Source organism: Ursus arctos, unplaced genomic scaffold (genome assembly GCF_023065955.2).
Source record: "Ursus arctos isolate Adak ecotype North America unplaced genomic scaffold, UrsArc2.0 scaffold_14, whole genome shotgun sequence".
NCBI classification, from domain to species: Eukaryota; Metazoa; Chordata; class Mammalia; order Carnivora; family Ursidae; genus Ursus; species Ursus arctos.
The window spans coordinates 15,654,883-15,796,032 of NW_026622808.1; the positions used below are offsets into that span (position 1 = coordinate 15,654,883).

At 56.5% G+C, this 141,150-nt stretch overlaps 1 protein-coding gene across 4 annotated transcripts; it reads right to left on the reverse strand.

Moving 5' to 3' along the window:
* Positions 1 to 21,034: 21,034 nt before the first annotated feature.
* On the reverse strand, positions 21,035 to 117,730 carry PTPRS (protein tyrosine phosphatase receptor type S). Of its 4 annotated transcripts, XM_057311442.1 has the most exons (34): positions 117,624 to 117,730; positions 80,455 to 80,651; positions 74,580 to 74,725; positions 73,876 to 74,017; positions 68,476 to 68,664; positions 62,443 to 62,553; positions 51,401 to 51,670; positions 49,320 to 49,901; positions 48,287 to 48,420; positions 47,862 to 48,006; positions 42,901 to 43,206; positions 41,421 to 41,614; positions 38,767 to 38,884; positions 36,732 to 37,337; positions 36,187 to 36,284; positions 35,274 to 35,527; positions 34,554 to 34,647; positions 34,235 to 34,450; positions 33,607 to 33,764; positions 33,080 to 33,091; positions 32,712 to 32,824; positions 30,904 to 30,951; positions 29,736 to 29,833; positions 29,536 to 29,659; positions 28,800 to 28,975; positions 28,587 to 28,706; positions 27,034 to 27,188; positions 26,675 to 26,960; positions 26,299 to 26,477; positions 25,448 to 25,574; positions 25,140 to 25,265; positions 23,194 to 23,348; positions 22,892 to 23,027; positions 21,035 to 22,351 (listed from the first exon to the last, which is right to left on the reverse strand). In XM_057311442.1, the coding sequence occupies exons 2-34, from the start codon at positions 80,543 to 80,545 to the stop codon at positions 22,283 to 22,285; spliced, it is 5,778 nt and encodes a 1,925-aa protein (XP_057167425.1). In that variant the 5' UTR covers positions 80,546 to 80,651; positions 117,624 to 117,730; the 3' UTR covers positions 21,035 to 22,282. The 4 variants fall into 4 exon arrangements, with proteins under 4 accessions (XP_057167425.1, XP_057167426.1, XP_026336938.2 ...); XM_057311443.1 differs by lacking the exon at positions 30,904 to 30,951; XM_026481153.4 differs by lacking the exons at positions 36,732 to 37,337; positions 38,767 to 38,884; positions 41,421 to 41,614; positions 42,901 to 43,206; positions 117,624 to 117,730 and adding an exon at positions 87,576 to 87,692.
* Between the last annotated feature and the right edge of the window lie 23,420 nt (positions 117,731 to 141,150).

The following is a 141,150-nucleotide window of genomic DNA, read 5'->3' on the forward strand; positions in this document are numbered from 1 at the left end:
GTGACCAGGATCTCCGGCTCTCTTGCCGCCCCCAGAAGCAATCCCTCACTGCATCCCACATCCCGTGACTCTCTATCCCCACACCTCCCTGCGCCCGGCCCCCACCTCCTCCGGTACTTTCTCTGGGCAAAAGCCAGGTGGATCTTTTAAAACCTAAATCTGATCATATTTCTCAGTTGCTACTCTGTCAGCGTCAGGAGGGCAAGGATCTTGCCCTGGTTTGATGACTATTGGACGTTCAGGTGCCTGGTATGCAGTAAGTGCTCAATAGATGCTTGCCAAATGAATGAATGAACAAATAGCTTACAACTGTTACAGTAGAGATCATGGTTGGCCCACCCAAATGTCCTTTTCCCTCTCTTGTTTAGTCACAGAATCCTGGTTTTATTTGGGGGACCCATGCATCTTTACATGTAGTTAAAAGACTACATTTCCCAGCCTCCTTTGCAACTGGATGTGATCTTATGATTACATTCTGGCCACTGAGATCTTAGCAGAGGTTTCACGTAGGATTTCTAGGGAGGCTTTTTTTTTTTTTTTTTTTTTAAGAAGCTGATTCAGGTGGAAACTGCATCATTTGGTCCCTCTGCCCCCTCCCTCACCCTTTTCTCCTGCCTGCTGCCTGGAATGAAGGCACGATGGCTGGGGCTCTGGCAGCCACTTTGGATTCTGCAGTGACTCTGAGAAGAAAGAAGCCTGGGACCCTGATGGCCCCCGATGTGCTAAGCAGCCCCGAGTCGCTCACCTGCAGATACCTTGTTTCTCTTGTCTGAGCCACTGTCACTTTGGCAGTTGCTATTTATCCTGGATTGAGCTCCCCAGAAGAAGACACAAGGATTTGGGGGCAAGTAGTTAATGTGGGAGGTGATCCCAGGAAGCCCTGGGAGAGGGTGGAGAATTGAGACTGGAAAGGAAGGGAGTCAATACACAGTGCTTTCATGGGTACGTGACGCCTGTGCGTAAATGGGGCTCAGTCCCACCAGAGCCCCTGGAGACCATATAGTGCACAACCTGAGTCGTCCCACCCGAAGCACATCCCTGTGAGTGAGGGGTGAGTGAGAGGTGAGCTTTGGGTGGCAGCCAGCCTAGCTCCAGCACCCCGGCTCACCCTGCACAGGGCTGAGTTGGCTCCTGCAGCTGAAGCAAACCCCGGGGGTGGAGACAGAGACTTCTAATTAGCAGCCTTTGGTGTGTTGAGGCTGGGGTGTGACCCGTATCCACTGACCTCACAGTACCTGAAGCATCTGCCTGGGTTCCCTGTTGTTCTTAGGACAAATTCCTCAGCGCGGGTCTCCGAGTCCCACATGCAGTGTTTCCACCTGTTGGACCTTATCCCACGCTATACTCCCCGCCGCCAAATTCCGCAAATGCCCCAAGCCCCTTCCACCCTGCAGACCTTTCCCCGGGCTGTTCCCCAGAGCACCTTTCACCCCTCCTACTTCTGGCCCCAACTTGTATTCATCCTTTGGGTCTCACCTTGCGTGACACCTCCTCCAGGGAGGCCCCCCTGATGCCACCATCCAGCTTGAGCTCCCTGTTGCAGGCTTCCACACCTCCTTGTGCTCACCTTTGGAGATATACTCACAGTCGTATTATACGATTACCTGAAGACGATTGAGGGGTTTGTCTCCTCGGCCTGCTCCCCCAAAGGTACCCAGCCCAGGACGTGGTATACAGTAGGTACTCAGTATCTACCAGGAAACTCAGGTCTGCCAAGGGAGGGAAGTGTGGCGCGGATCACACATCCGAGCCTCCTGGCATCCTTTCCTGCTGCCTCCACGGTCCCCCTGGGGGCCCCTCGGCCCTTTACTCCAGATCTCTCGTAATTGAAAGCAAATGTTCCCTCCAGAAGTTTACCATATCTGCGTTCATCTTCTGTGTGGGCTAATTTTATTAAAGTTCCCCAAAGAGAGAATTGTAAATTCATTAGCGTGCATCTTGGACCAGGCCCTCCTGTACGCCGGGTAAGAAAAGATTAGAAGTCAGCTGGGCCCGGTGATAATGAAACAGAAGATGCTCGAACATAATTCTTAATTAAACTGTAACGAGATAAGAAGTTGTCGCCGGCTTGTGGGCCTGGTCCGAGCCGCCCGCGTTCCCAGCCTAACGCCGTGATTTATGGCTCTCTCCCCTCATTGATGTAATTAGTTTTTCTCCCCTCTTAAAAAAAAAAACCTAAACATTGGGATTATGTATAGAACATAAACAAAGACTGGGCCACAGCTGGTTGGTCGGTTGGTTTTTATCCTGGTGGGATATTAACTTCCGCTGAGTAAAAGTGAACGTAGGAGAGGCTGAGGGAGGAGGGGCTCCAGATGCGAAAACAGGGCGCAGTAGTGATCTTGGTCCTCCCACCAAGGGAGACCTCCCATCTCCAAAGCAGGGTCACCCGAGGGCCCCCCGTCCGCCCGCCGGGCCTCAGAGCCAGCCCTGGTTTGAGGCGAGTGCCGCCTTGTGGCGGGTCCTATGGCCCATGTGCGGGGCTGTTTGGGGTCAGCCTCCCAGTCACCGAGCTCTGGGATCAGGGTGGGCTTGGCTCTCCCAGGATAATTCGGGAGCCAGGGACAGAATCTCTTGCAGCCGTCTTGGGGGGACGGACCTCGGTGGCAGGATATGGATAGGGGGGGACAGTGAGGGCTGCCTCCCTCCCCTCGTGTTACCTGTTCCAAAGTACTAGGAGAGGGTTATTCAGCCTAAACCCGTGACTGCACCTTGCATGGGGTAGTGAGAGGGCATCGTGACACCCCCCAAAACCACATGCAGTGAGAAACTCTGTGACCCAGAACCAGGTGTGATTAAGTGTGGGGGGCACGGGGCCGCGACGGGTGGCTGTCTCCTGCAGGACTATGGCCGGCTGTTTGAAGAGAACACTGTGTAGGGGGTCCGGGTCCCCAGCCAGGACATCACATCCCCCTGGAGCCCAGTGCCTCGCACCCTGCTGTGCACGCTGCCGCAATGACAGGAGTCATCAAAACCGCGAGCACGTGCCGAGCCCTTCTTATGCACCTGACACTGGGGTCAACACACGTATCGGTCAGTTATTGCTGTGTAACAAGCAGTACCCAAACTTTGCAGCTTGAGAAAACAACACTTATGGCACGGCATCTGCGGGCCAGGGCTGTGGGTGCAGTGTGGGTGGGTCTCCCGCTTGAGGGTCTCGCAGGCTCTGATGAGCTGTGGGTCTGGGGCCAAGGCCTCGTCTGAAGCCTCCACTGGAAAAGACTCCGCCTCCACGCTTACAGCCACGGCTGTGGGACTAAGGGCCTCAGTTCCTTGCTGGCTGGTGGCTGGGGCCACGCTCTGTTCCTCGCCCCTGACAACGCCAGGTGGCAGTTTGCTTCATCAGAGCAAGTGAGCAAGAAGGCCAGAGAGTGGGAGCAAGACGGAGTCCCGGACACGTACGGCCTCCTCTTGCACTGACATCTCATCACTCCGGCCTTATTCCGTGGGTTCAAAGGGAGAGAATGGGTCCTGCCCGTCACACAGAGTGTGACCGCCAGGCAGCAGGGGTCCTCGGGGACCATATCAGAAGCCACCTGGCCATGTCGTATTGGTCCTCTGTGCCCATATCATTCACCACTGTGACCTTACACCAGACACAGCGCCTGGCACATAGTAGGTGCTCAGTTAACAAATGTTTGTCGATTCAGCGACATTCATTCAGCTTCTGGGTTCATTCATTCATTCTTTTGCCTGTCTGACAAATATTTACCCAGCAACTCCTGGATGCCAGGTCTGGGGTGCTGACACCTGGTGGTTCTCAAGAGACCAGATCCCTGCCCCGGGGAACCTCACAGTCTGGTGAGTCAGATTGTGGTTCTCTCAACAAAGACCCATACGTGGAAATATCGCCAGTGTGGTCAACGCTGAGAAGTCGAGGAGCTAGGAGGATGTCTTAAGGGGGCTGACCTGGCCTGCAGGGCCTGTGAAGGCTTCTGGAAGAAGTTTGAGCTGGGCCCTGAACGGTGAGGGGGAGACACAGGAGTGGCAAGAGTGGGTGGGAGGGTTCCAGGCAGAGAGAGAACAGCCTGGACAGCCCAATGAGGTGGGACAGCAAGAGGGGGTGGTGGGGGGCTGGGAGTGCACAGTCGGCCTTCGGAGGCCCTGAAGGTTTACAAAAAGAAGTTACATAGCATAAAGTCAACACATGAAAGTTTATAACTCAGTGGTTTTCATTCATTCAGAGCTGCGCAACCGTCACCACCCTCTCATTCCAGAACATTCCATCACCCCAAGAGAAACCCCGTCCCTGTCAGCAGTCACCCTCGGCCCCCCTTTCCAGCCTCTGACATTCGCTAATCTGTTTTCCGTCTCTATGGAGGAGCCTGTTCTGGACGCGTCACACACGTGGACTCACACACCGTGGGGCCTTCTGTGACTGGTTCCCTCCCTGAGCGTCCTGGGCTCGGGGTCCGTCCCAGGGGCAGCGCATGTGGGCGCCGCGCTCTTTTTGTGGCTGAATGATACTCCGGCATGTGGATGGGCTGCATTTTTTTTATCCATTTGGCGTTGATGGACATGTGGGCTGTTCCACATTTTGGCTCTTAGAATCACGCTGCTGTGAGCAAATGTGTACGAGAGAACGCAAACGTGTTTGCACAATCACTTGCTTGTGACTCTTGGGTGGACACCAGGGTGCGGAGTCGCTGGGTCATGTGACCGTTGGGGGAAATCCCAAGCTGGCCCCTCTGATGCCCCCCGCCCCCAGCGGAGTGCTCGCCCCAGCACGGCGCGGGGGACCACGGCTAGCCATCCTGCTGTACGAAGCGTGGGGCCGCTCCCTGTGGCTCTCAAGGGTATAAACCCGGAGAGACCCTGGATCATCGTAGGAAGTCACCGCGGAGGGAGCTCCCAGCAGGTCGGTATCGCCGTGGGCTCTGGGTTGGGTGCACCTGCCAAGCCCCCCCCCCCCCCGCCCCGCCCCGCCCCAGGCTCTGCGGCTCTCCTGTCCCGCCTCCCCGCTGAGGGTGCCTGGGGGGCGGGAAGGAGGGGGTTAAGCCCATCCAATCATCCCAGAACCGGGAACCATCCGCAGGGCCCCAAGACAGCAAGGCTGGCTTTTCAGGAGGTTCATTCAGCCGAGCCCCGTTCTAAAAGGGCCAGAGGGAGGAAAGGCCGTGCCTCCGCCAGGGAACAAAGCTCTGAGACGAGCAGCTCCTGCCTGCCTTTGTGGTGTCCAGGCTGCTCTCGGTCTGGGGGGCTGTGGGGGTGCCGGCAGCCTCCGCCTGAAGCCCTCCGGCCGCAGCCGCCCATTGTTTGCCCTCATTGAAATGCAAAGAGAAAATTAGAATTCACCCGCTCCCTTTCCCCTTTCTTCTGGATTTTAATGAATTCAGCAGTTACAGGCCGAGCTGGGGGGAAAAATGGCTTTTGAGGTTTTTTAAAAAAGAACAATTTTCGTTTCAAGCCCGGTCCTCACCCTTTGTTCATCATCATGCAGCAGGACGCTCCCCGGGCGTGGCGTGGTGTGGACGGCCCTCTCCGGATGCCGCCGCCCTGCCTCCACGCACTTCATCTGGAGTCAGGAGGAGACTTCAAAGAACCACAGGTGGCGTCACCTGCCACCTGCGTATGTGACAGAGCGTCATGAGAATAAATATGCAGGAGAGTGTATTTGCAAAAGACACCTCTGATACAGGACTGCTGTCCAGCACAAGCAGATAACTCTTAAAACTTAATCACAAGGTCCCATCAGACTCAAACCAGAAAAGGCAGGAGCTTCTCCTCTAAGCTCGGGAACAAGACAAAGATGTCCACTCCTGTCATTTCTGTTCGACATCATCCTGGAAGCCCTTGCCAGGGCAGTCAGGCGAGAAAAGGAGAGACAAGGCGTCTGACTGGGACAAGAAGAAGTAAAATTGTCTGTAGACGGCATGATCATGCCTGCAGGACCCCCACTAGCCTACCAGGAACTGGTTAGGACACAAATGAATTCAGTAAAGTTGCAGCGGACAGCGGAGATCGGTTGCATTTCTTTTTTTTTTTTTTTTAAAGATTTTATTTATTTATGTGACAGAGAGACAGCCAGCGAGAGAGGGAACACAGCAGGGGGAGTGGGAGAGGAAGAAGCAGGCTCATAACGGAGGAGCCTGATGTGGGACTCGATCCCGGTACGCCGGGATCACGCCCTGAGCCGAAGGCAGACGCTTTAACGACTGCGCTACCCAGGCGCCCCGATCGGGTGCATTTCTATATACCAACAATGAACTACTCAAAAAAAGGAGTTAAGCAGACATCCCATTACAAACGTCAACAAGAATAAAATACTAAGGAATCAATGTTACCAAAGGGGTGAGAAACGTGTGCCCTGAAAACGATAAGGCACTGATCAAAGACACCGAAGACACAAATAAATGGAAGGATATTCCATGCCCGCAGATTGGAAGAATTAGTAGTGTTGAAATGTCCGTAGTACCCAAAGTGATCTGTACATTCAGTATAATCTTTGTAAGAATTCTAACGGTGTGTTTTTTGTAGAGCTGGAAAACACAATCCTAAAATCCATATGGAACCACACAAGTCCCTGAATAATCAAAGAAATCTTGAATGAGAAGAACAAAGCTGGAGGCATCACACGTCCTGATCTCAAATTCTCCTGCAGGGCTGTGGTAACCAAAACAGCATGGTACTGGCGTAAACCCAGCCACACAGGTCCATGGAACAGAAGAGAGAGCTCAGAAACGACCCACACGTCTATGATCGACTGATCTTTGACAAGAGTGCTAAGAACACACAACGGGAAGGGAAGTCTCTTCAATAAATGGTCTTGGGAGAACTGGACAGCCACGTGCGGAACACTGAAATCAGACCCTTACCTCATGCCATACACAAAATTCAACTCAAAACGCATTAAAGACGTTAAGTGTGAGACCTGAAATTGTAAAATGATAGAGGAAAACATAGGATAAAACCTTCATGACATTGATCTGGGCGTTGATTTTTTTTCAACACGACGCCAAAAGCTTTTAAAAAGCTTCCCCAACAGTAAAGGAAACCATCAACAGAGTGGAGTGACAACCTGGGGGATGGGAGAAAATATCTGCAAGCAACACATCTGATAAGGGGTTTGTCTCCAAAATACAGAAGGAACTTGAACAACTTGGTAGCAAAAAACGAAATAACCCAATTTTAAAATGAGTGAATGATCTGAATAAACATTTCTTGGAAGAAGATACGCAGGTGACAAACAGACACATGAACAGATGCCCAGTGTCACTCGTCATCAGGGAAATGCAGACCAAAGTCACATGAGGTATCACCTCGCACCTGTCAGAATGGCTAAAATCGACAGATGTTGGCGGGGCTGTGGAGAACGGGGAACCCTCCTGCACTGTTGGTGGGACTGCAAAGTGGTGCAGCCACTGTGAACAGTATGGAGGTTCCTCAAAAATTAAAAATACAGCTACAATATGGTCCAGCAAATCCCACTTCTGGGTACATACCTGAAGGAAACGAAATCAGAATCTCAAAGAAATATCCATGCGTCCATGTTCCCTGCTGCATGATTCACAATAGCCAAGCTATGGGAACGAGCTACGTGTCCACTGATCGATGCATGGGTAAAAATGTGATCTATACATGCAATGGAATATTATTCAGCCTTGAAAAAGAGGGAACTATCCTGTCATCTGGGACAACAGGGATGAACCTGGAAGACATTACACTACATGGATGAAGCCAGACACAGAAAGAATAAAACTGTGAGGTATTCACTTCTCTGTGGAATCCAAAAAAAAGTCAAACTCCTAAAAGCAGAGAGTAGAATGGTGGTTGCCAGGGATCTGGGCGGAGGGGAGCAGGTGTGACATGGGGAAGCCTTTAGTCACCTGGGGTGAGTATGTTCTGGAGATCTAGCGTACGGCAATGAGAGCATCGTTGATACCGTTGTAGAGTTGAAGTTTGCTAAGAGAGTTGATCGTAAGTGTTCTCACTATACACACAGAGAAGGCAATTATGTGAGGTGCTGGGTACGTTCACTGGCTTGATTGTGGTGATCATTTCACAGTGTAACCTATATCAAAATAAGCATGTTGTTTACCTTAAGTGGATACTATCTTTGTCAGTGATATCTCAATGAAACTGTGGGGGACAAAACAATAAGAAAACAGCTAACCCAGCTAAGAAATGGGCAAAAAACCTGAACAGACATGCCACCAGAGAAGATCTCCAGAGGGCAGATAAGCACACGAGAAGAGGCTCCACATTTTATGTCATCAGGGAAATGCAGTGGGGATCCCAGTGAGACACCACCACACACCTGCAGGAATGGCCAAAATCCCAAACACTGACAACGGCCAACGCTGGCGAGGGTGTGGAGCAAAGGGAACTTTCATTTGTTGCTGGTGGGGATGCGAAATGGTCCAGCCACTCCAAGAGGTTAGTAGTGTTCTTACAAAACTAGACCTACTCTTACCGTATGACCCAGCAATGGCACCCTTTGGTATTTACCCGGAAGAGTGGAAAATTTTTGTCTGCCCAAAAATCTGCACACAGAGGGTGATCAGCTTCATTCATAATCGCCAAAATTTGGAAGCCACCAAGATGTCCTTCCATTGGCGAATGGATAAATGAACCGTGGGGCATCTGGACAGTGAGAGATTTTTCAACACCAAAAAGGAACGAGTCATCAAGTCATGAAAAAACATGGAGGAACCTTGAATGCATATGATCAAGTGAAAGAAACCAAGGTGAAGAGCGCATGGTGTAGGATTCCCAGTAGACGTTCTGGAGAAGCCTAAATCGTACAGACGGTGTTAGAGAAGACACGAATGGTTGCCATAGGTTGGGGGGGGAGGAACAGGAGGAGCACGGGGGATTTTCAGGGCAGTGAAACTACTGTGCGATACCACGGTGATGGATAGACGTCATTATGCACTTCATGTATGACACCCAGAGTGAACCCTAATATAATCTCGGGACTCTGGGAGGTGATGTGTCCACACAGGTTCATCGACTCTAACAAATGCTCTGTTGCGGAGGGATGCCAGTGGCGGGGGAGGCTGTGCATGTGGGGGGAGGGCAGGAGGTTTATGGGAAATCAATGCTTTCTGTTCAGTTTTGTTGTGAACCTAAAGCTACCCTAAAAAGGACAGTTTGTTAATTTAAAAAAATGTAAAGGAAACAATTATGTTCATAAGAATTCGCCTACCCGAGGACCTGAACCCCAGGCCTGATATCCTTTAAAATGAGAGAAGAAGAGGGGCGCCTGGGTGGCTCAGTCGGTGAAGCGACTGCATCCGGCTCAGGGTCCTGCATGATCTCAGGGTCCTGGGATCGAGCCCCGCATAGGGCTCCCTGCTCAGCGGGGAGTCTGCTTCTCCCTCTGCCGCTCCCCCTGCTTGTTCTCTCTCTTTCTCTCTGAGAAATAAATAAATAAAATCTTTAAGAAAAATAAAAAGACAAAAGAAGAAGACGAGGACCCAGCAGTTCTGCTCCTGGGTGTTTGCGCCAGGGCTGGCTCCGTGTCATTGAGCCATGGTATTCTACCGTCTCGGGGAGCATAATATTCCAAGCCTTTGTGCAAGAATGTCTGCAGCACTTGGGTCCTAAACTAGAAGCAAACCCTCGCGCTCATCAACAGTGGAATAAATGTCCTGGCCGTAGAAAATAATAGTGGAGCAGTAGGAAAGCGGGCACCATGTAAAGGGAGCGTGCAGGGCCCCCCAGGAACCCCCTTGTCATGTCATGGAGTGAACGAAGCCGGACTGCAAAGAGCGCAGGCCACGTGATTTCATTCCTCGGAAGCTTGAGAGTAGGCGGGACTATTTCACGGTGAGAGAAATCAGAACAGCGGTTGTCCCTGGGGTGGAGACTCCCCTGGGCTTCTCTCTCTCTCCCTGGGGGTGGGGGGGGGGGACAGTCTTAGTCCGTTGGGGCTGCTGTAAGGGAAACCAGGGACTGCACAGCTTATCAGTGACAGACATGCGTTTCCCACATTCCCGGAGGCTGGAAGTCCAAGATCCAGATGCTGGCGGCTGCCGTGTCTGGTGGGACCCCGCTGCCCGGTTCATAGCCGGGTCCTTCTTGCTGCGTCCTTGTGTATCGGAAGGAAGAGGGAGCTCCCCGGGGTCTTTCTTTTCTTTTCTTTTTTAAGATTTTATTTATTTATTAGAGAGAGCACAAGCAGGGGGAGCGGCAGGGAGAGGGAATCCTGACCTGAGCCAAAGGCAGGCGCTTCACCCACTGAGCCCCCCAGGCGTCCCTCCCTGGGGTCTCTTTTATAAGGGAACGGATTTCATTTACATGGGCTCCACGGTCATGACCTAATCACCCCCGAAAGGCCACACCTCCTATGTTATCTCCCTGGGGGGCAGGATTTCAACATATGAATTTGGAGGGGACACCGGTCAGCCCGTAACAGTGGTTTAACTCCACAGAGAAGCAGAAGGAAGATCAGGCTGGCTGGACAGCCGGGGTGGAGGGAACCCCCAGGGGGGTGGGGAGCACCCAGCTTGCGTGGCCCCTCCCTGCATCGGGGGCTGACTCTGGCCAGAGGGAGGAGCGCGGGAAGGCTGGCGGCCCGCGGAGCTGTGCAGGAGCCTGCGTGTTGGGCACTGGAGAGGTGGCACAGCTGGCCACCCCTGTGCTCCTCCAGGACTGGCGTCCAGCGCCCCCCAACCCTATCTGAGCTCATGGGCACAACCGCTGGCCTTCAGAGGGGAAGGCCCACCGCAGTAAAAGTGAATGGGCCAGTGGGGTCGGTGACTTTATGTCTGTCCACATGGTCCTCTGCAGCCGTGTTCCCTTGCTCACCACTGCACGGCTGGGCCTTCTGCCCTCCGCCTCCATGAAGACATTAAATTCCACTCAACTCCCATCCCTGAGAAGCCTTTCCAAACCCCTCCTGTCTGCTTCCCAGCTTGTGTTCTCCCTGGCAAAGTAGCATAGAAATTTCATTTGTGGGTCTGTTTCCCACACTTGGCACCAGTCCCCATGGAGGCAGGGGCAGGGGTGGGGGTGGGGGTTGTGCGTCTTGTTCACTCTTGAATATCCAGTACCCGACACAAGGCTTGTTCGGTATTATGAACACTCTGGTGCCAGAAAGCCCAGGTTCAAATCCTGCCTCTGCCATTTTTCTGGCTGTGTGATCTTGGGCCAGTTACTTAGCCTCTCTGTGCCTCTGTTTTCTCATCTGCAAAGTGGGGATGATGACAGTGCCTTATTGCAGCGGTGTGACGTACTACAATTATCAGTCAATGGGAGTCGTTTTTCGTGATAGTGACGGGGCCGCAAGGGGAGACAGCATCGTTAGCAAGATTTCACGGTGTCTTCATTCTCCTGGGCTGCTGTGAAGTCTCTAATAGGCGATAATGGATGGAAGGGCTTTCCTTTACATTTTGAATTCATTTTTAGTCACATAATCACCATACGGATGCATTTTCCATCATAAACCCAGAAACCTTGGGGCACCCGGGTGGCTCAGTCGGCTAAGCATCTGACTCTTGATTTCGGCTCAAGTCCTAATCTCCGGGCTGTGAGATTGAGCCACATGTCGGGCTCCACGCTGGGCGTGGAACCTGCTTGCTTGAGATTCTCTCTCTCTCTCCCTCTGCCCTCCCCACCAATAATTAACCAGAAGTCTTACTGTAAAACCCAAAGTACGGGTCCACCCATCTTTCATCGTGGCCACTTCCTTGCCCTCTGCTCTAGGTTGTGTTGCAAGCTTTCCGTGGTCCCCACCGAGGACTCTGGAATGCTGTGGGCCCCGATGCCGCCGGTCGGTCGTCCAGACCATGTAGGTGGGGGCTGGTTTCCATGGCGTGATGTCCGGGCCGCATCTAACAAGCTGGGGTTGCAGACCAGGGCACCTGCAGGGGGCCTCTCCATGTGGGTGGGGCCACTTCACCCTACGGGGGGACCCAGGGGACCACGTCCCAAGGAGCAGCTTCCTAGTGAACGTCTCCAAGAGCCAGGTGGAAGCTCATGGCATTTTATGACCTCACCTCAGGGATCCCTCAGCACCACTTCCCCTGAACCCTGCAGGTCTAGTCACAAGCCCGCCAGGAGTTGAGGGAGGGGATGCGAACTTCACCTCCCAGCGTGTGGTCCTGTGTGGAAAGGGCCATACCTCACGGGGGATGGGCATCGCGTGCACGTGTCGCTGCCCATCGCATTTTCCCTGGATTTACAATCGCAGATGTGTCCTTGAGAAAAGAGCTAGTGTGTCTCGTCTTCTTTTCAGTGTGGATACATTTATAATCCTTACTATTTTCTTTTTTCTTATTGTGTTAAAATACACGTCATGCAAAAGGTAGCGTTGTAACCACTTCGAAGGCACAACTCAATGGCATCAAGTGGGTTCACTTTATCCCACAACTGCCCCCCACCCCGTCCACGTCCAGAGCCCTGTTCTTCTGACAGATCTGCAGCCCCGTGCCTGTTCAACGCCGAGTCCCCACGCTCCCCTCCTCCCAGGCCCCGGAGCCCACCCCTACCATCCAGGGTCTGTGTTATTTACAACTTCTCCTTGGCTAGAGCTGCCATTACAACTAGCTGACTGTAGAAATGGATTCTAACTTTCATTTATCTATTTATTTTTACATTTCTTAATAAAGTTTTATTTATCTGAGAGAGAAGAGAGAGAACAAGTGTGCGGGACGGGGGAGGTGAGGGTGGGGAGAGGGGCAGCAGGAGAGAGGGAATCCCAAGCAGACTCCCCACTGAGCATGGAGCCCAATGTGGGGCTCAGTCCCACGACCCTGAGATCACCATACGAGCCGAAACCAAGAATCAGACCCACAACCCACCGTGCCACCCAGGTGGCCGTGATCCTAACTCTTAAACCCACACTTACACGGTCAGTTAATCTACAGCAAAGGGGACAAAAGCTACAGTGGGGAAAAGACATTCTCTTTAACTGATGGGGTTGGGAAAATCGGACCACTTTTTTACACCATACACAAAAATGAACTCAACGTGGGCTAATGACTTGAAAGTAAGACATGAAACTATCGAACTCCTCAAAGAAAAGGTAGGCGTCAAGCTCTCTGACATTGGTCTTAGCCTTATTTTTCTGGATCTGTCTCCTCAGGCAAGGGCAACAAAAGCAAAAACAAATGGGACTCCATTACACTGAAAAGCTTCTGCACAGCAAAGGAGGCCATCAACAAAATGAAAGGCACCCTAGTGCTGGGAGAAGATACTTGCAAGTAATATATCCGATATGGGGTTGAGAGCCAAAATATATGAAGAACACCTACAACTTAACAACAATGAAAACCAAACTACCTGATTTAAAAAATGGGCAAAAGATCTGAACAGGCATTGTTCCAAAGAAGACATCCAGATGGCCCACAGACACATGAAAAGATGCTCGACGACCCTCATCATCAGGGAAACGCGCATCAAAACCACAATGAGATCTCACCTCACACCTGTCGGAATGGCTAGCATCAAAACCACAAGAAGTAACAAGTGTTGGGGAGCACGTGGAGAAAGGGGAACCTCGTGCATTGTTGGTGGAAATGTAAATTGGTACAGCCTCCATCGAAAGCAGTATGGGGGTTCCTAAAAAATTGAAAATGGAACCACCATATGATCTAGCAATCCCACTTCTCAGTGTTTGAGAAACGCAGAAATATTGATTTGGAAAGATACGCGCACCCCTGCGTTCACAGCAGTATTATTTACAACAGCCAAGACATGGAAGCAGCCGGAGTGTCTGTGACCGGAGAGGATGAAGAAGGCACGGCGCATGTACAGAGCAGAGTATCACTCCGCCATTCAAGGCAACGAAGTCTTGCCATTTGCGACCACACGGATGGACTTAGAGGATTCTATGCTAAGTGAAACAAGTCAGAGCAAGACAAAGACTATATAACATCACTTGCATGTGAACTCTAAAAAATGAAACAGAATCAGACTTAGAGGGAACAAACTGTTGGTTGCCAGAGGGGAGAGGGGTGGGGGCGATGGGTGAAGGGGATTAAGAGGTACAAACTTCCAGTTATGTAATAAATAAGTCATGGGGGTATAATGTACAGCATGGGGAATGTAGTCATAATACTGTGATAACTTTATATGGTGGGGGCGCCTGGCTGGCTCAGCTGGTTGACCATCCGACTCTTGCCTTTGGCTCAGGTCATGATCTCAGGGTCCTGGGATCGAGCCCTGCATTGGGCTCTGTGCTCAGCGTGCAATCTGCTTGTCCCTCTCCCTCCCCATCCACTCCTCCCCTTGCTCACACACTCTCTCTCAAATAAATAAATAAAATCTAAAAAAACCCCATGACTTTATATGGTGGTAGATGTTAATTGGAACTATCGTGGTGACTGTTTCGTCATGTATAAAAACATGGAATCACTATCATGTATATGAAGCTAATTTAATATTGTGTGTGAATTATAATTCAGTAAAACTTATAATTATTTATTTTGAAATAGTTTTATACCCACAAAGAAATTGCTAGAATAGTAGAGAGTTCCTGTGTGTTCTTCACTCAGCCTCTCCTAATGTTAGCATCTTACATAAACATAGTACATTGACTGGGGGCGCCTGGGTAGCGCAGTCGTTGGACGTCTGCCTTTGGCTCAGGGCGTGATCCCGGCGTTATGGGATCGAGCCCCACGTGAGGCTCCTCCACTGGAAGCTTGCTTCTTCCTCTCCCACTCCCCCTGCTTGTGTTCCCTCTCTCGCTGTCTCTCTCTGTCAAATAAATAAATAAAATCTTTAAAAAAAAAAAAAGTTACCCCCTTTCTGAAAACAAAACAAAACAAAACAAAAAACATAGTACATTGACTGAAACCAGGAAATTAACATCAATACAATACCAGTAACTAATCTACAGACTTTATTAAAATTTAAGCAGTTTTGCCACTCGTGCCCTTTTTCTGGTCCAGAATCCAATCCAGAACCCCAAGTTGCATTTAGTCATCATGCCACCTTAGTCTCCTCTGGTCTGTGACAGATCTTCATTCTTTGGTCTTCCATAGTCTTGACACTCTAAAGGGTACTGGTTGGTTATTTTGTAGAAAGTCCCTCAACTTGAATCTGCCTAGTGTTTACTCACGATTAGATTGAGATGGTGCCTTTGGGGGCAAGAATATAACAGAAACGATACAGAGTCCTTCTCATGTGTATCAGGAGGCGTGTGATGTTGGTATGTCTTATCGCTGGGGGGGCGTTGACTTCGATTACTTGGTTAAGGTCTTGTTGGCCAGGCATCCCCACTGCAAAGTTCTTTCTTTTGCCTTTGTAATTAAAAAGTGTCTTGTGTGTAGATACTTTGAGACTATGCAAATATCCTGTTTTATATCCATTTTTTTCACCCATGGACTTTATTATTGTTGTTGTCATTATTAATTTCCTCCCTTGCTCCCTTCTTTTCCAAAGCATCTGTCTCACAGCTAACTTCAAGCCAGGTAATACCTGTGCACATCCTAGTGATACAAAATAATGACTTAAAAAAAAATCTGTTCTTTCAAACAAGTAATTGCAATCCAGAGAGAGAAGCTTTACTGACTATGCACAAAGGGTAGAGAAGAACCAGTGAATTCCGCCTGACTTTGCAGAAAGTCAGGTTCAAATGCCAAGTGTGGGAGCTGGGTGGACCTCTCTTTTATTTTTATTTTTTTAAAAGATTTTATTATTTATTTGAGATAGAGCAAGGGAGCCAGAGCCCAAGCAGGGGGAGGGAGAAGCAGAATCCCCGCCGAGCAGGGAGCCCTATGTGGGGCTTGATCCCAGGACCCTGAGATCATGACCTGAGCTGAAGGCAGATGCTTAACCAACTGAGCCACCCAGGTGCCCCTGGACCTCTCTTTTATATAGAAAATTACTTTTCTTCTGGCCTGAGGGTATATGGTCATAAAGGTCTTAATTTGAGCATGCTGAGCAGCTGATAGAAATTGGATCAAAGCTATCTGTGGCTGGAAGTGTTCTTAGTTGAGCTGCATCAACTTCAGAAATAGGCCAGTGACTTTTTATGGTGGTTTCATAATCGGTATTTTGTTGGATTTCCTTATGGCTTCTAATACAATTTAAGATGATTCTTCGGAGTTGTCTAGGTAGGCAATCATGTCTTTGGCAATATTAAAACCTTTGTCTTTTTCTTTTTCACACTTGTACCTCATTTCTTGTTCTTGTCTTATTGCATTGGCTGGGGTCTCTAGTACTGCATGAAAGAATTGTTATGATAACGGATATTCCTTGTCTCATTTTTGAATACGGTGGACCATGTTTGTAAAGTAGGGATTGACATGTTTGTAAATTATGGCCTGTGGGCCAAAGCCAGCCCACCACCCATTTTTGTAAATCACATTTTATTAGAACACAGCTGTGCCCATTCGTTTTGTCTGTGACTGCTTCAGTGACATAGCAGCCCACCTGACTAGTTGCACCCAGGCCTTCTGGTCTGTAAAGCCTAAAATATTTATATGTGGTTCTTTACGAAAATAGTTTGCCAACTCTTCTAAAATTTCAACATTACCAAGTAATAAAGTTAAAAAAGTTGTTTATTTTTCAAAATTGGGTGATATTTCTCCCTTTTCCAATTGATAGATTTATTATTCTATTATTCCTGATACACAAAAGTGATATAATAGCAAGACTTCTCACCTAACTTAAAAAGTCGAACACTACACATGGTTGGATGTACCCATGTACCCTTTGCTGAATTGTCCTTTCTCCAGCCAAAAGGGAGTAATTACCCTGAATGTATGAGTTTTCCTAAGAGTTTCATAGTTTACCTCTTACATTTAGTTCTTTGAGCCATTTTGAGTTAATTTTTGGATACAGTGTGAGATAGAGGCCCACTTTCATTCTTTTATAGGTGGATTTCCAGTTGTCCCAGCACCATCGGTTCAAGACTATTCATTCTTTGGGGTACCTGGTGGCACAGATGGTTAAGTAACCGACTCTTGGTTTTGGCTCAGGTTGTGATCTCAGGATTGTGATATCCAGCCCCACTTTGAGCTCTGTCTTAAGAATCTGCTTAAGATTCTCTCTCCCTCTTCCTCTGCCCCTCCCCCTGTTCTCTCTCTCTCTCTCAAAAGATAAATAAATTAAAAAAAGAAGACTGTCCATTCTTCATTGAATGGTCTTGACACCCTTGTAGAAAATCTATTGGTTACAGATGTATGGGTTTTCTGGATTCTCAATTCTAGTCCACTGATTTATATGTCTATGCTTATGCCAGTATCACAGTATTTTGATTAGTGTAAGTTTTAAAATCAGGAAATGTGAGTCCTCTAAATTTATTGTTCTATTTCAAGATAGTGCTGTCTATTCTGGGCCCTTTGCAATTCCAAAAGAAATTGAGACTTGACTTTGCCATTTCTGCAAAAAAGATCTTTGGGATTTTGATAGGGATTGCATTGAATCAGCAGATTGCTTTAGCTACTATTGCCAGATAGATACAAATTTTTGGTAAAGATTTTATTTATTAGAGAGAGAGCGGGAGTGGGAGGCGGAGGGGTAGAGGGAGAGGGAGAAGCAGACTCCCTGCTGAGCAGGGAGCCCAACATAGGGCTCGATTCCAGGACCCCGAGATCATGACCTGAGCCGAAGGCAGGTGCTTAACTGACTGAGCCACCCAGGTGCCCCTAATTTCTGATTTTCTTCATGTTTTCCCTAGAATTTCCTTGGGTAGGTCTTTTTTTTGTAGATGATCAAGGTGAAATCTTACCTAGTTTATTTTATTTTCCTCATAAATTTATATAAAGGCTATGTATTTCCCTCTGAGTCCTTCTTTGGCTGCTTATTTCATTTATAGTCAGTGATCTCTCTCCCCCCATCAATGCATTTAAGGCTTTAAATTGACCTCAGAGTACATTTTTGGTTTTCATTTGCAGTGGTCTCCTCATCCAGCCCTAAATGTCTCGTACTTTCGGTGTGATTTGCCTTTCACTCCTATTTAAACTCTCCCAACTCCGTGGCCTCGAGGAACTACGGATCAACCCTGATTTATAATCTTACTGTGCTGGGGCTGGTGCGTGAAGTCTGAACGTTGAGCTCGCCGTTAGGACCTCGCACAGGGTCTGGCTTTGTGATGGCTCCAAGTGTTGGGACAGAATGTACGTTCCTTGTTTGTTGGGTACGCAGACCTTACGTATGGATCTGATCACGTTTGCTGTTGCGTTAATTATTGCCTGGAGATCCTGATTGTTTTGTCAGCTTGGTCTTTGCATTCCCGAGTTAGGGTCAGTCCCCTGCTCTGAAGGCTGGAGCTATTTCTTTGTCAGGGGCGTTTTTGCTTTAAACATTTTAAGGTGGTGTTGTTTGGGACACAGTGTGTATCACTGTGTCCCCCCACCCCCACCCCACGTGCTAGAAGGCCTTGGCTCCCTGGTGTTGGGCTTGGTGATGGGCTCTGTTCTAGGCTCTGTCCCTTCCAGCTGGGGGCTGCCCTGTGTGGGTGAGGCTGGCCACATGCAGGTGGGACGCCCTCACGATGGCTGTGGGAAATGGGCAGACTCGGCTCCGTGTCCAGGTTCTACCACTGTCTGTGGGATCCTGGGGGAGGGACCTGACTTGTTTGAGCCTCCGTTTCCTTATCTGTCCACCCGTGCATTGTTGCAAGGATGAAATGGGACTGTACGAGCTGAGCATACAGTAAGTGCTCAATGAATGGGGGTGGATGCCATGGTGTCCTGTGGTAAGGAACAGGGCGACTGGAGATGCCGTCTCCGTGATCACGTCTGTGGGTTGAGGCAATTCCGTAAGGTCCTCAGTTTCTCAGAAGTCTTCAGATCGGTCCCTACCCGCTGTCACCTACCACCAATCACAGGCACGAGCGTCTCAAGGGCTGAACCCCAGAGCTGACAGTCACACACATTAACTTTCCTTAGAGACCCTCCTTAGAGACCCTCCTTAGAGACCCTCCTTGTCCAGTTTCCAGCACGGAGTGGAAGGTAGACCCTGTTTAGACGCTTCTGCTCCAATGGCTTGGGAGACCAAGGGAGGGAAAAAAGAGATGCTTCCTTAGAGGGGCTTTGAGGACTGGGTTCCCTCTGAGGGCAGAACAGTCTTGGTCAAATCCTGCATGATTCAGGTAAGACCAGGCTTGGGTTAGAATCTGACTGTTCTGAGGGAGCCTGGGGGGCTCAGTCAGTTCAGCATCTGCCGTCAGCTCAGGTCACGATCCCAGGGTCCTGGGATCAAGCCCCGCATCAGGCTCCCTGCTCAGCGGGGAGTCTGCTTCTCCCTCTGCCCCCTCTCATGTTCTAATATTTTAAAAAAATTAACAAAAAATAATCTGACTGTTCTGTCCCTTTTGTCCCACAATCTGTTACTAAGATCCCTCCTCCCTACTTGTCAGAACTTGGGAGGTGCTCAGTGCCCCGTGTGAGTCTTAATATTCCTTCAAGGCCTGTCCTCCCCACCCCATCCCCCCGCCTCCCGTCCTGCAGCAGGACAAGGACACCTCCCACGCCAGCTCCCCTGCTTCTCCTGATACACTTCACAATTAAAAAAAAAAATGCTTGTCTGTAGTTAATTCTCACCTTCCTGGTTACTCTCTTTTCTTGAGTGTACTTAACCTATGATTTACCTACTTCTGGTGTTTTCAGAAAGTGTTTCGTTTTGTTAACGCAACAGAATAACTCAAAACTGTCCAGAGTTAGAGCCAACTTTTATCTTTCTTTTTTTATTTAGATTTATTCTGTTCTTTTCTAGTTACCTGAATTGAAAGCCTGGTTCCTTTATTTCTGAAGCTCACTTGCTTTTTCAGAATTCCTTGTTTTCCGCCTGTTCGAGGCCAGGCGCATGCCTCTGGGTACCCCTCTGTCTGCGTCCCACACATTTCACGGTGTAATGTGCTCGCTGAATCGATCGCTCAGTTTCAAAGGCTTTGTAATTTCTATGCTGGTTCCTTCTTTAACCCGAGCCTTATTTAGAAAAGTGCTTTTAGGGGCGCCTGGGTGGCGCAGTCGTTAAGTGTCTGCCTTTGGCTCAGGGCGTGATCCCAGCGTTCTGGGATCGAGCCCCACATCAGGCTCCTTTGCTGGGAGCCTGCTTCTTCCTCTCCCACTCCCCCTGCTTGTGTTCCCTCTCTCGCTGGCTGTCTCTGTCAAATAAATAAATAAAATCTTAAAAGAAAAGAAAAGAAAAAAAGAAAAGAAAAGAAAAAAGAGAAAAGAAAAGTGCTTTTAAATTTCCCATCGTAGGCCCTTCTCAGGGGAGGGCTAACTTTTCATCACAGAATCTACTCCTGGGGGCCCAAGTCTGGTTATCTTATCTACTATTTGTTTCTTGGGGTTTGTGGAGATCCCCACTGCTGATCCGTGTAAATGTTCCCTGTGTGTTTGAGAACTCGGGGGGTGGGGGAGACAGGACTCGATACATTTGTTTGGCTAAGCTAATTCGTGGCATTAGTCACACCTCGTATATATACTTTCTGACTACTGGATCTGATGGTTTCTCAAACGGGTGGCCCTACCCTTCCTAGGCTGGGCCCCTGGCCTCAATAAGACCTCCCCGTCTTGTCCCTGTAACCATGGGAGGGACCGCCCAACCCCTATCTAGCACCTGTGTCAGAGCACGAAGAGGCTCGGGCAAGGCTGCGGACCAGCATGCCCCCCCCCCATGCCCCTGCGTCTGACTCGGTCCACTCACTGGGTGACCTCCAGCATAGGAAAACTAGTGACCCCAACCCCATGCTTCCCTCCATGGACTCAGTTCCATCACTGACCCCTCAGCCGTGGAGGAGACAGACCAGGGCACGAATCCCAGCCCCACTTCAAACCCACTGTGTGACTCTGGGTTGGTGTCTGCCCCTCTCTGAGCTTTGGTTTCCTTATCTGTAAATTGGGCTGATGACCCCCACACCTCAGAGAGCCGGCCCACGGCAGATGCCCAGCCATGGTCACGATTATCACTGAGGACGTGAAGCGGCCCCTGGACACCAGAGCCTTGGTTCTGGGCTCCAATCCCACTATGGCCCCTCAGGCCCTGTGTGATCTCGGGCCAGCGGCACTACCTCTCTGGGCCACCTTCCTTACCAGACTGTTTGTACGACCGAACGAAAACGCATCAGCTCTGTGGGCACCCGCCCGCCCCAGGGACGAGACGGGGGCATGACAAAGACTCCACCACCGGCCGGGGTCAGACCATCTTCCTTTAATACAAAGTCGATATATCTACATACGCAGAGGTGGGAAAACCACCCAGCTGCTTCCGTTGGAATAAACAGTGTTGAAAGCAACGGCAGATCTGCTCTTGTACAAAGAGAAAAACTCACTTGCTCAGGGGTGGGGGGGAAATCCCATCCTTCTGCTTCTGCCCCCAAACTGCCCCATAGTCCCGGGGGAAAGGGTCCCTGATCCGGGCAGAACATGGCCTCTCTCTCCCAGAAGACGCGGGACCCCCTGTTTTGTTCAGTCCTCCTCCTCAGGGGCGGGAGACGGCAGGGGCTGAGGCGGCGGGGGCGGGGGTGGGGGTCACTGCCCTCTCCTCGGCGGCAGCACCCACCCCGGTGGGTTTTTGAACCTGACGCTGGTGGGCTGGAGCCCCCCTTGCCCCCCCACTGCCCCCCTCCCCCAGACCGGTCCTTGATATGTTTCAGAATTAAAAAAGTAAAAGAAAAATGCAAAAAAAAAAAAAAAAAAGGAAGAAACCAGGAGCACGAGGGCCTCCTGTTCTGGAGCGAGGCCCGCCTTCCGTCGGCGGCAGGGGGAGGAAGCCGAGCGGCCCCGGGCGGGTCACGGGCCGCGCACCTGCGAACACAGCCGCCACACAAGCGCGTTCTCTACGGTGTAAAAATAGACTGTCTGTGAACGGAACAGGTATAAGCAAAGTTCTTTTTAAATTTGTTGACTGGCGAGTCTTTTTTTTTTTTTTTTCCTTTTTCTGTTTGTTTCTTCTTTAAAAAAAATGAAAAAAAAATACACTATTTAAAAAAAAGAAATGTCACTGGATACAGTTACACGGAGTCTGAAAAGAAAGCTGAATTTTGCAACCCCCCTCCAGCCCGGCGGCGCCCCCAGCCTGCAGGGCAGGAGGGCTCCCCCGGGGGGAGGACTGGGGCTCAAGCGCACGGCCCCGCCCTCCTCTGGTTCCGGGGAGAACCCCTGTTTGCTCACTGCCCCCCACCCCCCCACCCAGGAATCTCGTTTGGAATCGGAAGGAAATGAGGAATGTGCCAAGTATCGGAAGGCGGCGGCCGGTGCCGGGAGGCTGCTGGGCACCACACGGGGGGCTCGGGGGCCGCATCGCTCCTGCAGACCGTGCAGACACGTGGCCGCTGCCTCCTCCCACCCCGGCCGCCGGGGTCCAGGCCTCCAGGGGCCCACCCGGCAGGGGCAGAGGCATCGGGGCCGGTGGCATCTGGCCGGCGGCGACCATGGCTTTAGGTTGCATAGTGGTCAAAGCTCCCGAGGTACTCCAGCGCCGCCTGGTAACAGAACTGATACTCGTCCTGTGGGGGAGGGGGGCAGGGCTCAGTCAGGGCCTCCGCCCGGCTCCTGCAGGGGCAGACTCACACAGGCTGGGCTCTGGCCCCAGAACGGCCTCCCCTCTACCTGCCTGCAAGCCTCCCCTCCCCCTGCAGCAGGGCCCTCGGGGCTGGGGGTCTGACTCCAGCTTTGTCTCCACAGTGACGGGAAGGGACGGCCTGGAGGACACCTGGAATGCCCAACACGTGATCCCAGGGAAGCCCCTTCTAGCTCTGGGCCTCACTTTCCCCATCCGGGGAGCAGGAGGGAGCTTCCGGATCTCTGGCCTGTGTCCGGGTCCTAGCTGAGCCGTGGACTTGCTGTGACTTTGGAGTTGGGACAGACGCCTCTCTGCCCTCTCCATGGGCTGCTTCTCGGCCCTGGATTTCTCTCTACTCTTGCGTCAAGAGGTCTGACTAATCCCCTTCCGCCCGCGACAACCCAGAGTCGAGGCTGACTGCGCCCATCTCCCAGAAGAGGAAACGGAAGCTCGGGAGGACGGAGGCGTGGGGCCGGGCTCTCACCTCCGTCTGCACCATGGCCGGCCTCTGGGTACGCAGCATCTTCACGGTCTGGAAGATGTCCACCACGCCCTCGTACCGCATGCGCTCCAGCACGATGCTGAGCGTGATGAAGACGCCCGTCCTGCCCACGCCGGCACTGTTGGGGCGGGCACAGCGATTCAGGGGTGGGCGCCCCGGAGAACCCCACGTGCCTGCCCAACTCCTCAGGGACGAAGAGCGCCCAAACTCGTGAGCCTGGGGGAGGCTCGAGGCCGTGCTCGCTGGGCCTCAGTTTCCCCAGCTGGGCTTGAGGGGCGGCTCACCTGCAGTGGACGGAGATGGGGCCGTCCTGGCCAAACTGTTCCTTGGTCTTGTGCACTTGGCCAATGAAGTCAATGAAGCCCTCCCCCGACTTTGGCACGCCCTGTTCCGGCCAGTCCGTGAACTGGAACTGCCGGACCGTCCGGGACTGGCCGTCCTGGAATGAGGTCAGCAGTGGTCATGGCTGGTTTCCCTCTCGGGCCGGCCTCCCAGCCCATCTTCTGTCTCCAGCCGACCCCACCCTCCAGCCTTCCCCATCCCCGGCCCCGTTTCCTGCCTCCTGCCCTGGGGACTTGCAGTCTGTCAGCATCTCAGGGTGCCGACGCCACGCTCGTCCACATCCGGTGATGATGACATCTTAGCCGCCCACCGCCCGCCAGTCCACACCTGCGCAGTGCACGTCTCCGGGGCCATCCGCCACGGCCAAAGTGACGTCCAACACCACTGCTGGCCGCCACCCCGTGCTGCACCGACACCCGCCCTTCTCAGTCCACCCGCCACCACGCTCCTCAGCCTCCCCCGCTCTCCCGCCAGGAGCATCACGCCGTCGCACCACCTTCCACCCTTCACCACCCAGCAGGGCGCCGTCGTCCACTGTCCCCCCGTTCCTCGCTCTCATCTGTCACTTAAAAAGCAGCGCCATCAACCCACCTCTCACCACCCGCTGCTGCTAACTCCTAATCCGTGGCCACCACCAGCCACCTTCCGCAGACCCTCTCCATCTCCCGTTCCCGCTCCCCGGCGGCGCCAGTCCACACTGCGTGCTCCGCCCAGCTCCAGCCACGGCGACCCAACTCGTCACTAGGAACCCTTCACCCTCGTCCACCCTTCACTCACCGTCTGCGTTCCCAGTCACGTTCTCCCCACCCACACGGTGCCGCCCGGCGATACCCGTTCACCCCGACGGCCTCCATTCCCGCCTCCCTTGGGCTCGTACCATCAACAGCACGGGTAGCACTGGTCAACGATTCCTCATCCTTCTTCGCCACCCAAAGTCATTTTCCACGGGTTCTCTCCACCCCCCACGGGCCAAACGCTTGCCCTCCTCCCAGCACCTCTTCCCCGGCCCGTGGCTGAGCACACCTCCCCCTTTGCCGACCTGGGGGACTGCATTCTGCTGGCGTTCTCCACGTTCTGGCACCTGCATTCACGCTCCAGGTCCACCTGCCTCCCGCCCAACACCGTCCATGCTTGTCTCCCTCCGCCACGTCCAATGGCACTGTCCGTGGATTCTCCAGGCCCACGTCCCACCAATCTGACGGCACGGTCTCACGCCACCCAAGTGCCATGACCAGCCACGCTGGTCGTTCATCGGGCTTCGCCACCCACTGCCAATGTCACTACTGACCCGCCCCATCCCCCCCCCCCCGCCCCAGAGTGATCCTCCGTCTCCCCACAGCGCCACCCACCACTGCCAGCCTCCACCAGCTGCCGGCACACCCCTGCCCCTTCTCCACGGAATCCTCACCCACCAATACCGCCTACCCTCCATTCTCCTCTCCCAGCCACGGTGCTGCAACCCAGCCCTGCCGTTCACGACTCTCTTCCAGTCCGCAGCTCCGCGCACCCTGCCTTGCTGCACCCTCTGTCACATCTCCCACCCTGCTTTCGGCCCTGCCACGCCGTCCTCCACAAGGAACACCCCGCTCACGCCCCCCTACACCATCCCCTTGGGCCTTGCTCTCCAGGGAGTGGTGCTACACACGCTCCCGGGGACCCTGTGGCATCAGCACCGGGATGCAGAGCTCTTTCCCACCCGTTTGGTGCCGGAGGGATTGGTCCACTCGACAACCCACTCTGCTTCCTCCCAACCCCCAGTGCTTATTCCTACCCCCGGGCCTTTGCTTTTACCCCCAACTAGGGAAGCCCTCTCCAGATCACGAGGTTCCATGCCGCAGGGCCCGGCCCGGGTTCCGGGATCTCCCAGCGATCCCTCCTCCGCACTCACCCGGGCATCCGTGACCTTGAACTCCCGCAGGATATACTGAGGCATGTTGTATTCTGCCATAGGGTCCACTACGAAGTACTGGTAGCGGGCGGAGCGCTCAGCGGGCCAGTACTGGTGACATTTTTCCTGTGGAGGAGACGGGAGCTGCAGTCAGCCCAGCCTCAGGCTGGGCCCCCCCAAGCCCCCGGTCCATTGCTCACCTAGCCACGCCCCACTCCCAGTCCATGCCTCACCCCCCCCCACCACCACCCCCGGTCCGTGGCTCACCGCCCTCCCCCCCGCCCGCCCCGCCCCGGGCTGTGGCTCACCCGGCCCATCTCCCGCAGCTTGGTCAGCATCACTACGATGGTGGAGTTGTTCTCCCACAGCATGCGCCAGAAGTCCTCCGTGGTTTCTGCCAGTGGCCCCTGCGTCGCGATGTAGGCCTTCTGCTGCCTGCAGTGTGGGGCGTGTGAGACCAGGGCCAGCGGGGAGACATGGGCCCGGGGAGACATGGGCCCGGGTGAGGGGCCGGCCTGACCCTGCCTGGCGGGTCAGGGCCCCGCAGCCACACTTGCCACGCCCCTGCCTCCCCTGGGGTCGCCGGCCGGTGCCCCATCCCCCTCCCCATCTGGCTGAGCCTCCCCATAACCCCGTTTTGCACCCAGGGAAGCCATCGACTGCAGGATCAGTTCCAGAGCCTCAAGGAGGCTGCGGGACGTTCGCTGACCTCTCCTGCCTCCCCCTCCACCCCCTCGAGGGCCAGTAAACTCCTTCCAGGCATCTGCGCAGGCCAAGCTCTCGGCCACCCCCAGCCTCTGTGCAGCGCCCTCCCTCGGCCAGGGGTTCTCCACCTCGGCACCGACGCTGGGGCTGGACCCCGATGCCTGGTGGGTGCTGTGCCGTCCAACACCCCGGGCCTCCGCCCGCCCCACGCCCATCACAACAAATGTCACCAGACACGGCCCCATTCTCCTGGGGTGGCAGAACTGCCCAGATTGAGAACCACCGACGTAAAAAGGACAGATGGAACCACGTTACAGACAGCAGCCATCCATTAAATACCCAGCTCAAGATCCCCTCCACCTTAGCCACGACCACACGAGGCCAGCGGGGTGTCCAGCTCTGCTTCCCACGTGAGGCTGGAGACCCCTCGGGGGCCGGGGCAAAGCGAAGGTACCTGTAGCCGTCGATGAAGCTGGCGTTGATGTAGTCGGAGCCCTCCACCCCGCGGATGGGCTGCAGACAGACCCGTGTGCTCTCGTACGGCATGATGTTTACCAAGCGGTTCTTGAACTTGTTACAAGGCAGATTGGCACTGATGAAACGGGATGTGTGGGCTTTGGAGTTGGCCAGCCGCTGCGGGGACAGAGGAGGCCGGGGGGTCACAGCGGGATAGCCTCCAGCCGGGGGCCAGCTTTCTCCGGGGCTGGGCCAGCGGGGCTGTGTCTCTTCCCGGCCAGAGCGCGGAGAGTGGGGGGTGTGTGGGGGAGGGGGGCAGCCCCGACCTCCAGCTCCTCGCCACCCCCCGGCGCCCACCGGGGACGCCCGCCCACCTTGAACTCGAGCTCCATGCCAGTGACGTGCTCGCCGGGCTCCACCTGCGCCAGTTTCTGGATATAGGCGTAGAGGCTGCGTGCGGGCACCTCGGTGTTGCCGCAGCCCACGGCCTCCAGCAGGGCCTCGTGGATGAAGCTGTACTGGTCCTCGGTCTGCACCATGTAGTTGCGCTGGGACCGCATGAGCGTCACGTGGCCGTACACGTCCACCGTCTTCTCCGGCTTGATCCGCTCCAGCATGGCATCGATGACGATGAAGCAGCCGGTGCGGCCCACGCCGGCACTGCGGGGACGGGCACGGCGGTCAGGGCCCCCGAAGGAGGCCCCGGGGCGGGAGCGGGGGGCGGCCAGGGTACCTGCAGTGCACGACCACGGGGCCCGCGTCCGGCGGGTTACAGGTCTTCACTCTCCGCAGGAAAGCCAAGAATGGCGTCGGGTATTCGGGCACCCCGTGGTCCGGCCACGCCGTGAACTGGAACTGGCGGACCTCACGCTTCTCACTGGAGCCGTTCTGGGGACCACAGGGACACTACCGGTCACAGCAGCCCTCCGTGCATGGACAGAGGACGCCAAACTCACACCCAGGGGCCCACCTGCCTCACACCCCCCCACCGGGTGTGTCACAGTGTGGCCAACATCATGCCTGACTTTCTCCCCAGATCCGCCCCCATCTCAGCTGGTGGCAGCTCCATCCTCCCAGGTGCTCGGCCAGGACTCAGGAGTCCCCCTTGACCCACTGCCCCTCCCACATCCAACCGGCTCTGCCCTCATCTCTCCCAAACCCGCCCGATTCTCACCCCCTCCATGGCGGTGGCCGTCCTGGTCCAGTCCCCTCCGCCCCGGACCCCCTGTTCAGACCCTTGCCCCAACAGTCCGCCCTCCCCACAGCGGCCACCAGAGGGCGACGGTGAGCACCGGAGTCAGGTCTGCCCCACCTCCCCCAACAGGGCTCCCATCCACCTTAGCCCAAGTCCTCACTGAGGCCCTTGCCTCCTCCCTCTCCCCCCATCACTCACTCTGTTACAATGATAATATAAGCCTCATTGTTTCTCCATCATGCCCGGCATGGTCGTGCCCCAGGACCTTTGCACGGGCAGAGCCTCTGCCAGGAATGCTATTTTCCCAGATCTCATGGCTCCCTTCCTCACCATCTCCAGGTCCCCTGACAGTTTACTTTTCTTCTTCTACATGTAAGATTTGTCATTTTACGTATTTACTGTCAATGCCTTGTTGGCACTGGAGACTAAGCTCCAAAAAGACAACACATTTTGTCTGTCTTGGTTCTTGCTGTGTCTTGGTGCCCAAATCGGGGCCTGACACACAGTGGGTGCTTCGTGTTGACAGAGGACCTGGCTGGAGTCTGGGGAACATTGTGGTGCCAACAGCCCTCCACCTCCCCATAATAACAATGAAAAAATGTCCTTCGGATGGCAAACTGCCCCAGTTGAGAACCATGACATAGAAGACACATGGAACCACATAACCAACAGCAGCCATCAGTTAAATACACATCTAAAGATTCCCTCTGCCCCAGGCCTGACTGCCCAGGCTAGCAGGGACTCTCCAGCTTTGTCTCCCACCCGTCATGGGCCTAGGCTGGGTGGGCCAGAGGGCAAGGAGGGAGGGAAGGCCTGGGACATAACCGATGGCAAGGGGACGACAGGCTCATTGCTACATTGGGTTCTGCTGGTTTTGTCTCCTGATGTAGCTGGACACGGGAGGTACCCTCCTCTGGGCCCCAGCTTCCCTGTCTACCAGTGGGCTTTGAGAGAATATGGTCAAGCCTGGGCCCACACACTTGCTTCTCTCTGTGATGGGGAGCTCCCAGGACAGAAGCTGGGGCCTTCTGTCTGCCTCTTCCACCCCCATATCCCCCTCCCACAGGCCCCAGCCCCAGCCCGGGCCCTACCTTGTGCAAAGAGAACGTCCGGACACAGAACGTGGCCAGCTCGATGGTGTCTAGCAGCGTGACCTGGATGAAGCCGTATGTCTCCGTGCCCCTATTGGGCCAGTACTGATCACACTTGATCTGTAGAAAGCGAGAGAATGGAGGTGAGCGTGGGCTGGGGCTGGCGCTGGCCCGGGGCATGGGGATGCAGGGGCCGCAGGGTCTGGGCCCCACCCGTGATTTCTCCTCTAGCCGTGTCATCATGACGATGGTAGCCGAACGCTGTTCCCACACCATACGCCAGAAGTCGCCGAAGGTCTCCGGCAGCGGCCCCTGCGTGGCGATGTACGCGTTCTGCCGCCGGTAGCCGTCCACGTAGTTGGCGTTGATGTAATCACTGCCCACGATGCCTAGAGCCGGAGCAGAAGCCAGAGGTCAGCAGGCGTGCTGCTGCCTCCCACACGGGTTCAATCTGGCCTACCACTTCCCGGGAGCCTTCCTGGACTGCCCCAAGCTGCCCCCAAAGGAACCACGGAGTCTGAATGCTGCGGTTTCTCCACCTCCACACTGCCGTCACTGGGGGCCAGACTGTTCTGTGGCGGGGCTGTCCTGGTCTGAGCAGCAGCTCTGGCCTCCAACCTTCAGGTGCTGCTTGCTCTCTCTCCCCCAGAATGTGAACACAAAAATGTCCTCAGACATCGCCAGTGTTCCCTGGGCATTGAGAACCACTGACGCAGAGGCATAGACGGGAACATGTTACGACCGCAGCCGTCCATTAACTACACGTCCGACAATCCCCAGCAGCTTCTGGCTGGAGCTGGACTAGGCCTGTGACCAGCATCAGGCCTCAGTTTCCCTAATCTGTGCCCTCGCTCGTCCACACTGGCCCTGCCCCGTGGCCAAGTGGAGGCACGGTGTCTGTACGCTCTCTCTGGCCCGGGGAACGGCGGGACGGGGCCTGGGCCGCTACCTTCAATGGGCTGGAGGATGACGCGGGAGTGGTCGTACGCGATGACGTTGGCATAGCGGTTCTTGGGTTTGTTCACTTCCAGGTTGGAATGTTCCCACGTGAACTGCTGGCCCGGATCAATGGACTGCAGGGGAAAGTGATGGGGGAGGCATCAGGGCGGGGCGCTGGGGGGCCCAGGCGGGGGGCGGGGGCTAGCTCACCTCGTACTCCTGGGAGAGCTTGAGGCTGTCGTTGGCCTTGAGGCGTTCTGTGTGCTCTGCCATGTCTGCGATGGGGATCGGGGGGTGGCTGAGCATGCCTGGGGGGAGAGCAGACCCCGCGGTGCGGGCCGGTCACTCGGGAGCCAGCCCGGGGGCCGGGGGGCGGGGGGGCGCTCTACAGTGTGAGTCTGTGACGGACGCGCTGTGGTTAGAGCGAGTGGCGGGGGATGGGGAGGGTTCAGGACGGCCCACGCTGGGGCCGGGGGCCCAGGCCTGCGGCTCTGTCTGCAAGTGGAGCGTTCGAGGAGCAGCTCCCAGCTGAGGCTGACACCCCCTGGCTCGTGATGTCCGCCCATCCCAGTGCCCCCAACCCAGCTGGGGATGCAGGGACCGGGGAAGGGTGGCCCTGGAAGAGTCCAAGCTGCTGGTGCGTCGCGGCAAAAAGCAGGCCAGTGACAGATATGAAGCAGACACGGCTGGCTGGGCCCCTGGAACCTTGCTCCCCGGGGCACGGGCCGGGCACGGACTCCCCTGTCTGCACCTCTGGGATCAGAGCGACTGCGAGGTCTCCTGCCAGGGAGCGCTGGGGAACTGCGGAGGGGAGACGGGTGTGTGTGTGTGTGTGTGTGTGTGTGTGTGTGTGTGTGTGTGTGCTGGCTTGAGGGGGTTCCCCATCTCTCTGTGTGCCTGCATGGGGCAGGGGCAGGGAGCCCCTGACCTCTGAGAGCTCATTTCCCCGTCTGGGGCATGGAGTGGTGTGGGGTGGGCCTGGCTCTTTCTCCCCAGTGTCTGGGTCTGCAAGACCCGTCTCCTCTCCTGGGGCCTGACGGCGGAGCTACGTGACAGCCCAGAAGTAAAACGTGGCCAGGCTGGCTGGTAAACACCAGCCATCCCCCACGCCCCGGCTGCTCCCCGAGAGCTAAGGAGTGAAGCTGGGTCCGTCTGCCCAGGGGGTCCCCCTGCCTGTCACACAGGACGCCCCCCACCCCCCCCCCCCACACGCAGTCACAACCAGCGACCTAAGGGCCCAACAGACTCCCTTGAGAAGCCAGCAGGACAGGTGGACAGAAATCGGAGGCGGGATGGAGAACCAAGGATGAAAACAAACAGGGGGTGCGGGGGTGGGGGCGCGAAAGGAAGCCGAGAACAGAGAGACACAGGAACTAACTTTCAAAGTGAAACCCCGGCTCCCTGAGGGGGCTGCTGAGGCCCGAATCTGCAGAAACAGCAAACAATAAAAAAATGAAAACACAGGGGGGCCCCCGCCTCCCCCACCCCTCGCTGGATGCACGCACAATGGCCGGCCGACAGACGCAGAGGGCAGAGCGACTTCAACAGGGGATGCACGCTGCCCCGGCCCCGCCCCGAGGACCTACAGGAGCTGCCGTTCATCCCTCCGACTGGACTGAAGCCAGTCCCGGTTCTCAGCCGTGACTTTGGGAAAACCCCAAAGCTCTCAGCCTTTTGTCAACGAGTCCCCCCAGACCAACCTGGCCTTGGGTCCCCTGTTGGGGTCAGCAGAGGAGATTCAGACGAGGTGCAGGATGGTGAGGGCGAAACTTGGGGGCAGGGGAAGGACCTGTGGGCCCATGCCATGAGCTTTAAGAAGGACAGCAACTATCAGTTAAATATGTGTGTTAAAAATCCTCATTTGGTGGGCGCCTGGGTGGCACAGCGGTTAAGCGTCTGCCTTCAGCTCAGGGCGTGATCCTGGCGTTGTGGGATCGAGCCCCACATCAGGCTCCTCCGCTATGAGCCTGCTTCTTCCTCTCCCACTCCCCCTGCTTGTGTTCCCTCTCTCGCTGGCTGTCTCTATCTCTGTCAAATAAATATATAAAATCTTAAAAAAAAAAAATCCTCATTTGGATGAAAATAGAACTGACATGATCTAGTCCAGAGACAGATAAAGGAGTACATTAGGGGTGCCACATGGGACCTTGCATGATCCCTTATGGTAGACTGCAGCCATCAGTTACACTTGATCTTAGCCAGAAGGCTGAGAAGCAACTGTAGCCATCAGTTAAATATAAGTGCTCAAAATCCTCATTTGGATAAAAACAGAACTGATGTGAAACAGTCCAGCAGCAGAAAAGAGAAAGGAGTATATTAAGAACCGCATGTGAGGCCATGCGTGAGCCCTTAAGGAGGACTGCAGCCATCAGTAACATATAAACGTTTAAAATCTCTGGAAACAGTTATTATGGAAACACGAAGTAGGCAGGAAGTTCAGAGACAGGAAACAGAGAGTGGGTGCAGGGAGAGGGACAGATGTAACCATGCTGTGATCTCATAAGGAGAACAGCAACCATTAGTTAAATGAAAACCTCCTTATTTGGTTAGAAGCAGTTGGCATGAGCCCGCTAAGAGGGAAAAGACGAGGGAGTGTGTGGATCACTGTACATGAACAAGACCCTGGGTCACTGAGTTCCCCCTCCAGGCATGGCAGGGGTCCTCAGTGGACTCGTGTGACTCTACAGGGAACTGGGAAGAGGCAGGGGGGCATGAGCATCTGTGGCCGTGGACAAGAGGCATGCAGGGCCCGTGGGAGGCACAATCTCTGTACCTCGCCAGGGGGACATCCCACGGGAGCGTGGGAAAAGGCCGAGGAAAAACCTGAATGCCCACCCGAGTGTCCCCAAGACCAGAAGTGGGGACCAGAAGCAAGCTCTTTCCGCAGGAAGAAAGGAGGGCTCTCTGGCTTGTTTGGTTGTTGAGGGGTCCCTTCTGCTCCCAGAGATGAACCCAAACGCCAGTGAAACGCAGCTTTGCGAAAGCCTCCCTTGGTTGTAACCAGAACCGACCCGTGGAATTCCCAAGCCCAGATCCACAGAGGGATTTGGGAATCGGGCATTTTGCTGCACGAGACCGCTCAGCAGGAGCGTATGAGGGTCCACCGCAGGGGCCACTTCCTCGTCCCTCATGCTACAGTCCCCGCCCCCGGCGGTGTTGATCCTGGCACCTGGGAGACGCACGTACCTGGCGTCTGGAAGTTAATGCGTCTCATTTCCACGGGGTCCTTGGGGTGGTGGGGGGCGAGGTCAGCGTTGTTCAGGAGGCATTTGGTGCGGGGCTCTGAGTCCTTGCGTTTACTTTGGGGGAGCAAGCGGAAGATTCCGTGAGTACCGGCGCGTGTCCAAAGACACACGTGTACGTGCGTGAACGCAGCTCAGGTACCAGGAGCGTGTGACCCGGCCGGTGGGAAGGCGTTCCCGAGACCAGGCACGGACGCGCGTGCAGCCTGCCGGCCCAGCCGAGTGTCCCCTCACCTCCGCGGGCGCAGGGCCACCCCGATCCCTCCCCTTGGCCGCTTGCCTGAAGTCCCCCAGGGACAGGCCGGTTCTCACCTGTCAGGTTTGCTGCTCCCGATGGCAGACGCAGGTTAGAAGGAGGGAAAAGAACACAGGTGAGGGAGTGCCGGCTACAAAGCACTTGTTTGTGACGGCCAGCGGCTTTCTTACCCACCAGAGCCTGGGGCTCCCCTGGACGAGGGGGCTAATCCTGCCTGCCTGGGTCCCCACCACAAGGAGGAATGTCGCGGCCTCCCCCTGCTAAGGCGCGACGTGTCCCACGTGGCCACTACAGTTACTCCCCTCGCTAAGCTGGACAGAGGCAGCCGCCACCCCAAATCATCCTGCTGAGTGGCGTGCGGAGCTCGAGAGACATCGGGGCCCTCGCCTGCTCTGAACCCCGGCCCTGCCACTCCCCAGGCTGTGTGACTTTGATCTAGTGGCTTAACCTCTCTGAGCCGCGTTTTTCTATCTGTATTGTAGAGAACCTCTGCGGTCATCCTGTGCAACCAGCCTTCCCTGGACCCTCCCTCCTTCTCCAGGAAGCCCTCCCTCCTGTCCAGTGGGGCGTGCACAGGGCTCACTTCTTGTAGAGCAAGATGGCGATAACGATGCAGATGATGAAGACGACGGCCAGCACGGGCCCGATCACCCAGATGAGCCCCTCCTCCCCGTCCACGATGGGCTGCGGGTCTGGGTTGTCCAGCTGGAAGGGATCTGAGAAAGGGCTGGCCGCAAACGTCTGCAGGAACAGGGCGGGAGGGGCCTCCGTCAGTGGCCCTGCGGGTTACGGCGGCCAGGGGGGTCTTCCAGCACACACCTGTGTCCCTCCCCTACCGAAACCCTCCTGTGGTGCCCGAATCTCTGCTCTCCCCATCCTTCCCCTGGCTTCAGCCACTCTGAAGTCCTTCTGCTCCTCTCGCGCTGCACTTCCAGGCCTCTGCGCGTGCAAATCCTGGAGACGGCTTGTCTTGGTTGAACTCCTACACGGCCACCAAAGCCCTAGGTCCCAAGTCCCTTCCTCTAAAAAGCTTTCCCCCTTGGGAAAAGACCCCCAACCTCAAGTCCTTCCCTCTGCCCAGCCCCGATCACGGGAAGCTGGGAGGGTCTGTGTCTGGTTCTGAGGTCGGGGCCCTGGGGGCTGAGGCCACACCAGGGCCTGCCCACTCAGAGGGTGTGGCTGGACGGGGGCAGACACCGTTTGGGACTCACAGGCTCGCTCTTCTGCAGCACTGCAAGCACAAAGAGGACATATCGGTGGCCGGGCTCCAAGCCCCTGTTGTCGAAGCCCCCGTACTGCTTCTGGTCGCCGGGGTGGAAGGTGGACGGCAACATGGAGAAGCGAGCCGCGATGTAGGGACGGGGCGCCTCCAGCTGGCGTGAGTGCCTCAGGCTGCGCCTCTGTAGCCGCGAGATGTCCTGGATGAGCTGCGGGAACAGAGGTGCAGGGTGCTCAGAGGCTGGCTGGCAGCAACAGGGTTTCCAAAAGTCAGGACAGGTTTGGGCCTGGCAGGTCTGGGCCCCACCTCACCTCCTCCAGATCCATGTCTTCCGGGCTGCCCAGAGGGGTCAGGAACTGGCCACCACGAGACTTGCGCAGCGGCACCATCACAATGAAGTAGCTCCTGTAGGGAGATGAAGGATCAGGGGCCACGTGCGAGCAATGCCTGCTGGAGGTGGGTGGGGGAGTCCCTGCGCTCCGAACCTTCCCTTCTGCTTCTACGCCCCTCGAACCCCAGCCATATAGGACTATAGCTCCTGATTCAAGCCTCCAGGCTTCTTAGTATGTGGTTCCTTCCGCCTACAGAGGCTGCCCCAATTATATTTCTTGAACTCCTACACATCCCTCAAAGCCCCAGCTTCCACACCCACACATCCTTGTAGTCCTTAATTCTTCTCTGCTTCCCAGGCAGAGTCCCCCTCTCCCCGCTGGGGACTCTCACTATCACACCATGGGTCTTTAAAGTGTCTGTTTCCAGATCTGTCTCCCCACTAGCCTGGGAAACCAGAACCCAAAGAAGGTCAGGCACACAGCAGGCATGTTGGAGGAGAAGACACAGGCCACGTTTAGTGACGATGCCCACGAGAGGCATCAGGGTAACCACACAGGCTGGGGCTGACACGACCCACGTTTTAGACACAGGCGAGGGCACTAAAGCACAGACAGGTCACGTGGCTAGCCCCAGTCACAGAGCTGGCTAAGGGGGGGGGGCCGAGGACCCCTCGGGGCGGTGGGTGGTTTTGGTCGTACTGGACAGGCACGGGGCTCTGGCCGTCGGGCAGATACACCATGATGAAGCCGTCGGAGTCGGGCTTGGGGGCCACGCTGGGCTTGGCACTGAGCAGGTTGAAGGCGGTCCAGGCAGTGACCGTCTGCTGAAGGCCCCCCAGGCTGCTGCCTCGGTTGGTCAACACGAAGTTGTAGAAAGTGTTGGGTTTCAGGTGCGTGATGAGCTTTTTGGTGGTGCGGCCGTCCACGTCCAACGTGAGCCCGTTGTACTGGATCTGCGGGCCAGGGCTGGCTCAGCGGGTGGTCCATGCCGGGCCCCGACCCTGGCTGAACCTTGATCCCAGACCCAGCCTCAACCCTGCTGAACCGTGATCCCAGTCGGAGCCGCAAGCCCCGCTGAGCCTCGACTCTAAGCCCAGTGTTGACTGAGCCCTACTCCCAGAAGACGCCTCAATCCTAGGCTAACTGCTGACCCTACACAGATCGTCAATCCCAGCTGAGGCCCGGCTCTGACCAGGTCCCAATCCTGACTGACCCCTAATCCCAGAATGAGCCCCAATCCTAGACGGAGGCTCAATCCCAGCTGAGTCCCAACTCTGACCAAGCCCTAATCACAGACCGTGTCCCAGTCCAGACTGAGCTCTGACCTCAGACTGAACCTGGATCCGAGGCTAAATCTCCCTGCTAGGCAGATCCTCAACCCAGCTGAGCCCTGACCCGACTGAGAACCAACCTTGAATGAGCCCCAATCCTCATGAACCCCTAATCTCAGACTGAGCCCCAATCCCAGCTTAAGTCTCGACCACAGACTGAGTCTCAATCCCAGCTGAGCCCTGATCCCACTCAGCCCGGAGTCCAGCTGATTCCCAACCCCGGCCAAGCCCCAACCCCTAACCTGGCCCGCCTGCTCCCGGGCCGGGGGGAGGGGCCGCACCTTATAGGGTGTGGGTGAGTTGTAGTTGTCAGGAAACTCCCAGCTCAGCAGGACTGACGTCTTCATGATCATTTTCACCTTGAAGTTCTTGGGTGAGACTGTGCCGGGCAGCAGGCGAGTGGGAGAGAGCAGAAGACAGGCCTGTGAGTGCTGGGGGTGAGGCGAGGAGGGCCGGTGGGGTGGGGTGGGGCGGCCCAGGCGCTCCCTGTCATCCGCTGTGCCTGTGCCCATGGCCTTACTGCCTGGCCCTGCCTGGCCCTGTCCCAAGTCCCTGCCGGGGTAGGGGGAGACGGCGCTGCTGCAGAGAGAAGGCGGAGCAGGAGGGGGGAGGGGGAGGGGGGGTGGAGGTTGGTGGGGGCGGCGGTGCCACCTAGGCACGTCCCACCTTTGCCAACGCCGGAGCCTCGGGGTCCGGACTCGCCTCGAGTGTCCACAAGGAAGCAGAAAAGTGACCACTTACCTGGGCGGGGGAGAGGGAGGGGGCTGGGGTGGGGGTGGGCACGAGGCCCGGTCCGGCTCTGGTGCGGGGATCGCCGCGCGCCTACCTTGGTCCCGCAGGAATGTCCGGTAGCGGACGGGGGGGCTGTAGGGGCCGGGGCCCTGGCGCGTGTGGGCCCGCACTTGGAGGTCATACGCCGTGTCGGGCTTGAGGCCCTGTAGCGTGAGCACATTCTCGGCGCCCGGCTCGGCCGCCGCCGGCAGCTCGGTCTCTCGGGCGGGGCCCAAGGCTCCGGCCTCCCGCACAGCCACCGTGTACTTGACAATGGCCCCGTTGCGCTCGGCGGGCACGGGTGGCAGCCAGCGTAGCAGGACGGTACCAGCTGAGGCGTTGCCGGCTGCCTCGAGGATCTGCGGGTGGCCACGGGGAGTGTCCTCAGGGATGCTCAGGACCTCGGCCGCCTCCTCGCCCAGGCCTCCTCGGCTCCGGGCCGCCAGCCGAAACACGTACGTGGCCCCCTTATGCACACCCAAAGCCGTATAGTGGTCCTCGGTCGGGGGGAACTCCAGCGTGGCCAGGGGCGAGTCCTCGCGGCCAAACTGCAGGCGGTAGCCCAGCACCTGGTCCTCGGCGGTGCCGGCTGGGGGCTCCCAGTGTGCCAGCAGGCTGCCCTCGGGGGTCTGCTGCACCGACAGGGTGGGGCGGCCCAGCACTGCGGGGAGACAGCAGGAGTGTCAGGGCCACATGGCCATCCAAGTCGGGAAGCAAGGGGTAGGGCTGCAATTTTTAAAAGCAGGCCTCAGGAAGGCTGTACTCCAAAGCAAAGACTTAAAGGGAGCGAGGGAGGCAGGGAGACCTGGGGGAAATGGTATTCCGGGCAAAGAAACAGCCTGTGCAAAGGCCCTGAGGTGTCACTGTGCTGGGTGAGTAGAAGGAAGAGCGAGGAGGCCAGGGACTTAGAGAACCCGATAAAGGAAAACATCTGCAGATGCCAGAGCAGGCCTTCGTATGTTTGCCTCTTCTTTTAGTTCATAAGTCACTCATCCCTTGCCTCACTGATTTGCCCCCTTGCCTCCTGCTGGCATATGATTAATACCCATGGGACACAGGAATGTCCAAAACCCTGCCCTTGCCCCACGGTTCTCACGGTCTCCGTAGTAATCAGTGTGCCAAAGTCCTGGTAAGTCCTGCAGGAGAGAAGCACCACAAATAAAACCAGTCTTCTCCTCCCGCAGGACTTATCAGGACCTTTTATGAACTGTGCTTTGAGCAGTCATGGCATATGCAGCAGGTCTGCTTGACAAGCATGGCTGTAGTGCAATGTGGCTGAGAGAAGAGGAAAAGACCAGGGGAGGCTTCTTGGAGGAGGTAACGAGGGTGCTGGACACTGCAGGATTCAGAAACTAGGCAGATGGAGGGAACAGCATGGACATGGACCAGCGGCAGCGTGGGGAGGGGCTGTGTCCAGCTGGCCCGGAATGTTGGGCTCTGTGGGCTGAGGGAGGGTCCGTGGGGAAGGGGTAGGTGTGGGCCGTGGGGTGGAAGGCTCAGGGCCTATCATCCCCAAAACACAACAAACGTGTTCCCCTTTGCCCGGGCTGTGCCATCTGCCCACAACACCCTCCCCTTGTATTTTCACGGCTGCCTCTCCCTCCTCCATGTTGGCTGGGGTAAAAACAGTCCCTTGGGACTGATGATAGGGCCCTGGCGGGGCCAGAAAGGGAAACTAAGGCAGGGACACTAGGAGAAGAGGCTTCACGGTGCAGTGGGGGCGATGGGCACATCACCTCCAAATGACAACCCACCCAGGGTGATCAGAGAGCTGTGACGAGGGAAGGGGGGCGCCGGGGCTGCCCGGAGGGAGCACTGGACTGAGACTGCGGGGTGTGGGCGGGGTGGGGAAGGGTATCCAGACAGAAGGAACAGTCCAGGTGAAGCCGGGATGGGACAGAGGCCTGGTTATGGTATTCACCGGGCTGGAGCTAAGCGGTCAGGGAAGCCAGGGAGGAGGAGGTGCTGGGGGTCGGCCCCTCACCTCTGTTCTCACTGGCCCGGCTGCCCAGTGCTCTCTCCCTGCGTCAGCTCAAGAACTCCGTGGGATGCTCTGGGGGCAACGGGGCTGCGGTGGGGGAGTGTCCTACCTGCTCCCTTGGTCACGACCACCTTGGGTTTGCTGCGAGCACCGTCGCCTTTCATGGTGTAGGCGGCTACCGTGATGGAGTAGGCGGTCTCGGGCTGCAGGTTTGCAATGACCATCTCCTGCAGGCCAGGGTGGCGGTCAGCGATGCGAGCGGGACTGAGACCGGCCCTGCCCACCCCCATTCCCCGGGCTGGGGTCAAGCAAGGTCTGCGGGCAGAGGCGTGCATCCGAGCTCATGCACAGACCCCGACACATAGCATGTCCATGCGAAGATGGGCACATGCAGCCTGCTCCCCCATCATCTTCCACCTGGACCAGCCCTGTCCCCTGGCTCCCGCCCTTGCCCCCAGTCCATCCTCCCCGCAGTGACCACCAGAGGGCGCCCGTGAGTGCGCGCCCGGGCCTCCGGCCCCCAGTCAGGTCCTGCCCTCCTCTGCCCACAGCCCTCCAGGGCTCCCACCTCTCTGGGGTACAAGCCCAAAGCCTTCACTACCTGCCCCCACCTCCTCCCGCTTTCCCCCTCTGACCCAGCCACCCGGGCCTCCTCACTGCTCCAATATGCCAGGCACGCTCACACCCTAGGGGCTTTGCACAGGCTGTGCCCTCTGCCTCCACTACGCCCACTGGTGTGAGGGAGATTCCCTCTACCAGGCCACGAGAGCCAATAGTTAAATTCTCAGGAATTTCGCAAGCCGGTATTAAACACAGCTGTTATCGGGAAGTCAATTATATAAATGTACTGATAAGTACTAAGAACAATGGTAATACATACTCGAAACCCACCCTCCCCTAATTGTTTCACATCTTACTACTATCGATGCTCCCCAGGTGATTCTGTCTCGTGTCTGCAGCAGAAAGCTACAGCGTGACTACCACACCCCCCACAGGGCGCTCGAACTGGACACGGTGGGAGTCTTTACATCCCAGAAAGGGGGGGAAAGCTACAGATCAGGACTGCCCACCCCCCAACTCAGAGAGCTCATCAGTAAACCTTTACCCCACTGTCTAGACCTCGCCCCAAGCCAGAGCTGTCACTAGACACGTACAGTTGACCTTGGACAACGCGGGGGCTAGGGGTGCTGACCCCCATGCAGTTGAAAATTTGCACAGAACTTCTGACTCCGCCAAAACTCTACTATTAACCTCCTGTTGACGAGAAGCCTTACTGATAACTAACTGACCAACGTATCTTTTGCATGTTACACATACTAGGTACCGTATTCTTACATTAAAGCAGCTGAAGAAAAGAGGTCACAAGGAAGAGAGAGTCCACTTACAACACCACACTGTGTTTCCCAAAAAGAAACGGGCAGATAAGCGGACCCCTGCAGTCCAAACCCGTGCTGTCCAAGGGCCAAGTGTATCTGTGTCTTGTTCCAATTAGCCGTCCTCTCCCACACTGGACTGTGACCCCCAGGAGGGCGGGCTCAGGTCCGTCCTGGTCACCGCTCAGGAAATTACGGCTTGTCCAACACATGTCTGAGCCACCCAACCCTGCACGCATATCGGCGTCGGCCCTCACGGTCCCACACGTGCCCACGTCCCCGCGCATGCACAACCACAAACACAGTCCGGCATGCCTGGGGGCGGGGGGGTGGCCCCAGGTCAGGAGCATGACGAGGGGGCCAGGGATGCATGAAGAGAGGGTCTCCTGCCCCTGAGCCCTCAGTGGGAATTCACCCCTCCAGCCTGGGGGTAGGGAAGAGGCAAATCCTATGTGAGTGGGTGGGTGGGGCTGGTGTCAATTTAACATCAGACTTGGGGCTCTCAGAAGAGCCCGTGCCTCTGTGTTAGGGCAGGAAGACAGCCCAAGGAGAGGCAGCAACTGGCCCAAAGTGCCACACAGCCATGTGGACTGGTTCAGGGCATCCGGAGAAAGCTGGGGTGGGGTGGGGGGGGTGTGTGACAGAAACAGTCCTGCAGGCAGCCTTCCCCACCCCAGGGCCCACTGACCCTCTCACCACTCAAGGGCTACAATGAAGTGGATGCTGTGGCCAGAGAAAGAAACTTCAAGGTCAGAGAAGCCTGAGCTGGGTGATAAAAGGGTCTGGCTGCGTTGGAAAGTGGCTCACTTTGGATCTGCCAGGCCTGGGTCCAATAGGGGAGACTGTGGAGTGTAGGGCTGGGTCTGGGCTGCAGGAAAAGCTTGAGCGAAGGTGTGGTGGTGAAAGCCACAGCAGAAACAAGGCTGGGGGCTGGGCAGGAGGGACACCGTGTGAGCCCACTGGGTGTAGGGGCCATCCAGGTAAGAGGGCTAACGTGTACCCTCTGGGTCCAGGACCCCAGCAGGGCGCCCATGCCCATTTGCCTGATTGAAAACTGAGGCTGCAAGCTCCAAGTAACCAGTAGGCATCTGGGGCCCAGGAGAGAAGATCCTCTTATAAGAGACATGCAGGGGGAGTGTGGGAGGGGTGTCACATCACTGCACAGCCCGCGGGAGAACACTGCAATGGCCGGGCAGGGGTGCTACTTACATATTCGGCTGTGTCGTCCATCTCCCACTGAGCGTGGGAGGAGGCGGCAGGGGAGAGAGGAGTAGGTGAGCAGGTGGCCAGAGAGAGAGAAGCAGGGAGAAGGCAGGAGCGCAGGGTCTGGGTGCCGCCCCGCCCACCTGGAGCCCCGCCCACCCAGGCCCCGCCCCAGCGCCCTGCCCACCTGGGCATCGGCCAACATGATGTCCTTGATGCGCGGTGGCCCGCGGGCCTCGGCGCCCTCCATGCGTACGTAGTGGACCTGGTAGCCGCGGATCTGGCCGTGCTGCCGGCCGGGCGCGGGCGAGCGCCACAGCACGCGGATGGCCGTGGCGTTGAGCGCCTCCGCCTCCACCTTCCGCGGCGGCGCGCTGGGCACTGGCGGGGGCAGGGGAGGGGCGGGCAGGGCCGTTACTGGGGCGCCTGGCGCTGCCCCCGGGCAGCACCGCTGCCCGATGCCAGGGTGCCAAGTGGCTGCCGGTTAACTTGGCGGTCTGCACACTCACCACCAGCTGGGAGGGCAGGCCTCCTTCACGGCTCCCACCGCCCGGGGGCAGGAAGGGGGCCCGATGCTGTCCCCCACTTACAGATGGGCAACTGAGGCCCCCCAGAGCCTAAGCCACCTGCCCAGGGCCACGTGCCATGGTGGGCCCTGCATGCCCCGCTCCATGGGCATTACCCACCTGCCTCCATCCTAACAGCATCCCTTCCAGGCAGGGGCTCTTACTACCATTTTATAGATGGGGAAACTGGGGCCCGAGAGCTGGGCCCCTGATCGCAGAGTTAGTAAGAAGCAAAGCCCGGATCTGAACCCAGGCAGTCCAGCTGCACGCTCCCATGCGTCCCAGTATGCAGCCACCCCGCGGATCCCAGCCCTTCCTACCCAGCCACACCCTGAGGTCTGGCATGAACAACCGCTTCGTCTCTTCCCCACTCTCCTGACCTAATGTGGGGCTGCTCACAGAACCTTTTAGGCCATGGCTCAGAAGGCAAGCCAGCTTCCCAAGGCCCAGGAACTGCGTTTTATCGCAGAAGCTGGCTGCTCTCATTTCTCCCCATGCCCCAGCTTCTACCAACTGACTCCAGACCAGAGCCTCACCTCCCTTTGCAGCTCAAAGCTTTCTAGCTGGAAAGTCAGCCCCCGCGGGGATACTTACACCACAGAAACTGGCCATTGCTACAAATTGGGCTCCGTGCCCCAGAAGCTGGTTGTTAAACGTCACCAGCGCGCACAGCCTACCTACTTGCCAGATAAGATGGCCAGACCGAGGAAGCTGCAGATCCTGGCTTATCCTGGCTGATCCCAAGAGTCTACAAGCTAGGTTTCTGGGGTCAAGGACCCTAAGTTTGTTGCAAGTGCTGCTGGCTGTTCCCCTCACTGTTTCCATACTTTCCACCATCAGACCAAAAAATACAGGGCTGCCAGCTTAACTTTCCAGGTACAAGGGCCCGGAAGAAAACACTGCCCGGAACGTCTAGCACGCAGAATTCCAGAATCAAGGAGCCCAGGATTCCGTGGGGAGGCTGCTTGCTTCATGTCTCGCCCTCAAGACTGTGCCTTCTACCTTTTGACCACCAGCCAGCCCCGTTTTGCAGAGCCAGAAGGTGCCGAGGTGCGGGGCGGGCTGGGGCCTGCGGGGTCCCCGGCTGGGGCCAGTGCTTACCGTCCTCGTCGGTGCGGATGACCACGGGCGAGCTCTCGGGCCCTGGTCCCACCTCTGTGTGAGCGACAGTCGTGATGCGGTACTCGGTCCACTTGTCCAGCGCCTCCAGCAGGATCTGAGTGGTGGTCGGGGGGATGCCGTTCACCTCCTTGGGTTGCGGATCCTCCGAGCCCAGCGGTCGGTAGCGGACGCTATAGCTCACCAGGGCCCCGTTGTGCGTTTCCGGCGGCGGTGGGCGCCAACTTACCAAAATGGCCGTGGAGCGCGTGCTGACACATTTAACGTCTTGAGGGGGGGCTGACGGTTCTATTGGAGGGGGGAGAACGTGGGGGCGGGGAGGGGAGGCGGGATGGGCGGGGAGGGGGCGGGGAAACAAAAGATGGGAAAGAGAAAATAAAACAGAAGATGATAACAAACAAAACAGAACCAAACCAAAGAGAAGTCGAACCCAAAAGAAGTGGGTGTCAACCAAAGGTGAGATGGACGGGTGGGGATGGGGGCCGGGAGGGCTGGCCAAGAACACTGCGCTCAGCGCCCAGGGCTGCACCTGCCCGGCACGCAGGAGGTCCCGGGGGGGTAGCGGTAACATCCGCGTGCGTGAGGCACCTACCGTGCACTGGGCACGGCGCCAGGGTCATCGCAGAGGAACAGGAAGAGCATCTGTCTGTTGAACCCCTGCTATGTGCCAGGCAGCGCCAAGGGCGTCACAGGAGAACAGTAAATGGACTTGTTTATGGAACACCTACTGTGTGCCAGGCACCATGCCAGATACTTGCAATAAAAGCCCATTTATCAGGCACCTACTGTGTGCTAGGCATAGTGCTGAGCTTTATATAGGATAAGAGTAAATGCGTTTATTTGCCAAACACCTACTGTGTGCCAGGGGAGTAGCACTGCTGCGTAAAAGCAGTGAAAGTCCCATTTACTGGGCACCTACTGTATGCTGGACACAGTGTCAGAGCTTCACAGGTTACCGGGAAAAGCATCTATGTACCGAACACCTGCTCTATCTGGGGCCCCGGAGGCCACTCCATGGCTTATTTCAACTAGGACCACCCTCTCAGCCTCCTTGGAAGACAAAATAATGTCCGTGTCTTGAGCACCTACTGTTTGCCAGTTAGCGTGCCAAGGGTTTTGTAAGGCATAATACAAGTGCCTGTGAACGGGACACCTGGGCTGGTAGCAGGCTCAGGATTTTACAGACAGGGCAGCCCCGATTACCGTGTGCCAAGGTCTTTGCCGATCATAGTTCTTAGGACACTACACTAACGCCGTCAGAATCAACGGCCAAGCCTTACTGAGCGCCTGCTGTGGGCTGGGCATCCAGAGCCCTCCAAAGATAAAAACAGCAGGTGCCATTCACACGGAACCTACTCCATGCCAGGTACCGTGCTAAGGACTTTATCAGACAACAGTACTAGCCCCCACATAATGAGGACCTACTATGCGCCAGGCCCTGTGGTAGGGGCCTTACTGAAAAAACAGCAACAGTCCCTACCTACTAAACACCTACTATGTGTTAGGCAGTGTGCTAAGGGCCTTGTAGAACATTAGTTCTCGCTTCTTAAGCACCTACTGTGTGCCGAGGGCTGTGCTAAGGGCCTTCTATATGAATGGTACCAGTTTTCACTTCTTGAGCACCTACTGTTCGCACACCCAGTGCCAAAGGCTTTGCAGACAACAATGTTACGTTTTGAGCAAAACCTGTGTACCCAAAACCCATGCTAGGCCCCATCAGATGGACAATGGCTCCTATCTGAGCACCTACTATGTGCCTAGAGCCAGGCCAATCTTCTTCAATGAAGTGCCACTTATCGAGCACTTACTGTATGCCAGCCATTACGTTAAGGGCTTCACGCAACAATAATCATAGCCCCCGTGTTTGTGGTACCTACTATGCACGGGGCACCAGGAAAAGCTTGTTACAAATGACTAACAGCTTCCATTCGTTGGGTGCCAATTATGGGCCAAGCACCATGGCAATCCGTGCTTAGATTTAAAAGAGCATTTATGAAACACCCATGGTGTGCCAGGCAGCGTGCTAAGAAAGGGCTTTGTTAAATAACAGCAATAGTTCTCACATATTAACCACCTACTGTGTGTTAAGGGCTTTATGGGAATAACATTAAGTCCTCATCTGCTCAGTACCTACTATGAGACTGTATTAAGGCCATTCCTGGTAACAAACCTCACAGTCTATGCATCACATCTTCTGCACGCCCCGTACCCTAAGCCCTTTACACTCAAAATGTGTCCCCCGATGATACCTCATTTAATTCTCAAGATACACAAATGGCCAGAACTATCACCCCTCCAGCCTCATTCCACATTACACGTGGGGGGATCAATTTCAAAGCCCAGCTGCCTGGTTTTCTATGGCCATTGGCTGTGTACCTACTGGGTGCCAGACCCCACCTACCCTGGGTGCTTTCTGCGTATCACCTCCCACTTTACAGATGAAGAAACTGAGGCCGGAAACAGCAAAGCTGCCTTGCCACGGGCATGTGGCAAGACCCAGGATTTGAACCCCGGCTCAGCGGTGGTCCAGGGGCTGTCTTGATGTGAGAATGGGGACTCAGACCTCAGCCTCAGGCCAGCTGAGGATGGCTGGAACCACAGGACTTCAATTGCCCATGGCTCCAGAATTTTCCTTGCCTGCAGGGAGGCCCAGAGAGGCCACTGGCTTTGCTTCCTGTCAAGGCACAGAGAACCCTTGCCATCATGGCAGGCCCATTTGTTCCCTGAGCACGTGTTTAGAGAGTACTTGTTATGTGCAGACCCCATGCCAGGGCCACCCAGGGAAGAATCAGAGGCCCCTGCCCTCGAAGACATCAGACTACCAGACACCTCAGAAGCCTCTCCAATGGCTTACTTCAACTAGAATGACCCTCTGGCCTCACTTAAGGTGAATGCCGGCATCCCCTCCTCTGATACCAGACACTTAGGGCCCTCTCCCCCATTTCTTGACCAGCCACCCCAACCAAAAGTGCCTGGGGGAATCAGGCAGTGGTGGAAAAACCAACCAAAGAATGTACTGGAAGGAATGGATTCGCTGAGAAGGGGGGGGGGGGAATAAAATCAAAACCATAATAAAATAAGAAACAACAGTGATGGTGATGATGATGAAAAAAAACCATAATAAAAGAAAGAAAGACGCCTTCCAGAAAACGCCCAGTCTGGTTACCTACCTTCCACTCTTCAACTGCTAACTTATAAGACTTTCTTACGAGAGAGGGAGTGGCGGAGTGCTGAGCTACAAGGCCAGACCGAGCTCTGGGTGGGTCTCCGGACGCAAGCGGGCCCAAGCCCTGCTCTGGCCCCCAGTGTGGGCACGCTGCAGTTCCAGACTGGCGCCGACGAGGCGGGAAGGTGAGACGGTGTGGGGAGACCCACGGCTGAGTGGTCTGGCCTCCACCTACCCTTGAGTTCAGCCTAAGAAGCCCGCAGTCCCCAGGGGGTATGCCTGGCCCTGAGTCTTGCTGCCAGTTCTCTCCGGCCCCACCAGTCTTGGGGTGAGAAGTGGGGAGTCCCTTCTCCCCCACTCCCTGTCCTGGGCCGCCCCGGAGGTTCGCATGGCTGGGCCAAAGACTCTTTCTTGACGACCGTGGAGGCCGCCTCCTTCACAATCCAGCCCAACCTGCGTGACATCTTAGGGGATGGGAGGAGGGTGGGACAGACCCATGGACAGGCATGGGGGGCAGGTAGTTCCAGATTCCCCATTTCGGGGCAGGCGTGGCTCTTGGCCGTGGGCCAGAAAGTTTGAGGGGGCTCAATTTGGGCTCTGGACTCTGTGTAGCCCAGAGCAGCTGGGGCACAGGCTGGGGGGGGGGGCACGCAGGGTGGGCTGTTTTTGTGAACCTGCTTGAGACCAGCGCGTACTCACCTTCGCGGCACCTGTGCCAGTCTCTCTCACGTGGCCACCCAAGCCACAGGACACCCTCACTGATCGCCTCACGCACAAACACACCCAGACGCTGGGAGCTGCAGAGCGCTCGGCTCAGCACGGGGGAGTAGGGAGGAGGGAAGGGAGCTGGGGTGGCAGGGGTGCTGCATCTCCGAGGCCCCTGATCCCAGCGGCTCAGATACCCAGGCCCAAGCTGCTGTCACTCACGACTGACCCGTGACCCCCTGTGTGCACACACCCAGGGGGGACTTGAAGGTCTGAACACCGAGGCTGCTTCCGGAACAAGGCCTGGGGCAGTGCGCTGTGACTGACTGAGAAGGGGGAGGAGAGGGGAAGAGGGCCACGGGGGTGGAGGCCACAGCGGTGGAGGCCACACCGGGCTAGGCTGAGCACAGAAGAGGGGCAGAGGGAGGAGGGGAGGCAGGGAGACAGCGAGATCAGGGGCCTGCCAAGGCCTTGAGCTCAGACCAGGCAAGGAGGGTGGCGGTAGGGGCCACAACGTGGCCCAGAGCCAGCTGCCGGCTGCAGTGTTCTGGCCAAAAGGTGACTTGTCTGTGACAGGGAGGCAGGGCAGGCACAGCAAAGAGCTCCAGGGATTCAAGAACCTGTCCTGGGACCTGTACCCCCACCCCTCCTACTCCTGCCCCTGGCAATGGGGGACCTTGCCTCGGGGGGCAGGGCCATCTGGGGGGGCGGTCGGTCTCCGTGCACTGTGCTCGATGGGGTGTGAGCTGGGACGGCCTCACACAGCCCTCCCCACGCCTAGGAGTGGGCACAGCGTGGCTGTTCCATGAGCCCCAGATACAGGACGGGGGCGAGGAGGCGAGAAGGTGTGGTCGACACCTGTCCCCGACCTAGGGGGCGAACCTGGGCCCCCCAGGGCTTCAGGTCCCGGGGGCTGGGGGGGGGGGGGGGAGCGGGGCCTGCGGGCACCACCGGCGCAGCGCAGGCAGGCACGTCCGAGGCCAGGCGCCCCCCACCCGCTGCGGCGGCGTGGCCAGGGTCGGCGGGCGCTGGGGCCCCCCGCAGGGAAGGGCGGGGTCCGCGAGACACCTACTGGACTGCAGCGTGCGCTGCCGCACCACCGAGGTGAACGCGCCCAGGCCCTGCGGAGAGCGGGCCGCCAGGCGGAAGGCGTACTCCGTGTTGGGCTTGAGGTCGTCCACCACGAACGCCGTGGCCGGGTCGAAGGTCCTCCCCACCTGGCGGGGGGGGGGGGGACAGAGACAGGGACACAGAGTTGTGAAAGAGACACAAAAAGAGCAGAAGAGACAAATGGAGACACAGAGACAGAGACGTCAATGAGGTAAAGAGAGACGGGAGAGATGCGAAATCCACCCGCGGCCAAGAGCGGGGGGGGGGGGGGGGAAGAGCAACATCTGGGCACCGAGTCAGTGAGCCCTGATGGCGTGCCCCACCCCCCACCTCCCTGCCACCCGCCCAGGCCCTGCGCCCCGCCCCCCATACGGCGCCCCGAGGTACCTCTCTGCCGTGGTCGCCCTCCCGGAACAGGAGCTCGTACTTGATGATGCTGTCCTGCCGCGGGGGGCTCCACGAGAGCCCGATGCTCGTCTCCGACTTGGCCTCGGCTCTGAAGTTCATGGGCTGGCCGGGCACTGTGGGGGAGGGGAGAGGAGGAAAAATGGGGGTGGCCGGGGAGGGGTCCACTCCACGTGGGGTGCCCAACCCTCCAGGTGTTCCCGTTCTCTCAAAAAGAGCCCCATAAAGCTCAGCACTGCCCTGGAGGAAAGGCTGCTCGTTCCCAGATGCTCCTGGAATGTTCTCCACTGTTCTTATTTCTCTTCTTTGCCCAGGGGTCCCCTACCACCCTTGTTGTCGTCCCCCTACCCTCTCTGCTTCCTCCAAATTAAACGACAGAGAGACTGTGGGGGTGATGTTTCAACACGTGGATTCCCCATCTTCTATGTGCTCTGTGGCGACACAGTTCTGACCCTTCCGTCCTCTCGTTTGGGCAGCTGCTGAGTCTTCTCAGCTTTGAGGTTCTGAAGCTTGAGCCCGACCGCAAAGGACGGGAAACCCACAGAGAGCTGGGGCCCCGCACACCTAGATGCCCCCCACCCCCACCCTGCCCCTCGACCGGAGCTGGCAGGAGGCCAGCCCCGCTGCCTTTGGACGGACGCGCTTCCCCTTTATAACTTCAAAGCAGGTGGCATCAATCCCTCCGACGAGCATGGAGAACAGGGGTTCTCAAACGCAGACAGCCACCAGGAGCTGTCTGGATGTCCAATCAGAGCCCCGTGGGCTTGCCAAATCGAATTTCCCAAGAGAAGACAGAAATGTGGGTTTTCTGGGACAACTTCCTGCGTTTGAAACGCTAGCACGAAAATATTTTATGGCACCACGCAGGATGAATAAACCACTTTGTGGCTTCCAGGCAAGATCAGCCAGCTGCACGCTCCCGGATACACGTCTGCCCCCAGCCCGCCCCTCCCCATCTCAAGGGCCCCGAATCCTGCTGTCTCCACAGAAGCCGCGCCTCCCACGGGCACCTCACCTCCCTGCTGCGTCTTGACCTGGATGGGGTCCGAGAGGGGCCCGTCGCCCACGGACGTGAAGGCCAGCACGCGCACGGTGTACGTCTCGTCCTCCAGCAGGCTGCCCACGGTGGTCAGCAGGCTGTCATCCACGTTGTGTTTCTGCCAGTTGCCCACGGGGTGCTCGGGCTCCATGGTGTAGTAGACCCGGTAGCCACGGATCAGGCCGTTGGGCTCCACGGGCTCCTCCCACTGGACAATCATGGTCGTGGCGCTCAGCATACGGGCCTGCACGTTACGGGGTGCGCTCGCTGGGGCCTGCTCGCCTGTGCGGGTGACCACCGACTCACTGGGGGGCCCCTGGCCGATGGAGTTGACAGCAGACACCCAGATCTCATACTCCGAGTTGGGGCTCAGGCCCCCGATGCTGTAACGAGTCGTGGTGATGTCCTCCTTGATCTGGTACGGCCCGTCCTGGCTCTTGGATTTATATTCGATGACATAGTAGGACACGGGGTCTGGGTTGCCTGAGTCCCACGTGATGGTGATGCTGGTGGCTGTGTTCTCGGTCACCACGGGAGTCCCCGGGGCTTTGGGGAGAGCTGTGGGGGGGAGGCACGGTCACACATCAGGCACGCTGGCTGCAGACCCCGGAGGCCGTGTGACTTTCAGCCGCACCACTGCCCTCGCTGAGCCTTGATTTCCTCGGCAGTGACCACAGGCCTAATGACCCCCGTCCCCTCATCTATAGCAGGGTGCGGCAAAGTGTGGCCTGAGGACCAGCACCTGTTTTTATAAATAAAGTTTTATTGGGACGCAGCCGTGCCTACGATTTGCAGGGCTGCTTCTGAGCTACGAGGGCAGAGCTGCGGGGCTGCAGGGGCTGTCGCAGAGACTAGATGGCCCGTAAAGCTGAAGATAGTGACTTAAAAAAAAAAAATCAATCTGCTCTTCAAGAAAAATACTTATTTTTAAGAATCCAAGAAGTCTGTCCCTGTCTCTGTGGTTCACTCTGCTCAGCCATACTGTGTGTTCCCATGTCACACCTGCTGTTCCCTATACCTGAAATGCTCCATCCCCAGAGGACCACATGGCCAGCTCCTTCGCATTCCTTAAAGCCGCCCACACCACCCTGGCTAGCGGCGCCCTTGCCCAGCGCTTAGCAGGGACCAGAGTCTTGTTCACAGCTGTGTCCCTGGCACCTGAATAACCACGACTTTCTCTCCCACTTGTCCCAAGTTCTTACGCCACAGAGGCCCCAAGAGAAAGTCGATCCCTCAGGAAAAGGACCAAACAACCAGCTGGCGCTGACACTTTCTATGGCCCGAGGACAGGGCTTGGCAAACTCTGCTTGCGAAGGGCTCTACAGGAAATATTTTCAGCTTCGTAGGCCAGGAAGTCTTCGTTGAGAGTACTCAGCTCTGCCCCTGTTGCCCAAAAGTTGCCTCAGACAAGACACGGGTGAATGGGTGTGGCTGTGTGCCAATAAAACTTTATTTACAAAAACAAGTGAAGGGCCAGATCCAGCCTGCAGGCCGTAGTTTGCTGGCCCCTGTTCTAAACCTAGAAAAAATATTTGGAGGCACCTTCCTCTGAATCTCACCACAAACTTGAGACGTCAGGAGAATCTATAGTCCTCTGTCCCGGCCCCATCTCTCTGAGCCTGCACAAGCTGTTTCCTTCCCTTAGAAGCGTTCTCCATCGTCTCTGCCTCATTCCTTTTCAACTTTTAATCTTTCTCTGACCTAACTTTCCTGGGAGGTAAGACCTTTACTCTGGGGGGGTCTGAACAGTGCCGCGTGATCCCCGTCACAATCCCCATCGGGCTGTATCACAGCTGCCTGGCTACGTGGGTGTCTCTCACGCTGGACTCTACATGCGGCAGAAAGGGACCATGGCTTGCTCCAAAGGGCCGGGCCCAGAATAACGCGTAACCAATAAGTATCTGTTCATGAAACAACTGTCCCCTTTGCAGCCACAAGTGACCACAGCCAGCATGGAAACTCAGAGCTTTTCCACCTGTACCCCCCAACCTGTGCCAGGGGCGGGAGGGGAAGTCAAGAGGTGACCTGTCTTCCCGGGCCCCATGGACCCTGCTTACATTTCACTGTGATCTGGGCCACGGCCTCGATGACACCCAGGCTGGACATGGCCACGCACGTGTAGTTGGCGGAGTCCTTGACGTCTGTGAGCTCTAGCACATTCCGACCCACGGGCATGTCGTCTTCGGGCGTCAGGTCTTCGGCCCCTTGCATCCACTTGACGTACGGCATGGGCGAGCCCACGGCCACACAGGTGATGTTCACGTTGCCACCTGGCATGATCTCGTGGCTCATGGGCAAGATGGAGAATCGCGGAGCCACGCGGCGGACTGGGGGTGGGCGGCGGCGGGGGGGGAGGGGGTGCAGGGTTGGGGGGCGGGGAGACGGGATGAGAGGGGAAAAAGAAAGAAAAGCAGGAAGAAAGAAAGAAAGGAAGGAAGGAAAGAAAGAAAGAAAAAAAGGAAAAAAAAAGTGGAAAACAATTTAAATATAAACAGGGCTGTTTCCTTCCCCCAGCTGAAAATTTTTTTTCCTTCCAAATGAAAAGAAAACAAAAAAACCAAATTAAAAAATCAAATTCCAACACAAAGAAACCAAAACTTCAAAGGAAGGTACTTCACAAACAATATATAGAGAGATATATCGATATATAATAAAAAGAGACATGAAGCATTATTTCATAGCAACAGGGTTTCAGAGACCAGAGTGGCTGGTCACAGCACAGTTACGAACACAAAAATTTATCAGCTGTTTCTCATCTTTGCTGACAGATGTGGCTTCGGGGAGCAGCCCCTCCACCCGCTCTCCCAAGTGGGGAGCTTCGGAAGATCGCGGCTGCAGGTGTCGGGAGTGGGGCTGGGGGGCTCTAGGGAAGTCGGACGGGGAGCGGGGAGGTCACGGAATCTGATGGCGCCAGGAGGCAGAGGGGGCCGGGATCTCGGCCCCCGACCCTCGTCCCCTCTGGTGACTCAGGGGCCCTGCCCACTTCCCGGGGGCCCTCGAGGAAAAGATGAGAAACTCTAATGAAATTTTTGTGGTTTTTGGGTTTAGAAACCCTTCTAAAAGCTTCTGTCGGATCTGACAAGTTTCCATTGATAGATGCAGCTCTCAGAATCACAAACAGCATGCAAGATACGTTGGTTGAGAGAAAGAGAGAGAGAGAGAGAAAGAGAGAGAGGCAGAAGGAGGGACAGAGACAGAGAGAGAGATAATGCAAGGGAAGAGGCCTGAGTTTCAGGGGCCTTCAGTGCACACTCATGGGTGCCGGAGAAGAGAGAGAGAGGAGCCATGGGAGAGAGAGAACAGGAAGACAGGCCCAGAGAGAGGGGGGCAGAGACAGAGAAGGAGGGAGGAGGGGGCCCACTTCAATGCTGCATATTAATTCTAGCGGATGTGACCCAATGTGACACATCACATTGTCACATCACAGCCCTGGCAGAATCATAAATAGGATATTAATTAATTAATAATAATAATAATAATAATAATAAAACGAGGGAATGAGCTTGAACGTTGAAAAAACAGGGACATGTTCTGTGCGTTTCTCAGCGGGGAAGCGGGTGCAGCCTTCTGTCCCAATCTCACAGACCGTGAAGGCAGCAGGATGCATTTCGGGGGCTCCATTTTCGGAAGCTGGACAGGTTTCGGGGGTGGGAGGGGAGGGGCGGACCCTAATGGCACCTGAACTTCCACAAGGCGAGGCTGCTCCACGGGAGATGTTAAACTGCAGCGGGAGGGACCTGGGATGAGCTAGGAGATCCTTCGAGCCAGAAAGAGGGTGACCCTGGCTAAAACCCTGGGGCCTCGAGAAGCCGCATGGGTGCGTCCCCAGCCTTGGGCGGGTCAAGGAGTCTTGTCCCGCAAACTATAGAGATGACAGACTGGAGACTCAACAAGGCTCAAGAGGGCCGCAAGATGACTTTTGGCACCCCGACCTGCCTCTGATTCCACATGCTGTTGGTAGGGGGGTGGCTGTCGGGGGGTCTGGTTGCCTTACAGAGGAGGGGGCTCCAGGGGACAAAGGGAAGCCGCCCGGAAACCCTGCTCTTCCAGCCTGGCTTCTAAGCTGGAAATCCCAACCCTTGCTCCCTGAATCCGGATAGCTGGAGGCAGAGGGGGGGGGGCTCCATGGGGGTGGAAGGCAGGGCAAAGAAGCAGCAGCCCTTCGGAAAAGGAAGCCCCACGAAAAGTCCAGTGTCACGTTGGAGACGGGATGGAGGAAGTGGAAGGTATTGCTGGAGGGGAGGAGTGGGGGTGCAGGGGGGGAAGACAGAGGGGCCATGCAGACAGACTGGGGGTGAGGGGCGGGGCAGGGCACTGGGATGGGGGGTGGCTTTCTGGCAGGGCTGGGTGGAGGGTGGGGGGAGTTGGGGGAGAATGGGGTCTGGCCAGCCAGCGGACGCGGTCCAGGCCAGCCGCCGGCATCCACAGCGAGGCACGAGTGGGATGCCCGACGCTGCGTTGTCATGGAAACGGAACACGATGGGGGATGAGCGTGGGGGAGCTAATTAATCAAGGACAGAAAACGGCATCGACGTCCAAAACAAAACCAGGAGGAACAAATGAAAACATAAAGTGGAAAAAAAGGAAAAATCCAAAAAACCAACCAAACAAAAATCCCCTCTGAAACAAAACACCCAAAAGCAAAAAGAAAAAAAAAAAAACACCAAAAAAAACCAAAACCAAAAACAAAAAAAAAAATCAAAAAGACATGGAATGTGTGGGGCTGAAAATCGGGGTCTGAAAGGGAGGAGGGCTGTGACTTCCCCAGGGAGGTGCCCCCCGCCCGCGGCAGAACACAGGGTCTGGCCTCCCCACCCAGCACTCGAGAACCCCGGCTGCGGGCTCGAGGTGGCCACGGGGGTGAGATCCTCACAGAAGAAGCACCTTCGGGGCAAACCAGCCCAGCCCCACTTCTCGGGGACACCCTGCCCCTGGCTGAGGGCTGGACGAACAACCCTCGTCTCAGACACGCTGAGCACAGAGCAAGGCCTTTCCTCACGACCTCAGAGTCTCACAGAAAACCTCTCCAGGCAGAGGCGGGAGAGCTGATGTAGTCGAATAAGCCCCATGGGCCTTGGGAGGATCCCTTAGGCGCCTCGATTTCTTCATCTGTGAAATGGGGGTAATTGGGGACATGCTCAGAAGGCCATGGGAGTTTAGTTAAAAAGGAAACAGGATTTCTGTAGAATCCCATATCCCTTTATTCGTAACTTCCAATTTGGTGTGGCAAATAGGTGTACTGCCCATCTTGTGCATGAGGCAGTGGAAGCTCAGAGATGTGACAGGGCTAGCCGAAGACACCAGGGAAGTGGTGGGGCCAGAGCTCAAAGCCAGGACTGCCTGGTCCCTGCCTCTCAGGTAGAGAGAGTCTTCTCTCGCCATGGCAAGTAGCAAGGATTATAGCCAAGTGTCTCTTCTTGGCACCTGGCTCTTTCAAACTCATGTGTCTTTACCTTCTGGGGACAGCAAAGAGGACAAAAGTACCCCATCACCTATATCTACCTATCAACTGAATAATAACCAGTGACCACCAGTTGAATACTATCCAGCGGTCATTATAACAAATGTCCAGAAGCCATTAGTAAGATACCCATACAGAAATGGATTATTGGAATATCAAAGGCAATAAATATTAAATATTTATTTAATTATTAGCCAAATTTATCCCTGTGTAATAGGGTTCAACATCTTGCCCCAGAGACCCTGTTCACATCTGAACTTATCTTAAAATACCTCCACTTGAGGAGATCTGGAAGATACCTCCAACTTTTTTCAGAAGCAGGGACAAACGTCTATCTTGAATATGTCAAAGATCTGTGGTATAGGATTGTTAATTATAAGTCAGTTAAATGTGGAAGGGCATTTATCAACAACTGTAATTTTAGTGCTCACAATCCTGACCATGGCCAGCAGCCATCAGTTAAATGGAACTGCCAACATACTGTAAAAGCTGACAGCCGAGAAACTTTGCCTACCTGCTTTCTCATTCACCTCATCTGCTTCTAAGTGTGTGCTGTGCAAAGAGGGCTGGTTTGCCGCGAGTTTGGGGGGGATCATACCCATTGGCACTAGGTGGTTCAGACCCCCCTGGGGGTCTCATTAGGCCTCCGGGCAACCTCCCGGCTAGCAAGGGCGGGTGGCTGACGCTGTGTTCTGCCCAGTTTGGTGCTGACACCCACCCACATCTTTCCACCCCTGGCTGCAAGCTTGAGGTGCAGGTTAGAAAGTAAGGTGGGTGCAGAGCCCACAGGACGGAGTGGCCCCGCGGGACCCCCGCCCCCAATTACCGACCTGAATGGAGGGTCCAGGCAGGTTATAAGGGGACCACACCAGCCTTGGTCCTCAGCACGCTCCAGCTGGCTCTCGTTTCCAGCTCTTCTCGTCACCGAGTAGCCGGGGGTCCCAGCGGGGAGGACCCGCATGGGTGAGGGGGTCAGGAGGGTGGGCGGTGGGGGGTGGCAGGTTGGGGGGGGTGGGTTGCTTCAAACCCCGATTCACATGGAAAAACAACTCAAAAACCGTCAAAGCAACCGGGAGACGACCCCTCCCCCAGGCAGGAAGAGGCAGAAACTCAAAAACCAAAAGGGGGAGGGGGTTCAGGGGAGAAAGGGTGGGGAGGGGTGAGGGGAAACTCAAAAGTGAGGTGATCTGGTTGAAGCACTAGGTAGGGAACTCGACAGTGTCAGACATCTCAACGATTCGGCAAGCCGCAGCTCCAAGGGAGGGAGGGGGAGCTCTGCCTGGCATTTTGGGGTAAGAGGAGCTGCTGGGTGCTCCTCCAGACTCCAAAATGAGGATGCAGGTGGGGAGGATGGGGGAGAGATGCCAAGAAGTTCTGCAGCCCCCACGGGCTCACTGAAGCTTAGATTACACCTGTCCAGGGAAGGGAGGGGGTCCGAGCCTGACTCCAAAGCCCGGTTCTCAGCCCCTCCGTTGAACCCCAGCCTGTGGCCCAGGGAGGAGGGGTACTGCCCCGTGGCCTGCCTTGGGCATCTTCCTGCTCCTGCCCCCTTTCCACCATCCCGCCTCCGCCCTCCCACCGCCAGCTCCCTCCGCCATCAAGATAGCGTGCAAGGCCTGGAGGGACCTGGCTGGACCCCGGCCCATGGGCTGACCAGCGGCCTCGGCAAGTTGCTAGCATTTTTAGCTGGACATTTTGCTGCACTATCGATACTAATTTTATTCTCCTTTTTTCCTTTTTTGGTACCTTCTCTCTTGCCCCCCCTTTTTTTTTGGTTCTAGCAGAAAATGGGATGACATCTTGCCAATCGAATGACTCTTCCTCATCCCCCCTTCGCTGTGGCCGCCAGAGACGTGGGGCTTTCCAAATGACAAGGTGTAATCTAATATTCCCCTCCCCCTCCCGCCCCAGAACAGAGGAAACAGCAATGCAAGGGGTGTGAGGCAGGCAGCAGGCGAGAGGTTCTAGAGCTCAGTGTTCCTGCAGAACGCCCCCTCCCTGCCGCCCCACCTGGAGCCCCCTCTCCCCTTGGGATGAGGGTAGGATGAGGAAAAGGGCTGGGTCCTGTCAGGGTCATGTCAGGCGCATTGGGGGCAGGGCAGGGGGAGGCACGGCCAGGTATGATCAGCAGGAACTGGGGAGCTCACCAACACACCCCAGTGCAAATCTTTCTGGAGATACGGGAGTGTTGGGGGGCAATTCCGGGCCCAATATCTGTATCTACTCCTGTTTGGGGGTGGGGGTGGGGCTGGAAGTAAGGAGAACGCCTAGCGGTCATACCCGCCAATTTGACATGGCTTGGGTGTCAGAGAGTTAATTTTAAAAACCATCTGTCCCATACAAATCCCATGGCATGGTTTGATCTGCAAAGGCCTGGGGACGGGTCACAGAGACGGTTCCGGGGAACACCCGGAAATCGGGGCAATCTAGACCCACCATAGGCATTGGGCATCGAGTCCCGTTCCTGAGCTCAGGATTCGAGACTTGTCACTAAAGTATCCCAGCCCCATCTGACCTCCTCCCAAACCCTAAAGGCATCCTGAGTCCCTGGAAGGCAGACGGCTCTTCCCCATGCCTCCGGCTCGCTGCGAGCTCTCCCCGCAGCTCTCACACCCTCAGGTGGGTGACACATCATTTAACTGGGTCCTGTGCATCAATGATGCTAGGTCGCTGGACCAGTGGTAAAGGCGCCACCTTTAGCCCCGAAAGCGAGACCCTAAAGCCTTACAACGTTAAAGAGACAAAGGAGAAAAGGAACAGCCAGGGAGAATGTAACCTGATCAGCTACCCCCTTTGTCAAAAGCCTGAGCTGCCTCTTCCCCAGGGGAGTCCTGGAAGTGGCATCACCAGCTGTATTAAACACTGGGCTCGGTTTTGACGTCGGCCCTTAGCATCTCAGAGATCCGTTTCAAGAGGAGAAGGGCCGCGACTGAACAGCCCGCCCCCCGAACCACCCGAGGTCAGCAGAAGCTGGTGACGGGGGAATTAAAGGAGTTCAGCTGGGGGTAGGGACTCCTGGCAGCCGGCTCTTGGGCCAGGCTGCCCAGCAACAACGTAATGGCTTGTAGCTCTCAGGGCCGAACGTGCCAGGTGCCCCCCCTTCTGGGGGGCTGGTGCTTCTGTGCAAGGTAACTCAGCACCCAAGCTGGGCCTGTTGTTCGCCTGTTCGGACTCTGTGGCCACCGAACTCCCTGGCAGAATGACAGGGGGGCAAGATGAAAGATGTGACTCTAGGGCAGCCACTAATCTCACAGGAATTGGGTTGGGACCAGGAGAAAATGAAATCATGGGATGGGTTCAGAAAAAGCACCAGCGAAAATGAGATCTGAGCAAATGAATTCACTTCTGCCCTGCAACTCTTTGCAGAGCAGTTTGCCGTAGCCACCTCACTCAAACCACGGATCTGTGGAGTACGTAATGGCCCAGACGAGGTCCCCAAAGAAGGGAAGTGACTGCTCGGACTCTTTCCTTCTTGCTCCACAACTATCCCACTAGTGATCGCTTATACGCCGTGCGCCGCATGGGGCACCTGGGCGTGGATTAGCTCAATGGAATCCTCCCAACTCCCCTGTGAGCTAATGCAGGGACGACCCTTCTTGCGCAGATGCAGAAATGGGGCCCCAAGAGATCAGGTGACTAGCCCAGGGTCACACAGCCAGGGAGGGGCAGAGGCGGGGTTTGAATCCAGGTGGGCCGGAGCCCAAGACCCTCGGCCACCTCTCAGCTCCAATTCACTGCGACCCGGTTTTGGTGGAGGGGCTGGGAGACCTCTCCTCTATGTTTTGGAGCTCCTCTGGGGGTCGGCCTGGCAGCTCTCACCCTGGGTTAAAAAGGAGACAGGAGAAAGCCATCTCCTCTTACTGCTTCTAAAGTCCTCTTGCCAACTTGGCCCCAGACTTCCCAAGAAGTGGGAGATTAGGGAAGGAAGGTGAGGGACAAGAGGGGAAAAACAGTGGCCCCAACAGGCTGGCCTCTCCTCTACCACCTACATTGGGTAGTCAGCTGAGGGTCCGGGGGCTAGAAATCTAAATGAACTTTTTTTTTTTTTTTAATTTGGGGTTGGAGTAGTATTCTCAAGGGCTTGCCTTTTTTTAGGGAGGGAGCAGAAAATGGGAGCGTGCATCTCTGAATCTCCAAAGGTTTGCAGGAGTGAGAGAGACACTTTGATGGGGGAGGGAGGGTGGAGACAGAGAAAGAGAGAGAAAGGGAGGGAGAGAGAGGGAGAGAGAGAAAGAGAGAGAGAAAGAGAGGCAGAGGCAGGCAGTGGGAGAACCGGGGAGAGAGGCTACGTCCAAAGTTCCCCTGGGTCTTCTCCAGAATTCCACAGTTCTGATGCTTAGGTACTCAGAAAGTGACCGTGCTGTGCTGCTGGACGAGACGCCTGTGACTGGGGCCAGAGCAGGTGAGGGGGTGGAGGGAGTGGCCAACGTCGCCTGGGAGGCGGAGGCATAGCACTGAAGGGTGGGCTAACTGCCTGCATATTTCTTCCAAAGTCAGTCATGCTACATTTTCTGACAGTTTTGTATTTGTGCCCAGCCAGGATGCCAAAGGCATCACACCAGCTGCCATCTTGAGAGCTGTCTAGGTGCCAAGCACGTGTCATCCAACGTAAGGCAGCCACTTCTCAACTTGGACTGCGGCTCTCGTGACCAACACCTCGAAAGGCTGGTTGCCCATTTAGCTGCGCTTCGAGTGCCTGTTCTCTGGGTCGTTTGGGGGAGTGGGAGGTGGTCTCATGCTGAGGCAGAAAGACGGGAACATGCCTGCTTAAGCCCCCTTCCAACATGGCTGCACTGCGGGGCTGAGGCGCCAGCTCTGGGGAAGAGGGGGCTGGCCAGCAAGGCCAGGCAAATGGGGCTGCTCTCCCCACACACCCCACCATCTGTCTATGTCACCTCCCTTGTGCCCTTGCACCCGGGCGGTCACTTTCTGCCCCAGCATCCCAGCTGTGGGACCCCTACCGCCCTCCTGGATGGTAGCTGGGACAGGAACACTGGCTTTTAAATCACAATGCGTTTGGGAAGAACAACCACAGAACAGCTCAGCCCAAGAAACTGAAACCAAATAGCACGGAAACACGAGACAGAACCAAAGACGAAACGCTTTGGGGTAGAAGGGGACCGGGTGAACGGGGATGGGAGGGGGAAAAAAAAACGAACTGATCGGTTTTTTCCCCCCAAAAACAAAACAAAACCAAAATCATAGTAATAATTATTAAATAAAAGAAAGAAAGAAATACAAAGGAAACCAAAGGAGAAAAACAGAACAGGAGACGAGAAACACTCCAACAGAAGGCGCTGGGAATTCACCAAACCAAACCGACAAGAGTGGCATGCAGAGAAATTTTTACATTCTCCCGGCATGCATCAGGCCCAAGTTACCATGACGACGAGGAGTGCAAAAAACTTAGCAACAACATTACCAACGGATGCATAGAGGCGACCACAATGCAAGCATCGCATGTGTGCGGCCGGCCCTAGGCCGGGCTGGGCGCAGCTGAAATTTTCGTGTCTTTCTGGGTTTTTGCTCTCGCTTGGCGGTTTTTTGTTTTGTTTTGTTCGCTTTGTGCTGACTATTCGTATTCCGTCATTTATTTCTTTATTTATTTCTTTATTTATTTATTAGTTCTTTTGCTCTTGTTTTCCATGTGCGTGTCTGTGTGTGCGCGCGTGTGCGTGTCTGTGTGTGTGTCGTGTGTGTGTGTGTCACTTTCAGAATGTAAAAATGTGGGTAAAGAAAGTAAAAAAGAAAAAAACACACCAACCTTCTCGAAGCTCTGAGGGATGTAAAGGGGGTTTGATGCAGAACACAATGACATGGGGAGAAGAGAAAAAATAGGGGAGATACAGAGAGTAAAAAGAGGACTTCCCAAGGCTAAAAGCTGCAATAGTTTGTTGTTTTTTTCTTTAAACCAAAAAAAAAAATTAAAATTAAAAAATAAAAAAGAACAGCAATGACCTTTTTTTTTCTTGACATATTACAATCGTCTTCCACGTTTTTTTTTTTTTTTTTTTTAAATTCATTTCTGGAGCGTCTGAGACCCAGGCAAAGACTGGGAGGTTGGACCCCCAAAAGATCAGAGGCTCATGCTGGGGACCCCACCTCCAGGGGGCTGAGGACACGGGGGTCCCCCTCCCTCGTCGCACCCTCGCTAGAGGCCTCCCCCCCACCCCATGCCTGCTGTCCACGCTCTCTCCTTGAACCCTGCCAGACTTACAAACCCCCATCCCACGTGTTTGCAGAGAAATAAGCAGGTTAGACGAAGACCAGTCAGCTGGAGTCACGGACGCGCTATAACTCACCAGAGGTGCCGTGGCAGTGGATCGGTGTGTGCCCCCTGCCCACCCTCGCGCCCGCGCCCCCGTTCCCCCCCCCTCCACGTGGCCTCCTCCTCAGAAACAAGATGTCAAACCCAAAGTGCAGAACCAAGGAGCTGCTTCGGGGCCGGTGGGGCTGTGCCTGGTGGGGACCAAGCAGGCAGGGTCTGTGGGGGAGGAAGGAGCTGCCCCGCCTCCCAGCTGGAAAACGGCGGGGGCGTGGTGCCTCGCGCGGGGGAAACTGAGGCCCGGAGAAGTGTGGGTGCAGTCAAGTATACAGAGCCAATCAGGGCAGCCTGGGGCTTGAAGGGGGCCCTGTTTCCTGGCAGCAGAAGCTGTTTCTACCAAGAATCTGATAAGAAACAGCCACTGGGAGGCGGGAGAGGGAGGAGAGCGAATGGAGGAGGAGGAGGCAGATTAAAATTTCTAGAAGAACTGAAGAGAACCAACACAGGAATGAGAGGGGTCAACCCAGGTCTCTGGGGACAAGGGGAGCCCCCCGGCGCCTCTGAGGGGACACCAAGGGACCGAGAAGGAAGTCTGTGTAGACGCTCCCCAGGGCTGCCTTGGGGGGCGGGGGCGGGGGGGCACTGGGGCAAGGACCCGGGCTTCCGGGCATGACGAGAGCGACAGGCCTCGCTGGCGTGCCGTGCCTGCCGCAGCCTGATGGGGTGCCAAGCCCCAGGCCTGCGTGCCTGCCGTGGCCTCGGCCTCGCTTGGGCCGGAACGAGTCCTTTCCTGAGGGTGACTAGGAGACAACGAGCACCGGGCTCTGGGACAGCCGGAGGTGCAGGGGCCGGCGGGGGGCGGCCTCAAAGACCCCCCCCCAGCTCTCAGATTGAGGGCGCTGGGGGGGGGGTGAAGCAGGGAGCTACGAGAGGCCACGGAGTTTGGAGAAGCAAAGCAAGCACACAGCAAGGGGGGGCACGGCACGACACACCACAGAAGCCGACTCGGATGGGCGGGCGGGCGGGCGGGCGGGGCAGTGGCCTGCAGGCTCCCCCAGCCCTGTGGGCCCAAGACTGACCCCCTTGGCCCTGCCCCGTTCCCTCCTGCCTCCCCACCAAGTCCTGCAGCCCACGGGGTATCTGTCACAGGCATGGGGCCGGGGGGTGTAAGCAGCCCCCATTTTAGAGGTAAAGAAACTGAGGTCCAGAGAGGGGTGCCGCCTCACCCAAGGTCCTGCTGTGACCAGGGGGTGGGGGGCCCTCCTGCTCGGGTCTGCAGGGAACAGGGGAGCCCGGAGGCTGTGAGCCCAAGGAGGGAGGGGGAACAGGACAGGACGGGTCCCTGCCTTTGACCTGGATACGGCGTTCCCTACCTCGCACGTAGAGGTTGGCGGGTGAGGAATAGCGCACGCCGGCACTGTTGGTAGCCACGCACTCATATTTGCCTTGGTCCGTCTCCTCACTGCTCTCAATCTGCAGGGCCCCTGTGGGGAGAGGGGAGAGAGCCTGGCCAGTCAGGGAGGGCCTGGGCCTGGGCTGGGTGGGCTGTCCCAGAGCCCCGTTCCGCCTGTCTCTTGTTCTGTCTGGGCCAGAGAGAGGCAGACGAAAGTGATGAGTTAGCCTGGAAACCCTGGCTGGGCTGGGGGCTCCCTCGCTCGTCTCCCCTGCCCCCCGCCCCCCTGCTCCAAGCCTAGCCCAACACCAGCCTAAACACACTGCAGTCCCCCGCAAGTCCTCCACCGGGACACCAGGTGGATGCCTGGCTCGTGCTTCAGAAATGACCGCCAGGTTTAACTCCAGAGCGGAGAGGTACGTGCCACGGAGATATGTTTGCAAAAGCACTGAGTGATGCTCTCCAGGCAAAAGGGAAAGAGTGAGCTGGCATTCACCACCCACAGCAGCCGTCTGCGAGACCCCGGGCCCTCGGGGGAGCCACAAGAAATGTGCAAGTTCAGAAAGCCGGTGGTTGTTCGCTGGTTTCCACCAGTGCCCATGTGTAAATGAACATGGGTCTGGGTTCCTTGAGTGTGTTTGAAATGACAGGTCTCAAAGCCTGAAGTGCCCATAAAGAGAGACAAGGTTGCCTTTCTTTAAGACGAACTGAAATTGTAGGACTGGGATACCTCTCACGTTAGCTAAGGTAAAGGATGTGGAGACCGGTAGGCATCAAGTATGTTTGAAATAAAAAAACTTGGGATCGGGCCGCCTGGGTGGCACAGCGGCTAAGCGTCTGCCTTCGGCTCAGGGCGTGATCCCGGCGTTATGGGATCGAGCCCCACATCAGGCTCCTCCGCTATGAGCCTGCTTCTTCCTCTCCCACTCCCCCTGCTTGTGTTCCCTCTCTCGCTGGCTGTCTCTATCTCTGTCAAATAATAAAATAAAAAAATCTTTAAAAAAACAAAAACAAAAAAACTTGGGATTAAAGCCCCCTGTACCTGAAATTAATTGAAGAGGAGCTTGAATTTCCCACGGATTCCCCTAATGTCATCTAAGCAAGTCTGAATTCACCCACCTGTTTTAAAACCACAGGCCTGGATTCAGGATCCTGGTGCTGATGAGTAATCAAATGAATTTCCTCAAGTGTGTTTGCAATTACGGCCCTAGACCCAGGTCCACGGTACTCTCGGGTTAACGGGGAAACTTTTTGAGTGTTTGAAATCAGAGATCTGAATGAAAACCTCTAATACCCACAAATAAAATTGAAGTTGAAGTGCCACAAGTGTGTTTGAAAATCACAGGCCAGGATCAAACAATCTGTTGTTCGTGAGTGAATAAAAGTTTAAAGAAGAGGCCAATTTTCTCCAGTATCCTTAAAATCATAGGCCCAAATCAAAGGTCTTAATGCCTATGAATATAGGAAAATAGGGCTGGTTTCCCCTCCCTGTGTTTAAAATTACAGGCCTGAAACAATATTTGAACACCCACGAGTAAATAAAAACGAGGCAAATGTTTCCACAAGTATGTTTGAAATAAAAGGCCTGGATCAAAGTTTTCGTTTTCATAACTAAATACAACTGAGTGAACATCTCCGAGTGTGTCTGAATCACAGGCCTGGACCCACATGCTTGTTGACCACGAGGGAACGAAAGATGAGTGAACATCTCCAAGTGTGTTTGAATCATAGGTATGAGTTCGTGGCACCAGGAGTCCAAAAATCCAGTCCAAGCTCCCAAGAAGACCCCTCTACCCAGCTGTTCCTGGCTGTTCCATAGACATGACATGGACCCACAAATCAGGACCCCAGATTAGCTTCTTGGGGGGCTACGGAGGCAGGTTCTTCCCCCATATCCCACACTTCCTACTTTCCCCCAATCTCAAGGCTCTGAATATCAGGCAGGCAGGCATTACTGTGGAGGCCCAGAGAAGGCAGGGGGCCTGCTCTAGGTCACACAGCATTCCGTGGCAAAGCCAGGACTAGACATTGACTCTTCCCTAGGGCTCCCACCCAGGCCTATTCTAGTCTATTGCAGTCAGCGCTAGGGGCTGGCCTTTGACACTGCCTGACTCTCTGCTCCCTCGGGCTGCACCCTCAGGTCAAAAGGAGCAGCAGAGCCAGAAGGCCCCCTCTGCACGCTCATTTTAGAGACGAGAAGAATGAGGCTGGAGAAAGACAAGGCCTGTGTACAGAGCAGTGATCAGAATCTGGCTCCCAGAGCTCTGGGGGGGCATGGGAGGCACTGCCCCTTCCTGAGGAGACGGCCCCTTCCCTGCAGCCAGGTGGCCTGAGGGGCAGTCACGGCCACACTTGGCCCCCCAGCCACACACAGCGACACAGACACAGAGACTGGACAGACACTGGGCAGGGTGGCAAGGGGGAAATATGTGGAAGGGGCCTGGGTGTAGCCCCCCATGGAGCCTGGGGGGCCAGGTGGGCAGTAAGAGAGAGCGTGAGTGGGTGGGTGGGTGAGGGAGGAGCCTCTTACCTCGGATCGGAGTGCTTTCTGTAAGGGAAGCAGAGAGAGTCAGGTGAATTTCAGAAGGCAGTCCTGGGGGGCCGGGGGGCCCCAGGGAGGCCAGGCTGGGCCACGAGCCAGGCCTGTCCACTCTGCCCCCAGGGGGTAGGGGACTGAGCCAGCCCTGAGCCTATGGACCCTGCAGGAGCAGGGCAGGGTCTGAGGGCTTGTCAGTCAGGAAGGCTTCCCACAAGAGGCGGTAGTCTCCTGGGGAAGGAGGGACTGCGTCCAGAAGCCCCTCTAGCCTGGTCTCAGGGGTGTCCCTATGGCCCAGGGAGGTCTATGGCCTGGCCTGGCCCTGTTGGCTGCCTTCCTTCTGGGCTAAGGGAGGGAGGTCACGGACCTCCCTTTGTTTTTTCCTTCTTGGAAGGGACAGGGAGCAAGGAGGGTCTTGGGAGTCTTGTTAGAGACGGGGGAAAGGGGTTAGCGCCCCAGGGCTGGGCATTAATAAAGCAAAGGGAAGGTGTTACAGACAGGCCAAGTAAGAGGGACAGGGGAGAGCAGCGAAAGGGGAGCGAGGGTGGAGGGAGGACCCTCCCATCTCCTTAACCTCCAAAAGGAAAAGAGGAAAGGGCGATCTGCATGTCATGTCGACCTGGGGGCTGGTGGCAGGGGACAACTCAGGACGCACACAAAAGGCAGTCATGGCTTAGAGATGTATACCCCCAGCTCATCTTCCTGGGATAGATCCGGAACCCTCTCTCTCTGCTGATGGACAGCTGAGAACCCCTCCAAGAACAAGGGGGCCCCAGGGATCCCAAGGCCAGGGCAGAGTGAGAGAACGCAAGTCCTTTGGGAAGGCATAGGCAAACCAATGGGCGAATGGATGCCCAGAGGGGCCAGCGAATTGTCACACCATGAGTCAGAGGCAGGGTGGGCTTTGAACCCAGATCTCCAGCCTCTAGACCTCTGTATTACTTCTTACAGAAGCCTCAACCTGACGAGGCCCCCAAGGCCACTATATTGAGAGGAGAGAATATACCTCTTAGGTATTAAAGGTGGGTCTACTGCTTAACCCGAGGAAGAGGAGAAGGAACTTTCATGGGCCAACATCAGTCATTCTCACTCTAGTATGAATTAGCCCAGCAGTTGGTTTCAGGGGATTCAGGCTGGATGTTGGTAAAAGAAGGAAGTACCCAGTGCCAGCCCAGCTGGAGAAGTCCTCTCTCCCCTCAGACCCAGCTCCCAAGCTTCTCTAAGTTCCTCATTTTCCAGCAGTGTCAAGGCTGGGGGACTATTAGGTGCAAAACTCCACTACCTCTAGGATTCCCCTAATTTCCCCTTAACCCCTCTTCTGGGGTCTGACTGGCCCCTTGTGGCCTTGTGCTTTTTCCTCTTTTCCTCTTGGGCTCCTCTCTCTGCAGCCCCCTGATGCCTGATGGAGGAGGGCTGGGTGGCTGGTGGGGGAGGGGGGTCGTTAGTAAACATGCCACGTGGAGTGGATCACCGTTACTGTCACAGTGGCTGTTAGTCTGGGGGGGGAGGGGGCGGGGGGAGGGGAACGAAGAGGGGACGTTAGTTGTTGACGTGGGGAACAAATGAGACTTACCAAAGGTTTCTGAACGTTTACAACAGAGGGACAAGAAAAGAGAACAGGATCATTAATGGGTGTTATATAAAAGCCTGTATCCTCCCTGGGGCGGGGCAGGGAGGGGAGGTCAGAATAATAATCAGATAAAGCAGCTGATGTTCGCTGAGCACCTAGTCCCTGCCAGGCATTCCGTCTCAAGCCCCTCACACCAGTGCCAGGGAGCAGGCGCGTTTTATGGCCCCAGAGGAAAAGCCCTGCTCTAGGACACAGCAGATGCTGGCCCAGGTGCCGGGGCCCCGGGGTCCGTGCTCTCCGTCAGCTCTCTCTATCGGGGCCGTGAGGGCACAAGCCAGCAGGGAAGCAACTGGATCCTCGGGCTATCATCCCCCCACTGAACCCCCAGCTGCAAGTATCCTCTGACAGCACAGGAGGGGGAAGGCTGTCTCTCTCCCCCCGGGGCAAGGTCCCCATCTCTCCAGGGAAGAAACTCTGCCCCTTCACAGAGCTTGGCTCTTCGCTGGGCAGAAATGGAAAACAGGACGGGCAGACGGACCAGTCAGAGGATGAGACCGGGCAGTGAGTGGGGGCATTAAGAACAACTGGGAGGCCTTCAGGCAGGGCTGGCTCCAGGGTGGGGGTCCTCAGAGGAAGGGGGGAAAGAAAACAAAGTGGTGTACCCCAACATGTGTAATCACAGTGGACTGACACACGGGAGCGCACGGGGGGGCACATCCCTACCATGTGTCTGCACACATGGGGACGGGGGCGTGGCCTCAGACATATGCACGCACCGGGAGGGACAGTAACGTGGGTCAATGTGCAGCCAAGATGCAGGTGGACAAGCTCTGCTCCGGGAGGGAGAAGGCGAACCCACGTGCAGGCGGCTCAGCCGCACACGGGAAGCGGGTCAGGCCGGCACAGCGAGCCCAGACAGGCACATGTGGACTTGTCATGAAGCAGTGGGACAACTGACATAACACACACACAGCCCCCGAGACAGACAGACTCACAGATGGGGCACGTGGGCGCTAGGCCGAGACACAACCGTGGAACTACCCATCCCAAGGTGGCCAAGGCCTGGTGCTCTGGCCCAGCCGGGGCCCGGACAAACAAGCTGGACTGCCTGTCTGTGCCCCGTCACGTCCTTAGTGCTTCAGTCTTGGAGTCACTCTCTCCCTGCAGCTCTCTATGGCTCCCCATTACCTTACCTGTCTAAGGCCTCCTACCTGCTCCAGAAAGGCTCACTGCAGCAGCACTGGAAATACTCTCTTGCCTTTGCCTTAGACATCTCCCCTCTCCTCTGACGTGTCCGGACCCCATTACATCCTCACTGGACAGACCGACTGCTTCAGCAGGAAAGACACTCTCCCTCCACCACCTTCCATGCCTCCCCATCATCTTGACCATCTGTGCCCCATTACATACTCAGTGGTGAGGCACTGGAGACGCCCATCCCTGCCACTCTCCATGGCCCCCCCTCACCTCCGCCTGTCTGAACCGTACTGTGTCCCCACTGCGGGGGCACTGCAGATACCCCCCACTTCTGTGGCTCTCCATCACTTGCAACATCTGTGCCTCATTAGGACTGCACTGCTTGGGGACTGGAGACACTCTGCCCCTGGGATCTCTGTAGCTCCCCATCACTGTGCACACCAGGGTCCCTTATAACCCCACTCGTGCACGGACACACTCCCCTCCTACCATCTGCCATAGCTCCCCACTATCCCTGCCTGTCCACGCTCCATTATATCGCTTCTAGCTCAGCTCTGAAGATACTCTCCCCACGCCAATGCCCTCCCTATGGCTACACATCCCCTCTGCCTTTCTGTCTCCCATTAGTCCTCAGGGCTTGGCCCTGGAGATGCCACCCTCCCCCCGCTGCCCTCCATGGCTCCCGCATCCTCCCAGCCACCTGTGCTCACCTGACCGCAGCTGCTTTATGCGCCCGTTGCTGGCACTGGGGTCCACAGGCAAGAAGTCCTTGAACCAGGTGATCTCAGGGTCAGGGTTGCCACTGGCAGCACAGAGCATAGTAGCTGTCCGTGTCCGCTCCACCACCTTCAGCTGGGGGCCCATGTCGATGTTGGGGAAACCGGGGGGCAGCTGGTCCTCTGAGGGTGGAGACATGGGAAGAACAGGGCGGGGGCCCCGTTGCCACATGGCCGACCCTGCGGCGGGGGTGGTGGTGGCTGGGTCCCGCCCCTGCCTGGCCGGGGCAGCTCCTATGGCCTGCTTCCTGCTTGCCGCGTGGGGGGATTACTCCCACGGGAGGGCGTGCTGCGGGGGGTGGGGGGGGGGGTTAGGTCAGACCGGCGCTTCTCACTCAGGGCCACTCTGCCTCCCAGGGGGCTACTGGAAAGGTCTGGGGTGATTCTGATGGTCACACCTGGGGTGGGGACCGGGGATGTTCTCAACACCCCATAATGTCCAGGATGCACCCCCTTCCCCGAGAACGATCCAGCCCCAGGATCAGCAGCGCCCAGTGGGGGAGACGCTGGGGGTCCTTTAGAGCATCCAGAGCTAGTAAAACATAAACACAGGCGCCTGGGGGGGCTCAGCTGGTGAAGCGTCCGACTCTCGATCTCAGCTCAAGTCGTGATCTCAGGGTCGTGGGTCGAGCCCCTCGTGGGGCTCTGTGTTCAGCGGGCAGTCTGCTTGAGATTCTTTCTCCCCCTCTGCCCCTACCCCCGTTTTAAAAATACACACACACACACCGAAGCCCACTAACTCCGTGCTGCACGCCTTCCGCTGTGGTCCTCGCCACCCCCCGGGGGGACCCAGGATCCTCGCCCACCGCTGCCCCGCCAGCCTCGGCAGCCCCATTTCGAGCCACCCTCACCCTGTCTCCGTTCAGCCACACAGACCTCCTTGTTCCTCAGAGACATCAAGCTCCCTCCTGCGTCCCCCTCGGCCCCTGTCTACGCATCCACGTCCCCTCAGGCTGGCTCACACACCCGAGCTATACATCCTCCTGGACCCCAGAACATCTGTCCAACTCTGTCATGATGTACATGTGTCGCTGCCACGTCCCCACTGCCCAAGAAGGGCCTCGCATACAGTAGGTGCTCAATAAATGCGTGAAAAGCTCAGTTCCAGTTGCTGTTAACCCACGAGAGTCTCACCACACCTCCAGGCCTCAGTGTCCCCGTTCACTGGCAAGGTCCAGCTTCCCTCTGCAGTAAAGGGGGTGGGAGGGCCACCAGGAGAAAATGCCCCTCTCCCTGGAGGCCCTCAGCCTGACGTCCAGGGCCCGGCAGGAACGTGGTCATGGGCCGAGGTGATGAGCAGGCCAGCTAACTGGCAGGTGGCCTTCATTCGTATGCCTGAGAACCTTACCGAACTCTGTGGCCTAATTGAGCTGGAGTCTCGCCAGGGAAAGGAGGAAACTCGGGGGCCTCCCAAAGGGTCCCACCTGCTCCCCCACCTCCACTCTCCCTCTCCAGCACCTGGAGTCCAGGTGCCTTTTGCTCTGACCCCAAACACCCCCAGCTCCAGTCTAGCCTGTCATCCGCAACGGACGAAGGATTCCCCAGGGCCAGGGACCAGGCTCCGCCGTGTGATTTTAACAGCCACTCACCCCATTACAGGCCGAAAGGAGCCTCCCCCCCAAGTTCATATTGAAGCCCAAACCCCCGGAACCTCAGAATGTAAAGATCAGGTCTTTAAAGGGGTGATTAAATTAAAATGAGGTCACCGGGGCGGGTCCTAATCCAATCTGACTGGTGCCCTTGCAAGGAGGGGAGACGAGGACACAGACGTGCAGAGGGATGAGCACGTGAGGACAGGGGAAGAAGACAGCCGTCTGCATGCCTAGGAGTGAGGCCCCAGGAGGAACCGGCCCCGCCGACACCCCAGTCTCAGACTTCCCGCCCCCAGGACTGGGAGAGAATATGTCGTTTAAGCCGCCCAGATGGTGGGACTTGGTTACAGCAGCCCTGGCAAACCCATGCGGTCCCCACCCCATCCCTGATGGCCAAGTGACAACAAAACTAATCACGTGTGGGGGCTGGTGAAACTGAAGGCACACAGGAGGGAACGGGGGTGGTACAAACCCTACGGGGGGGGGGGAGAGTGGTGCCCTGGGGCCACCTGCCAGAGACCCCTGACCCCCAGCTGCACATCCACGGTTTCTACGTGCCGTGCACCGGAGGAGGAATGCAGAGTGGCTCCGAGCAGCACAAGGCTGGCGACAACCTAACCAGCTGTCAACAGGGATTCATTAGCTACACGCCGGGCCACCCATGGGATGTGATACAAAGTCCAGACACACCGCTAAGTGGACAGGGCTCAAAGTGAAAGATGCTATAGACAAAGGATCAAAAACTACCGCCCCCCAGGCCAAACCCGGCCCTTGGCTTGTTTTTGTTAATAAAGTTTTATTGACACACGGCCACGCCCCTCTGTGTCCATGTCATCTACAGCCGCTTTCTAGCTACGACAGCAGAGCTGAGAAGTTGGGACAGAGACTGGCCGGCAGAGTCAAAAAATTTCCTCCCTGGCGTTTTACAGAAAAAGTTTGCTATCTTCCGGAACAGACGATGCTGCTACCTGTGTGAAGGGAAACACTACCCAGGTATTTGCTTACAAAGGCCCAGAAGGGTCAGTGGGCATGGTGAGTGCTTTGGGGCACGGGACTGGGGGACTGGGGAAGAGGTGGGCGAGAGACCACCATGCAAGAGAGATCGGAGCCCCAGGCACACCGTGGTGGTGGGGGAGGGACAGGAGGCCAAGACGGGGCAGGGGAGAGGCAAGCAGGGACGGCACCATCCCATTCCTCCAGTGGAACGAGAGCTGCGGTCCTGGTCCAGGGGTGCATGGAGGGCAAACGGCCCCAGTCCCAAGTCCTGAACGCCATGTACCAGGCACTCCACAGCAGCATTCCTATGTCCTCCTCAAAGATGGCACCTAGTTCACAGAGGGGGAAACTGAGGCTCAGACAGACACACAGCTGCTCCAGGTCATACAGCCAGGACACGGCCAGGCTGGGTAGGATTTGTACCCAGGTCCAGCTAAGCCCAAAGGAAGCTGGGAGGGGCCAGCTGAGGAACCCACAACCCCCGGACTGGACCTCCTGGAGTCTGAGGGGGTGGCTGGACCCTGTCCAAGGTGGGTCAGGCCCTGTTTGCTCTTCTTGGGCCTGAGGCCTGAACCCCAAAGGTGGTTCTGATTGGCTGCCCATGATGTCACTGGAGGTTAAGGCCAAAACAACTGGGCCTCGCTTCTTGGCGCTCTAAGCTGGCACGTGCGCGCCTGTCACCCGAGAACGCATCCACGCCCCACGCGCGCTCATACGTGAGCACCTCCCATGTGTGTGCGGCCCTCGGGGGTCCCCGTGAGTGCGTGTGGGTGGCAGCCAGCCGCGTGGGGAGCAGGCGTGCACGGGGACTGGGGGAGGCTGCGGCTGCCCGACGGTACCGAGAGCTCCTAATTAAACAAAAATGTTCATCGCGTACCACATTGTGCCCGATTCCTCGGAGTTTAATTAAAACAACAGCACGGGAGGCGTGCGCAGGGTCCACAATCAGAGGGAGGGGGAGGGAGGCGGGGAGAGCGGGGCCCAACAGCCTAGTCCTTCCCTGCTCGGCGGGAAGAACCCCGGGGCTCAGGGCCCGGGTGGGGGGGCGCCGGGAGGACAGGCGCTCCTGGGTCAAAGGCTCCGGTCTGGGCATCCAGCCCAAACACCACGTCCTCTAGGCGGCCCGAGAACAGAGCGAAGCCAAGGAGGCCTTGATGGGGGGGGGGGGGGGGGGCAGGGAGCACAGACGGATCTTTCCCAGACTCCCAGCGACTGGGCGGTTAATAGATTCACAGCATGTCCTTTTAACTCTCTGAGCGCTTACAATGGAGGCTGGCACGGGGCAGCGGGAGGCAGGCTGTTCCGTCTGTGCCCAGGAAAGGTCAGGGCAAGAATATCTGCTGGGAAGAGGCGGGGCGGGGCGGGCCTGGCCGAGCCGGCTCCCTGCCCCTCCCCCTCCCCCTCCCTCCCCCAGCAGGACCTGCTCCAGGACCCAGCACGGATGAAACTAAGGGGCCTCTTGTTAAACAGATGGGATGGGCAGAGCGCTCCGAGGGAGGGACCCCGTGCAGGCTGCACCCACGGTCCGAGACCAAGTGCCCCCGGGGCCAAAGTGCCGCCCACCCCGGCTCTGCTGCCCTACAAGAGGCTGAAGAATGCCACCCCGGGCGCCACAGAACGCCACAGAACGGCTGGTGCCAGTCGTCCCACTAAACTCGGGAGTGCGAACAATAAGCTCGCCAAGCCCTCGGGCCTGGGCCCTCAGGAGAAGCCCCAGCCTCTCCTGCGCATGCTCCACCTACCTGGATCACGTGACTACCCCTCCAGTGAGCCTCGTTATTCCCCACTGTTATTCCCCACTAGGGAGGTGAGCAACCACAGCTCACGGAGGTTTATTAACTTGCCCAGGGTCACACAGCTCACAGAGGCTAAAACGCCCTTGCCACAGAGCAGGCAGGAGGGGCAGCTGGGTGGGTAGGGGGTCTGTGGCGGGACTGCCTGAAGGGTGCTGTTTTACAAGGAGAATGTGATTTCCCGGTGCCCCCAGCCCGCCCCAGCGACGCTAGCCAACAGCCCAGCAAAGCAGTGTTCCGGAAGGATCTGTGTGAATGCATGGAGGGTAGTGGGCAGATGTTTGCGCCTGTCCAACATATCTATTCCTCCTTTGTCCCTTTGGGGGAACCGCCCCTTGCTGACCCTGTCTGTGTGGGCTGACACACCCCTGACTCCAGGGAGGACCCTGCCAATCGGAGTATTTGTTCCTCTGGCCACAGTAAGTGGCTCAGGGATGGCCATCTCACCCAACCCGGGCAGGATCACCTGGTTCTCTCTTTGGGGTGGCGGCGTGCAAGCCTGGAGCTACTGAGGGTCATCCCACTAGGACATAGTCAGTATGGAAGAAAATAAACCCAGAGGCAGAGAGAGGGTGAGACCTAAGAACACCGTAGGAGTTCCTGGATCTAGCTGAACCTGAAGCTACCTCGTCCACAGAACTTTTCATTACACAGATCAAGAAATTTTCTTTATTACATGAACCAGTTCAAGGTGGATCAGGCTCTTCTAATCAGAGAATGATTAAGATGACAAACGGATGACGCTAGTCCCTTCACACCGCTCCTTCCTGCAAAGGCTCAATAAATCCCTACTGGCAGGCTCAGGGCAGCACTGGTGTTAACAGGCTGGGGAAGAGAGATCAAGGTCCCCCAGAGAGAAAATCTAAACCAAGATCTTTAATGATTCTTTTAGTATTTGCCCCAAAAGCCCGGGGCCCGGCTCCCCTCCACCCCCACCCCAGGGAGCCCAATACCTCGGAGGACAGTGAGCTTGGCATGGACCGTGACCTCCCCAGCGGAGTTCTGGGCCACGCACTCGTACACATTCTCATCCCGGGGTGTCCGTAGCGGCTGGATCCTCAGCACGGCCCCCGCACTCTGGTCAAACTCGATTGTCTGCCACGGGCAGGGGAGAGAGCAGGGTGAGACTGAGGTCCCCGGGGTGTCTGGCAGGGGAGCTGGGGGCTGTACTGTCCATGTGGATGGGCGTCCTGTGCGAACGCACCGCAGGCAGAAACCGGGCCCAGGTCTGTGCAAGTAGGAGGGCTTGTGTGTATGTGGGTGTGTGAGAAGCACGGGCAAGTCTGTGACAGGCGTGTGAAGGCACGTTGGCCCTAGATGCGTGTGCGTCTGATCGTGTCCGTGTTATGGAGTTGTGCGGAGGCTCCGTGTGAGAGATGGGACAGAGAGGGTGGGGCCTTGCTTGAGGCCACACAGCACACGGCCAGCAGAGCAACCCAGCCTGGCCGGGCCCTCAACTGCGCAGGCAGGTGGGGCGCATGGCAGGGGAAGGGGTGAGAGCTGCCCAGGCCACGGAGGGTGGCAGCCTGGCCTGGCCGCCAGCGTTCGCCCGGGAGACGTTTCTGTGACGTCTGCGGCTGAGCGTGGCTGAGCCGCTGTGGCCCCGTCTGGGGAGGGGGTGCTGGCCCCAGACCATCTCCCCTCACCCCCGACTCACCTCAAAGCGCTGGGAATTGACCTTCTTGCCTTTCTTGTTCCAGGTCACCCGTGGCTTGGGGTCACCCGTGGCCTGACACACGAAGGAGGCCACACCCCCCGACACACCGATCTGGTCCTTGGGTTCTTTGATAAACCTGGGGGGCTCTGGAGATAGAGAAGGAAGAGGAAGGGTCTGGTGGGCCCAGGCGTGAGGCCAGCAGCCCACAGGGCCATGCAAACACGCCCTCCCTCCCCACGCTCACCCCTGAGACCACAGCCACACATGCTCACACGTGCTTCCAGCCTCATAGGGGCCACAGAGGATGGTGGAAGGGAGCCCTCCCCCAAGACTCCGGGGTCCTTAGATTTAGCGCCTAGAAGCCCCCCGTGGGGTGCCCAGCCAAACCCTGGAGGGTCCTTGGCCCGGAAAAGACTTGCAAGGAGATAATCCCCTAGTGGGACACATGGGGAAACTGAGGCATCAAACAGGGAAGCAGGGGGTGACCAAGGGATCTGAGGTCCCAGCCCACATTCAAACCCTGGGCTCCAGCCTCTGAATCCATGGGAGACGTCCAGACGCGAGGGGCCAGCGCTGGAGGCAAGAGCGCAGAAACGCTGATCCCGTTTCCCTAGGGGTACGGTGCTGACAACCTACTGAGTGCCTAGTGTATGCCGCGGGGTAGTTCAGTAATATGTGACCCTCTGATGGCGCTGAGCACGGGGCCCCAGGGTCCCCATCTGACACATGCAAGACTGAGGCACAGAGAGGCAAAGCCTTTCCTTGGACATACACAGCCAGCCGCCCGAGGGCCGAGCCGGAACTGGACCTCGGCTGGCTCCTGAGCCCACATTCTCGGCCGCTCCCAGACATATGAAGTATTAACTCTCCAGGACAGTCTCGAGTGGGGCGGGCGGGGTCTTTAAGCCCCGACAGCCGCTACCCTGCACGTGGACAGGCTGCCGTCCGTGAAAGCACATTCCCAGTGCTCTCTCCTTACTGAGTCTTCTCAGCTACTGCTGAACGGCCCAAGCGATAGGGGACCTCCACTCGCGCTGATGCTACAGCCGAGCCCATGAAGGCAATCCGGTGACTCCTGAGGTTCTCACCGGCAGATTCAAGGGCTGCGGTGGGCTGGCGAGGTCCTTCAGGAAACAACCTAGCTACCCAACAAAAGGGGACGGACGCCATGTCCCCGGGGCACCCCGAAGTGGGATGCTGGGCAGCACAAAGGGATGAGGGGGCTTTCCTAACTACTAGGGCAGGAACAGCAAGATCCAGAAACTGTAAGACGCAAAACAGTGAGGGGTAGAGAGTACAGCGGATGTTACTGTTTGTGGGAAAAGAAAAACGGGGGTGGGGGGGTGGGGGACAGAGAAAAACAGGGCGGGGGGGCGCACGGAGTGAGCGTGTGTGCGCATGCAGAGAAGTAAAGGCCGCCCCAGAGGGAAATGGGGTGCCTGGACATGGGGAGGGGGAGGGGAAGAGGCCTCCTACTTGGTACCTTTTTGAGATTTTCAGCTGTTTAAAGATAAATAGAAATTCTTCAAATAATTCTTTGAACAAAACGGGGAGCCCATCCCAGTGGCCTCGCCTCCCCTCTTCAAGGCTCTGCTCCCACTGATGTGACCACGCGCGACTTTACTGGCGGTCCGTCTCTTCTGAAAATCTGTAGACCCACTGCGAGCAGGCCCGTGCGGCCTCCTTCAAGTCCTGTGCTCCCTGCGGAGCCGTGGTGGTTTCTCACGTTGTGCGGATTCAGGGTGGAGAAGCTTGGGTGAGGCCATGTGGCCCAGACCCGACAGCACCCGCATCTGAACCCGGGTCTTTCTGTCCACAGGCGCAAGTCTTAGGCTCCTATCACCTCCAGGCCTTGGGGCTGACGGGGATGTTTTGCTGCACGCTGAGCCCTGCACTGGGCCCGCCTCCCTGGCTCTGCCTGCCTGGGCGGCCCCTCCTGCAAGCCTCAGGAATGGTGACCCAGGCCATGCGCATCCCCAGCCGATGTCACGGAGGAAAGTCACTGTGGCCGGGTCAGGGCTCTTACTTAGGGGGAAATCCTCTCTTGGGAGGCCCTGGAAGGAAGGGCAGGAGCGAGCTCCGGGGGGCATCCAGCTGCCTGTTTATGACTCGGAGCTGGGACACGCCCCCAGCACCCTCCAATCCGGGGGAGGAGACAGCGGGAGCCCCTGCTGTTCCTTCCTGCGGGAGTCCCTTCCTCCTCCCTTCATCTGGCAGCTTCCACCTCAGCGAGGCCAGCACCTCCCCTGGGGAGCCTTCTCAGATGACCATACGCTGGGTCAGGAGCTGCTTGGTCCTCACCGCTGCCTGGAGACCCCCCATCACAGCCTTGCTCATGCTGGGCCGAAATAACTGGTTATGTGCCGCTCAGGGTGGGCACGGGGTCGCCAGGACCCCACCACACCTCTCTGGTGACCCCTGACGCCCACCTAACACTGGACCCAGTGAAACAGCCCACTTGCTCCTGGGCTCCCCGTCTCTGCAGGGCGGACGTCTTCTCAGCCCATCTCCAGGTGGCTCTGGGGTCGCAGACAGTCTGGAAGAGCTTTGTCCCCTCACTGCACCCCATTAGAAAATATCCTGTGGACACTTGGATTCTCTCCTTTGGACGAACCCTCCCCTCCTCTTCTTGGCAAAGGGACCCCGACACAAGACAGACGCCCTGGGTATGGCAGTCACTTGTGGGGAGCCACCGTCCCGTCTGTCCTGGGCCAGGTGGCACTCAGCACTGTTCCTGCACCTGGGACACATAGAAGCAAAACCAGGGGTCAGGGAGGGTGAGAGACGTGCACAGGGTCACCCAGCTCGTGACAGATGGGAGCTAGGATTCCACGGGCCCGGATCCAGCGACCTACCCCCGGAAAGGGCACATTCGATAAATAGGGTTGTGGGTCCTCATCCTGAGAGTGTGCCCCAGGGGTCTCCCTGTCTTCGTTCCGAGCAGTGATACCACCAGCATGGAGGCTGGGAGAGCCCTGGCCCAGATTCTGTTTTTCCACTCTGGACTCTGCAGCGCCGGAGACCCACCCTCCGGTCCCCTCCAACCCCGCCTGGGCCAGCCCCACGGCATCCTGGGAAGGCCCCACAGGACCCAAAGCCCTTTCTAAAGATGAAATCGCTCCTCTTGGCGCTGGCTGGTGGTTTCAGCTGCCCACTTGGGCTCTCTGTGGCCCAATGGCCCCCACCCTCTGTGGCTCCCCAAGGGCCTGGGTCATTCCCTGAAGCTGGCCGTGCAAATCGTGGTGGGTCCCAAGGACGGAGCTCCTGTGACACAGACCTGCCTTTGGAGGCAAGATGCAGACCTGGGGTTGAGTGTAGGGCAGTACCAGCACCTAAAGCTACACAGCAATCATAACTCCAGGGCTCACTGCAGGGGCACCCACTGGGCCTGCTCCAGCTGCACACCAGGTGCTAATATCCTGGGTCACCCTCTCTGCTCGCCTGGACCAGCGTCCTCACCGGCGCCCTGGTCCCCCAGCTCAGGCCCTTGCCCCCGGTCTGTACTCCCCTCAACAACCACCAGAGGGTGCCGGTGAGCACTTGAGCCCGGTCCTGCCCTCCTCTGCCTACCGCCCCTCCAGGGCTTCCACCTCCCTGGGGCAGAAGCCCAAGTCTTCTCTGAAGCCCCCAAGGCCCTGCACGACCTGCTCCGGCCCCTCCCTACCCTTCCCTCCTCCCTCTCTCCCCCTCACCCACTCTGCTCCAGCCACACGGGCGCCCTGGCTGTTCCTCCAACACCCTGGGTCTTGCCCCTGGGCTTTGGCACATACTGTTCCCTCTGCTTGGGAGTTTCCCCCAGATACCCACAGGGTGCACTTCTCAGCTCCTTTAGGTCTCTGCTCAGAGGCCACCTCACTGCGACCTTCCCTGATGTTCGCCCACGCCTTTAAAATGCAGCCCCCAACCCTCCCCTCACACCCACATCCCCACCAGCCAAGTCCACCAGCATGTCCACCAGCCAACACACTTAGTGCTTCTCCCTTGCTAGATTATGAGCTCCGTAAAGGGGTGGGATGTTTGCTTCATTCCCTGTGGCTAAACCAGTGCCTGGCACACAGTAGGTACTTATTAAAGACGCACTGAATGAATGAGACCACAAGTCGCTGTGGTCACACGACAGAGCCCGGATTTAAACCCAGGCCAGGGCAGTCTCCAAATCCTGTGGTCCCCCCTCAACCACAATGGGTCTCCGGCTCTGGCAGCCTCAGTTTCCCCAAGGCTGGTAATTATCCCTAGAGTAAGATGTCAAAGGAGTACACATATTATTTATTCAATCAGTGTAAGTTAAACCAGCGATTCTCACTCTCAGGGGGTGGGGGTGAGACATTGTTGCCTGTGGACGTCTGTGGTCATCACGACTGGGGGTAGTTCCTGGCATGGAGTGGGTGAGGTCAGGAATGCTGCTTGACCCCCCCCCCCACAGTGCCCAGGATGTCCCTTCCCAGTGAACGATCTGATCCTGCATTAAATGAATGAATGAAATGTTCAAATGCTTGTCGCCTTCGCCTTGCTGTTCCCACGTGGGGAACAGAGCCCCGGAAGGCACAGGCTCGGGGAAGTGACCGTACGGATCCCAGCCCAGCCGCGGCTGGCTACTGTCCCGGAGGCAGTGTGGTGTGATGGTCAGGGACCCAGGCTCTCACACCACACGGCCCGGGTTCAAATCTTAGTGTGGCTACTTCCTGGCTGCCATGAAACCTCTCTGTGGCTCAGTTTCCCCATCTGTACAATGGGAACAATGAGAACAGCATTCATCCCATCAGGCTGTGGTGGTTGATCTGAATGTGTTAGGCATCTACTAAAAAACAACACGAAAACAGGGTAAAGCACGAACCGCTAAGGCCAGCGTGCACGTCTCTGGTGTTCTCACCCAGCAGCCATAATTACTGTGCTCATGGGAGCATGGGATTGTGGGCCTACTGTGTGCCAGGCAGCATTATCGCGTGTCTTTGCCACGGGAATGCGGGGGTGTGGATCTGTGCTGAGTCTCATTCAGTCAAGATGGAAACGGCAGCTGAGAGAGGCTGAGTCACTGGCCCAAGGTCACACAGCAGGTTGATGGCAAAGTCAGGATTCAAACCCAGACTAACTACAGATTCCAGTTTCTTTCCTGCTGGCCTGACCCTGTGTGTCCCCACGGGCCTGAGTGACGCCTCCTCTAGGCCCCCCGTGGTAGCCTCAGTCTTGGTGTTGGGCCCAGGATGAGGGAAAGGACCCTCATCCTTTCCATGTTACGGCCAGAAACAAAGCCTTGCCCACCCCAAACTACACCAACCCCTTTCTTCACCTCTAGGCCTTTCCGCAGGCTAGCCCCTTCACCAGTAATGCTCTTTCCATCAGCGAACTCCTACACACCCACAAAGCCCCAGCTCCAATGTCTTCTCTCTCAAGAAGCCTTTCCGGGCTCCACCTGGGAAGGTCTGGTTGCCCGTGTATCTGCCCCCCCAGGCCCTGGTGTTTCTATGTGTGGCAAGGGAAGGGGAACTCTGTGGCTTCAAGGCGTGACTTCAAGTAAGTCCCTGCCCCCTCTGAGCCTCAGTTTCTCTCACTGCGAAATGCGGAAGGTAATGGAACCAGCCGGCTCAGTGTTAGGAGGCTGGAGGGAGGTGACACAGGCGAAGGTACAGAGCTGATGCTGGGGAAACAGCCATCATCATCATCATCGTTCCCGTTACTGCTTTTAATGCCGTCGTTATTATTGGCCTCTGAGCCTCCCAGGACCGGCGCACGGTGAGCACTTTGCTCCGCCTCCTCCATGGAGCACAGAGGCTCTGCCGGGCAAAACCAGGGACCTGGGGAGGAGGTGGGGGCACGCGCACTCACGCACACGTAAACACGGACGCGGACGCCCACGCGGCCCGCACCAGACTCTTACCTTCTGCTGCGCAGCCTCCGACCAGCAGGACCACGAGGAGGCCCATGGGACCAACCACAGATGCCACGCCGGGGCCCCAGGCAGGCGCCATGCTTGGCAGCTACCTGCAGCCTCCGGCCTCCGCCCTGGAGGGGGACGGCCCCCCGGTCCCTCACAAAGAGGCCTCGAGCCGAGCCGAGCGTCAGACGGGGCAGCGTCTGCAGAGACAAGGGAGGCACCGTGAGAGGGGAGACGGGCAATCCGGGCGCCTTCATGGAGGAGGCAGCGGGGGGGGGGGGAGATCACAGAGGGGCGGAGGAGAGGGAATGGGGCCGGGGGGAAGGGGCTGTAGGACAACGGGGGGGGGGGGGGGGCGGGGGTGATGGGGCAATGATGGGGCGGAAGGAAGTGCTGAGCCCCTACTGAAGGCCTGTGTCTCCCCCCACATCCCTGTGCTGAAACCCACCCTCCCTGTGACAGCGCTAAGAGGCAGGGCCGTCGGGAGGGGATTCAGCCACAAGGGCGGAGCCCTCAGGAACAGGCGCAGTGCCTATGAAAGATCCCACAGGGCTCCTCACTCCCTCTGCCGCCCCAACAAGGCGAGAGGAGGGCCGGCTCCAACAGGGTGAGAGGAGGGCCGGCTGGGAAGCAGGGAGCAGCCCTCACCAGAACCCAGCTCTGCCAGCACCTTGATCTTGGACTCCCAGCCTCCAGCACCATGAGAGACGCGTGTCTACTGTCGCTAAGCCCCCGGCCTATGGTATTTTGTACAGCATCCCCGACGGACGGAGACTGCCCCCAGCCCCCAGCTGACTGCGGATCAGTCAGCCTCCACTCTGATGGAGCCCGGACCTCAGACCCCCGCCGATTGCCAGGACTGAGCAGCAGCTCCAGGGGTCCTCTGAATACCCACTGCTCTCCGCCCAGGCTGGGCCTCCGGAAGGACGAGGCTCCAGCGAACGCTGCAGGCTGTCTGCATCCCACCTCAGCCCCGCTCAGCCCGCAGACAGATCTTCCCCAAACACACCTGCCCGGCCCTGCCGCCTGCCCTGTTCTAATGCCTCTGTGGCTCCCGCTGCCCCCAGAGGAAGCCACTCCTGCTGATCTCACTTCCTCCGCTCACGGAGGTGTAGCTCAGTCCTGCCCGCCAGCCTTTGCCCCTGCTGCGCCTTCTGCCGGCACTGCTGTCCCCCCACCACTGTGTGACGGGTCTCAGCTCAGCTGTCACTTCTTCCAGAAGCACCCCCACCCCGCCCCCGCCACCCATTCCACATCCCACAGCCTCAGAAATGAGTAAGACCATCATCCTCCACGACTTCAGCCCAGTTTGCAAATTACATGCGAATGTTAATCACTCAGGAGTCGGTTTCTCCCACAAGAATCTAAACTCTTCTAGGGCAGAAGAGTCCCTGATCACAGGGGCCAAAGCCCCTCCCCAATCTCCACTTTGGCCAGAGCCGGGGCAGAAGGCCGGGGCAGAGGGTCGGAGAGAGGCAGGGAGAGGTGAGGCCTAGGTCAGCCCCACACCCACCCCAGGCCATGCCCCGGGCGGGTCCAGGCCACGACCACAGGGATGGGTGCCATATAATGGTGGGGCAGCCCCTGTGATTCTGCCTCCCGAAATACCCAGCTGCGGTCACCTCGCCCAGCCCCAGAGAGGCCCCAGGAGAAGGCTGGGCTGGTGGTGGCCTGGTCATGGCTCAGGGCTGGGGGTGGGGAAGCCAGGATGGGAGAGTGAGGGGTGGGGGTGGGGGCTCAACCTGCACGTAGTCAGACCATGGACAGACAGACCAGACAGAAAGAAGGATGCCTGCACCCGAACCACAGACAGACCCACAGTCAGACCACAGACACACAGGGAGACCAGACGCAGACGCCGACGTATTCGCACAGCCGGGCAAGAAGGATGGGTCCACACGCGTAGTCACGCAAGGACAGCTTGCACAGAGACCACCAACAGGCACAAAATCAGACCTCGGACACCCAGGGTCAGATAAGATGCACGTACAGGGTCAGCACGGGGCAGACAAGCCACGTACCCAGTCAGACCACAAGCACGGTGGGATCAGACACATGGGTCCACGCAGAGACCACAGACAAACAGCATGACCAGATACACAGAGTCGTGGTCAGGCAGACGACACACATACACCGTCGGGCTGTAGGCGAATAGGGAGTCAGATCAGAGGTCTACGGCTTGCAAACAGGCAACCAGAGCGCACGAATCTGAGACTCAGATGTGCGCACAGTCAGACCACGGAGACAGGCTGGGCAGGCAGCATGCCACACTCGTATCAGCCAGACAGTAAATACAGAGACGAAGTCAGACCCCCTCGTCTAAGGACACACACAGACTGGCACGCACAGTTGCAATCCAGGTACACACTCAAACACGACTAGTCGGGGACCGGGCAGGTAGGGAAAGAGAAGCCTAGAGCACAGCCCCTTACCCCCAGCCGGTACCCCCCACCATGGGCCCTTTAAGAGCGAAAGTGGCCCAAGAGCAAGGTGGAGGCCCCAGATGGGGAAAGGAGCCGCAGCCGGCTGGGGCCACAGTGACCACAGCAGCCGATCCCACCCACAGACACACAGCTGCCGGGCACATCTGAGTAGGGGGCTTGGGCCCAGGCCACTTGGGCAGGCCCTCAGAGAGCCTCTGGGGAAACTGAGGCCACACAGAAAGCCTGCAGCCCAGGGGGGCTCACACTCAGGGCTGCTAGGCCCACCATGGACCCCCAGGAGGGGGACCTCCTGCTTTACCTCGGCGCCCCCCCCCCAGAACGCAGGCGTGAGCCGGGGCTACCTGCACGGAGATGAGCTCCAGCCACAGCCGCCTCCCCCACTCCCCGCACCCCCAAGAGAGCCAGGGGCAGCCGCCTTCAGAACAGAGAGGCCCCTAATTACCCCCTGGCTCCCGGAGCCCCCGCCTCGCAGGGCCCACGCCTCCTCAATAGTCCGGGCAGGATGGGGCTGATCCGGGTGCAGGCTCCTTCATATCTGCCACGCCAGCCCGCTGGGGGGGCGGGGGGGGCGGCGGCACTGGGCGCTGCCGGCGCCTGGACGGTCCAACGGGAATGGGGGTGGGAGGTGGGGGCAGACTCGAGGAGGAGAGGGTCATGCACCGCAAGGAAGAGGGAAAGTTCCGGGGTCTCTCAGGACGCCATCCTCCCGGAGGAACTGGCCATGCTGGAGGCAGGCCCCTGCCGAGCCCCCCTGGGGCTCCTGCCCTTCCTTCTCCCTGGGGGACTCTGAGTGGGGTCTCCTGCAAGGGCTCAGGGAAGAACAGAAGCAAGTGCTCCCAGCTCTGCCTTCAAAATCTACCCCAATTCCTCCCATTTTCTGCCCCTTCTTCCACCTCCACCTGGTCCAGCCCCATCATCGCCCACGGGGACCAATGCAGCCATTTCCTGCCCTCGCCCCCACAATCTGTCCTCCCCCTGAAGCCAGAGGGCGCCTCTGCCCACAGCCCTCCAGTGCTCCCACCTCCCTGGGGTAAAAGCCCAAGTCCTCCCCTGACCCCCTAGACCCTGCATGACCTGCCCCATCCCCTCCCTGCCCTCCCCTTCTTCACTCTGCACCAGCCACACAGCCCTCGCTGTTCCTGCCCCAGGACCTTTGCATGTGCTGTGCCCTCTGCCCAGATTTAGTATTATTTGGCTGAGAATAAAAGGGTGAATGGGAACAGGGAGGGTGTCTCTGCACAAGAAGCAGCATGAGGAAGGGCAAGAAGCAGAGAACCTAGGAGAGAGATCAGGGCAAAGAGGCAGGTATGGACCGGACCTACAGGACATCAAGGAGCTCTAGGCAGCTCTGGGCTGGGAGGGACATGGTTAGCTTGGCCTTGGCCAAGCCTCCTCCCTGTCCCTCTTGTAGCAAAGCAGCCTGGGCCACCACCCCTGCCACTGCCAAGAAAGGGAAACTGAGGCAGCCACATTGGGGCCACATGACGCAGCAATCCGAGTTCCTAGACGATGGCGTGGCTGTTAACAAGGGAGCAGCCACCCGTGGGAGTCACAGAGAATAACTTGGATAGGAAACGAGTCTGGGCTTCGGGGAGGGTAGAAAACGGCATCTGGACCTGGACCGAGGGCTGGGGGGTCCCTGCCCACCGCCGGGCCATCAGTGACCGAGCTTCCTCCGGGGCAGGCGCGGAACCATCCAGTGTTTGTTCTCGGCAGCCAGCCAGAGGCAGGTGCTCCCTTTCACAGATGACAACACTGCGGCTCACAGAGTGGGGACTCGCCCAAGTCCCCCAGCTGGGTGAAACCCTGGGTCCAGAGCCCACATTTCATCACATGACTGTGCCCCTCCCTGGCCCCTCTGGGATCCCAGCAAAGTGGGTGATCCTCTCTGGGCCCAGTGCAGCCCGCTGGGCCGCCTCTGAGTGCTCGGAGGCCTTGATCACAGGGGTGGGAAGATACCCATGCTAGCCAGTCGCCAGGGCGTGGGTCACGAGATCCTGGAGCCAGCCTTGTGTACCCACGCGGAACAGGAAGCATAAAGGGGCAATTATGACCCAGGACTGGGCAGCAAATAGGCTCTGTGTCACCCGCACGAGATGCTGTCCCTGAGGCTGGAGGGCACCCCAGTGCCTCTCCCTGCCCCCACCTCAGGGTTTGTCCTATCCAAGAGGGGCAGGGGCTTCTGTGCACAACCCGACCCTCAGGGGACTTGCATGGCCCCAGGCCAGGGAATCTAAGACCTGGGATGCTGGCAGTGGGCCTTAGGGGAAAGCCCCCCCTCCTCCCAGCACAACCTTCCATCCCCACACTCCCTCCCTTCTGGGCCCACAGACTGTCCTACTGACTGGAATCCCTTTTCCAAGGCAGACCCTCAAGGGCATGACCTGTGCTTCCAACCTTCCTGGATCGCTGTGTCCCCAAAGTGTCAACGAGGGTCCAAGCTCCAGCTCTGTTGTCACTTGTGGGCTCAAAGTGGCTCTAGCCAAAGCCCCTCTCCCTCTTGGGCCCTTGATGTCCCCCCCAACCCCCCCCACCAGGAAATGGGCTCAGGGTGGGGCTGAGCGGGGCCAGCCCTGCCAACCTTCCGAGAATGGGCTAACACTGGCCAAGGGATCCGCCTTTAATTAACTCTAGATTTGTACTGGGTGCTGTCCCCAAGGGTCGCCGCAGCAAGCAGCGGATGGGAGGTGTGGATGGGGAGCCAGGCCCAGTCCCAGAGGGAGGAAACGGTAATGCCAGCCGGGTGGCCCCACCACGTGCTGAGCCCTCTTACACGCTCCCCACGCGTCCTTCCACCGGACAGATGAGTACATGAGCTCAGAGAGGGGTAGCTGCCCGGTGAGGGGCATGCAGCTCGGGGAGACAGGGCTGGGCTGAGATCCGAGGCCGGAGACCAGCTCTCAATCACCCTCCTAGGTGCCCGGGCTGCCAGGCTTGCCCCTGCCCGTATGTCTGCCACGCCAGCTCCATGGAGAAGCCTGAGATGCCAAGATTTGTACATTTCAGCCCCACTCACACCCACCAGGGCTCTCAGCTCCTGTGCTCAGCATTCTGGGCCCTGAAGGATGTGACCCTGGGCCCATCCTGCTGCTCTTCCCACAGGTTACTGTGGTTCCCAAGATGCACTGGGCTGCCTCTGGGCCTTTCTTAAGGCCTGGCAGGTACACCCTTCCCCAGCCAGCCCACCTGTGGACTCGTGCTCCAAGACCCAGCCACAGATCTCCCAACCCTAGACTGAATCTTGACCCCTCTTGACCCCCAACCCGGGACCCTTCCTTCACCCAGCGCTGACCCGTCACTGGGGCTGGGAGTGGCTAACTGACTCTGTCCCTCCGTTGCTCTCAAACATTCCATCAATGTCATTAAAATCCAGATTCCTAACCTCAGCCTGCAGAACTGCTGACCCCACCATGTTGCACCCCCAGAGCCTGATGCACCCCATGGGTGCCCCTACTCACTGCCCTCTGGCTCACAAAGGGGAACGAGCACATGCTACTCCTTCTACCCAGCACACCCTTCCTCCTTCCTCACTGAACTTCAATCTTCACACTCATCCACAGGTCTCAGTTGAGCTGTCACCTCTACCAAGAAGCCCCCCGGATGTCCCAGGCTAGATCAGGGCCCCCTCGGGGCTATCCCCACACCCTGTGAGTCTCCCATCACAGGCCTGTCATCCTCCAAGACGGTAGCTTCCTCCCCACCCTGGGAACGTGGCAAGGCCCCTACATATATCAGACGCCTACTGCATGCCCAGCCCCAATGGGCACTTTACCCACATCATTCCGGTGGTCACATCCATTTCAGAGGGGGAAACCGAGGCCAGAGGGAGACACCACACACAGGGGAGGCCAGCAAGGGCACGGCCTCCAGCTGGAACTTACATCTGCTCTGAGGGTCTGCTGGAGCCTCTACGGGATGGAGATGAGGTCCAGGACAGACCGGGCAGGACTTGGGTGGCTGGGACCCCCAGCCGGGAAGGCAAGGGAAGACACTGGGGGTTGTTGCCCAAGACTCGGAGAAGGAATCCTGGGAAGCGGGACTCTGGAGGCAACAACGGGGTGCTGGCAATGATGGGGGGCAGAGGCATGGAGCTTAAGGACAGGAACAGGAAGTGTAAAGGTGGGAGATGATACACTTGTCCTGATGCCCCAGTTCATTAAACCTCCAACAAGGTACAGCATTAACCTTGGATCCACAGACCCGAGGGGTACAGGGACAAATAAAAAGAGGGAAACTTTCTGTGAGTTTGGGGGGGGTGGTGGCTAAGAACAGGGATCCCAACCCCAACCCCGCAGTCCAGGTTCCCAGCTGAAGGGTGCCGAAGCCCCCTATCAGAGCGCCCCTGGGTTGGCAGAAGGCTGCCCTGAGCCTGGCTCCGCCCCCAGGAGGTGGGGGAGGAGGTCGGGCTGGGGGCCAGGCGGGGGAGGGGACCCCGCAGAGCATAACGGTCTGGAGTTTTCCTAAGTCCCAGCGACCCGCCTGAATGGGGGTGCAGGGCGGGCGCCAGGCAGAAGCGGGCTGGAGCTGTCCCTGGAGGGTGGCTGGACTGGCCCGAGCAGAGAGGGGGTGGGGGAGAACGCGGGGGTCCCCCCCTCCCGGGAGCCTGGAGGGGGGCAAGGAGGGGGACAAAGCCCAGGGCACACTGGGCCTCGGGGCAGAAGGGGCTCCGGGCGCACTCACCCCGCGGATCTCGGCTTGGAGATCGGGCCCGGGCCCCTCCGGCCGGGCCCGCGGCAGCCCGTCCCTCGGTCGTCCTGGAGCGCCGCGCGCAGCGAGGACTCGGGAGAGGCCAAGGCCCAGCTAGCTCGGCCTGGGGGCGGGCCCGGGGGCGGGGCCTGCGGGTAGGGCGGCCAGGGGGCGGGCCCGGGGAGGGGGCTCCGGAGCCGGGCGGGGCGCTGGCCGGAAGTGGGGCGGGGGGACCAGTGGGGAGCTTCATCAGGGGGGCACTGGAAGCCCAGATGGGGGTCCAGTAGGGGGAGGCCTCCAAGGGGGTGACTGTGTTCCCCCAACGTGCACACACATGAGGGGGTGCCCCAAGAGGCAGAGCCCAAGACTCCCCCCCACTTTGTAAGCCTGATCCCAGAGGGAGCCCCTACCCTGCTCCCCCTTCTCTTCCAGGCACTGATCGTGGCCATGGCAACGGATGAAGGGTCTAGATGCCGGACACAGCGGCCGCGGGCTCCCCAAACACACCCAAATACAGGAGGTCGGAGAAGGGGCAGAAAGATGCCCTCCCAGTCTGGGTTGGATGACAGAGGCCGCGCCCCCTATGCACAGAGACCCAGAGGGTGGGGGAGGGGTGCGGGCACAAAGAAGCTTCCCTCCCGCTGGGAGTCCGGCAGGGGTCTGGGAGGATGAATGGGGGACACCAAGGCAGAGGCCCCCACGCTAGCCACAACCCCGAGGAGGGGGCGGAGAGTGCACGCAGGGCCAGATTGGAAACAGATGGGGCCACCGTGCCAGGTCCCAGACATCCCAGGGGGGGTGCGGGGGGGGGGGATGGCTGGAGAGGAACGCGAGAAGGAGGGGCAGCCCCACGCAGGGAGCCAATCCCGGCCAGCGCTGCGGCCCCCGTGCGGGTTTGAAAACTCCACCGGAGAGGCAGGGAAGGCAGAGGCCCAGTGGGTCCAGGGAGCTCGGGGAAGCGGTCAAGGAGGGCCAGGGACCCTGATGGAGTCCCAGGGCCCGCTGCAGGGGGGCCGGCTTCCCCATCTGCTCCTATTCCGGGTGAAAATGCTTCCAGTTCCACCATTAGCGCTTAGGATGAATCCCATAGCCAAGGTGTAGTGGGCTCTTACTGTATACCATGCACTGGTCCCGTCCCCCCCCCATCACCCCCACTTTGCAAAGGAAGAAGAGGTAGAAAAGAGAAAAAGCACTTGCTCAAGGTCAGAAAGAACAGAGATTCGAACCAAGGTTTGGGTCCTGAGGCAGAGCCCTTACCCACAATGCTGCAGGAGGCCTGGAGCCCAAAAATAACAAACCACTACAATTTTAAGCCCCTGGGGATAAGGCCGTGCAGGAGCCAGACAGGCCCCGCCCTCTAGAAGCTCAGTGCCCAGTGGAGTGAAGATGGGCTCAGAGGAGGGACACACAGGCAGCTGGAGGAGCCCAGGGGAGACCTAGACGCCCACTCCCCACACCTCTCCCCTGCATCCTTGCTGGGTGATCTGCCCCTTTCGAAGTCCTGCACCTCAGTTCCTCGTTCCACACAATGGAGCATATAATCCCATGTCCTCTGGCATTGGGGAGGCCTGTACTGGAGTCCCCCCAAGTACCGAGCACACAGTAGGTGCTCCGTGAATGTGTGCACGCAGACTTTCCACCTGCCCCCTCTATAACAAGCACACAGTGGGTGCTGCTAAACGGATGCTCTGACATCTCTCCAGCAAAGCCCCAACCCTGGGAGGCACACAGTAGGTGATTTATGAGGCGGGCCACCTGGCACCCTGTGGGAAATACAGGAGGTGCCCTGTGTCAACATGGGTGTGGAATCTGCAGCATAACCTCCCCCAGCTTGGCCAGGCACACACTGGGCCCTCAGGAAAAGCCAACGGGAGCGTAGTAGGTGTTTCGCTTGCATCCGCATGCTGACCGCCCAGGCACAGGGCTCGTGCAGACCTTGGTTTGAATCCAGGCACTCCCCGTGTGATCTCAGGCAAGAACCTGCGCCTCTCCGAGCCTCAGTTTCCCCAGTTGTAATATAAGTCACGCATCAGGCACTCCATGAATCCAGTTGTCAGGACGCCCAAGGCTGTGTGACCTGGGACAAAAGCGCCTGAGTACCTGCCACCCTCCTCCCCAACTGGCCCTGCTCCATCTGGGCCTCTTGCCCATGTCTCCCTGGAGACGACCTCTTGCCAACATACAGTGATGGTGACCACAGCCACCCCTGTGGTCAGGGTGGGGAGATCTGGGGCAGGAGGGAGGCAGGAGCGAGGCCTGGCCTCTCCCAGCTGAGTGGCCCATCTACACAGCGCCCAACACACCCTCACCTGACCACCGCACATGCTACCTGCTTGGTCGCGGGGCCACCTCTCCCACCAGACTGCGACCTCGGGGGGGCAGGGCTGGAACTGTCTCCGTCTGGAGCAGAGCACATCCCGGGCGCCAGGCCTGACGGCACACAGCAGAACACGAACATAAATAGCCAGGACCCGCCTCACCCGGGAGAGCCCTCTCCAACCTTAGTCTCCCCCCAGAGGCCACACCGTGTGGCATGGCGCCCTCACGATACAGCAATTTTCACCCATGTTACTTTTCAAACATTTTGAACACCTACTGTGTGCCAGGCCCAGCTGAGGCATGGTGGACACAGCAGCGATGAAGACTGACAAAGACCCCTGCCCTTATGGAGCCAACATTCTGGTGCCGGCAACAGATGGGAAGTAAAAGACATGAAATCCACTGTGGGTCAGTTGGTGGTAAGTGGTGGTAAGTGCGACAAAGATAAATATGTGGGGGGTATGTTCACCGAGGTGGGACGCAGTATTAAAGACAGGGTGTGGGGGGGTGAGGACATGACATCTGAGCTAAGACCTGAAAGAGCTGAGAGAATACAAAGCAGGTATGGATGTCTGGGAGGAATACTCCAGGCAGCGTGAACAGCCAGTGCAAAGGCCCTGAGGCAGGACGGTGTCTGGCATGATGTAAAAACAGCGAGGAGACCCATGTGGCTGGAGCAGAAGGAGCGAGGGGGACAGAGGGAAGAGGGGAGGGTGGAGAGAGGGCAGGGCAGGTGGAGCAGGGCGTTGGGGGAAACCCAGGGGAGGTGCGAGCCCTGGAGGGCTGTGGGCAGAGGGCAGGCCCCGACCCAGGTGTTCGCAGGCGCCCTCTGGCGGCTGCTGCCCCGAGGGGAGATGAGGGAGGCGAGGGCAGGAGCTGGGGACCAGAGAGGAGGTGACTGAGAGCACTGGCTCAGACCAGGTGGAAGCAGAGAAATGGGGCGTAAAGAGGGAGCTCGAGGATGACGCCAGAGTTTTTAGCCTGGACACCTTGAAGGTTAGAGCAGTCAACTGCTAGAAGACCTACCTGACTGCTTCTCCCACCCAGCGCCCTGGGGGGCTGACTCTGGGGGCCCCCCAAAGCTCAGTTGATGTGTCCTCTGGATACACCCAGAAGCCAGATGCCCTTGGGGAGGAGCGTGGGGCTAGATCACGTCAGCTCCCGCAGCTGGGACATTTGGGGGTTTTTTCAAAATAACTTTTTTTCTAATTATAAAATAGGCGCGTGCAGCAGAAAATTAGGGAAAATCAGCATAAAGAAGAAAATAAAAATTGCCCACAATCCACCCCTCGCCTGGAGAGAAACTGTCAGCATGTGGTCATTTTCATTCCTTCTGTCCACCAACAGTTATTGAGCACCTACTGTGTGCTGGGTTGAAGACACAGCGGTGGGCATGACAGGGCCAGCTCGCCTACCCTCACAGGGCTCACAGACAAGTGGGGGAGATGGACACCCACAGGGAAACAAACACTGTCAATAACATAATGCCGGGCAGTTATAAGAGATGCCAAAAAAGAAAAGAAGGTTCGCCGTAAGGCTCTGAAAGCCTGGAGAGGTCTGCGGGCCTCTCTCAGATAGTCCGGATGAAGTAAGCAAATCAGACATACAAACACCTATGGGAACAGAGTTTCAGGCAGGAGGAACGGTAAGTACAAAGGTCCTGAGGTTGACTGTCCTATGTGTGCAAGTGGGTACTTTTCTTTTTCAAGTGGGGGAAAATGTTATGAGACCATTTGCCAACAGGGTTTAATCAGTCCCCACTTGCTCTCCATTATAAACAACACTACGAGGGACATCCACAGGTGAAGCTGGGGCTCATCATTTCCTGCACAGAACTTCCAAGCAAAGGATGACTGTTGGCATGTTCTCAAGCCTCTGAAATGGGCCCTGACACAGATGCGGGCAGAACTGCACCCTCGGCATACCTGGGCAGGACCCCCAGTCCCAACCCTCCCCCACGCTGTCCCAGCTTCCTCACCTTTGTCAAATTTGCCAAAATTCCTAAAAGTTTCATTTAGGGGCAATCACCAAACTCCACATCCTTCGCTTCCAGAGTGAGAAAGAAACTGGTCGGGCAGCTTTCTCCCTTCTCTAAGCCCCAGGACTCCTCTGCCCCAGTTGCCCAACACCTCCTCCCACCCAGCATGGCATTCATGACCTGGGGTGATGAGCGTGTGCCGACCAGCCAGAAGCCTGCCTCACCCACACTCACATCACGCTCCTGGCGCCGTGTCTGCCTGCCGGCTACACCGCAGCAGGCAGGCTGCCCACCCCAGGCACGCCCGGGCTCCTCCTCTGCCTTTTTCACCTGCTGGTTCCCCCAGGCCTCCCACTTTTTCCTTCTGGACAAATCCAGGATGTCTTCAGGTGTGGCTGGATCCAGCAAATCCGTTCCTCCCATGTCCTCCCCTTCTCAGCTGATGGCAGTTCCATCCTTCCGCGGGCTTAGGCTAGAAGTCGGGGGCCAGGCTTGACTCCTCTTCTTCCCTCACCCCCACATACTGCCAATCTGGAAATGCTCTCAAGTTTCCCTCCTAAATTTCTTGTGTATTTGTCCACCTTTCTCCATGCACCCTTGGACCCTGCCCCCATTATGTCCTCCTGGACCAGCACAGTCCCCTGTATCCTGGTCCCCCAGCTCCCGCCTTCGCTCCCCAAAACATCCACCAGAGGGCGCCCATGAGCACCTGAGTCAGGTCCAGCCTGACCGGGTTCAAAAGCCGCCTGGCTGAGCCTCCCGAACATGCCAGGCCCAGTCCTACCCCGGGGCCTTTGCACATGTTGTCCACGCCACCTGGAACATCTTCCCCCAATTTTCACGGCTGTTTCTCTCTCACCATTCAGGTCTCCCTCAAACACCACTTCCTCAGAGATGCCCTGGCAAATCACTCCGGCTCCGGTAGCACCCCTGTCAACCTTGATCATACATCCCTCTATTTTTTTTTTCTTTTTTGGCATTTATTTTCATCTGAAAGTATCACTTGTTTACTCTCTAGATCTCCGCTGTCCAATATGGGAACCACTACCCAAATGTGACTAGTTAGATTAAAAAAAAAATGAAATGCAGCTAAAATTCCAAATTCGGTTCCTCGGTCACACTGGCCATGTCTCCAGCATGGCTCTCGGCCACAGGAGTGAGGTGTGCAGACAGAGCACCTGTCTATCACCGCAGGAAGTTCTGCAGGGCTCTGCAGGAGACGGTGGGGGCAGGGAGGGCAGGGCTGTGTCAGCTCTGGTAGCTTCTGGGTCCCAGAGCCGGGCACACAGTAGGCACTCAGTAAATGCTTTCCAAATGGATGACTGAACTAATGAATGGCTGAAGAGCCTCCGTGAGGCCTGGAGGGGCCGACTGGCAGGGCAGGGCGGAGGTCGGCAGGCACCATCTGCAGCCAGAAAAACCCACACGGCTGCGCTTTGAACCTGGGTCTCCCTGGTTTACAAGTCAGGCACCAACGAGGGGCCACTGCTCCAGCCCCGAGGGCAGAAATGTGTAAAAAGCTGCCCCAACCCCAGCCAGCCTCCGCTTTGCATCCCGGCGCCAGGGTTCTGAGTCAGCTAGAAGGCGGCAGAAGGAACAATCCCCCTGCCACAGCCCAGGCAGAAGGAACAATCCCCCTGCCACAGCCCAGGCCTCCGCCTCTGGGGCTGGGAGGCTGGGACCCCGCCAGGCGCCATCTCCCACCTTAAACCCGCCAGGGCCGCATCGTCTCTGCGAGATGCCTCCGCACTCACCAGGTCCCCAGTGAGGACGTGCCTGGTGTTCCCCAAAAATCCTCCCCTCCTTGTTCACAACTTCTGCCACAGCCCCAAATCCCTCATTAAATCTTTCATTCAACTGGCTCACGCCTTTCCCTTAAACTAATTTACTTTAGCAACGAACTCTATAATGCAGGGCTCTAACTGCCAAGCCTTGAAAGTCGCCAGAAAAAAATGTTACAATGAAAATATGTACCCAGTTCTTCCATTTTCCCTGGATACTGTTGCTAAAGCCGGCAGCCCAATGGTTATAAAGAGACTGGCAGGTGTTGGTGTTAAAGATCACACCGCACCCGACGGAGCCTTTCTCCTTGAACTGCTATGAAATGAAAGGGGAGTCATTACTGATCTGTGATGCTGGATGCCTCCTCCGTAACAGCCCCCCCCCCCAAAAAAAGCCTCCCCCCTAGGGTGTGTCCGCAGAGTGCTATGTGGTCCTGAACAAGTCCTTGCTATTCTCTGGACCTCAGTTTTTCCCACCTGTGCAGAGGAAGCCTGGCTGTTTTGGTGCTTGGGGCTGAGTGTTGTGGGTTCAAGGTCTTTGGAGATCATGGAAACGGACGGACGCACAGGGCGGAGAGGTCCCCGAGGCAGAGCTGGGTGCTGCCCTTGACTGACTTCCCTCGTGAAGGTGGGACCCAGTCTTGGTCACTGCTACGCCAGGTGCTATCCTGAGTTCTGGGGAACAGGCCAGGCACCAAGGCAGACAACCTCCCAGGATTCTCTTCTTAGGAGGGCCAGTGACAAAAGGCAGCCATGCAAAGATGGGAGTGAAGAGGAAGTTCTGGGCAGAGGGCACAGCATGTGCAAAGGTCCTGAGGTAGAAGGGGACACACTAAGTTCTAGGAAAAGAGGGGGCTGGTATCGCTGGGAGACAGGGTTTTCAGGGTACGGGGTGGGGCGTGTCATTTGAAGACTGAACATATATGAGGAGCGAGCAATCATCATACTCTGGTAACAATGCTCCTTTTACACACACACCTGCATTTGTAGAGGACCTACTGTATACCCAGCTCCAGCCAGAGCACTAGGGAAGGGACACAGGATGACCCAGGCAGCTCCCGCCCAACCTCAGGGAGTTCACCCGTGGAGGAGGCAGGCTTCAGGGAGGAGGTGGCATCTAAGACGTGAAGGAAGAGAAAAAACCAGGAGAGGAAGCATAAGCAGTACTGAACAGAACAGAAGAGGCGAGGCAGGAATAGGAACTCTGGGCCAAGTCCCAGCCCACAGGTGAGAAGCCAGAAGGACCAGGCACCTGCTGAGGGGGGTGGGGAGGCAGGGCTGGCTCTCTGCTGCGTGAATTCAAGGGCTCGCACACCCCCCTGGGCAGCTCCCGAAGCTCTCAAGTGCTGGGCGACCAGAAGAAGGGGACATCTTTGGACAGGGGTTTGCATGTGGACCCAACCCCATCTCCCCCAACACGTACAAATGCTCGGTAAACAGTTCGTATGCGCAAAGCACGCAGGACTGAGCTGGGCACACGGCAGATACTTGATAAGCGCACTGCCCGTTACTCCTGGCTTCCGCCACCGGCCGGGCATCCACGAAGCAGTTCACTGAATCCCCTCAAAGACTGGTTTTATTACTCTCCCACTTTTCAGTTGGGGAAACTGAGGCACAGGAGTGGGGCCCAAATTCTCACCACCAACGACTGGCGGAGCTGGGACTTGAACCCAATCTGGTTCTCAACTTCTCCCACCACCTATCTGGGCCTCAGTTTCCCTTCCGCAGCCCTTGCTCTCCCGCGCCACCTAGAATCGCACGGTGCTGGAATCCACAGCATCTCTAACGGAGCCCATCTGTGACTAAGCCATCTCCACGTGGGCAGGGGCTGGCTGCCACTCGAAGGCATAAAGACAAACCACTGTATTAGTATTATTATTATTAGTTATTAATTATTTCCCAGCAGCTGCCTCTGGCAAGCAGTGCTCATTGGGAGCAGTGGCGGAGGGGACACGGGCATGTGGAAGGACAGCAGCTTGGGTTCAGCAAGTGTCCAGGGAGGTCTCACCGGCGGGCCTGTGCGCTCTCTGTCCACCCACCAGGAATGCTCTTCCCCCAGAAACCTCCTTGGCTCCCTCCCTCCCCACCTCTGTTCAAACAAGGACTTCCCAGACCCCTTATTTAAAATCCTGCCCCACTCTGGCACTCCCCATTCCCTTTCCCTGATTTTTTTTCCCCTAGAGCAACACAACACAACACCCCCTGACATCTGATGTGGGTTTTTTTTTTCTTCTGTGCTTTGTTTATTCTCTTCATGTCCCCAACTGGAGTGCTAGCTGCAAGAGGGCAGGAAATCTGTGTGTGTGTTTTTTTTAATTCTTCCTGCCTGGAACAGAGAGCAGCTGGCATACCGCAGACACATTTGTGGAAGGGAGGAAGGGAGAGTCCCTCTTCTCTGCCCCCAGAAGCCACCTCTGCTGTTGCTCTGTGCCCATCTCTGCACATCTCTGCCACGAAGTCACCGACCAGAGGCAACTCTCGAACAGAGTGAAACTCTACCATCCCGTGTGTATCACGTCCCAGCGGCCACCTCTGGCCACCTCTTTCACATGATGCTGTTATCTACTGAGCCCACACATCCCCAGGCTCTTTTTTTTTCACCTGCTGTGTCATCTTCCTTCACAAGGCTGAGTCCCATTATCCCCATCCCCTGGCGAGGGACACTTACGTTGGCTCCATTTTTTTTTTTTTTTTTCTTCTCAACCTCACCCCATACCATGGTGAATCCGTGTCAATGCCTCCCAAGCCTGGGGGAAGCAGCTCGCTTTCTCGATGCTGAGGGGGGCCGGGGAGTGGGAAGGGGGTTATGCATTCCCTTTGGGTCTGCTAACACCATCTCTAGGAATTTATCTGATAGATGCATCCCTGTGAAATGACGCGCATAGGAAGTCCCCACCGCAATCGACTTAAAGCAACCTAAGCAGTCATCGGTAGGGGCTCGGTTAACTGTGTAACAGCACAAGGGCCTGAAGAGTGATGGACGAGTTTTGTATCTCTTAGTATTACGAGATTAGTATAGCAGCTGTGAAAGGGAACGGGGAAGCCAGATGTACAATTATGAAATTACTTTGAAGATGCTATATTTTTAAGTAGGGGGAAAACACACACACACACACCAAGGTACAGAACAGCATGTAAAACATGCTCCCATTTGGTTAGACAAAGGGATACAAACCTACCCGCCTGCGAACCGCTCCCAGATCTCCAGATAACGGCACTGTCCAAAATGGTAGCCGTGAGCTGCCTGTGGCTGTTTACAGTTAAATGAAATAAGATGCAAAATTCCAGCCCTCGGCTACACAAGCCACATCTCAACTGCTCCCATTTGAATAGCGCACACGGCTTAGTGGCTCCGTCATTTGAAAATGCAGGCAGGCACATTTCGGTCATCACACCAGTTATACCGGACAGCGCTGCAGAGCAGGGGAGGGGGCAAACTACAACCCACAGGCTACACGGCCCCTCGGGCTGCTTGTATAAATAAAGCTTTATTGGCACACGGGCCACGCCCCTTCATTCACCTACTGAATCTGGCTGCCTTCACGCTACAATGGCAGAGTTGAGTAGTATCAACAGAGAGAGACCTCAAACCCACAGAGCACAAATGATTTACTATCTGGCCCTTCACAAAACATCTACCTACCAACCCCTGTCCTAGATGGAGGCTGCTCTCGGGGAAGGAAGGGAGGGGAACTGAGGATCTGAGGGAGGGGTAGAGAGACTCTCCATTGTGCGTCCTTCTGGGTGTCCTCAACTGTGTCCCACATGGAGGCGCTCTCTGGCCAGAAAAATGAACTAAAAATAAAAGATGTTTCAAAGTGGTGATGCTTATTTGTTCTCCTGCTGGTGGGGCTCTGAGGGCATGATCCCTCTGTCGTTGTCACTCTGGATATTACAGAAGCTTCCGAACTTTTTGCCACGCGAATGGACAAGAGATGGGCTCTTGTTGATTTAATTTGCATCTCCTGGGCAAGAGATGGGGGAAATCTTCAAAATGTGGATAAATGTGTGTCTACCCATCAGCCATGAGCCCCCAGACTCTGAAAGGGTGGCACCTCAGACACCCAAGCATCCCCGGCACCCACAGCGCCCACGTGGGGCCGTGCAAACAGTGGGAGCCCAATAAATGTGTGTTCAGCGGAGGAAGGACTGAGGGAACTGTGCCCAGGGCCATGCGGTTCCACAAGGCCTGGGGTCACTGGGGATGGCGGTGGGCATCGAATGCCGAGCCAAGCTTCCCGGAGGCAGTGTCCCCCACGGACCCGTATAGGCCTGACAGCCTTGGAGGGTGGGCTGCGCTCAGCAGTGGGGGGCACGGGCAGGGGGGTCCTGCAGCCGCGGAGGTGGGGGAGACCCCGGGCTCCAGGCCCGGAGAGGGATTATATATTCATCAGAATCTTAAACAAAAGCCCCGCAGCCGCCTGTCAGCCAGGCTCTGGCTTTTATGGTAATCGGCGATGAATTACCCACAATGCCCGGCCAAGCGCAAGTGGTTCTTGGCCCAGATCCTAAACTAATTTTTATATGTTCGTGTGTATATAATTTCGCTTGCTCCCTCCCATTCCTCGTCCATCATTAGCGGGAGCGTGGGGGGAGGGGCAGGGGCAGAGGAAACCCTGGGTGTAAAAGGGAGGAGGGTGCTCCCCGAGACCCCTGTCCCTCGAGCCCGCCTGGCATCAGGCGTCGGGTGAGTGGAGGCGGGAGGTGAGTGCCAAGCTGGAGCCTAGGGGGGCCTGGAAACCACCAAGAACTGAAGTTGGCAGCCCTGGGGGTGGACAACACAGAAGGAAGAAGGAAAGAAGCAAACCAGGAGGGGCGTGGGCCCGTCAGTGGGGTCCTGCCTCTGCCACGTGCTCTGTGCGCCCTTGGACAAGCGCCTCAACTTCTCTGGGTTTCAGCTCCCTGGTCTGCAAAACAGGCCCCCTTCAGATCCCCACCTATAGGCCGCCAGCGAATTTCAAAATGTGTGCTCCCAGGGTCCCGGTGGCGCTGGGAGATGGCACAGCTTCAATCCCAGCCGCATCCAACCCCCTGTGCATAACTGGCCCCTGTTCTAAGCGCTTTGTGCCGAAGGCGGAACGAGACATGTGCCTTGCCCAAGCCGGGAGCCACCACCTCCAGGAGGCCCGCTCCAGCGCTTCCAGAAAGAGCCAGACCCTTTGCCTTCTGGGAACTTTGCGGGTATTCAGTAACATAGGGGTCCCCAGGCCTGCCCCTCTCCTGTGGATTGCAGAAAACCAGCCATCGCCTTGGATTCCACTCAGTCCCAACCTGCACCCACTGCTTGGCCAGTTCCACTGGTTCTTCTGAAAATCTTTTCCAGAATCCTCCCACTTTTCCACCCTCCCCTCCATCTGGTCCCGCACCCATCCCTGCTCACCTGGACAAACGCAGTCACCCTTACCCCTCTCTGACCCTTACCACCCCAGTCCCCCATAGCCGCCACCAGAGGGCGCCCATGAGCACCGGAGGCGGGTCAACCCTCCAGGGCTCCCCCTCCCCCCACCCTCCAGGGCTTCCACCTCCCTGGAGGGAAAAGCCCAAATCTCCAAGTGAACCACATGGCCCTGAATGACTGCCCTCTCCCCTCCCTGCCCTCCGCGCCTCTCTCTCTCTCTCCCCAGCTCCCTCTGCTCCAGCCACAGGGGCCCCCTTCCTGCTCCTCCAATGAACCACACCTGGTCCTGTCCCAGGGCCTTTGCAAAGGCTGTTCCCCCTACCAGGAACACTTTTCCCCCAGAACTTGACACAGTTCACTCCCTCACCTCCGGCTGGTTTTACTGAAATGTCACCTCTTCAGAGAGGCCTGCCTTGATTCCGCAGTTAAAATAACCCCTACTTATCATCTCTGCCCTTCCCTGGCTTCATTTTCTTAAAATTTTCTTCATGTTCTTAAAAGCGTGGCATCCAGTGTAAGTCCCTAATTAAATCCTTAATCTATACTATACTCCAGCGAGGGCAGGGCTTTGAGCTCTGTCTTCTTCACCACTCTGTTCCCAGCACCTGGATCAGGGCCCAGCATACAGAAGGCGCTCAATAAATATCCACTGGTGAATGTCCCAGAAAGACCCCTATGATCGTTCTCAACACTCAAAAGCTCTTCTCAGGGGCCCAGAAGAAAGTTTCCGATCCGAAGCCATCCCCTAGGCACCCCTTGCTCCGTGGGAGCAGCCAAGGAGAGCAACCCATCATTCCTGTCCCGCGAAGCTGTTCCGGGGAAGCCGGCCGCTCTCTGCAGGGTGACCAGGCGAGAGCCAGCCGATGCTGTGTGTGAAACCTCACACTCGTGCCTGAAGCCGGTGTGCGAACAGGCTCGCCTCGTGGAAACGGGAAAGAGAGAGGTGCCTGGGTCTGTCGGCCAGGTGAGGCTGGGCCCACCAGTGGCGTGACACGCAGCCCAGAAGAAGAAGGCACCAGCTGTGTGCATGGGGTCTGTTAGCGAAAGAGTACGGCATGGGACAGCAGGTGCGGGATGGGTGGAAAGAGGGACAGGAGAACCGTGGACCTATATTTACTAACACGAAAACAGTCACAGCAGTAACACTCACTAATATTGAAGACTGTTCAACGTGCCTCATGTATAGAACCTCGCCTAATTCTCTCGCTCTTACAGATGAGGAAACTGAGTCTGAGAGAGGTCAGGCCACCTGCTCAAGGTCACAGGCTGGGGGTGGCAGAGGGAGATGAGGGATGACAAAGTCGGCTCGTAGCCAAGCATAACACCCGGTACACAGTAGGTGCCCCATAAACGCCATGAAGATGCCCAAGGACAAAGCCAGGAGAGGCAGGGCTGTGCCCAGGTGGAGACGGCAGGAGGTACTGAGCAGTCAGTCGGGCGACCGTGGGGGAGAAGGGGCAAGGGCTCGAGCAGTCAGTGCAAACATGTAGGAAACTGGGCATCGGGAAGAGAGGCGGCTGGCTTGGAAAACAATTGGCTGCCAATCTCATTTCCTCCTGTGACAGAGCTGGGCAGGCCTGGCCGGGGCCCACGGCTGGCACGGAGCCAGGGTCGGCAGGGACCTCCCCACCTGTCACCCATGATGTGTTCATCAAAAGCAAGGAAAACGTCATGACCATCCGGGGTGGCTGGCAGGAGGGACATGAGTGGGCGCTTCTTGGGTGGGGAGGGGAGAGCTGGCCCAAGGTCCATGTGGCCTCTGGCAAACCTGTTCTCCTCCTCTGCCTTGGTTGGACCAACCCACCACTCAACTTGTGTTTACGGAGAGCCCTGTGGTGTGTGGTCCAAGACCATGGGTTTTAACATGAATTCGATCCCAAGCTCTGCCCCTTGCTTACTTCAGCAAGTCGTTTCCCTTCTCTGAACCTCAGTTTTCCCATGTGGAAAATGGGAGCTGTCACCCCTAGCCTGGGACAACGTTCCCAAGCCATGGACTTTAGATTCAGAGCCACGTGAGTCTGAACTGTGGCTTAACCTCCTCCTAGCTGTGTGGTCTCAGGCAAGTAGTTTACGCCACCTGGGTCTGCTTCTTTCATCTGTTAAAAATGCCTTGTTTGAGCCCCTGGATCAAGCCATGCCTGAAGCTATTCTAACATCAACCTTCTGAGTTCTAAGAGCCAATCAGTTCATCTGCTTTTTTAATAATGCACTTGACTGGAGTTTCTCCTCCTTTCAAGCTGCAGGCCCACTGTGCGCCTGACGATGCGGCCTCATCAGGAGCGAGGCAGGGAGCTGAGGATAAGAAAGAAACCTTGAAGGTTATTCCTGCTCAACAAAAAATGGGACCTCTGGGTCTCAGGTCTTCCAGAACACAGTCACCGCAAAGTGACACCCACACGGCATCATCCGAATCAGAGATTGTGGGCAGTGCCTGTTTACTGAGCACCTATCATATGAGCATCGACTGAATGCCTATTACGGACCCACTAACCTAACATCTACCAGGATCCACTTAGTGAGTGCCTGCTAGGCCCAGTGCAAGGCACGGGTGACACTATTTCACCTTAAGGGCTCACAGTGACTTCACAACTCTGCCTGGAACACCCTTCCCCCCCCCTTCTACTCAGATAACTCCTACGCAACCTCCACATCTTAGATCCGCCACCATTTCCTCCAGGAAGCCTTCCCTGATCTCCCCTCCCATCATTCACCCTCAGAGCCTCTGTCCTCTCTTCCCCTCCCCCTGTTCCAATTCCAGGTCTGGTGATTTCTGTATTTCACCGAGTTTAAGATGCTTTGTTAAGTATCCATGCTGGGAAAACATGGACCAGCTGAACTGGACACAACTTCTTTACCACAGAGAAGGACCTGATAGCTACTGAAAGAGCTTTCTAGACTTTGTTAGACCTAGACTTTGATCATGTTTTTTCTCCCGAACTAGGTACTTAAGTGGGAAGTGTCAGTAACTATAAGGTTCGACTTGAAACTCCTCTGTGGCCCGAGCCCGGCTCTTCTGAGTTGCTTTGCAGCCCGGACCTGTCCGGCTGGGGTTTTGCACACAGCACGGGTCTCTGAACTTCCAAGCCCTAGAGCCTAGCATCTTCCACGGGCGACCCTTGGAGCAGCCAACGCCCCCTCAGTGCACTCCCACCCAGCCTCGCCGGGCTTGAACACTGTGCTTTGTCAACGGACGCTTTGGGGGCGGCGGGGGTCAAGGCAGGAATAACTCTGCCTAAAACTGCCCGGCACACAGCACGCGTGCAGCCGATATCACTGGTATGAACAAACAGCTGAGTCTGCTTCCACAGCAAACAGAGCATTCAGAGAGGCCAGGCAACAGCCACAAGGTCACACAGCTCAGTAAGAGGTGAGGGCAGATTGCAAATCTGGATCTCTATCTAACAGAATCCCCAGTTTCCCAAAGGTTCATGCAGCTGACAGCCCCTACAAAGTATTTCCCCAAAATGGTGGGGGGGGGGCAGCCCCCCCCAACAGCTCAACTAAGAGAACCCAAACTCACACAAGTTTTTAAACACATGTCTTTGGTCAAATCTATAAATTAGGAAAAAGTGGTGGCCAGTCAGTGCTTGGGGACCAGGCTGCATCCCAGCCAGGCCCCAGCAGTGAGTCAGGCCCTCAGGCCACCCAGCCTCCACGCAGCAGCCAGCTGTGTGACCCTGGCCAGATGCCTTGACCTCTTTGGGCCTCAGTGTCCTCACCTGTTACACGGCAACAGGAGTGCCTCACAGAGCTACTGTAAAGATGAAACCCACAAAGTCGGCCTTCAAACTCTATCCCAAATCTGCCTGCTTCTCCCCCCTCCTCTCTCTCTACCTGGTCCAGCGGCAGGATCTCCTGCCTGGGCCAGTGAGCCACCACCCCTCCCAGTCCCTCCTCCCACAGCAGCCACCAGAGGGCGCCGTGAGCACCCGAGTCAGATCTTCCCTCCCTCCTCTGCCCACAGCCCTCCAGGACTGCCACCTCAATGGGGTAAAAGCCCCAGTCCTACCCGAGTTCCCCAAGGCCCTCCTTTCCTCCCTTTCTCCCCAGAACTCACTCTGCTCCAGTCACATGGACCCCCTTGCTGCTCCTTCAATGAACGAGGACTGCTCCGGCCCCAGGGCCTTTGCACAGACTGTGCCCTCTGCCCAGACCATTCTTCCTCCACGTATCCACTCAGTTCCCTCCCTCACCTCCATCAGGGCTTTCTCAGACTGTCACCTCCTCGATGAAGCTGTTCCTACAATCCCGTTTAAATGACAACCCTCTCCCCTCCACTCCCCAATCCCCTTCTGTCCTTGCTTTCTCCTATCACCATCTAACGTGACAAATATTTTATTTTGCTCATTGCATCTCCCCAATCAGACCTTGAGTCCCACAAAGGCACGCACTTCCTCCCATGCCAGGTCCCAGAGAGAGCCTGGCACCCAGGAGGGTCCAAGAAACCTGCCCAGACGACTGAGGGCAGAAACGCGAGGGAGGCAGCAGCTACAGCTGAACCAGCCGAGGGGCCACAGGGGCTGGCAGCGGAAGCTTCCACGCCTCCTCCCAGGGGGCCCTTCCTGTCCCCATTTCTGAGCCATCCCTGGACGCTGCCCCCCCTGCCCTTTCCTGAGCCGCCAGCCCCGGTCTGTGCCTGTGTCATCCGGCAGCCCGACACCTGCTGAGCGAACGCAGGAAGCAGAGGCGGCCTCCGCAGTGCCTGTGGCCTGGACCAGGCACGTCCCTCCGGGCCGTATAATCCCGCCCCCTCCCCCCGGTGGGCAGGCGGGAGGCCCCAGAGGTAGAGCCAGGACCACGAAGCCAGACACACACACACACAGATGGACAAGAGGAGCGTTCATCTCCCCGCCCCCACCCCCAGGCAGAGCCAGCATGGGGAGGCGGCCTGAGGTTCAGCAGATGAATGCCACACCACCCCTCTCGGAGCCCAGCACTGCCCCGGGGCTTCACCCTCAATGACCCATCAGCCGCTCTGAGGGACCCCGGCGGGGGGGGGGGGGGGACAGTCATCAGTATCCCCACTTTACAGAACAGCACACTGGGGCTGGGAGAGGCCACGTCACAGCAAGCGAGAAACCCCAGGCCGTCTGGCCCCAGAGTCCGGTTCTTAACCACGGTCTCCGTGGTCTCGGTCGGTGACAAGAATAAACGAGGCAGGAAAGCGTCAGTGACGTCTCCGGAGCATTTGCTGTGCACCCAGCCAGGAGGCGAGGGGAAACCGCGGAGGAGGTGCCGGCTGCCTCCTGGCTGCCTCCCAGCAGACGCGGCCGTGAAATGGGCCCATTTTAAGGATGAGGAAAACCGAGTCCCTGAGGGAGGAAGTGGTTTCCTGAGGGTTCCTGGAAGTGGCAGGCCCAGAGCTGACACTAAATTCACTATATCCTTCCCTCGGAGGGACTGGATGGTGTAACGAGGTCGGCTTACATCTCGAGAAAACCCAGTGGGCCAGGCCCTGAGGGGAAACCCTCAGTCGTCTCGTTGGCAGATGGATAAACTGAGGCTCAGAGAAATTCAGCCGCCCCCATGAGACGTCCCCGTGTCACAGGCAGGTAAACGGAGGCTCAGACGAGTTCCACCCTTTTGACCAAACCTGGACATGTCCCGTTTCCAAAAAAGTAAATTGAGGCTCAGAGAAGTTTCTACCTTGCCCACAGTCACACAGCCAGCAAGAGGTGGTGCTGGGTCTCCAGCCCGAGGCTTCCCAACCAGACTTGGAACTGCGGGCCACACAGGGCCACCTGGGCTGGCTGGCATCAGCCAGCAGGGGAAGCCCCCAGCTGCACAAACCAGACACCCCTCGGGAGCCGCAGCTCCAGGGAGCATCCCCGGTGACACACAGCACAAAACCTAAAGGGCGAGTGTCGAGAATGGGAAAGCGACCGTGTGGACGGCTGGGCATCTTGAGGCATAAAAGGGGGGGAAACACCTAACACCAACTATATTTTTAAAAATCCCACAGCAATAAGGAGGCCGGCCCGTCAGCACGGCGTCACGACCGTGGGCAGGCAGAGGCCCGGGAACGTGGGGACGCGGCTATTTTAAAGGGGCTATTTCTGGAGGCGAGGTGAGAACACGGGGGCGAGAGGAAGGATCAGGAGCAGCCGCTGGGACGCTGGGACCGACTCGCCGGCAAACTGACCGACTCTGGGGGGTGGGGAGGAAAGGGGAGAGCTCGGGAGCCACCAGCCAGCTGGAAAACCTCGGGCGTCCCCCGAGCCTCGTGTCTCCCGCTGTGAACAGAAACCTGTTTATGCAAAACACAGGCACTGAGCCCTACTGTGCACGCACAGGTGCTGCTGTGGACACAGCGGAGGAGACAGGCCAAAAACGCCTCCCCAGGGAGTCCCAGCCAGAGCGGGAAGCAGAGGATAAGTAAGAGGCATACAACAGGAAGCCGGGGACAGGTGCCTCACCTAAAATCAGAACAGGTAAGAGGACAGACGGAGAGTGGGGGAGAGGCGAATTTTGCAAATGATCATTTTACCGATTATTTTGCAAATAATAATTTTGCAAATCTTAGTAGGGAGGTCAAGAAAGGCTCAGTTCACAATGAGCAGAGACCTGAAGGACAGTATGTGTCTGAAGGCTCACATACGACCACTGTTAGGACCAAGTTGGGTTTCAGGTGCCAAAAACCTCACAGGAGAGGCATCCTTGCTCTCTTCACGTAAAGGAAGCTCCCAGATTGGCCTTTCAGGGCCATTTGGCCCACTTCACAATCTTTGGGACCCAGGATCCTTCATCCTTTTGTTCCCCCATTCTTGTCCATGATATCTGCCTCGTGGTCCAAAAGAGCTGCCCGAATGCCTACCATCACCTCCATATTCCAGCCAGGGGGTAGAAGGGAGCATGTGCTACTCCCTTCGAAGGCATTTCCAGGAAATTCCATTCATCTATCCCACTGGACAGAACTGAATCATGGAGCACAGACAGCAGCAAGGTGTCCTGGGAAATTTTTTTTTTCCTACCAGGTGTCCCTGTGCCCAGATAAGTCATAGAATTCAACTGTCTTGAAGGGGAGGAGAAGGGATATAGGGAGACCCCACCACAAACATGTGGCCCGAGAGGGTGAGGCCTTAGGTTTCAAACCAGCGCATCTGAGAGACTTCAGCCCAGGTAGAGAAGAGAGAGGTCATGGGAGCCAGCCCCTGCCTCCACAACCGGCATAGTTTTCACTCATCCCTGAGCCTGCCTCCCCGAAGACTCCACGGTCAGAAACAGTGGCCGGAGCCCAGTTCAGACCCTGCGTTCCACAGCTCCCCAGAAGCAGGACCCCACCCACGGTCTGCGCTCCCAAAGCACCAGGGCCCGAGGCACCCGGCCTCCCCCATCCTGCCTCGTGCCTGCCTGGTGAGGCCGCCTGGCCGATCCATCTCCTTCTCCTCGGTAAACAACTGTCAGGGAAAATAAATAGTTTTTAATAGGCTCATTAATTGAATTCAGGGAGAAATAACCTTCTCCCCAGGCCGTTGGGAAAGAAAACTCAGATGCCACGGGCAAGTCCAAGCACCTTGGTCAGAAGGTGGGAGGGGACCCAGCCGCCCAGCACGGCCGGGAGACCCCCACCCCAGTCCACCACATTCGAGGACACTGACGCCACCAGCAAGGGGGCCGGCCCTGTCCTCGGCTCCCTCCAGCCTTTGGAAGCTTGGAAGTCTCCAGTGGGTGCTAACTCGGCTTTAACGCCTCAGGAGCCCTTGGCCTCTGCTGTAAGCCTGCAGCAGCGGGATAATTTAATGTCAGGTTGTGTGGTGTGGTTTTTTTTTTTTACTCTCATCACATTTATTTTTGAGGTTCCACCTACTTATGTCAAGGACATACCAGATCCCCCATTCATGAGAGTAAGACAAAGTTTCCTCTTTTAAGTTTTAAAAGAGATGGGTTTAAAAGAAAACGATCATCGGGGGACCAGGCAGCTGGGGCAAAAGGTACACATCACGGTGGGTGGAGGAAATTTGGGTGGTGCTGGGCAGAGCACTGGCCGGGGAGTCCAGAGGCCTCGACGCAGCCTGCAGGGTGACCGAAACATAGCCCTCCAAGGTCAGCACTGAGTCCCCGCGCCCGCTGAGGGCTCCGGCCACGCTGGATGGGTTTGCCCCACTGCGGCTCAGGTGGTCCTGGGGCAGCCTCTGGCCCACGTCAATCACGTCTGCCCGGGGCTTGCCTCCTGCTCCCGCCAGCCTGCTCTTGGCACTAGAGCGGGGAGGCTGCGGGCCTGACTTCACACCCCTGGGAGAAGCCAGATGTGGGCCCAACGGCCTTCCAGCAGCCCCAAATCCTTTGTCCGCCAAAGTTCTGTATGCAACTCCCCCGACTTGCTCCCAGAAGGTATTAATCATCAGAGAGTACTGGACAATGTTAAGCAGGTATCGGGGGGCCTTTGACATACCAGCACTTTCCAAACACAGTCAGTAGGGACCCTTCCAACCTCCCAAGAAACCAGCTCACTCCCATTTGACAGACAAGGAGACAGAGGCCCCAGCAGGTGAATCCACTGGCCCAGGGACACACTGCTCATGAGGCCAGGCCAAGCCCTGAATGTGGGTGCCAGAATGCCAAATACGGTCCCCAAAGGAAAGCCTGGTCTGTTCCTGGGGCTGCTTGGCAACTTCTCTACCCATCTGGCCAGACACACAGAGCATCAGATGAACATCAGGGTCAGCTGAGTCTTCAAATCCCCTGGCCCGGCTACTATGCATTTTGGGGGGTCCCTGGCCTTTGGACTTCTTACCTTCTCCCCAGGAGACAGGAAACCTCACAGACTGTTTCACGGTCTCCTGACCCCAACACCCATCCTCAGGACCCCTGGCTCTCAACAGCCACTCATCACTGCTTCTGTGCCGGACATCTCAGACATGTAGAGACTCAGAGAAGGCGAGCAAGTGGCCGAAGTCACACAGCATCTCCACTAGCGAGCTGCTCTCCTAGCCTCCCGGCCCAGGAAGCTGCAGACGCAGGGCTTTCCCCGCCATGACCTGCTCAATCTGGACAATTAGACACACCGATGCTCGTGGCGATGGGCGGTGGCTCTCAAAAGCCAGGTCTGGGGAAAGCCCGGTAGAACTCCCATTCTGGAAAGCGCAGGCAGACAGAGCATTCAACAGCAACTGAGAAAGTAAAAATCAGAGCGCTGGGGACATGGATGGAATAGCTGGCCTGGCCAGAAATGGAGCTTCCGTCAGAGGGAACAGCAAGGACTGAGGCCTAGAGGTGGGAGTGAGGAAGGTCCCCCTGGCTGGCGCGGAATGAGTGAGGGAGACAGAAGCAGGAGGGGCTTTGCTGGCAAGAAGGGAGTTTGGGGGTGCTATCCAGAGAAGTGAAGCAACTTCCCTCAAGTCACACAGCTTGTGAGAGGCCAAAACAGATCTGGAACCCAGAAGAGCCAACAGCAATGTCCCTCCCTCTGCTTCCAATCCTCAGCTTCCCCATCTGCTAGATGGGGGCAACGGCTGCCACTTTGGGGGCCATTCTCAGGGTGAACGGAGAAAAGGGGAGCGGAGCCGGAGGGCCAGGCATGTGGCTAGGCTCTGAGACAGGGGGATTTAATGCCTGTTTGGGCAACGTCCCCTCTGTGGCAGTGGTCTGGGAAATCGAAGGTTTGGGGTCCTCCCCTCCCTCCAATTCCTCATGAAGATGACAGGTGGGAGGGCACAGTCATTGAGTCCCTATCTGTGCAACCTGGCCACCCGGGGCTGTATCAACATGACACCATTTAATCCCCATGACACAGCAGGCAAGATGTGTCCCCATTTTACGGATGAGAAAACCAAGGCTTGGGCGGGGGGATAACAAGTCGCCTCACACAGCCGGGAGAGCCCGTGTCAGGATTCCAACTTCGGCTGCTCAGGCCTCCCGAAGCCTTTCCCTGTGGGGACAGAGTCCAGGCTCCCAGGGCCAGGTGGAACGGAAGGGAAAAGTTCTGGACGAGGTAGCCCCTCCACACTCCAGACCCAGCACGCCGCCAGAAACCCCAGCCGGCCACGCTTTCCAGAAGTCGTACGTCAGGGGCAATTACCCACTTCTGAAAATCAGTTGGGCAGCGGGGCCGGGACAGGTGTGCGGCGGGATCCCATCAGTAATCCTTCGTTCCGTCCAGCACAGCCGTGCGGAGCGTGGGAGGTGCAAGGTCACGGGCAAGCCGACAGCCATCCTGCCTCATTTCTCCCGCCGCCACAGGTCTGGAGCACGAATCAGGGTTTCTAAACCTCGGCACTGTTGACATTTAGGGCCGGGTCATTTTGGGGGGCGTCCTGGGCACTGAGGGGGGCTGAGCAGCGTCCTGGTTCCACCCACCCGATGTCAGGAGCACCCCCAGTCGTGACGACCACGGATGTCCCCAGAGATGGCCCGGTGTCCCAGGGGGAGCAAAACTGCCCCTGGTTACAAACCACTATGACAAACTACACATCATGCTGGTGACCGGTGGCCCGGCCCAAGACCAAAGAGCTACATTCCAGAAAAGACCAGAGCCTGAGGAATGGGTCCTGCAGCCAGAAGATAATTCACAGCCCTGCCCCTCGGGACAAGCAGGCTCCCTTCTGTGCGGCATTACATCTAAGTCAAGTTTATCATTATGACCAATATTAATATAATCAGAGCCAACGTTTATCGAGCGTGGACCTGGCCCGGGCCGTCCTCAGCCCTCCCCGTGAGTTATCTTGCCGGGGCCTCCGAAGAACCCGTCCAGGCGGCAATGACTCTCAAACCCATAGGACAGCCCGGAGAAATGAGGCTCAGGGAGGGGCAAAGGAGGGGTCGAGGCCACCACCAGCAAGGGCAAGTGTTTTCAGGAAAAGAATGCTCCAAGGATGTAAAATGGGGCAATTTCATGTAAAATTGGGACTTTCTGCTTTTTCTCAGATCTGGCTGTGGAGCCGCTGGGGGTTGGTCAGGAGGATGGGGGGGCCCGCCTGGGGCACATCACCCACAGGCATTACGTTCCTGCCACATCCTCTTGCCTCAGTTTCCGGCTCCAGGCTGGTGGGAGGGCAAGGCCCAGCCCAGCAGACAGTCAGACGTGGCTGTGTGGTCTCATGCCAGTTCCTCTCCCTCTCTGGGCCTTGGCCTGATGGCTGTTCCAAGCAGTGTTTCCCCATCTCCCCACAGGGGTCTCTGTCGGCAACGATATTCACGCCCAAGCTCAGGGCGGGGGGGCCTTCCAGCAAACTCTGGCCGCACATGTTTAAAATACAGTAGGAACTGCTCAGCGTCAGGGTCTGTGTGGTCGGCCCGGGCTGCCTTACCGCCCGCCTCCCCCCTCCCAGAGGCCCCTCTCAGCTTTGCGCTGCTGTCCCCAAGGCCTGAGCATCTGACTGCCTTCAAGTCTCAGCTCGGAGGTCGGCCCCTCAGAAAGGCCCTCCGTGTCCTACCAGACAGAATAGTGGCCAGTGTCCTGCCAGGTCCTGCCCGCATTTCCGGTCTCAGCAGAACCCGACCGTAGTCAACCCTACCTTGCTTATTTATGTACTCACTGCCTCCCCCAATAAACTCCAGGGTCCAAGGAACACGGGACCGAGCCTGCCTGGTTTACTGCTATATCCCCAGAATTAAATTTCAATTTGCCTTTATTTAAAACAAAACAAGGAAAAAGAACACACACAGAGCTTTCTGTCTGTCGGGCAGACTTTGGCTCCTAGAGCCCTCATGATAACCCCACCGTGAGTGAGGCAGTGCCAAAGCACCCATTTTACAGATGCGGACACCGAGGCACGGGTCAGCTATAGAACTGGCCCGAGACGTCATAGCTGGTGAGTCGCAGAGCTGGATGCAATTCGAACCCAGAGTCTGGCTCTCGCGTTCTCTAGCCACCAGTATTCAACAAAGGCTAATTGAGTGAATAAATGAATTTTGAACGAATGAATGGCCCTGCGCCAAGCGTACACACTGACCCTTCGCAGGGCGCCTCTCCATGGGGCTGCCGTCTAAGCCGAGACCTCCCCCAGGGGGCGCTCCCTTAGACCCACCCTGGGCCTTGGAAGCCCTGGGCCTTGGAAGCCCCGGGCCACCACCCGGGGTCTCAGGAGTGCCCGACTCTCTCGAGTCTCTCTCGCGGCGGCCGCCTGCCTTCCCCGCCAGCCTCGCCGGGCCTCCCGTGGCTCCGATCCTGCCGCAGAAGTGGGGCGGCCTTGATTAGGCAGCCAGTGACGGGGAACGCCCCAGTTTGCAGTGGCTGAGTCATCCTGACATCCCTCCCATGCTGGACCCCATCGGGGGGCTGCTGGGGAGGCCCTGCTGGGCAGGTCTAGCCACACATCAGTGCAGCGCTTTTCACGTATTCACTCACTTAATCCCCCCAACAACGCCGAGCGAGGGGTACCATTATTCTCCACTGTGTAGACGAGACAACGGGGGGACAGAAGTTGAGCAACTCGCCCCATCACATAGACGGAGTGGGGATGCGAACCCCAGGCAGCCCCAGTCCAGCGTCCACGCTCTCGCCCTCCGAGGAAGGCAGCGGGGAGCCTCAGTGTCTCCACAGGGACCCTCAGGAGCCCCAGCAGGTGAACCAGCATCAGACTGACGTCTTGGACAGCTGGATAGAGAGCCAGGCAGGCACCTGTCCTCAGGAGTTAAGCCCCAGGTTCTAGTACCCATTGGCCCCGGGTAAGACTCCTTGCTCTGTCACCCATCTGTGTGACCTCAGGCCATCCAGGGCCCTTCCTGGGCCTCAGTCTCCCCCTCTGCAAAATGGGGCTCCGCACTTGAACACTGCACTAACGGCGGGGGGCAGGGTGTGAAGGTTAAAGGCAACGGGAATGCTCCTTACATGCCTGCTCAGCACAGGGCCTGGCACGGGCGCCAAGTCCAAACAAGGCGGAGTGGCTATTATCATCTCCCCCCGACATCCCCTCATTTGCTGATCACGGGGTTAATTATAAGCAGCATTAAATTATACACACACAGACGCGCCGATCTCACTTCCCCAGAACCCCTGAATTTCTACCCACGCAACAGCATGACAGGAGAGCATCCTTCCAGCCCCTGTGCACCCAGCCTGCCTCCATCCCAGAGTCCCAGGCCTCTAAGCCTCTGGGGCTGGGGCTGACGGGCCACGCGGGGGTCTGGGTGTCGCAGGGCGTGCGCGGCCAGCGGCGGTCACATCTGATACCCGGGGGAGGTGCTTTACCAGAAGCATCCTGTGTCCTGGCTCACCATGAACGGGGTGGTGACTGTCCTGATCTCAGAGATGGAGAAACAGAGAGGCCAACCAACCTGCAAGTTTGCACAGCTCTGGTAGAGTAGGGGGGCAGAAGTCAGGACCCCGAAGCCAGAGGCATAACCTCATTTTGCAAGCAAGGAGGCTCCCACACAGAGAGGTTAAGGGGCAGAGGTGAGGCCACACAGAGGGAGATAGGAAGGAGAAAACCTGGCAGGGAGAAGAGTTGGGATTTTCAGTTCTCCCAGTAGGACAGCACACTCCTGACCTTCCCAAAGGGGGCTAACAGCAAAGATTTTAAAAATCAAACAAATACAAAATTCAAAAGCCGCAGACACCGCCCGGGGAGTTCGCAACAAATTCTGCCCCTTCAAAAAAAAAAAGAAAAGAAAAGAAACAAAGAAAAAAACACTGTGATCCAGCCCCAGTTAAGGCATTTTTGGGGGAGGGGTCACTGCAATCTGGAAACCCAAGCCCCAAGACCCCACCCCCCACCCCCAACACCAGGGTAAAATCCATGGGAATGACCAGGGAACACAAATGCCGGGCAAGACCCTGGGTGTATTTTCAGGTACGGAATGCCTTTGGCTTCCGCAGGACTGAGGACGCCTGGATCCCAGAGAACAGAAGAGGGGATTCCTGGGATCTCGGAATAGCACACACACACACACACACACACACACACACACACACAACCCCGCCAACGTCCGGCCTGGCCAGGCCCCAGGAGGGGCAGGGGCACCAGCGTCTCCTCGGAGGAGGGCAGGGAAAAGAAAGACAAAAATGAGGCAGTGTGAGAAAGTCGAGGCCCTGTCCATGAGTCACTCCCGCCCGCTCGTTAATTTTCGCCTTTGCAGAAGTGTAAGCCAATTGATTTTTCATATTCCCCACGCGCAACCCCCCCACGCTTCTGAAATATCAGCCAGAGACAAGACAGAAATGGTACGTCGGGGTTTTTTTCTTTTTTCGTTTTTTTTTTTTTTTTTTCCTGAGTGTCTTTTCTTTCCTTAAAGAAAAAAAAAAAAAACCCACATACTACACTTGATACCTGGAGCTTCTAGAAGGCTAGGCGGGTGACACCCTGGACCGCAAGGTTGAGAGACCCAGGTGTCAGCACCTCCTGTGCATGTCAGAGCTAGGACGGGCCTGTCTCTGGGCTGTCCCTCCTCCCTGTGACAGGGTGACAAGCACCTGGACCTCCATCCCCTTCCAGCACCCTCTCTCCTCCACCCCGTAAGCCAAGCCGGCAGCTTTCTGGTTCCAGACCAAAGCCAGGCGAGGAGAAGACAAAATTTTAAAAAACATCCGAAAAGCCCTTGAACCCTCCTTCCCCTCCCCCCGCCCCAGGACAGGCAATGGTGTGACTGTCCACGGACCCACAGCAGGTTTTCTGTCAGATCGGCACGTGCATCCCACACAGGGACAGCAGTCATGCCTTCATCTCGTCCCCTCCTGTCCCCGCGGGAGGCTGAGCCTCCCTGCCCGGCAGGCAGCTGGGGTCTCTCCAAATACCCCACCCAGGCACCTTTCCCTGCAAGGAAGGACAGAGCAAGGGCAACGTGCGCCAGCTTCGCAGGAGAGGGGCGGCCCCCTTCTTGCAAATTCTGGGAAATGGGATGCCCACCCGTGGGAGGGGTTGCCGGGAGGCTGCTCTGGATGTGCTGGGAAGCTGGGGCCGCTGGGGTCTCAGCACGCTGGCCTGGGCCCCCTGCCTCCCTCCAGAAGCAAGAGAGACCCCTGAAAGGGGACCACGGCCGGCAACTCGCCCACGGAGCCCACTATACTTCAAGAACCTTCCGCCGGCTCCGAATGACTTCACAAATGGAACTAATGCAGCCGGGGGGAGGGGGGATCGCTCTCAGTTGAAAACATTAAGCTTTGTCAATTATCCCCCAAACCCGCTGGGTTTATAAATATCCACCTTTATTTTTAGGGTTTTCCTCCCAAACCCGAACTCTCTACACGCCCCACACACACCCCCCGCCCCGACGCTCGGCGGCTGTACTAAAGTCACGGGAAGCAGGTGAACGCAGGCTGCAGGGCACCTGGGTGGAAATGCCACACTGCGCCTTGGAGCCTCAGCATCCCCGCCCATCCTTCGTTCCTCATCTCTGTCCCTCCCGGGCCACCTCGCTGACCATCGTTCGGGCCACTCGGCTGCGGTAGTAATCAGCGGAGCCACAGGTCTCCCGGCGCCCGGCTTCAGGAAGCAGCAGCCGGAGGGGAGCGCTGCACTCCAAGCCCTGTGACAAGCTTCTCAGGGCTGACCCAGAAGGCAGGAGGGGAAACCGAGTCACATCCCTCAAGTGGACAAGTGGAGGCAGACAGTCTCTGTCACCAGCCCCGGGTCCAGGGAACCCGAGGCAGAGCCCCAAGCTCTGTGTGACCCAAAGAAGAAGCAAATGGGTGGATGGTGGTGGTTCCAGAACCGCCCACCCAGACGCCACCACTAAGTCCCTGACGTCTGGGGAGCTCCTCCCCCTTGCACCCGCTCCTCACACCCTGGTCCAGACCTACAGTCCCGGGGTTAGGAGAAAAATGCCTCAAGTCTCCAAGGGTGGCCCAGGGGCATGTGGAGACACCCAGAACCCCCTGGGAAGCAAAAGAGGTGCTCAGAATCTCCGCTGGAGGGGACAGAACAGAAGCACGAGTCCACGGGTGGTGACCCGTGCAGGCAGCAGGCAGGTGCCTGGCTCTTAGTACCCCTCTCCCTGCACCCAGCACTTGCCCAGCTCAGGGGTCTGGAAGGGATCCTGGGGGGAGGATGGATCCCCTGGGGAGCCCAGCGACCACCCCGGGCAGAGTCCTCCAAGGCCATACCCGGCCACACCAGAATGCCCCATCCTGTCTCCTACAGCGGGTGGGGAGTGGGCCAGGCCATGGCCTCTCCTCTCAGGACAGCCACTGGCATGACAGCGCCAGCCCCTGTCAGCCCCTGGGGGGCCGATGTCATCGGATGGGGTGGCAGGAATAGGAAAGCGCATGAGCTCACCAGGCAGGCCGGGTCTCCCGCGACGTTTTGTTTGCCTGAGCCCAATTATACCAAATCTCAGGGCAATTGAGTATGGCGGGTGGCATCCCCCAGCGGGCTGCGGGGGGCCCAGGCCCCAAGCAGAAGTGCACCGTCACGGTGAAGGTGCCCCCGGGCCCAGGGGATGGGGCAGGACGAAGCTTTCTGGAGAAGAAGAATGGAGACACACGCAGACAGCAGGCAGCAAGAGAGGCTGGGCGGAGGGCATTGTAGGGGGCAGGGGGCTGCAGCCGGAGACCCAGGTCCAAGTTGGTGGGCTCTGCGATGTGGGGGAGGCAAGCAGCCGCCCCCTGCCCCAGCTGCCTGCCTTCCGCAGCCAAAGTATCAGCTGGCAGAGGAAGAAGAGAGCTGAGGGACAGAAGGCGGGCGAGATTGGCAGGAGGAGGGGGGCACAAAGGAAGGGACCCTGGGAGGGGGAGGGGAGCTATGCAAATAGCAGAATCGACCGAATCCCTGGGCCATTAATAAAAGCTCCAGAAGCAGCAGCTGGTATCACAGGAGTAGAGGAGCGGAAGGCTCTCTCCTCTCTTGGGCGGGAGGCGGCTCTGAGGGGGAAGCAGGGTGCCCAAAACAAAAGGAGCCCTTGCCCCCTGCACACCGGGAACAGTAGTGATGGGGGACACGGAGGGAAAGCAAGAACCCCAGCAGCCATAGTCTGCGTGGAGGCCATTGGGGGCTCAGAGCAGGTGGGTCCCTGTCCTTGGGACTCTCAGGGACCCACCAGCTTTGTCCGAGCTTCTTAGAGTGAGTGCTAAGACACAACCTGGACAGCTAGGACACCCCCCCCCCTTCGCTAGCTGGGTTGGCCAGGCTTGCTTTTCAGGGGTTTGGCCAGTGATAGAAGGGCCCCACGCTCAAAATGGGGACTCCCCCAGATGGAGATGGGGGGAACAGGGGAATCCCAGTTGAGCCTTAGGAAGGAGAGGGGAGGTGTCCCCCACTTGGAGGCGCGGAGGAGGCTTCTTAATTTGGGAGATGAGGTCCCTAGGGGGTGACTAAATTTGAGGAAGGGGTATTCTCAAAAGCTGTCCATTTACAGGGCTACCAGAGGAGAATTTGAAATGGGGACAGGGTCACTAAGCAGGAGGTTCCACACGGCGGGGGGCGGGGGGTGCAGACTGTGGCTGAAAAGAAAATCCCAGTTTGCGGAAGGGTTCCCTAATTTGAGAATTCTGGAGAAAAGCAGCCGAAGGGGAGTTCTCCGATTTAGGGGGGTTTCGCGGAGGGAAGTGTCCAGGACTTGGGGGGTGCTAAGAGGGATCCTAAATTTGGGAGAAATTTCCATAAGGAGCAGCGGACTTGGCCGCAACCTGGCCAAAACCCTTTCGACCAGGGCTCGGGCACCCTAACTCCGGGGGCTCTCCTCAAGGCACGCCCCCCCCAGCGCCCCCTTCACCCGGTTCCGACGGCTCCGCCCCCTGGATGACGTCACCTCCCCTCCCCCCCCGCCCCTAAGGGGGCTCCCGGGGCACGCAAAACCCCCGGGGCTGCTGGCTCAAGAGGCGGCTTCCCCTCTCCTGGGATCCCAAGGGGCCCCCAGCGCCGAGGAGAGGTCAGGTGCCCGGTGCGCGCCCCCGTCCGTCTGTCCGCCAGAGTCCCTGGGGCTAGGGGCTGAGCCTCGCCCCGCCTGGGGGGCTGGGAGGGGGCGCCCGGGCCGCAAAAGGGTGGGGCAAGGCCAGGGTGCTGGAGGGGTGGCCCCCCTCCCCCGGGATCGACGAGGCCGGGAGGGCGCTAGGGTGAGACGGCGTTGAGTCGGAGGTCTCCAGGGGAGGGGGATTGGAGAGCGAAGGCGGCGAGCAGAGCAGCCGTCCTGGGCGCACCGGCCGGTCCGCCCTCGCTCCCACCTGGAGCCACCCGTCCCGGGCTGGTCTCCACTCCGGGGCGCCCGCGAGCCCCCCTCCCCCAGCACAGCGCCCCCTGCCTCCAGGACCCGCCCGGGGAGCCTGGCCGGGAGCCGCCGCGGCCAGCTGCCCCTCCGCACACACGCGCGTCCCCCCTCCGCACCTCTGCCCCGCCCGCAGCCCGGGGTGGTGCAGCCGGCGGCTCTGGGCAGCTTCCAATGCCGCGCTCCGGGTGATTCCAGCCCAGCCCCCTCCCCCGCCGCGGCGAAGCCCCCCAGCCCCGCCCGCAGAGCCCTCCCCGCGGCCCCTGCCCGCCCCGGCCCAGCCCCTCGGGGGCATTGTTCGGACGCCGCTCGCCAGGCGCAGCGGCTGGGCGTGCAGCCGGCTGCAGCGGAGCATCCTCCGAGCACAATGGCCGTGCAGGCTTTCCCGGCACAAAGCCGGCGCGCTGCCCACTCCGCTGCCTCCGAGACCCCCACTGGAGCGCCTGCAATTTTTTTTTTAATCGAATTCACGTTTTTTCCCCTCCCTTTACCTGGAGGCTGGCTGGGCTGGGCTCCCCCGGCTCTGCCCCGCTTCACATCCTGGCTGTTGCATGAGATTCGAGCGGAGCCCGAGCGCCAGCGGCTCGCGGCGTGCGCGCGCCGGCCGGGCTGCCGGGCGGGCGGCGCGAGGACACTCACTGCGGCTCGCGCTCCCCTCGCGCCGGATCGCGCGCCCCCCCAGCCGGTGACGTCATCCCTTCCGCCAGCGCCGCCGCCGCCGCCGCCGGCCGGGGGCGGGGCCGGGGCCGGGGCGGGGCCGGTCCGCGCGCGTCACTGCGCAGCCGCGCGGCAACCACGCCCCCCCGCCAATGAGAAGGCGCGGGTTGGTCAGGTGGCCCCGGGGCGTTTAAAGGGCCGCGAGAGCACGTGGGGCGCGGGGCTTTGGGATACGCGGGACGCGTGGGCGGTGGCGTCAGCGCGAGGGACTCCTCCGGCCACGATTCCGCGTCTGAGACCCAGGACGCTTGACACCTAGGGCGTGGTGCTTGGCAGGCTGTGCTTTCGATTCTGCCGCGGCTCCCCCAGCGCCCTTCGAATGCATCCACACTGGCACCCACTACTTGCCCGTGGGTGCCCAGGCTCCACCCCAGCCGGCTCTTTACGGTTCCTCCACCCTGCTCCGTCCTCACTCGGGGCCCTTGCCTCGGCCGTTCCTTCACCTGGAATAGTGCTCCCCCGAGATCTTTCCCTTCTCCTTACGATTTCTGCTCAAACGGCAGCTCCTGGGAAAAGCCCTCCTTGATCACCGCCACCAGCCACCGAGGCTCCATTCTCCAATCCATCATGCTGTTTTTATTCTGGTCACAGTAGGGCGTGACTGCAAAGGGCCTGGGGATCCCTGCGTATTGGTTGAATGGACGAGGGAGCATCTGCTACCGAGTGAGCACTTTACAAACATCCCACCTCATTACCGTTCACTACTGGCCTGGAGTCAGGACGAATCACCGTAGGAACCCCAGCTCAGGCACTGCCTCGCTGTGTAGGTCCCTGAGCCTCAGTTTTCACACCTGCAAAATGGGCTTGCCCCTTGGGGGTCAGTGTCCTGTCCGTGAAATGGGGCAAGATAGAGAACGTAAGGATGAACTGTTGAGGATGCGCTGCTTAGCCTGTAGCTGGTGCTTAGAAATGGAACGAGAAAAAAAGAAAGAAAGGGGAAGGATTACCATAGGAGGTTGGAGGGCTCAAAGACACCAAACAAGATCGCACACTTCCAGATGAGTTCTGAACACGCAGAAGGTGTTTTATTTCCCCAAGGTATGTATTTGGAGAGGGCCTTGTGCCCACAAAAAGGACACAAGTTGAGAATTCGGGGTTTTTCCTCCAAAATCGTTGATTCATTCATTCCAGGCCAAAGATGCAGATATAAACAAAAGGCATTAACCCCGGGAACAAAATGAGAAGGCGGAAGTCATAAATAGGAGAAGAGAGAGGAGAGAATGAATAATTAAACAAGGAACCTAAATTAAGCTCGGAGTTTCCCAGCGGCCAGTGCAGCGGCCAGGTTTGCGGAGCCTATCTCGTTCTCCTTCCTAGCTGCATGACCCTGACCTAACCATTGACAATCTGGCCTTGGTTTTCTCATCCATGCCACGGAGACCCAACCCCATCTTGGTGATGGTTTCTCATACACAGTAGGTGCTCGAGCTGTGTGTGCCCGATGAGGGCAGAGTGAAACGAGGCTGCTGGCTCTGGAAGGCTGGGTATGGCAGGAGCCCCAGCCTGGCCACCTGTTAGGGGAGGGACCTTGAACAAGCTACTCAGCCTCACTGTTCCCATCTGCAAAAGGGGCAACTACATCTCCCACTGAGAGTTCTTGTGACCAGCGGAGGCAAGGGCCTAAGAGGCAGTGTGGCATTTGCTCAGGAAACCCATCCATTCGGGCCATCACTCTGTGTGCCCTGCTGTTTTAAGCATTGAAGACCCAGAAGTGAACAAAACAGGCTAAAAAACGTTCTTGCCTTCCAGGAGTTAACAATCCAGTGAAAGAGATAGATACTATCTCACTCAGGGAAAAAGACCCAAGTCCTCCCTACAGACTACAGGTCCTGAACAACCTGCCCCTGTCACCTTCCTGTCCTCACCTCCAGCTGTACCCCTTGCTCACTCCACTCACCCACACCTCCTCTTTCCTGTTCCTTGCAAATGGCACCATCCAGCCTCGAGGCCTTTGCACTGCCTGTTCCCTCTGCCCAAGACACTGTTCCTCCTGCTCTTCCCATGGTCGGATCCCCTTTCAATTCTCTGAGAGACCCTCCCTGGTCATCCTGCTAAAGTTCACCATTGTCTCAGTACCAGGTTATTACAATTTGGACTGACTTTATATATTTGGCCAGTTTGCTTGTCTTTGTCTGTCTCCCCATGCGAGCTGTGCCTCCATTTGCCCATCTGTAAATGGGGGATTGGAATAGTCTCCATCTCCTAGGGTTGCTGGGAGGGAAAAATGAGTTACATCATGTCAAACACCTGGCACCTAACCTAGAAGAGTCTTCTTGATAAATGGGGCCATCGTAAATGGGAAAACCAGGGTAGCTAGCTGGTTGACCAGAAAAATCAATACCAGGAGAACAGAACACTCTCGTCTGATATTGTCACAGCTTTCTGGCAGCCGCAGGAGCTTGACAAGTGTCAGGAAGGTGTTAAGTCAGACCAAGACTTCCCATAAGCCGAAGCTCCAACAGAACCAGGAGAGAATGTTCTCCCCAGGGGCATGGCTTAAGCCTCCAAGCACCACACGGTGGAAAGCAGTAGGATTGGGAGGTGGGGACTGGGGGGCTCTGGGTCTCTTTCGTGTCTGCAGACCCCAGCACCTGGCACGCTGTGGCTGTGATTCATTCTTTGTTGGGTGAAAAGTTCAGCCCATGAACACTTTCATCTTCTTCTGCAGGCGGGTGGGGAGGGCCTCCTCCTTGCCTGCCAGCCCAGCCTCCACCCCAGAGTCTCCCAGAACCTGGTAATTAGCTCCATCGTGTTTTTGTGGAGACAACTTCAAGAAGACCGTCAGCTGTCCATTACTGCAGAGAAACAGGACTCCTCATGCCAAGTTCAGGATCGTCTGCACAGAACCCAGCCTTAAATTCCCGCAAGACAGGTCCAAAACATCTCCCCAGCAACTTTGCCCCATGCCAGCAATTTCAACGTGATGATACATCCCCTCCAATTAAACCCTGTGCATATGCACCCTCGCTTTCTCTCGTTGTAGGTTTCCCTCAAATGCCAAGGAGAAAAGGGGCAGATGGGAACACCTCATTTGCTGACCACCTGCTCTTCACTGGGGTCCACGTGGGTCTCCTTCGGGGGTCCACTAATTTAGTATATCAGGCAAACACCGGCGCTCTGGAGTCAGAGAAGCATAGCTTCAAATCCTGGCTGTGGCATTTGATGAAATTCAACATCTCTGCATGATAAAAAACACTCAAGGCATAGAAGGCACTTCCTCAGCCTGATAAAAGCGCATCTATCGCTAACATCATAACTTAACAGTGAAAGACTGGTTCTCTTCCCCCCAAGATCGAGAACAAGACGAGGATGTCTGCTCTCACCATTCCCACTGAACATGGTACTGGAGGTGAGAACCTGGCAATTAGGCAAGAAAATGAAATCAGACACACCCAGATTGGAAAGGAAGGAGTAAAACTAGCTCTATTTGCACGTGACCTCATGTTGTATTTAGAAAATCTTAAGGAATCCACTAAGAAAGTATTAAAAGTAGTATACCCGTTCCTTGGGGCTGCAGGACATAGGATCAATACACAAAAATCCATTGAACTTCCTATGCAGTAGCAATGAACAAACAAAATGAAGTTAAGAAACCAATTCCATTTACAACCGATCAAGAATACAATACATAGGAATACATTTACCAAAAGAGATGCAAAACTCATACTATAAACACAACGAAGTATTGCTGAAAGAAATGGAAGGAGACCTAAGTAAATGAAAGGCAGCTCGTTGGTGGATGGGGTTGGAAGGCTTAATATTGTTACAATGGCAATATTCCCCAAATTGAACTACTCATCCCTATCAAAATCCCAATTGGCCTCTTTGCAGAAATTGACAATCTGATCCTAAAATTCCTAGGGGAATTCAAGGGACCCAGACTTCCCAATTTCCCAGTGGTATTTCAAAGCTACAGTCACTGGGGGTTCTTGGGCAGCTCAATCGGTTGGGCATCCGACTCGATCTTGACTTGGGTCTTATTCTCAGGGTCATGAGTTAGAGCCCCGTGTTGGGCTCCACAGTGGAGCCTACTTTAAAAACAAAAAGCAAACATAAAGCTACAGTCATCAAGATATTGCGATCCCAGGATAGGAACAGACATGCAGATCAATGGAATAGAATTGAGAGCTCAGAGTAAACATGTAGGGTCAATTGATTTTCTTTCTTTTTTTTTTTTTAAGATTTATTTATTTGAGGGGGAGTAAGGGAGAAGGACAGAGGGAGAGGGAGAGAGAATCCCAAGCAGAGTCCCCACTGAGCTGGGAGCCTGACCCTGAAATCATGACCTGAGCCGAAATCAAGAATTAGTCATTTAACCACTTAGCCACCCAAGTGCCCCAGGGTCACATGCCCTTGTTGATTTTCAACAAGACTGTCGATTTAGTGAAGGAAAAAAATGGTCTTTTCAGCAAGTGGTCCTGGGGAAGCTGCATATCCTCATACAAAAGAATGAGTTTGGACCCCTACCTCACACCATATATAAAAATTCACTCAGAATGGATCATAGACCTAAACATAAGAGCTAAAACTCTTGGGTGAAAACATAGGCATAGATCTTTATGATCTTGGATTAGACAATGAATTCTTTTGGGATTTCTTTTGGGGTGATGAAAATATTCTAAAATTAGATTGTGAGTGGTTGGTGATGATGAGGGTTTGTTAATATACTAAAAACGGTTGAATTAATATACTTCAAATGGGTGAATTTTTTGGTGGGTAAATTATATCTCAATAAAACTGTCATAAAAATTCTTGCCTATGCCACTTCTGTGTCGTATGACCCTTGAAATTAGGTATAATTGAAGCGATCTCGCTTGGTCTTTTCATGAGAGTCACCAGAGCTGTGACACAGGGAATTATTTTGGGGAGTGTAAAGAAATAATCAAATCTAAACATCCCAGTGGAGGGAACAAGGTTGAATTAACCAGGTACAACCCCACAGTGGAGTAGTATATAGCTATGAAAAAGGATTGGGAGCATGGACCCATGGGGAAGGATCTCCAGGATAATCTGTTAGTGACAAATGCAAGTGGAGAGCTTTGATGATCACATTCTACCTCTTACAAAAGTTTTCAGCTTATTTTTCCATTATTTTAACATGAGCAAATGCATATATTTGCATGTTTATAAACCCAGGTCAGCACCACCATCCACATTAAACAAGGAGTAGAATTGATGGGCTATTCAAACAATTCTTTCTTAAAATAGCATCTTTCTGTCTTTGTGGTAACAGAGTAGCTGTGCATCTTCGTGCTGGTAATGGTCGCACAAAGCTGACAGTGTGATAAAATGGTAAAGAATGACACACACACACACACACACACACACACACACACACACTTAAACCTCAAAAGCCTGAAAGAGGTTGGTGGATTGTAGAATGCCACTTTCCTGATGTTGACAGTGTTCTCTGATTTTGGAAGATGCGACCATTGGGGGAAGCTGGGTACAGCGTACATGGGCTTCTGTACTATTTTTTGCAACTCCTTCTGAATCTACAATCATTTCAAAATAAAGTGTTTTTAAAGGAACATACTGAAAGGCGAAGAAGCACCCCACAGTGTGTATGTGCAGGGTGCTCCCCGTGGCTGGACCTGAGTGTTGCTTCCAGGTTTTGGTGCCTGTGAACAATGCCAGGCTGCACGTCCCGACTCACATCATCCCCGTGAGCTGCTTTCCCTAACTCTCCATCAGACCGCACCATTCTCCATGTGAGCTGTTACGGACAGTTAGTGAGAGAAGAAACCGAGGCAGCCCTAAGTCTCTGATGCAGGAAGATCAGAGGGCATTTGTGGGGTGGAGCCCAGGACTCAGGGTCCGGACCCCTCATGTTCCCCAGCCCTGGGAGCCTCTATTTGTTTTCTGCAGCTGCTAAACAATGGAAACGTGTTGTTTCCAGCCCTGGTGGCCAGAAGCTGTGTGGGCAAGGCTGACTCCTTCTGAGGCCACGAGAATGAGTCTGTCCCAGGCCCCTCTCCTGGCCTTGTAGACGGCCACCTTCTCCTCCCTGGATCGCTCACACCATCTTCCTCTGTGCCTGTCCCTCTCTGTGTCCATTACCCCTCTTCATGAGAACACCAGTCATACTGGATCAGGGCTCATGCCAACGACTGCATTTTAACTTGATGACTCCCTGAAAAAAACTGACTTCCCAGTAAGATCACATTCTAAGGCCCCGGGGGGGGGGGGTGTTAGGACTCCAGTGTATCTCTTTTAGGGGGGTGCAAGTCAACCTGTAATGGAACCTTGCCCAGAAGGTGACTCAGCTTAAACTCATCCAGCGCTTCTCTGCTCCTAGATAATTAAGGGGCTTGGCACCCCCGAGACACACTACTGGAGACGCCGGACCCCAGACCATAAATCACCAGCAACCAGGCAATGAGGTCCAGGCTTTAGGGCCTTGGGGAAGGCTGGGGGACCCCATACCTGCCGGGCACATGGAGAGATCAAGGGCTTTATGGCACCACCTCCCTGGGGATCCAATGACAGTCTTCAAAACTGGGCTCTATCATGTCCTACCAGCTGCTGGAGCAGACGGGCCTCCTGTCTTACCTGTTCTCAGGGGCAGAGTCCTAGATTTTCCACGGGTGGGGTGGGGGGCTACGCTAGGTGTTGCAGCCAGGGTCCAAGGGACACACCCGGCCTCACCATCCAGATGCCAAGCCAGGGGCCTCCCCCCACTTTTGTCACAGGCCCCGTGCGTGGCACCGGGACCTCAGGGAGGGCACGGGGAGATTTAAGTGATTCACATAGAGCATGAAAACCATGCAATCACTGACTGCCAGAGGTATTCCCTTGTATTTTCTTTCCAGGAGAAAGTCTTAGGCAGGTGCTAGGTGGGTCCTGAATGCTTGCCTGCCGATGTTTGCTCAACACTTTTCCCAAGAAGGAGAGCACCGACCTGGCTGGGAGTCTGTGCAGGAGAACCCAGCGGCTGCTCCAATCTGATAATTTCGCTCCTGAACATTTGTTAATTTCACGGCTGGGCCCCCATTGTCTGTCTCTGTAAACTTCAGCCTGACTCCTTGAACTTGCTATTTTTACTTGCCTTTGTGTACCCCTTCGCTTGGCTGGAGAGGTGTGGCGTATTGTTTCTCTTTAAGAAAGAAGTTTACTTACCTGGAAGCAAGTGAATTTAAGGAAAATACTAAGTAACCAGTGGTCAAGGTCAAGCACTACCCAGAGACTGCTGTTTGAGGAGCGCTCAAGTCCAAATACAGCTTGAATTATCTTGTTGAAACTTGGTGATGCCCGGGCAGGATGGACCTTCCTGAAACCCATTTTACGGAGAAGGAAACTGAGGCTCCGTGATGTGACATCACGGGCTCAGGGACAAGACTGGAACGAAGACCAGCCTGACTGACCTTTTCTTCCGTGACAGTCCTGCCTCTGGACGTTTTCCCCACCTGTGCCTGCTGCCTCGCTTGTCCTCCTGACCCTTCCCCCCCAGCCCTTGGTGCTGCTTATGACTTACTTGCGGAAGTCACTAGGAAAGCTCACTGGGGATGGGGGCGGGGGGCGGGGGGCTGCTCATTAACCCATCCCACAGAGCCAAGCACACCCTGGGGATAGCTGAACACCTGCTGAGTGTGTGGGACCTCCCCTTTGTGTGAAAAGGGTTAACTCACTTCATTTACATCTCACGCCCAGGTGCATCTTGGGAATAGGCTGTGGCACAGCTGCAGTGGGGTGGGGGCTAGCCCTGGAGCACCTGGGACAGGTAGATGAAGGGGAAAGGGTTTATTCTGGGCAGAGAGAGAAGGCTCTGAGGTGGGGCATGCGGGAAGGATGAGACACAGGTCACCCTTACTGCTGTGAGGTCGGTCACGGTGACATCCCTTCTCCCCATGATGAGCCAGAGACGTGCAAGCATTTAGAAGTATGTTTCTCCCCCCCCCAGAAGATTACAAAACTACCCTTAGTCTGTAGTTTGGGTACAAGGTGTGTCCTTCCAAAAGTTGAGAGCGTAGCAGCCAGTGGTAGGGGATTCAGCCCAGCCTGTGTGGACATGTGGGTGGTCCACACCGTGCCTGTCACTGGGTTGGCTTTAACCACGTGCTTCTTAGGGCAGTACCCGGCACACAGTAGGTACTTGATAAACCTACGATAAACTGTTGCTATATCACGCCTCTGAACGAAATCTCCTTCTTTGGGGAGCGGGGATGTGGCTTGGCCAGGACACACAATGGGCACGGAAGGATGTCTCTGTAGGGGCTGGAGCATCCCCCCCCCCCCCCCCCGTCACCCTCTCAAGCTCCCACCCAACCACGCGGCTGCGAGTGGGATCGTCCTGGCAGCGGAGACGTCGCGCAAGATAAAACGGGAAGTGCTAAATAAATCTGCTCGCCTGGCGTCCCAGTTACCCGTGCAGCTCCTCTCCTGGTGCCTGGCTCTCTGGGGCCCTTGAGGGGGGCGCTTTTCCTGTGCCCGAGAGACTTGGGGCCGCTGCATTTACACGCTGCCCATGGGCCCCCAGCTTATGGTCACTATCCTTGTCCCCCAATGTTGTCATGACTTTTCTTGGAACAGGAAAAAAACTGAAATATTGGGGCGTTCCTGAGCTGGGAGCAGGTGGCCCAGGGAAGGGGGAAGGTCATGGACACAAGACAATAGAAACTTCCATCTCATGAGCACCTGGCTGGGGTCTGAGAGCTTCCCATACAGCCAAGCAGCAATAATCCTCTTCGTGGAGGGAGACTGATGATTTCTGCCCTTTTTACAGCAGAGCAAACCGAGGCTCGGGGCGGGGGCACTGACATTCATAAGGCTTGGGGGAGGCAGGGCTGGGCTTTGGGCCCCAGGTCTGACTTTGCTCGTTTCTTGATTCATCCATGCATCTGACAGGTACTTATTGGGCGTCTACTGTGTGCCAGGCCCTGGGGACACAGCAGGGAACAAAATAGGAAACAATCCCTGGCTGGCTTGTTAATAGGAGAGACAGGCATGAAATCAGACAAATAACTCTGTGGTGGGAAGTGCTGGGGCAGAAAATGAAGCAGGAAAGGGGAAGGGCTGGGGGTGTGCTTTTAAACAGGGTGGTTAGGGAAGGCCTCACTATGATTCGTTAACAAAGGCCGGAAGGTAGTGAGTGAAAAACATCCCAGGCAGTGGGCACAGCCGTGCAAAGGCCCTGGGGCAGGGCAGGGTCGAGCATGTTGGAGGAGGAGGCATGTTGGAGGTCGAGCGTGTTGGAGGAGGCCCCCGTGGCTGTAGCAGAGTGAGAGAGAAGGAGGAGGGAGGGGCAGGGAGGGAACAGGGAAAGTCACACAGGGCCTTGTGGGCTTTTACCTCATGCTTCCCCCCTCCCCCCAGAGGAGGGAGCCCAGAAGGGCTGAGGGCAGAGGAGGGAGGCTCCTGATTCAGGTGTTCACAGGCGCCCTCTGGCTGCTGAGGGGAGGACGACGGGGCGGAGGAGGGAGCGTGGCAGGGGATCCAGGTGGGCGATGATGGGAGGCTCAGGTGCTATGAGACAAGGTTGAGCTGTGCAAGCCCCCCACTCCGGGCAGGGCCCCAGGGGCCCCATGACTCAGTGAAGGGGTGCCCATTCCACCCTGGGCATTTGAGCAGGAGTCCCCAGAGGGCTGAGATGGAGACACGGATGCCATCGCTCCTAGTGGCCTGTCAGGTGCTGCCAGGCACTCCCAGGGTGTGCCAGACCTCGCCACAGCCCCAGGGACAACCACGGTCCCACTGATGGTCGCAGTTAGAGATACCACCAGAAATGATGTTTTCCAGGTGCAGTATCTGTTTCCAGACACTGTTCCTGGTGCTTCCCCGGGACCCCCTGCAGCCCTGGAGTTCTGGACTGTTATGACCCCATTTTATAGGTGGGGCACGGACAGGTTGAGGACCAGCCCAGGCCTGCACGGAAGATCTGGAATTGGAAACAGAGTCTTGGTGACACTGAGTAGAGCGAAGCCAAGGTTGCCTTGGGGTCTCAGTCGGGCCCCCTCTGACCTCGCATCACAGGCACCCAGAGAGACAAAGGGCCTAGGAGGACAGTGGATTTCCCAGGCAGAAATCCCTCTCTGACATAGGCTGGCCTTGCACACTTCCAGGGATGGGAGCCTCACTCCCCATACGGATAGTCACCTTTGCTTGGGACATTGCTAAGAGCTATTTTCCTCTAACCTGACTGGTCTGCATCTTCTCCCCGGCCCTGGTCCTGCTGCCTGGAGGGTGCTCAGAAAGTCTCCCTCCTCCCCCAACTTCTCCTTCCCTCTCCCCATTTCCCCCCTTTCTGTCCTCCTCCTGGCAGCCCCTCAGATTTTTTCCTAAGGAACAAGATCGGAGACCAGATGAATCCCAGGTTTTGGAGTCATACACGCCACTTGGCAGCTCTGTGGCCCCGGACAAGCCATGCCATCTCTCTGAGCCTCGATTTCCCCATCTATTAAAAAGAGGGGCAATATTCCCCATCTTGGTGGCCCCTGGGGCCCCCGCACCCAGCTCACATGGCAGATGCTCAGTGAATGTCAGATGAATGTTTCCCCTTTCAAGTGTTGGTCCATTGCTCGTTCCTTGTATATGCTCCAAGCCTGACCCTTCTCAAAGCATCCCAGGGCTCCCGGGGTGACTCTCCAACCCCCGGACCCACAAGGCCTAGCCAACCTCTATCTGCTCTGTCTTCTCCTTCTCCACCATGAGCCCCTTCCTGGCTCACAACCTCTGCACGCGCTGTTCCCTCTGCTAGGAATGCTCTTCCCAAGCACTTGGCTTTCTCCCCTTTATCTGGTAGCTAAGAAGTCAGATGCGGTCCTCCTCCCTGCTTCCTGCCTCCTGCAAGTTTGTGTTTAAATCATTAACTGGGATAGTTAATTGTGTAATTAACTGCGTAACATCTGTCTTCGCACACATTCTGTGTGCCACGAGGGCAGGGCTTTTTATCTGCTTGTTCGCACTTGTGTCCCCAGAACCTTGGATTGCACCTGACATACATTAAGTGCTCAATAAATGCTTGTGAGTGAAAAAAATGAATGACACGTGTTATATACCCAATTCCTCCTGCTTCTTCCCTATGTTCCAGTTTATCAGAGTTTTCTGAATTAAATACACTCCTCCTGGTGAGGTTCCAAACAGAGAACGTGGCACAGTCACCTCCCCATTTTTACACTCCATACTCCTGTTAATACAATCAAAATGTTTTCACTTTCCACCCCCACCCGCCCTTTTCTGCTTTTCTCATTCAGGAGAGGAAAACGTTAAAATGTGTTGATGTAGTCAGAAGTGTTTTAAGCCTTCAGACAATTCAGACTTGAGAATCAAGTGATGGCGGAAGAGCTAAAAAAAATACATTCTCGTTTATTAGGAGGAAAAAGAAAATGCCATTTCAATGAGACTGAGGCTCAGTTAATGCCGGAATATAAAGATAGACACTTCCTGTCCTCGACACGCAAACTTCACCCACAGCTGCGGGTGCCAGGCCCTGGAGAGAGGCTGGGGCAGGGCAACCACAAAGAGAATGTAATTGCTCCGGAGTTAAAACCCTACATGGTCGTGTTCGCGGAGCCATGCCAAGACTGAATGAAGGTCGCAGAGGATGTGAGACACTGTGGGGAGGGAATCGTCCTTGGGAGGAAGATAGGAAGGGCACGGCCACAGCCCCCAGGAGAAGGGATTCTAGTGTCCTGTTGTCAGACACGCGTGGGGTCTTGGCTCGGTCTGGTCTTGTGCAGATGTTTATCCTCCTGGGGAGGGAGGTTTCTAGTGAAAACCCAGGTACTTACTGTGTGAGCCTGGGCACATTGCATTCCCGCCCTGTGCCTCAGTTTCCCCACCTGCCACGTATGGATCATACTTAATATTGAAATTTTAATATCAGCTATGATTACTTGCTATTATTATTCGCTCTACTTATTGTTTTACTGTTGCTTTTACAATACCTCTTCTGGGGTGTCTGCCCAGCCCATGGGCTTTTCCTAAGAATTGCCCTTGATCTCTGCCCCACTAACACGTAACCCCCCACCTCGTTCACAGTGTGACCCCACCCTCCTGTCTTAACAGATTGGACCAGGGGCCAGGCTGAGCCAACCAGATTATTTGCCCTGGGGGTTTAGACAGAGGACCCCCAAGTGCCAATGGCACGTTCCAGACCCTGCGGACCACACCCTGCCTTGTGGGAGGGACAAGCAACCTGAAGAATTGCAGATCGCAACAATTGTTCCCAAGAAGTAAAAGCATGGTAACCCGATGGAGTGGGAGGTGTTGGGGAGCCTTTAGCCGGGGTGTGGTTGGAGGCAGAAGAAATCCCTGAAGAGCTACGAGACGCCGTGGTGGGCAGAGCGAACAGCCAGGGCAAAGGTAGGGCTGGGAGTCTGGATTTCATCCTTGGGGTAATGAAAAGAAACTGAAGGCATTTTTAACAGGGAAAGGATTACGTTTGTGACTTAAAAATGTCATTCTGGAAGATGAAGGAGCTGTGTTTCCTGAAAAGAGAAGTCAGCCGGTGTTTACCCCACAACTCCAACTGCACACCTGCTCATTGATGGGAAGTTGCTGCTTGGGGGCTGTGTTGAGAAAGATTCTGAGCCAGTGTCCCAGTTCTGCTGTGAAAAGAGATGCTACAATCTATTAGTGATGCCTGGATCCTGTCTCCTGGGGAAAGAGTTCAGTTGTTGATTAGTGATGCCTGTCATGGGCAGCTGAACAGACCGCCTTGGCCTGTGTGTTATGTGTGTGCCATCCCAGAGTGAAGGAGTGCTTCTGCCCACAGAAAATCCTCCACACCCTTCTGGCCAGGACAATAGGACAGATCCAGGACTCAGACAGATCAGGGTTCAAATATTGGCTGGACTGCTTCTTCCTTGTGTTGACTTTAGTTAAGTTGCTTCCCGCCACAGAGGGTCATTCCCTCCTCTGCAAAGAAGGAACAGAAATCTTGCCCTGGAGGAGTTCTTCTGTGGGCTGTATGAAGTGGTATGTGTGACCTGCCCAGCATGCAATAGGGCTCGGCTGTGGTTGATGTCGGCCTCCCCAGAACCCCTTGCTGCACCCCAGGATCTGAGACCAAATCAGTTTTATCTCCAGACCCAGCTCCAGGGTTGCTTCCAACTCTGCCCTCCAGACCTGGCAGATCCCCTCGGCTGCATCTTGCACCTGGGTTCTGTCTCCAGAACTGCCAGTGCCTTGGCATCCACCATCCACCGGCATGCCCCCACCTGGTGGTGTCATACATGGAAAAAGTGGGCACAAGGACAGATTGGCCTTGGACTCCACTGTGTATGGGGGGGTGGGGTGGTCTCACGCCTGGCCTCCACTTGCTTCCCCCCACCTGGGCCTGCCAGGGAGGTGCTCCCTGCCAACCTGAGTGGGGACTGTCCTTATGCCTGACCGCCCCCCAGCTCTTGGCCTGCTATGCCATCATCAATGTTTATGTCTGCAGGTGGCCGGAACCACTTTGCCTCCTCTGTTACTTGGCATGGACTGCAGGGATCTTGGGGGACTGTGAGAAGGGGGACCCCTCAAAAGCATCTTGTTGGTGTCTGACCCAGGGGTGACTTTGGACAGCAGTGCATATGGCGGATGGCACAGTGGTGAAGCAAGCTGGGGACCAGAAGGCAGAGGTGGCCTCTCCCCGCTTCCCCAGGCCCTGCCTGGCCCCTTGACTCCCACTCCTACCTCCCACCTCAACATCCCATCTTCTACTCAGCAGCCAGAGGGAACATTCCAAACACAGAGCCTACTCTGTCCCTGGGCTGCCTGGTTCCATCTGTGGCTGCTCTTGTCCCCAGGCTAAATCCAAGATCTCACACTGCCTAGGAGGTGCCCCCAGACCCTGAGCCATCTTCTTCCTCCTCATTCCACTGCCCCACCCTGTCTGGCCCTCTTTCTGTGCTGAGCTCCGAACTCCCCACCCTCTCTTCGTGTCCTCACGTGGGCCATCTTTGATCTCACCTCCAGACCTTTGCACATGCTGTTCCTTCTACTCCAGTGCTCTTCCTTCCCCCTCTCACCTGGCTGACTCTTCAATCTTCAGGTCTCAGCCCTGATGTCGCCTCTCCAAGGAAGCCCCGTTGATACCTTCCACCTGGGGTGGGTCAAATATCCTTGCCTGGGTCTCCTACCACTCTCTGTATGGCTGCCATTGAAGCTTCCACTGCCTGTTGTGCTCCCCACTCATGTGTGCCTGCTCAGTGACATTCCCGTCACCCTAAAGTGTTGCTTCCCTGGGGGTTCCCATGATTCACATGCAGACCTGGGGCTGAGGGAAGCTGCTAGAACTCGGGTCTGCCTGCTAGGCTTGGGTTCAAATCCTGGCTGTGCCACCCACGTGCCACGTGACTTTGGATCTGGGGTTCCAGCTCTCTGAGATTGTTTCCTCATCTGTAGATAGGGGCTACAGGTAAGGTTCATTCAGTGAATGACTGCAGAATGAATGGGTGAATGAATGAATGAATAAATGAATGAATGAATGAATGAATGAATTGCCCTTGTCAGCCTGTTTTACACATGGCATCCAGAGTTTCTTTAAAACTTGACTCAGAAGATTGAGTCACTCCTGAACCAAAATCTTCCATAGGTCTCCAGTGCTCTCTCAATAAAGTCTGCATTTCTCCCTGCCCACCCACACAGCCCTGCATGACCTGCCCCGTCCCTTCCCTGGCCTCACCTCCTACCACACTCCCCCTTGCTCACTCTGTTCCAGCTATTCAGGCCTCCTCATTGCTCCTGCAACATACCAGGCATGGTCCTGCCCCAGCCCCTTTGCTGTGTCAGGCTGACACAGTTTCCCAAAGTCTTGGCTGAGCTTCCAGCTTCTCCTTATCACTGAACCCTCAGTCTAAATGTCACCTCCACTGAGAAGACTTCCCTGATCACCCTGAGAATACGCCCAATTATTTTCTGTCCCCATTCATCTCCTTTTTAGCTCCAACCCCCGTTTGGTAAAAATCCCTGCTTTTGTCAGGGATTATTCACCTGTCCAGTGTCCACCTCTCCGGCTAGAGCTGTGTCACCTGCCTTCTTTTGAACCTGAGTTTGTTGATTTGTCAAGAGGGGGAGTGTATGCGCCACCAGACATTGAGCCCATAATTGACCACCTTGTTCCGTTCCAGCACCTAGAACAGAGCCTGGCACACAGTAGGCGCCCAGTACGTGAAAGGATACATGAACAAGCAGACCAGCTGGGCAGCATCCTACCGGGCTCCTCTGGCAGGCTCTCCGAGCTCCATCTCCCTGAGGCTGATGAGCTGGGTCTCAGTGAGGAGGCACAGGGGAAAGGGTGTGGCATCTGTGTCCCCCACGTGTGTCCTTGCTCCTGCCCGTGAGCAGAGGCAGGTGGATCCCATGATGTCCAGGGACTCCCTGCGTGGGTACACGCCGCACCCGCTCATGGGACTGGTCCCTCCAGCATACCAGTGCCTGGGCTGCCCCCCCCCCCCGCCCCATGAACCACCAACCCGCATCCCCCCCGCATGTTTTCCCCTCCCTGCCTCCCCATATGCCGTCAGCCAGTGGACAGACGCTCTGGATCTGGGTGGAAGGGCGAGGCTCTTTCAAACCTCCCAGGAGGACAAACATTAATTAAGCACTTACTGTATACCAGGCCCTGTTCCAAGCCCTTTATTCCGGTCTCCACATTTAATTCTCCCACCGTCCTATAGGGTTGGAAGTGTTATGAGCCCCACGTTCCAGGTGGGGAAACTGATGAGCTGAGAGGGAGCGTCTTGCCTGCAGCACAGAGCTGGAAAGGATGTGTATGGCGGTGTTGTCTGCAGTAGCAGAACGAAAATGCAAACAACCTAAATGTCCATCCCCAGGGATGGGTTCCAACAGTCTGCTTTAATACCCCAAAGAATTGCAAACAGGTGTTCCAACCAAAACTTGTACACATATATTCCTCGCAGCAGGATCCACAGTAGCCAAAAGGTGGAAACAGCCCAAATGTCCACTGACAGATGAATGGATAAACACGATGCAGTCCATCCACACGCTGGAATATCAGTCATCCTTACAAAGGAAGGAAATCTGACACAAGCCACGATGTGGACGGACCCTGAGGACACTGTGCTCGGTGAGAGGAGCCAGACCCAGAAGGACACATCCCACAGGACCCCACGCCCAGGAGGACCCCAGAGGAGTCCCGTCCACACAGACAGAGAGTGGATGATGGGAGCCAGGACTGGGGCAGGGGCTGGGGAGTCTGTGCTTCATGGGGATAGAGTCTCCGTGTGGGGAGATGGAAAGTTCTAGAGACAAAGGGCGGGGGTAGCTGCACGAAGGTCTGAGTGTGCTTCCTGCCGCGGAGTTGTGCACTTAGAAATACTTAAAATGGTAAATTTTATACTATGTGTATTTTACCACAATAAAAGAAAAAAGCCCAGCTTAGTGTCTCAGAGGAGTGGTAGGCAGCTGTAGAAAAAGTAAGGGTCCATGTACCAGTAAGACAGTCTCTCAAAGGCGTATCGCTGAATGATGGCAAGGAAAGTGCGGGACAGCGTGTGAGTACACGCGCACGAGTGCCTGAGGAAAGCGGGTAGGAAGGGAAACACACACACGTGCTTATGTGAGCACCTGGTGCTTATGTGAGCACCTGTGGTCCTTGGATCTGTAACAATGGCTGCCTCTGGGGACGGGAGCCACGTGACTGGGGCCAGCTTGGGGAGGAGGATTTTTTTTCCCCTGTGAACTCTTTTGTACCCTGAAAGCAGAAAAACATGATGGTAAAAAGCCCAGCTCTGCCTTTGACCAGCTGTGTGACTCTGGGCAAGTCACTTAACCTCTCTGTGCCTCAGTATTCTCACCTACAAAACAGGAATGGTGAGACCTACCTCAGAGGGCTGTTCAGATGAGGATATAATGAATTAACACCAATCAGGTGCTGGAAACAGGCCTTGGCATAAGGTGGGTGCCATCTAAGCATTGCTCTTGACTTGTATACCCTGTTCCATCCTGATCAATCCAAACAAAGAAATCTCTAAGACTAAATTTTTTTGAACATTGAATGAATGGTGTGTGGAGAGTGCTTAGTGCCTGGCACCTAGCCCATGGTTGGCATCAGCAATCTCCGAGCTGGTGAGCTCACCCCTTCTCCTCCCTGCTCCCACCCTCAGCCTCCAGGGACCCAGACTTAGAGCAAGTGACGCAACCTGGGGAAACCGAGTCCCTCTGGCCACAGGCGCTCCTGCAACACCTTGCCTGCACAGGGGATGGGAAAAGGGAGGGCCCTCCGGGCATTTTGTCCTCTGGGGAGGGTTGAGGGTGAGAATCAGCTCCTATTTGCCTTAATTAGCATCTTGAAGGAGCTGGTTGCCATGACTTCAGGAGGAAGTTGTGGTCTGGGGTGGAGCCTGGCCCTGGGGCGCCCCAGGAGGAACCTCATTCCCCCTCCCACCAGCGGCTGGCCTGGCCTGCCCACTCAGCCTCCACACTCAGCTTGATCTGGGTTCCCATCCAGACTTTCTTCTCGCCCCCGCCGGCCCCTTTCCTCTTCTGTGAATTAGGACTAATAAAATCATCTCCTTTCTAGGGCTGTTGGGAGTACTGTGGCTGTGATTAATTATTTCACTGGGAGAGAGTGGTTTTAAATATGACCCCACTTGTGATTCCCAAACTATTTCCATGCATAAAAAAACGCAAGGAACACACACCACAATGTCAGTAATGGTCACATCTGGCAGCTGCAATATGAATAATAAGTATTATTAATGTTTTATAATAATTATATAATAATTTAAATAACACTTGTAACTTACTACTTAAATAATAATAATCTAATAATAATACTTATTAAGCAACTACTAAGTGCTACAAGCTTTAGGTGCAGAACTCATCTAGTCTTGAGGTGGGGGTAATGGTGACCCCATTGTACAGACAAGGAAACTGAGGCTCAGAGAGGGGACATGTCTGAAGGATAGTGAGGCAGAGCTGGGACGAGACGCCTCTGTGAGGGTTTCCACTTACCTCCACCTGTCCAATTCTGCCCACTTTTCAGGGGATGAGAGACACAGAAATATGACACAGCTCCAATGGGGAAATGTTTGGTGCAGGTGCTAACAGGTCTTCTGATCAACCAGAATAGCAGTGAGCAGAGTTTGTGGTGCAAGAGGAGGTTGGCTTTTCCAACCTTGCCCCAGGGCCGGAAAAGCCCAGTGAAGGGATTTTTTTTTTCAGCTGATGTGAATGTTGTGGACCCCGAGACTTGAACCCCAGAACCGGTCCTTCAGAGAAGGGCTCAGTGGGAGGGAGCTCTGCCCAAGCCCGAGCATGGCCCACAGCCAGGGAGGGGGAAGGCACGGCATGGCTGGTTCTGGTCCATTCAACAAACTCAGGTTGATGATGGTGAGCAAGGCAATAGGGGAGGGAACCATGGAAGCAAACCTTAGCACTACTTTGAGGATCTCAGGAGAATAACCAGAGGGAGCAGGGGAGGGAGCAGGACAGGCCTGGAGAATGAGCAGAGCATAGGACCCAGCATGTGTAGACACTGAAGGGATGGGTGGAAGAATGGATGGATAAAAATGGGTGGATGGGTGGATGGATGTATAGATGGATGAGTGGATGGGTAGAGAGGTAGTTGAGTGGATGGATAGATGGATAAGTGGATGAGTGGATGGGCAGAGTGGTAGTTGGCTGGCTGGGTGGATGGATGGATGGATAGATAGGTGGATGAGTGGATGGGCAGAATGGTGGTTGGATGGATGGGTGAATGAGTGGATGGGGAGAGTGGTAGTTGGCTGGATGGATGGGTGAATAGATGGAAAAATGGAGGAGTGGATGGGTAAAGAGGTAGATGGATGGATGGATGGATGGATGGATGGATAGAAGGATGAGTGGATGGGAAGAGAGGTAGTTGCAAGGATGGTTGGGTGGATGGGTAGGTGGACGGATGGGTGGATGGACAGATAGCATTCTTAACTGTAACGACAATAGCCAATGGTAGTCCACTGGCTGGGCCTGACCAAGCATAGTATGTACTGAGCACATGACCTCACCAAATCCTCAGACAGATACTTTCACTCCAGAGTTGGGGCATCTGAGGGTCAGAGAGTTAGAGCCCTTCCCAAAAATCTCTGTGGTGAGCCCTTCCTGCTGCTGTTCTGAGACTGCCCAAGGTGGGAGGTCAAGGTGACCTCCCAGTGTCCCAATCCAGCGGTCACTTCTCAGCCCCCAACCTGCAGTCACTCCCAGCAGCATCTCACCTGGCCAGTCCCTCCTCCTCCTGGGAACTCTGTCCTCACTGGGCCCCTGGAACCTGCACCTCACCTGGCTTTTCCCTGTCCTCTCTGTTGGGCCCCATTAATCTCTCTACCAGCTTCTCCCCTTTTCTTCTCAGTTTCCAAACACAGGGTAGCCCTTGGGCAACTTCTTTCCCCCCCACCCCCCAGTCTATCCCCAAGGGTTCAGATACCTCTGTCTATCACGGACCACTAGATTCATGTCTTCAGAGGGCATCTCTCCCCCACACTCCAGACTCTAACGTCCAAGGGGCCCCTTGACAACCCATGCGGGTGCCCAATAACAAGCCAAAGCCAAACCTCAAATCTGACCCCGCCCCCACCAGCCTTCCCCTCCCCCACCCTCCCTATCTCAGCTGATGGCAACTCCACCCTTTCAGGTGCCCAGGGCAGACACCCTGGCATCGTCCTTAGCTCTCTTGTTTTCCCTACACCCCACAACTAGTTCCTTAGAAAATTTCATTGACTCTGCCTTCATAATCTATCCAGAAGGTGCTCTTCCTCCTCCCTCCTCTACATCCTCTGGTCCAGCTCCAACACCAACAGCCTGGACCCACACAGCCCGATCCATCCTAGTCCCAGACTCCCAACTTCGCCGCCAACAGTCGGCCCTCCCTGAAGCGACCACCAGAGGGCGCATGTGAGCACCCAAATCAGGTCCTGCCCCGCTTTGTTCGCAGCCCTCCAGGGATTCCCACCTCCCTGGGGGAAAAGCCCAAATCCTCCCTGTAGTTCCCAAGGCCCTGCAGGATCTGCCCCGTGCCCTCCCTGCCCTCCCCTCCTCCCCATCTCCCCTCCATCTCTCTGCTCTGGACACGTGGACCTCTTCACGGTTCCTCCAACAAACCAGGCACCATGCTGCCCCAGGGCCTTTGCACAGGCTGTGCCCTCTGCCTTCCTCCCCACCACCTCCTTTGGTCTCTACTCAAATGCCATCTTCTCGCTGGGGCCTCCCCTGACCACCCTGTTTAAGATTTATTTTGTTTTAAATCTCAGTGGTAAGTCCTTCCTCACAAATCTTCATCCTCCTTTGCTGCTTGATATTTCCCCTTAGTCCTCACCACCATCTGACCCGCTGTCTGTTTTACTTGTTGACTTTTTAGCGTACAACGTCCGCTCTTGAAAACGGAGATTTTCATTCTGTTCTGTTTACCATTTCCTCCCAGCACCTAGGACAGCGTCTGACACACAGTTAATATTTGTTGAATAATTAAATACTTAAGGGAAGTCCCAACGCATTGAATAAGCATCCACTATTGCCAGACCCTGGAAGATGTGTCCAGGAAAAGAGAAAATACAATTGGAGACGGGTGGATAAGCCCATGACCAGTGTAGACCCGACTTTCCTGACCTCGGCCCCCAAATGTGGCAGCAGAAGGGAATCCCTGCCCTCCCTGCTCTCCCAGAGGGCTGAAGACTGAGACGCACCTCCCGTTCCATGGACTTGGACCTTCACCCTTGGCCTCTGCACCTCCCCTCCCAACCCCTCAGGTTTCTGGCTTTGAGGAAATTTCTCTTCTGAGAATATTCACGGAAGCCTTTGCACCCTGGGCCAGCAGCACGTGAGCCTGGGAAAAACACGTAAAGGTCAATGTCTATAATTGAATTTTCCCTGAGATAAAAATAGCATCTTTGTAATCGTTTAAATGGTTCTGAGGGAAGGAGAGAGAGAGAGAGAGAGAGCGCTACATGCAGCTGAAAATGAACAGGCTCCGGTCTCAGCCAACCTGAGTGTCAACTACCCCTAGCTGAGTGACCTTGGGCATGTCACCGACCCGAGCTTCCTGGGCCAGTCTCTTCCCGTGTAAAATGCTGTGCGTGTGTGTGTGATTGTCCTAACAAGTAGCTCAACTGAAATGGTAGCTATGTGCAAAACTGAGATGGGGCTCATCCAGGTCGGGGTCTCCACCTGGAGATGGGGGCTTGGCCAGGGTCGCGGGCTTGACCTGAATGAATGGGCAGCACATGGAGGACCCTGTGGGTGGCACCGGGAAAGTGAGGTGAGTCCGCTGTCTGCTGCCCTTTGCCTCGGTTTCCCCTCCCTGCACCAGGGTATGGGATTCTATCTTTTCCTCTGCCCTCTTAGTGAGAACATTCCATACTTGGGTGAATCTGGGCTCCCTATTCTGCTCCCTACTCTCAAATCCCCCAACCCCATCCTGTGTGGGGGCCGAGGGGAGGGAGGGAGGGAGGAGGAGAGGTGCCTCTATGCACCGCTGACATAACATTTCTCCCTATTAAGTTTGGATGTGGGAAGATTTATCCTCACCCACCCTCTCCTCTCCGCGATGTGGGCCACGAGTGAGAGCCTCCCTCCCGGCCAGGTGGGGCACCGGGCCTCTCCCCTGGAGCCTCTCCCTCTGCTCCCCTCTCCAGATCTCAGTGTCTCTGCTTGGGCACGTCACTTGCCTGGACCAAGACTCAGTTTCCTCATCTCTCAAACTGACTTCCTGGGCTCTTAGCCAATCATCAGGACCATGTGTGGGAGAATTCAGTCAACTCCCAGAGAATGGGGCTCTTCCTGAATTTGTGCACCTTCTTCTAGACCCGCCTGTGAGCCTTGGCGTGAGCTGTGCCTCCGGCCTGCTCGCCCTGTCTTTCTTCTCCCCCTTTGGAGGATCCCTTCCCCTTGTGGGGACTCCGTTTTTCTGCTCTGCGAAATGCACACGTACGAACAGTGCTGACCTTACAAAGACGCGAGAGTTTAAAGAAGTAATGTATGGGAGGCATGGTGCTTGGTACACAGTAGGCACTCAATAAATGCTCCACCAACAATATTATCATCCTTGATCCTCTGGCTGGAGGAACTGCCAGCAGTGGAACAGGACCAGCCGAGGACTGACAAGCCATTAAAACCACGTGCTTGCAAATTGCAGAGTCCCAGTCAGACAGCTCCCGGCCAAGTCGCCCCTCTCTTCTTACTTCGCTGTGTCCCTTTAGGCAAGATATTTCCCCCTGCCAGGTCTCTGTTTCACAGCTGTAATGGAGAGGAGTAGACTGGATGCCCTGGAAGACTCTTTGGTGACCTCTTGACTTCCCACCAAGCTCTGTGTCCCAGGCTGTTCTAGGCTCCAGGGGACACCACGGTGACCAAGACCAAAACCCTGGCCCTCATTCTGACGATTCATTGAATTGAATTTGTAGCGAGGACAAAAGCAGGTGCAGTGAGGACCATGTGCCCACGGGCGTTGAGAGAAGACCGGAAGGAAACACATGAAAAAGGAGCCATGGGGACCTCAGGGGGCGGGGGGCGGGGGGTTGGATGTCCGAGGAGTGGGGAACCTGAGTCAGAAGCATACATCCCAAAGCCGGCGTCCACTATGTGACGTTCAGCTCAATAAAAATAAAAACAGTGACCCCGGGAGAGGGGAGCCCAGGAGGCCAACGACGATGGTGAAATTGAGAGCCCAGATCAAGATCACAGACAATGAGCTTTCAGAGGAGGGTGTCCTGCACAAACCTCGTCAGTCCCAGCACCCGTAAGCGAACGCTGTAATCCCGAGCACAAAAAGCAGGTAGGGCGGGCTCGTTCAGCGGGTCACCTGCACGAAGGACTTAATTGCGTGGTATTTTGCATCAAGAAGCTGGACCGTCCCACTTTGCTAAAAGGAGCTATGTCACATTCTCTCGTGTGTGTGTGTGTGTGTGTGTGAGAGAGAGAGAGAGAGAGAGAGAGAGAGAGAGAGAGAGAAAATTCACTTGACATTAAGAAGTGTGTATAAAAATTTCCAATAAAGTAGTTTTAAATTAATGAAGGAGGAGGAGGAGAAAACTCATCATTATAATCATGTCTGCCTCTAAGAAATCATTCCAGGACATTCCCCCCAGAAATATCTGCAGAGGGGGCCACGTATGACGCTGCAAGGTGTTGTTTCCAGGCCTATAAGAGCAACACATCCGACACGATATAAACGCTTAACAGTAAAGGATCAGTTTCAAAACCAGTACGCGACCGTTAAATAAACTGCAATGTGTGTGATCATATTGAAAGGAGACTGAAAGGGAGCGCACCTCGCTGCTGGCACTCTGGGGGAGAGATGACAGCCAAGTTCTATCCCTTCTCTCTGGTTTGTGGAACTCTTTCTAAATTTTCTGCAGCCAAGTGGCATTCCATCGGTGGTCAGAG

Coding starts and splice junctions, on each gene's coding strand:
- PTPRS (XM_057311442.1), bottom strand. CDS start 80,545: ATGGCGCCTGCCTGGGGCCCCGGCGTGGCATCTGTGGTTGGTCCCATG. Junction 48,421..49,319: donor GGTCAAGACGCAGCAGGGAG/GTGAGGTGCCCG, acceptor CCTCCCCCACAG/TGCCCGGCCAGCCCATGAAC. Junction 29,834..30,903: donor GCCGGGGTTTCACTTTGAAA/GTTAGTTCCTGT, acceptor CTCTCCCCCCAG/GCATGCTCAGCCACCCCCCG.